The 142,364-nt window shown below is 50.5% G+C and overlaps 2 protein-coding genes across 2 annotated transcripts in view; both read left to right on the top strand.

Moving 5' to 3' along the window:
• Positions 1-32,058, top strand: part of Hkdc1 (hexokinase domain containing 1) — a 41,467-nt gene extending 9,409 nt beyond the window's left edge. The window contains exons 3-18 of the mRNA XM_032888879.1: positions 1,052-1,200; positions 1,282-1,401; positions 2,772-2,867; positions 3,724-3,823; positions 5,630-5,813; positions 8,044-8,199; positions 9,392-9,625; positions 10,895-11,199; positions 13,409-13,548; positions 13,686-13,805; positions 18,262-18,357; positions 18,496-18,595; positions 20,310-20,493; positions 23,474-23,629; positions 29,361-29,594; positions 31,269-32,058. Of these exons, the coding sequence (XP_032744770.1) occupies positions 1,052-1,200; positions 1,282-1,401; positions 2,772-2,867; positions 3,724-3,823; positions 5,630-5,813; positions 8,044-8,199; positions 9,392-9,625; positions 10,895-11,199; positions 13,409-13,548; positions 13,686-13,805; positions 18,262-18,357; positions 18,496-18,595; positions 20,310-20,493; positions 23,474-23,629; positions 29,361-29,594; positions 31,269-31,416 (2,522 nt within the window). The 3' untranslated portion in view covers positions 31,417-32,058. The remainder of the gene's footprint in view (positions 1-1,051; positions 1,201-1,281; positions 1,402-2,771; positions 2,868-3,723; positions 3,824-5,629; positions 5,814-8,043; positions 8,200-9,391; positions 9,626-10,894; positions 11,200-13,408; positions 13,549-13,685; positions 13,806-18,261; positions 18,358-18,495; positions 18,596-20,309; positions 20,494-23,473; positions 23,630-29,360; positions 29,595-31,268) is intronic.
• A 59,941-nt stretch (positions 32,059-91,999) lies between these two features.
• Positions 92,000-138,845, top strand: Hk1 (hexokinase 1). Its single transcript, XM_032888314.1, has 17 exons — positions 92,000-92,162; positions 102,644-102,792; positions 107,766-107,885; positions 110,776-110,871; positions 111,447-111,546; positions 111,654-111,837; positions 114,903-115,058; positions 118,708-118,941; positions 121,969-122,273; positions 123,713-123,861; positions 124,119-124,238; positions 126,416-126,511; positions 127,167-127,266; positions 132,304-132,487; positions 133,633-133,788; positions 136,168-136,401; positions 137,898-138,845. The coding sequence occupies exons 1-17, from the start codon at positions 92,021-92,023 to the stop codon at positions 138,043-138,045; spliced, it is 2,673 nt and encodes an 890-aa protein (XP_032744205.1). The 5' UTR covers positions 92,000-92,020; the 3' UTR covers positions 138,046-138,845.
• Positions 138,846-142,364: the final 3,519 nt, after the last annotated feature.

The following is a 142,364-nucleotide window of genomic DNA, read 5'->3' as shown; positions in this document are numbered from 1 at the left end:
AGGGAGATAATCTCTAACTTGCTTCCACTGAAACAGAATTCCAGCTGGCTGGGCTTATAAATGATTGACGTCTTAGCTGGCCGGGGGTGTGTTCAGAAATGCAGAGTCCCAGGCCCCTTCCGCATACTCAGTGGGCTAGGTTCCTGTGTGACAGTTTGGGTAGCACTGTTCTGGTCACCTAAGCATCAGCTTTTAACTCTCGGATTGCCAGTCCAGGGAAACCTCGGGAGCATTGTCCGGGCACGTTTGTTATGTAGGGAACCTCTTCCCCGGGTTTTCTGCTTTTGCTGTCTGCTAGAGATGTTTTTGGGCTTCACCTCTCACGGCTCACCAGCAGCAGTGGACTGTCCAGCTGACCCTCGGTGTTCAGGAGGCTGAGGTTGCCGCGCTGTGACATCAGACCCTCTATTTGTGTTTGCAGGCATGGGATTTCTTTACCGTGTGCACCCCAGGTCTATGGAGCCACAGGTCTAGCATTAGGAGGTGACCTTCCCATACGTGTGACTGACATCAAAGGCACTGGCGAGGGCCCTGCATAGGTGTTGGTGGTCTTCAGTGCCCGCCCCCATGCATGCATCGTTCTGTATCTCCTTCTGTAACATCCTTCTTGGGCCAGGCTGGGTGCAGGTGCAGGACCACCTGCTCCAATTGGAGAGACCGTGTGCCCCTGCTCCTAAATGAACTATTCTCAGCACCCCAAATCAACCACGTGGTCCCTGCTGCCCTCCCCTCTAAACTGTTTCCCTCTGAGCACTTGGGCTTGTGGGAGGCTGGCTTCTCTTAGCTGCACCTCTCTCTGGCTCACGTCTTTATCTGAGTTTTCCCCGTGATTGGTGTGACACCTTTCTTCCTAGACACAGCGTCTGGGTGCAGGCTTTGCTCTTGACGCTCAGTCTCAGACCCTGCCTCCCGATCACAAAGTGGGGTCACCCGAGTGGAGCAGAACCAGACAGACCTGTGCTCCTCAGACTAGTGGGATGATGACACGAGTGCTTGCTCTGTGTCTGGCTTTTTACCACCAGAGAACGGTGACTGTTTTCATTTCTCCTAGAAAACGGGGAATTCCTTTCCCTGGATCTCGGAGGGTCCAAGTTTCGGGTCCTGAAGGTGCAGGTCTCGGAAGAGGGCAAGCAAAATGTCCAGATGGAGAGCCAGTTCTACCCAATGCCCAATGAAATCACCCGTGGGAATGGCACGGAGGTACGGGCAGGAGGGATAGGCCTGGGTCCCAGCCACGAGAGAGAGGTGTGGCCTAAACCCTGTCCTGTGCTCTCCTGGCAGCTCTTTGACTATGTAGCTGACTGCCTGGCAGATTTCATGAAGACCAAAGATCTGACGCACAAGAAGCTGCCTCTGGGCTTCACCTTTTCTTTTCCCTGCAGACAGAATAAGTTGGAGGAGGTAAGTGGGAGGGTGAGAACGTGTGGATGCATGCAGGAAGCAGCATGGTCTGTTGGTCTTTCTGCTAATGTGAGACAGAACCGGGTAGACATGGGTCCTTGATGTCTGTGCTTAACGTACACAGCATGAAGGGACGGGATGCTTTCGGTGGTTCTCAGGAGGGCTTTCTGGGCCCTAAGTGCACATCTCAAGGCTGCCAGGAGATGCAGGGCTGGCCTCAGAGTCATAGCTATCTCCCTGCCTCTGCCTCCTGGCACCTCCTTTCCTCTGTCTGCTGAAGCCTGTGAAGGCAGAAGTGGCCTTCAGTGGCCTCAAGGTGGCAGTGTGGCCCAAAAAACCTCAACTGTGGGTCTGACCGTGGGTCTGAGTTCTGAGGTGGGTCTGATTGGAACTCCTGGAGTATTTTCCTGTCTATTTCTTCATTCATAACTTAGGGGACTAGAAGAGGGGTGATTGGGGAGTTTGTGGGCTTGGGCAAGTCCGTTAATCTCTAACTTCTCATGTGTAAAAAAAGAAGCCTGCAATTCCTCATGAATTCAGAGGAGAAAAGCCATTTGTAAGTAATGGTCGTTCATTCAACTTGAGAATCATTTTTCCGAGTTGAAATTAAGTTCTCCAGGAAGTCCCTACGAGGTAGCACCGTGCTAGTTCTGAGGACCTACAACTTGTGCATTCTGTACACACCGCAGTACCCTACCCCAGGGTGTGAGAGGAGGGGTCATTCTCTTATTAGTTCCGGGTGCAGCCGGAGGTGGGGGAGGGGAAATGTGCACGTGTGCTCGTGGATTCTGATATACAAATAAAAAACTCTTGACTCCCGCCTTGAAACTCACTCTGTAGACCAGGCTAGCTCAGAGACATCCACCTGCCTCTGCTTCCCCAGTCTTACTTGTTTTTGAAATCTAGATAAGTCTCATTACAAAAAATTCCATAGGTGTTGGTAGCGTTTGTGAAGGTTGCCCGAGTGGATCATGCACTGAATCCCCCTCCCATACCCCTTAAATCCGTACAATTATCATGCATCAATTAGAAACAAAATCAAGGGCTGGAGAGATGGCTCAGAGGTTAAGAGCACTGACTGCTCTTCCAGAGGTCATGAGTTCAATTCCCAGCAACCACATGGTGGCTCACAACCATCTGTAATGAGATCTGGTGCCCTCTTCTGGCCTGCACGTGTACATGCAGGTGGGACGCTGTATACATAATAAATAAATCTTAAAAAAAAAAAAAAAAAAGAAAAAAAATCAAACCCTGAAGAATCAGGGTGATTGATCAGAGAGAGGAGAGCCTGTGTGGCTCAGAGCCAGGGCTGTCTGCCTGCTGTGGCACAGCCTTAACACTTCGTACACTGACCAGAAGAATCCTCACAGGGCTTCCTGCTGTCATGGACCAAGAAGTTCAAGGCCCGGGGAGTTCAGGACACAGACGTGGTGAACCGTCTGGCCACCGCCATGAAAAAGCACAAGGTAAGGGGTTTACCTTGGTGTGAAGCCTCCTAATCCTCGACCCTTGGGCTTGGGGGCCCTTGTAGTGCACCCCCCTGGAAGGAGAACGCGGCGGGATCCCTTTTGTAGATGAGCACAGGCCTTCTGGAGAACCACAAGAGGCAGACAGACATCGCAACCTGCCTTGGTTGGAAGGCTGACTTGGCTGTGGCTGTGTTTAAGGCCCAGCCCAAAGCCCCTTCCCTCCTCCTTAGGCTGGGGCATGGTGGTGGAAATCACACGCTTTGGGGGCAATTCCTAGTTAACCAACGAAGCAACACACGGATAACAAAGAACCTAAAGAACACTGCTCTTAGCTCCCTACTGAGCTGTCGACACTTGCTTTTTGACAACATTTTACAGTCATTTATATAGCAACAAAAGCAAGAGAAAAAAGAATCCTAAACACTAAAGGCTAAACCGCTCGCTGACTGACGGGAAGAAGAGCTGTTCTTAGCGTTCTCGGCTGAGCTGGTGAATGAGCCTCTAGTATGGAGGCGGGCTTGCCACTGGGAAGTATGACCCCCTAGCCCCAAAGGAGACTTCGCTGTGCTGCCTCCCAATCCTTTCCTCTCACTTTAAAACAGTCCTCCAGGTCCGAGGGAACAGAATAGGAAACCCATGTAGAAGAGATGGGTTTTGGTTGATGCCCTGCTAGCTTCCCGGGCAGGGCCCTCCCTGTGGACCAGGACTGACATGTTTTCTCTTAGAAATAACCATTATTCCCAGGACAGATGTGTTTTCCATTATCTCCCCCAGGGATAGATGCCAGGGGGGTGGGGGTGGGGAAGAGTACGGCTTCCCCGCACTGACACCCACAAGGCCTTTTGTTCACCAGGACCTGGACGTGGACATCCTGGCCTTGGTTAACGACACTGTGGGGACCATGATGACTTGTGCTTACGATGATCCCAACTGTGAGGTCGGCGTTATCATTGGTAACTCAGTGGACTCGGAGGTGGGAGGGGGTGGGGCTGGGGCTGAGTGTGAGTAAAACCTAAATACATATGAAGAGTGCTGCCACTTTTCTGCGAGCAACACGGGGAGATGAGAAACCTGCATCTACATCCACCCTCCCTCCTTCCATCTATCCTCCATCTTCCCTCCCTCCATCCTTACTCCCTCTGTCCCTCCATCCTCCTTCCCTCTGTCCATCCACCCTCCCTCTCTTCTTCCCTCCCTCCATCCTGTTGTAAAAAATATTTAATAAATCCTGGCGTGAGGTTCCTTCCCGCCTTACTGGTTTATGTTCCTGAATGAAAGACACACGGCCTTTCTATGTTAATAAGCCTTAAGCAGCCCAGTAGCCGGGCAGCTGCCTACCCTCCGTGCGGTTAGACTTCGCTTTCCCATCGGTAACCCCCAGTTATCACTATTGACTAGGTTCCGTCTGGGCTGCTCGTAACTCCAATTGGGCAGCTCTCTGGGCCACGTTCTCTTAGCCCTTAGACCATGGTGGCTCTCCTTGCTTCTCCATCCCATGGCTGCCCTCTTCAGTCTCCCTTCCTCCTCTTCCTCTCAAGTCCTGGAACTCTAAACCCCGCCTATGTCTCTCCTCCCCAGCTATTGGCTGCTGGCATCTTTATTTACCAATCAGAATGAACTGGGGGCAGGGCCTCTCCGGCTACCGGCAGACTCCAAACCTTGGAGCCCAGCACTTAGCATTACAATAAACAGTGGGGGTTGGGGATTTAGCTCAGTGGTAGAGCACTTGCCTAGGAAGCTCAAGGCCCTGGGTTGGTCCCCAGCTCCGAAAAAAAAAAAAAAAAAAAAAAAAAAAAAGAACAATAAACAGTAAACGACAAAACCTCAACACCTTCCCTGCATCCATCTTTCCTCCCTCAGTGCCTCCATCTTCCCTCTCTCCCTCCATATATCCATGCCCCCTTTCTCCCTTCCTCCCTCTCTCCATCCTCGTTCATCTTCACACCTTACCTGCATCCACTCTCTCTCCCCGTCTCTATCCCCCGCCCCCTCCTTCTCTCCCTTGTCTTTTCACGCTATGATTGCTGGCTCTGTGCTCAGTGCTGGCTCACGGTGCCTCCCTGGATTCTCCTGTGTATGTTGAGAGGTGCAACGGAAGCTGGGCATAGTAGCTCCCATCTGTAGTCCTGGCCCTCATGCACTGGAGGCAGGAAGATTGCTCTAATGTTGATGCCAGCCTGGGCTACTTAGTGAGTTTCAGGCTAGCCTGGGCTTAAGCTCCTGTCTCAGTTGGGCTGCAACTGGGAGACTAATTTCCAAGACCAGGGTAGAAGTGGGCAACCTGTGCAGAGGTGCAAAGGGCCTGTGACAGAAAGTTAGATGCTGGGAGTGCCCAGCAGCTGGGGAAACCTGTGAGAAGGCAGTTGGGGCATAATACACTCAAGTAGTCCTTTGAGACAGGGTTTTATCTGTAGAATCCACCGTCCTCCTGTCTGGATTACAGGTGTGTGTGTGTGTGTGTGTGTGTGTGTGTGTGTGTGTGTGTGTGTGTGTGTTGGTTGGGGAGGTGTTTCATGCCAGTGTGTGTCACCATTCGCTCTCAAAGAGCCACGTCTCTGCCTCCCATTCCTCTGCCAGGGCTAGGGGGCAGTTTCTGATTTTTCTAAAAGGGGTTCCCTGGCCTGGTTTTCCTAAGGGGTCTGACCACAGACAGCTTGAAGCACCTAACATTTCCAGGACAACCCCCCCCCCACACTTCACACTGGGACAGACATGTGCCAATCATGCTGTTGTCCCTCTGTCTCTGGTCTGCTCTCCAGGAACAGGCACCAACGCGTGTTACATGGAGGACATGAGCAACATCGACCTTGTGGAAGGGGACGAGGGAAGGATGTGCATCAACACGGAGTGGGGGGCCTTCGGGGACGATGGCATTTTGGAGGACATCCGCACCGAGTTTGACAGAGAGTTGGACCTGGGCTCACTCAACCCCGGGAAGCAGCTGTGAGTGTTCCATCCGGGTATACAATGCCTGGCAGTCCCTCTCTCTCGGGCTCTCTCTGTACCCCAGAAGATCGGTCCCCGCAGGGAGCCTGTCCCCCTAGGTCCTAACCACAGTTCTCATGCAGTCCATAGTTCTGGGGTATGCGTGCGCATCCAAGGCTCTACCGATAATTCTGTGAGCCAAATGCCATGTTTCCGCTGTCTTGGAGCATATAGGTGAGTGGGCACAGAGGAAAGCTAGGCACAGAAAGCACAGGACTCTGCCCAGGCTTTTCCATGCGTGCTTCCTTGGGGCTCCCCAGCCACCAGACATCCTCAGGGGCCTCATCTCACAGCAGCCACTCTGTCTGCTGTTCGGCCGCACCCACTTTGAGCTTCAGCCGAGGCCTGCAGAGCGGCTGCTCAGGTGCTGCTGTAGCTTTTTGCCATGGCTGAGCTTCCCCAGCCGGCCTTGCTACCCTTCCCTGCGCATGCCTCCTTCCCTGCGCATGCCTCTTTCCCCCCGCGCATGCCTCCTTCCCTGCAACTAGGAGCTGTTACAAGCCAAAGTGATGCCCACTGGACTTTTATCTCTGCTTCACTTAAAACAATTCCCACTTCGATCGAACCTGAATTCCATTTGTTTGCCTCCTGTGTTTTCAAGGTTTAAGACGATTATTTTTTTTTAAATCAGTTTTTATTTGTGTGTGTGTGTGTGTGTGTGTGTGTGTGTGTGTGTGTGTGCGCGCGCGCGCACATGTGTACACATGCACACGTGCAGGTGTAAATGCAGGTACCCACAGAGGCCAGAAGATGGCATTGGATTCGCCCTCTTCCCAGAGCCGGAGCTATGGGTGGTTGTGAGCTATGTGATGTGGGTGCTGGGAACCGAGTTCAGGTCCTCTGGGAGAGCAGCAAATGCTCTTAACCGCTGAGCCATCTCTCCCGCCCCAATGGTCAAGAGTTTTTATATTGCACTGTATAAGTCTGGTTATAGCATGGTTCTGGAAATTGTGCCTTCCTATATTCGAAGACTAAAAATTATGTTATTGTTCAGCCTAGGAAACAATTAGTCTGGTGAAGAGACTCAGAGGCGAGGGCCACCTCTCGGTCTTCTATCCATGTCATGGTGGGCCTTCTGTGGTTCTCCAAGTTTCAAATCAGCCTTCCGCTACTGTAACAAGTGCCTAAGCTAGTCAGCTGGTGAAGGGTCACCTGGCTCGAAGTTTGTGAAGTTCCTCACCTTCATGCTCCAAGAGCAGAAGTGTGGCATTTGGTGCCCAGCCTTATGACTAGCTGCCTTTGTTGCTTTGGGGCTGTGGTCAGGCAAATATTATGGTGGGAGTGTGAATGGGAGAAAACCATTTACCTCATGACTGGGTGTGACGCAGAGAGAGGGCTGTGGTCCCACTTTTCTCTTCAAAAGTATGTCTCTAGTGGTGGGTGAACTTTTATGGAGCCCACCTCATAAAGGCGACACTTGGCCAGAATATAGGCCAAGGAGCAGGTCTTTGACAAATCAGCCTTCGGAGGACACTCCAGACTGAAATCTCAGCAGACTCTCTGAGACAGAAGCTCAATGAGGGGGTTAGAAGCACCTGGGTCTTTGCTCTGATGTCACGTGATGGTCAAGTGAGCTTAGGAAAACACTGTGGTTCCTCATGGCCTAAGTACAAATGGCTCCCCGATGGTCAGGTCTGAGGTGTGGCTGGCACTGGTCAGGTCTGAGGTGTGGCTCGCACTGGTCAGGTCTGAGGTGTGGCTCACACTGGCCAGGTCTGAGGTGTGGCCCACACTGGTCAGGTCTGAGGTATGGCTCACACTGGTCAGGTCTGAGGTGTGGCTTACACTGGCCAGGTCTGAGGTGTGGCTCGCACTGGTCAGGTCTGAGGTGTGGCTCCCCAATGGTCAGGTCTGAGGTGTGGCCCACACTGGCCAGGTCTGAGGTGTGGCCCACACTGGTCAGGTCTGAGGTGTGGCTCACACTGGTCAGGTCTGAGGTATGGCTCACACTGGTCAGGTCTGAGGTGTGGCTCACACTGGTCAGGTCTGAGGTGTGGCTCACACTGGTCAGGTCTGAGGTGTGGCTCACACTGGCCAGGTCTGAGGTGTGGCTCGCACTGGTCAGGTCTGAGGTGTGGCTTACACTGGCCAGGTCTGAGGTGTGGCTCGCACTGGTCAGGTCTGAGGTGTGGCCCACACTGGCCAGGTCTGAGGTGTGGCTCGCACTGACCCTCTCACCCCATCACAGGTTCGAGAAGATGATCAGTGGGCTGTACATGGGGGAGCTGGTCAGGCTCATCTTGCTGAAGATGGCCAAAGTTGGTCTCCTGTTTGGGGGTGCAAAGTCCTCCGCTCTCCACACAAAGGGCAAGATCGAAACACAGCACGTGGCTGCCATGGAGATGTAAGCTGCTGGGGTGTCCCTTCCTTCTTGCCTCTGTAGAGGGCTGGAGGTCCCTCCTTCTTGCCTCTGTGAAGGGCTGGGGTGTCCCTCCTTGCCTCTATGGAGAGCTGGGGTGTCCCCTGCTGCCCTGAGTCTGTGGAGGTCTGGGGCATCCCTCCTTGCCTCTGTGAAGGACTGAGATGTCTTGCCTTGCCTCTGTGGAGGGCTGGGGTGTCCCTTCTTTCTTGCCTCTGTGGAGGCCTGGGTTGGTGGCCACAGTGCCGTGCATTCAGATGATGGAGCAACCGTAGGGACCAGACCTTCTTCCCTCACAGGGACTTTCAGTCCCGGCCTTGGCTGTCACACCCTTTGGGTCACTAGCCAGGGACTGCACTGTCAGAAAGCCACCTACGTGCCATGATTTCCTGTCTTCTTCCTCCCTTGAAGGGTGACTAGTAATAATTTGGCAGTCACTGATCCCTTGGGATTGGAATCAAGTCCTGGATTCTTACCCTGAATCGCACTTTTGCATATAGTTTTGCTTATGATCTGATTGCAGCCTTGTACTCTGTACGGTGCAGAGTCCCTGAGCCAGGCTGTAGAACCTGAGTCTTTTCCCTGGGCTCCTGGCATGGCTGCCTTCTGATCTGCTGATCTGAGGCTTTATACGCAAAGCCCCGCAGCGGGGTGAAGAAAGATGCTCCCAAGGCGTGGACCCCCCAGCTCTCCCCTGAGCTTTGCAATCAGTCTAACGTGCAGAATCCATGTCTGCACAGAACTTGGCAGAGATGAACCCTGAGCGGCAGTAGAATGTGACGTGCTTAAAAGTGTGGACTCTGGGGTTGGGGATTTAGCTCAGTGGTAGAGCGCTTGCCTAGCAAGAGCAAGGCCCTGGGTTCGGTCCCCAGCTTCAAAAAAAAAAAAAAAAAAAAGTGTGGGCTCTGAAATTTAACTGCAGGAATCCAAGCCGCAGCTCCAGGACTTAGGAGCTTTGTGAGCAGAGACAAGCCCCTCACCCTCTGCCTCAGCCCTCTCCTAAGAGCTTGGGATTCTTGTGAAGATCAGAGTAGGTTGGCGAGCCAGAGCCTTAGCACGCGTGCGGTAGCTCTGTTCACTGCTGATGCTGTCTTTGGTTATATTGTATTCTTACGAGAGGGTGCGCACAACCCACAGCATGGGGAAGTGTGGCCTCTCACTCTTGTCCCCTGCCCAGGAGTAAAGAAGGCCTGGCCAATACGAGAGAGATCCTGGTGGATTTGGGCCTGGACCCCTCTGAGTCAGACTGCATCGCTGTCCAGCACGTGTGCACCATCGTCTCTTTCCGCTCGGCCAATCTCTGCGCGGCTGCGCTGGCAGCCATCTTGACTCGCCTCCGAGAGAACAAGAAGCTGGCCCGGCTCCGCACCACAGTGGGCATGGATGGAACCCTCTATAAAACACACCCTCAGTAAGTGCCGCCGACCTGTATCCCAAGCTGAGTTGCCCCTGGAGCTGAGCCCTTGGGTTTCTGTGATATATCCGTGCAGTTGGAATCAGCTTCCTCTTACTGGTTCTAAGATTTCAAGGGAAGATTGAGCAAAGGCTGCATTTACAGAGCTGGCCAGATGCTTTGGGGAGTCACTCAGGCCATTAACTGGATGTGGTGGTGCAGACCGGTAATGGCAGCACTCGGAGGGGCTGACCAGCAACAGGTTTCCTATTGTGTATGGAGGGCCGAGCAATGGAGATTTCCACCGGAAGGAGGCAGGGAGAAAGCAAGCTTGAGCTCAGTCTGGGCTGTACAGCAAGACCTATCTCAAAAAAAAAAAAAATGTTCTTGGGGCTGGAGAGATGGCTCAGCGGTTAAGAGCACTGGCTGCTCTTCCAGAGGTTCTGAGTTCAATTCCCAGCACCCACATGGTGGCTCCCAACCATCTGTAATGGGATCTGATGCCCTCTTCTGGTGTGTCTGAAGACAGAGACAGTGAACTCACATAAAATACATAAATCTTAAAAAAAAATGTCTGCTAAAGCTATTGCCTTCTTAGAAAGACCCTCTATCATCCACCCACCCATCCACCTGTCTATCTATCTATATCCACCCACTTATCTACCTACCTATCTATGTCCATCCACCTATCTATCTATCTACTCACCCATCTGTCTGTCTATCCATCCATCCATCCATCCATCCATGTATGCATTGGTATGTTCATTCATCTTTCATGTGTCCGCATGCCTGTCTGCCTGCCCATCTGTGTATCCGTTTCTTTGTCTCCCTACCTTTCCGTCTGTCATCTTCCTCGCCATCTTCCTCTCCGCTATTTAGGTAATACCCACGGCATAGTCATACTGAAAAGTCAGAGATACCCAGTCATTGATGGGGAAAATCAATGATGACGGGGGTAGCCAGATCCCGCCAGGAAGACATAGGGAAATGACAATTCCTCAGGGAATTTCAGAGTAAAAGACTCGTTAGCTAACAGAGGCGTCACAGAGGCCAGGAGTGTACATCCTAGAAAGGGCTGAGAGAGCAAATCCTTCCCCACAGACAGAGGTGACATCTACCGTCACATTGTTCATTCATACCCTCTGGGTTGAAACATCAGCACTTCCTGTCCTGGTCCATCCTCACACTGTCCACAAGCAGGGCCCCTCGGAACCCACAGCCCACTAGCTCTGTGTCCTTGCCCACTGGCCAGACTGCTTGGTATTTGACTGCCATCTCTACCTCCAGGTATCCAAAACGCCTACACAAAGTGGTGAGGAGGCTGGTCCCAAACTGTGATGTCCGCTTCCTCCTGTCAGAGAGCGGAAGCACCAAAGGGGCCGCCATGGTGACCGCAGTGGCCTCTCGGGTGCAGGCCCAGCGTAAGCAGATCGATAAGGTGCTGGCTTTGTTCCATTTGACCCGAGAGCAACTCCTGGGTGTGCGGGACAAGATGCGGGCTGAACTCGAGTATGGGCTGAAGAAAAAAACTCACGCTCTGGCTACGGTGAAGATGCTTCCCACCTACGTCTATGGGATGCCCGATGGCACAGGTTGGTTGGTGGGTGATACACGCACCTGCTCTCTAGGGGTGTGAGGGCTTCTGTCTTCACTCTGCAAATGCAGTGACTGTTAGAGCCTTGGTTGGAAGAGTCTGCATGACTTGGTTAAACCATACGCAGGTGTCTATCTGTGTGAGTGTGTGTGTGTCTCTATGTGCATATGATTGAATGTGTGTTTGTATGTGTATGAGTGTATGTATTAGAGTGTCAGTGTGTGTATATGTCTGTATGTGTGCATGAGTGTATGTGTCTGTGTGTCTCTTGTATATGTGTGTCTCTATGTGTATATATGTTTGTATGTATGTGTGTCTCTGTGATATATGTTTCTGTGTCTATATGCTTGTGTTGTGTATGTGTATCTGTATGTGTGTCTGTGTATGTGAGTGTATATGTCTATGTCTGTGTGTGTCTCTGTGTATATGTGTGTATGCATATATGTGTATTTATGTCTTTGTGTATGTGTATGTCTATGTGTGTGTATGTGTGCATATGTATGTCTATGTCTGTGTGTCTCTCTGTGTGTATGTGTGCGTCTATGTATGTCTGTGTGTGTCTCTGTGTCTGTTTGTGTGTGTCGTCTTGGTGTGGGTGATAACAGGAATAGACTTCTTGCTGTAAGTCTGCAGAGGTCCCTATGCTGCCCCAACCCTCCCTATGGACACTTGGGCTTCTGTGGGCCTTAGGGCTCCCTCTGGCTGGTTCTTCCGGGGTTTGGGTTACAGCCTTGCTCCTTACCGTTTCAGCCCCGACGTTTCCAACTCTCGACCCTGCTGCTCTCTCTGGGGACTCACTGAGCAGCAGAATCAGTTCTCTGCAGCCGCCCCACTCTGTTCACCCTCAGGAGCTTCTGCAAGCCACACCATACACGTGGGGGTGCGGGGACGGCTTGTGGGAGCTGGCTCTCTCCTTCCACTTTGTGAGACCTGAGGCTCAAAGTCGGGTTGTTAGGCTCGGAGGTGGCTGCCTTCACCCCCTGTGCCTTCTTGCTGGCCCATGCTCAGGTTTACAGCTTGCTTTGAGTAATTTCATCCCACAAACCACCGCTTATTACCTAACATGGGATATTCCCATTTCACAGATGGCACAGCTCATTAGAACAGTAAAATACACCAGCCGTTTCTTTCTCTTTTCATCTCCCACTTCTCCCCCCACCCCCGCCGTGTCCCTCAATTCTCCCTGAAACAGTGGCTGCATGATGGCTCTGCTCTAGGCCCAAACACAGCAGAGTCCCTGTGCTTATGAACGGAGCTTAGAGAGGCAGGCAAAAGGTAACGTAAAGGACACATGCTACCAGGAAAGGATGGGCGCTGGGAAGAAAAATAAAGATGGCTGGAACGATGTCTTTAGCAAGTGTGAGTGGTCGGAAGCGAGTGGGTGAATGGAGGGCAATGAGAGACGTTGTGTAGACTCTGATCCCCAGGGGCAGGGTGTGGGGGTGAGGCTGCAGGTGGGGACCTGCACGGTTCCATGATACAGGGCTGGGGATGCTTTCCCAGCCGGAGGACATGGAGCCCAGGGAAGAGGCGACAGGAACTGCGTATGCCTGGCCAATGAGATGGCTCACAGTGTAACTGTCACTGTCTCCTATGTAAACCTGGTAACCCGAGTTCCACCCCAGGAACCACCCACAGACGTGTCCCCGACCTCCAAATATGTCCCGTGGCACATGTGCCCTCCTCCCCAGATCACGCACATGTGTGCACACGTAGAGGAAGAGCAGGGTCATGCTCCTGGTGCAGGACTCCCCTGGACCATTTCATCCGGAAGGAGATGCTTTCCAGAGCCCCTCGTACTCAGGTTAGCTGGCCAGGATCCCCATGCATGGCCCCTGAGCGCCAGGTTCTACCCATTGTGTTTTATAGCAGAGGCTTAGGACCCATTGGTCAGGAAGGTTTAGAGCTGGAGGACCCTTGAAGACTCCACTTCCTCCCTCTGCAGACGTGGAAGGAGGCCCAGGATGAAAGCTGTTTCTCAGAAGCAATGGGCTGTGCTTGGGTCTTGGGATATGAGGGCTAAGAAAAATGTTCTGGCCTAAGACAGGTTCCAGGTACCTGCTGGGACCTGAAGCTTCTCCCGTCTAGGAGGCCAGGAGAGAGGCTCCCCTTCTGAGCTCGGCCCTCTGTTCTTCCTCCAAGTGCCCAACCGGGGTCCCTGCTCAGCATGTGTGGGTGGGATGCAGCTTCCACTCTCTCTCCCACAGAGAAAGGAAAGTTCCTTGCCCTGGACTTGGGGGGAACTAACTTCCGCGTCCTCCTGGTAAAGATCAGGAAGAGGTCGGTGCGAATGTACAACAAGATCTTCGCCATCCCTCTGGAGATCATGCAGGGCACTGGAGAGGAGGTGAGTATTAGGACTGGGGGGTTGGGGGGTGGGGGAGCAGGGGGCTGGGGGTGGGGGAGAGGGGATTAGGGGGTGGGGAGGCCAGCCTCGGCCCCCATCAGTGCACACCTTGCATGAGCACCTCTCTCTCCCTGCAGCTCTTTGACCACATCGTGCAGTGCATCGCTGACTTCCTGGACTATATGGGCCTCAAGGGCGCCCAGCTGCCTTTGGGCTTCACATTCTCCTTCCCCTGCAGACAAACATGCATCGACAAGGTAAGATGACCCTGCCAGGCACACAGCCAGCCCGGAGGCTGCCCTCCCCTGTGGCCATTTCAAGGTTCCTCTGTGTCTGTGCTCACATTGGGTTGGTTTTTGAGACAGGTTCTCCCGTATCCTAGGCAGGCCAAGGATCGACATGAATTTCTGATCTTCCTGCTTCCACCTTCTGTCCTGGGGTGGCAGGCGGGCACCACCATGCCCAGCCCATGTCGTGATGAGGATCAGACCCAGGGCAGAACGTACACTAGGCAAGCACTTTACTGACTGAACCACATCACCAAGCCACTGTTCGCACATCTGGGAACACATGGTGGAGAGGGACTGAACCACTTAAAGGGTTTTCTGTTTACTGAATTTCATTTCTCCTTATTTTGAAGTTCACTAAAAGGGTTAGTTAATTCCTGGGTATCTTCAGGGAATTGGGTGCAGGGCTGCCCGCAGGTACCACAGTCCACGTTGCTCAGTCCATTCTACAGATTGGCAGTGTCCACACTGACTCTGTGCGCATGCTCCTGGGTCCCGGAAGCCATCTGAGATCACTTCCTGTATGCAAATAGCAAGCTAGCTGTCGGGAAAGGGCCCGGGCACATCAGGACAGCTGCCGCTTCTTTTTCTGGATACTTTTTAATTATTTTGGTTTGTTTGTTTTTGAGTCTCTGCCACGCATGGGTGCAGTACCTGTGGTGGCCAGAGGAAGACATCAGATGCCCCCAGAACTGGAATTGCCAGGCAGTTGTGAGCCACCATGTTGGTGCTGAGAACCAAACCTGGCTCCTCTGTAAGAGAAGCCAGAGTCCAGCCACAATTGGCTGGATCTAGGGAGTAGCCCTCTCAGACGTGGCGCACACAAAGGGCCACACGTGACATTATAATTAGACCTGGATAATATTTTTTTTTATGTGCTCTGAACAGCACATGTGATCAGGGAGATGCCAAAGTTGTAGGGTTTTTTTTTTTTAAAGATTTATTCATTTATTATATATAAGTACACTGTAGCCATCTTCAGACACACCAGAAGAGGGCATCAGATCCCATTACAGATGGTTGTGAGTCACCATGTGGTTGCTGGGAATTGAACTCAGGACCTCTGGAAGAGCAGTCAGTGCTCTAACCGCTGAGCCATCTCTCCAGCCCTGTTGTAGGGTTTTTATTGACGAAAGAAAGCTCACCCATGTAACCTAAGAAATGTGTTTCTCAAGCTGTTCTGGGGGGGCATGCTTGTAGCACATCAGGATGTGAGAGGTGGAGGAGGAGGATCAAGAGGGAGTTCATCATCAGCCTGGGTTATATGATATCCTGCCCTTCACCAGTAATGGTGGTGATGAGGAGGGGAGGGGGGGGAGGGAGGAGAGGAGGAGGGAGGAGGAGAAAGAGGGGAGGGAAGGGGGAGAGAGGGAGGGGAGAGGGAAGGGGAGGAGGGAGGAGAAGGAGGGGGAGGAGAGGGAAGGGGAGGAGGGAGGAGAAGGGGAGGGAAGGAGGGAGGAGGAGAAGGAGGGGAGGAGGGGAGGAGAAGGGGATGGGGAGAGGAAGGAGGGAGGAGGAGAAGGGGGAGGGGAGGGGAAGGAGGGAGGAGGAGAAGGGGGAGGGAAGGAGGGGAGGGAGGAGGGGAGAAGGGGGGAGGGGGGGAGGAGAAGGGGGGGAGGGGAGGAGGGGAGGAGGGGGGGGGAGGGGAAGGGAAGGAGGGAGGAGGGAGAAGGGGGAGGGGAGAAGGGGAGGGGAGGAGGGGGGAGGAGGAGGGAAGGAGGGAGGAGGAGAAGGGGGGGGGAGGGGGGAGGGAAGGGGGGGAAGGAGGGAGGAGGAGAAGGGGGAGGGGGAGGAGGGGGGAGGGGGAGAAGGGGGAGGCTGGATACACCCACAGCATCCACGGTGCACCTCTATGCCAGACACTGCTTTGTGGTCTTCACGAGTCTTACCCAGCTCAGGGTAGGGGGAAGAACCGGACAACCACAGACCTTGAGGCAAATTGTCAGGTTTCTCGTTTATTGGTTGTGTGACCTTGGGTTCTTTACCCTCTCTGTGGTTGGATTTTCTCGTTTAATGAGACTGGCGAGATGAGTCCGAAGTTCTTGCAAAGGACTCAGGTTCTGCGTGGTGGCTCAGAATCATCTGAACACCAGTCCCTGGGCATGTGACACCCTCTTCTGAGATTGGCGCTTGCACATGTGTGGTGCACATAAACTCACACTGGTGCATGCAGGGGCGCCCATGCGTGAGTGTATGCATGTGTACACTCACACACATACAGACACACACGCAAGCTTAAAACATAAATAATTCTTTATGAGGGTGAAATTTCTGCTTACTTTGTAGGTGTTTCTGTGGGTTTCCAAATTCCCATGGAACTATCTGTGACTATTTTGCTCAGTAACAGGATATAGCAGATCCACTTTACCGATCTAGGAGGCTCTCCATAGCGTGTCGCTAAGCAAGGAAAACAAATGGTGGCGATTTACACAAAATATAAATGTGCTTATTTTCAAAGTACAAGCCAGCAGAGAACAAGGGCTTAGAGGAGTTTTATCAGTAACGTTTTAGTTTGTTTCTTTGGTTTTGTACTTTAAACGAATGCGCTCACACTATTGCTGCCATTAAGAACGAACAGACTAAGCCCGGCAGTGGTGGCACACGCCTTTAATCCTTCTGGGGGCGGAGGCAGGTAGGTCTTTCTCTGAGTTTGAGGCCAGCCTGGTCTACAGAGTGAATTTCAGGACAGCCAGGGCTACACAGAGAAACCCTGCATCAAAAGAAAAAAAAAAAAAAAAAAGATGGGGTTGGGGATTTAGCTCAGTGGTAGAGCGCTTGCCTAGGGAAGCGCAAGGCCCTGGGTTCGGTCCCCAGCTCCAAAAAAAAAAAAAAAAAAAAAAAAAAGAAAAGAAAAGACTGCAGGGCTGTTAGAGGTTCTGAATGAGGATTGTTCTGATCCAGGAGGAGGAGGAGGAGGGGAGGAGGGGGGGGAGGAGGAGGAGGAGTAGGAGGACGAAGAGGAGAAGAGGAGGAAGGGGAGGAGGAGGGAGAGGGGGAGGAAGAGGAAGAGGAGGAGGCGGAGGAGGAGGAAGAGGAGGAAGAGCTGGAGGCAGAGGAGGAAGAGGAGGAGGAGGAGGAGGACTGGCCAAGAGGGCATGCAACTGGGAGCAAAGCTGCTAGTGATCGGTCGCGGGGAGAAGAAAGGAAGGCATCGTGCACGCCTGCGTAACTGCATTATGTAAATGTCCCAGCACGGAGTGTGTGCTGAGGACCTTAGGCCTGGTGGCTGACAGCCTCAAGGCCATGCAGTGTCTAGCCAAAGGTTCTGTGGGCACCCCTTCCGGCCATCCTAGCTCTGCCAGTTGCCCCAACTCCCAGCTTTCTAGGCTGGAGCACTGGCTAGGATCGACCCATGACCAGGCTAATAGCTTCTAAACGTTAAAACACTGCCACGAACGTTAGTGCATTGATTTTAGAAAATGTAGGAAAAGAAAGGTGTGCTCACAGTCTTGGATCCAAAGCTCATCCCTTGGGCAGATGTTGTTCTAGGCCCTTTTCTATGTCATTTTTTAAAAATTCTTTTTATTAATTTTTATTTATATGAGTACACTATAGCTGTCTTCAGACACACCAGAAGAGGGCGTCAGATCCATTACAGATGGCTGTGAGCCACCATGTGGTTGCTGGGAATTGAACTCATGACCTCTGGAAGAGCAGTCAGTGCTCTTAACCACTGAGCCATCTCTCCAGCCCTGTATCTACGTAAAAGTGGACTTGCACTGGACTGGTAGTGTCACACACCTTTAATCCCAGTATTTGAGAGGCAGAGACAGGTGAATATTTCTGAGTTTGAGGCCAGATTGGTCTATAGAATGAGTTCCAGGACATCCAAGGCTATACAGAGAAACCCTGTCATGAAAAACAAACAATCAAACAAAGTGGGGTGGGGGGGAGCTTCTTCTTTACCTGTGTGTTAATGGCTTTCATTTAAAAATGTGTGACGAACACAGTTTTCCAATGCTCCATGTTTCTTGACAGTGTTGAGGTTCTGGTTTGCAGCATGATTGATAGTGACGGATAAGACAGTATGTCTTCTTAATACTGCTGGGGGGAGGGGCGGGGCAGCGCGGTTCACTGTGTGATGGTGCTGAGTCTGAGTCTGGTGCTTTCTAATTCAGCCTCTTTAGATCACCTCCGTCCGTCCGTCATGGGCTATTTTAATAGCTAAATGCAGTGGAATGGCTCTGACCCCAGACTTTGAGTCTGTGTAGCAGTGACAGGAACACACCTGAGTCTTGAAGACCACGCAGAGCTGTGAAGATCCTATTTGGCAGGAGCCATGTTGGGATAGCTGAAGTAGAAGTAGGCCAAGAACATACGTGTTCTACCAGTGACCAGGCTCCATGTCTCGTCCCTATTGGATCTGAGATGCTCTGTCATTCTGAGAGTGGCTGCCCAAGTAAAGTGTTCCCCTTGTTTGTTTCAGGGGACTCTAGTAGGATGGACCAAAGGCTTCAAGGCCACCGACTGTGAAGGGGAGGACGTGGTGGACATGCTCAGAGAAGCCATCAAGAGGAGAAACGTAGGCTGTGGTGGGGAGGCTCATGTTGGACCAGTCCTCTTCCCCTGCCCTGCCACGATTTACCAGACCTCGGTCTGCCTTGGGCCGAGGTGCCCCTGGCACATTCTGTTTCAGGACAACTGCTTGCTTGCTTTGCAGGAGTTTGACCTGGACATAGTTGCAATCGTGAATGACACGGTGGGGACCATGATGACCTGTGGCTATGAGGATCCCCGGTGTGAGATTGGCTTGATTGCAGGTACGTGGTAGGCCAGTGTCTAGGGACAGTGGCCCGGTCCCCTCGCACTCTCCTGGGCTCTTTGCTTTGTTTCCAGGATGCGATTCAGTCTGGGGACCCAGGTTGGCTCATTCCCAGGCTCTTTCTCACCAAGGCTGTGAGCCAAGGTCCTTCTTTTCATTGGGGGAAGGAGAAGATACATTAAGAAGGAGGTTTTTTGTTTGTTTGTTTTGTTTTTCATTTTCCCCCTTCACGTCTCGGGCATTCCCATGGATGTATATTGTGGTTCCGGTTTTCTGCCTCCTCCCTGTGGTGTCCAGGCACCAAACAGGGAAGGCTTGAGTGGAACCGAGTTCTGAGGTCCACATCTTCCCTTGGTGTGTCTGGGCTCCGGTACCCACCAGGCAGTAAAGGATGAAGCCAAGTCTGAAACACATGGGTCAGGAGGACCTGGGTCTGTCAGGGACTGCTGGGGAGGGAGGAAGTTTCCTCTGGAGATCTCAGTGTCACATATGCTCAACGGTCGATTTTCTCAGACGGTATTCAAAGAAACAGGGTATGTGTGCATACACTTTATCTGGGGTGAGCCAAGGGGTATATAGTTTTGGAAGGGGATGAGAATTTCCAGGGTGGGCAAAGGTCATTGGCTGAAGGCTTAGGTACTGAGATGCCTCATTGGCATCGGGAAGCCTTCCAGGAGTCTCGGGTGTAGGACTACACGACATTCCTCAGGTAGTCTGTGGTGGGCCTCGGGATCCCCCAGAGAAGAGGAAGCCCCAGTGATAAAAGGAGTCCGTCATTTTGCAACGAGCTCAGGGCTGTGCCACAATGCCAGCCTTCAACCTCAGTAGCAGGGTTTCCTGACAGTATATAGTGTTGTAATTACGGTCCCCTCCATTACTGTGTCTCCCCCTGCTCACTCTCCCTGCTTTCAACTTAGGGTTCAGGGGCCAGGTGTCGGGGGAGGAAGGAGGCCGCTGTTGGACATGGTGGCCTGGGGCTGTGGAGCTGGGTCTGACTCTGGCTCTGCTCCTGCTGCTGTTGGGATGATGGTAACGGGGTACTGATGATGCTAGGCACCATGGGCATGACAATGATGGTAATGAGGGTGCCGAGGTGGGGGGTGATGAGGATGGGAAGGATGGAGATGCTGCTGCTGATTACAGTGATGGCAATGGTGGGTATGATGGGATGATAGGGAAGATGATGGTGATGATGATGATGGTGGTGATGATGGTGATGATGGTGGTGGTGGTGGTGGTGATGGTGGTGGTGATGGTGATGATGGTGGTGGTGGTGATGATGATGGTGATGATGATGGTGATGGTGGTGGTGATGATGGTGGTGGTGGTGGAGATGCTGCTGCTGCTGCTAAGGATGGCAAGAACCATTCATTGGCTACTTAACAGGTAGAGGGAATACACAGATGCTGCCTTATTTTCTTCTTTTTAACAACTCCATAGGGCACTTGTTTAAGACTGTCTAGCTGAGGGGGTTGGGGATTTAGCTCAGTGGTAGAGCGCTTGCCTAGCAAGCGCAAGGCCCTGGGTTCGGTCCCCAGCTCCAAAAAATAGAAAAAATAGAAAAGAAAAAGACTGTCCAGCTGAATAGGAACCCGGAACCCTGTCCAGCTCTTTCTTGGACCCCTAGACACCAATCATTTATGGCATTCATCTGCCTCCCTTAGACCTAGTGTTATCTTTGAGGACTGAAGTCCCCTCATGAATCCTTCCAGGGACAGGAAGCAACGTGTGCTACATGGAAGAAATGAGGAACATTGAGCTGGTGGACGGGGACGAAGGCCGGATGTGCGTCAACACGGAGTGGGGCGGGTTTGGCGACAATGGCTGCATAGATGACATCCGCACCCAGTACGACAAGGAGGTGGATGAGGGCTCCCTGAATGCCGGCAAACAGAGGTGAGAAGGCCAGGCGGTGTGTGTGTGTGTGTGTGTGTGTGTGTGTGTGTGTGTGTGTGTGTGTGTGTGATGTGTGAAGGGATTACATGTAGGTGTGATCCCATGGGGTGTGTGTGTATCATGTGTGAAGGGGTTACATGTAGTTGTGATCCCCGTGGGCTTTTCTTCAACCCCCTTCCTTCTAAGTAACGACGGGGCGTTATTATGTCTGCTCTATCCCCCTTTTGCTCCCAAATAAATGACACAGAGGGAGACCTAATCAATTTACTAACAAGCTGCATGCTGGGCAGTGCTTATCTACTCTAACCTCATTGGCTGCTTACTTCCCAGCCTGTGGCCCTGCACTCTGAGTCTTCCCTGGCTGGCTCTGTTCCATGTGTGTCCTCATGATGACTCACTTGGTGATCTCAGGGTGATCCTTCTGCTCCATCACTTTCTCCTCTTCCTCCTCATGGTTACTCTCTCACTGGGACCTCGTGGCAAATCTTCCTGCTCTCTTTTCTCCTCTTCCTCCTTCTCTCTTCTCTTTTTGCTTGGAACCCCCTGACTGGGGTCAGAAGTCCCACCCTGTGCTCTCCCGCCCAGCTATAGGCTGAATAAGCTCTTTATTAACCAATCACTGAGGTAGGAGATGCTCCAAATGACAGGCCAATGCCAGTGTCAGGACTGTCATCAGATCTCTGGGCACAGCAATCAGCATTTGAATATACAGTGCACAACACCATGCCCCAGCAGAAGCCTTCTGCCAAACCCAGGGAGCAGGTCTGTTCGTGGCATCAACCTGACAGCTTTGTCTGTGCGTATTATACCTCTGTGCCAGATGCCAGAACAGGGGATAAAAGAAGGCCACCTTGGTGTTTCTGACAGGAGAGTGAGGGGTCCCTTCTCTAATTACCATAAGGTACTTTGAAGACTCCTGGGCCAGAAGCTGTCAGTGTCTCCTTGCAGAGTGCCTGGGTACCACAGAGCAGGGGTGTGGTAACCTTGACTTTTTAAGGTCATTGACTTCTAATGGGTGGGAAAGTGGTCCCCAGGAAAGATGGGAACACTGACCTCGACAAAGGATCACATCTTATCAAGGGCCACAAGCCTTTGTGAGGTGCGCTGCAATTTCTAACTACTGAAAAGACGGAAAATAATGAATGGCTTCTAGCCACCTTGCAGTAGATTTCCACCTGCGTTCTTATACCCAATGGAGTAGAGGGCCAGACTGATGGGAAGCTAGAGTGTGAGGCCGAAGTACTGAGTCTGGCCCCTCCCCTAGATCAAGGTTAGGAAAGTTTTCTACCAACGGCCAGAGAGTGTTTTAGATCTTGTGAGACGCGTCCTGGCTAAGCTTGGGTTTGTAATATGTAAACAGGGGAAGCAGAGATTTACCACAGAGGCATACAAGCAAGTGAAGGTTGGACATGTCAGAAATGTGCTAAGACCGGCTCAAGGATGTTGGGGACTGCGGAGCTGAGAACATTGTCTAGGCGGAGGCTCGAACAAGGACCGGATGGGCATTGGTCGCCCTCTTTGACGGCCTTCGCTCCTGGCTGGCAGTGGAGCTGCTGTAACCCAAGTGAGCTGGTTGTTCTAAAAGAAAGGGCCTTCAGGCTGAGACCCTGCCTCAGCCTAGAGTCCTGGGGCAGTGTGCACGAGGCCTGGGCCCAGTCCTCATTTCTGCATTAGAAAGGGCTTGACGACCTCATCCCTGAATGCCATTGAGTGTTTCTGGCCCTTCTCACCGGAAGTTTTGGGTCTCAGTTCTGTGTCTGCTCATCTTTCCAGACTGAGAGTTTAATGGAGCGGAACTGGTAAATACTGGATGAATTGAGAACACGACAGCTCCAAGGGGGAGCAGGGAGGTTTTTATTGTAGATATGAGGGGAGAACAACCAGAAACATCTGGAAGAGTCCGGAGCAGGGAGAGAAAGTGATAGAGAGTGAACTGGGCCGTGAGAGGAGAGGGAAGAGAGGAGAGCAAGAGGGGACGAGAAGAGAGAGCGAAGACAGGGCCAAGAGAGGGAACCCAGAGCCAGGAGTGGAGGATCAAGAGAGTTTGCGGCCAAAAGGGTCGGATTATATGGGGGTGAGAGGCTGGGAAAGGGAAGTTTATGGCTGGAGAGGTTTAGGGGAAGAGGGCTGGTCAGCAGAGCTGAGAGAGACCAGCAGGCCAGCATGTGCTTTGGTACACGAGTAGGCACCCTGGTTAGCCATTGGTGCCGAGTTTCCTTTGGACCTGACAAAGCTGCCTTCCTTAACGCTGGTTTGCAGCGTCTTCCTGCTTGTTTCCAGGACAGCGTGGGTGTGAGGCCAGCATTCAGATGACAGTGAACTCGCATTTCCATTCACCTCAGGCTGGTGAATGGCCAGCCTTCCCCCACCCCACCTCCCACCCAGCGCAGGGGGATTGCACTCCTGTGCACTGAGCCTCCCCAGCGCTGGCTGCTTCCTAAGTCCCTTCCTCTCTGGCTGCATTTCCTTATGGAGCACAGTGGAAAGGGGAAAATGGTAATTTTTTAGCACCTCTTGGGTGTTGGTAGCTTGTCGCGATCACTGGTGGACAGATGTCTTCAAAGGCAAAGTCGAAGTCCACCAGGCAAAACCAAAACCCAAATGGAGGAAATCCTTAACAGCTCAGACAGGTAGCACACGGCTGGGAAAGATGGCCGCACTGGGGCCAGGCAAGGGTTCACTCCTGCTTCCTGCCTCCTTAGAATCCTGCTTTGCTCTCAGTTTTCAGACTTACAGTAGGGCCCGTGCCCTGGGAAGGGATGTGGGAAGCTGGGCTTGTCTGCCAGGCGGCTCCGAGGCCTATCTCCCTCACTTGACCCCGTTCTCTGTGTTAGGTTTATTTGACAACTGCAGGGAGAGCCTAAGAGGCCACGGTGAACCATGAGCTTCAGGTGCCTGTGGCTTGCTTTCCACACCCAGACCAGCGTCCTCAGAGAGCACTTTCTGCCCTCACCAGTCTTATCCCCTCTTCCCCAAACAGATACGAGAAAATGACCAGTGGGATGTACCTGGGGGAGATTGTGAGGCGGATCCTGATCGACCTCACCCGGCAGGGGCTCCTCTTCCGAGGGCAGATTTCAGAGCGACTCCGGACCAGGGGTATCTTTGAAACCAAATTCCTGTCTCAAATTGAAAGGTGATGTATGATCAGACTTATTGCTTTGTGTGGGATGCTGAGGGAAGGGAGTGGCTGTCGCTCCTCACAAGGGGTGGGAAGATTTGAGATGGGAAAATGAAAGCAAGACTGGGGATGTGGCTCAGATGGCAGGGGGCTTGCCTAGCATATGTGAAGTCCTGGGTTCGATCCCTGCATCTTCAGAAAGCAGGTGTGTGGTTTGCACCTGTTATCTCAGTCCTCAGGAAGTGGAGGCAGGAGGGCCAGGATCAGTGTTGGCTACATGGCGAGTTCGAAGCCATCCTGGAGTATATGAAACCCTGGAGAAGGAAACAGAGAGAGTGGGCAGGAAGACTCCAGTAGCCATGGAGTTCGCTCACAGCCACTCCATTGTCCATCCCCCTGCATCCGATCCCAGCCCAGAGGATAGCATACTGCCTGGGGATAGATCAGCCCCAGGTCACTTAATTGAAAGGACTGGGTTCTCTACCAAGGTCTAGAAGGATACCACAGGAATTAATTTAGGCTACAAGTTATCCCCCTTCTATTTTGAAAAGATGGTGTACCTGTGAGAAAGAAATATCTGGAAAAGGAAAATCACTCATGCGCTTTGTTACCGAATGTGGCTACTTTGAGTTTTGTGTATTTCGTCCCCTCTTGGGTTCTTTAAGGTTTGCAAGCTTATCTGACACATGCCATCATTTTACATGTGATTTACATATCATTTATTCAGCGTTTAGTCGTAGGGAGTTTCACTTACAATGCTCGGTTGTCTGTCTGTCTGTTTGTAGACAGGGTCTGATATGGCCCAGGTGGCCTCCAAATTGCAACGTAGCTGAGTCCTGCCTCTACCTCCCAAGTGCTGGGGTTCCAGTGTTTGCACCGTGCCTGGCTTCTGCTTCTTGTCTTACTATTTATCATGGAGGATTGCAAACCTCTTCAAAAGCAGAACAACGGTGAAGCAGACCCAGTGTTCCCATCGCTGCCCCTCACAAAGGTGTGGTCAGCTCCGTACCAAACTGCGTCTGTCCCACACTCCCACTGACTCGGCCTCTGGCTAGGCTAAGTTGGAACGGAGCCCACAGCTCGTGTCAGCTCATTTGTAAATATTTCAAGACGCAGCTCTAAGAAGCTCTTTAAAAGGTCATAACCAACTACCATTATCATATCCCAAACAGCTCCTGTGAGCCCTAATGTCAGAAATACCTTCTCTGAGTTGTTCTTGAACCGTCGGACGAACACCGACACAGCAGTGCAGTCGTCTGGGATGCGTCAGTAGGCAAACAGGGCCCTTCTGTTTGACCTGCGTGCCTAAGATACGTTTTACTCCACAGGCGTTCTCTCTCTTCCTTCCTGCTTTCCCTAACTGCACAGTCGCTGAGGAAACCATATTTCATCCTCCGACCTTCCCGTATTCCAGACTTGGACAATTACAGCAGCATTCAGTTCTCTCCTTTGTCCCTCGGATCTCCTGGAAATCTTACATTCACCCAGGATCCCTGATCAGATTCAGTGTTGAATTTCCGTCTGTCTGTCCCTTTTCTACATTGTCACTGTTCGTCGATGTGTATGGCGACAGTCTTGTGTTGCTGGCATTAATTAGTCAGAACGTTTCTCGAAAGCAGGCTTTCCTTTATCGCTGGCTAGTGTGACGATCATTTTGAAATTCTGTATAAAACTTCCCTGTTGCTATACTGTAATTTAGTATGCGACGCCAAGGTTATAATTTATGAATTTCGGTTATTCTGAGAAACACCATAATAGTTACTCTTTTGCACATAGTCATTTGCGTCTTATGAATTATTTACTTAGGAGTAGAAGCAGCTGACAAGTGGAGTACTTCCCTGAGGGTGCTCTGCTTCTTTGGAAAGCGGCTTCTGAGGCTGGGGATGTGGCTCAGTTGGTAATGCTTCCCCGGCAAGCGCAAAGCCCATGGTTCAAGTCCTCAGCATAGCATAAGGTCTGGTGGGGCACGTGTGTAACCTTAGTACAAGGAGACAAAGAGACGCTGAAGGTCATCTTTGGTCCTATAATGAGTTCTACAATAGTCTGGGCTGTATGAGACCCTGTCCAAAAATAATGAATGAATGAATGAATGAATGAATAGTTTTCCATCTCCACTACCACCAGTTGTGTGTGTGTGTGTGTGTGTGTGTGTGTGTGTGTGTGTGTGTGTGTGTGTGTGTGCTGGTCCTGAGTGAAACAGCCCCCCTGGGATCTGTAACGGGTGTAAAGAGAGACCAAGCCAGGTATGGTGGTCATACCTCTTATCTATGCCCTTGGGAGGCAGAAACAGGGGAATTTCTTTGGGCTACACAGGGAGTGCCAGGCAAGCCAGGACTTCATAACAAGACTTTATTCCAAAAAGACAATTAAACAACAACAGCAAACAAATCCATCAGTGTCCTACAGTAACGTCAGAGCGCTCACAGAGGAGCTCCCGTAGGGTTCTTGCTGTCTGGAGAGCTGGCTGTAGAAGGTAGAGTACTGGAAAATCAGGGTCTAGAAAGACGGTTCAGGGGTTAAGAGCAGTGACTGCTCTTGGAAAGGACCTGGGCTCGGTTCCCAGTCCCTTTGTGGCTGCTCACCACTGCCTGTAACTCTAATTTCAGGGGATCTGGCGCCCTCTTCTGGCCTCTGCAGTGAAAGCCACTCACACAGTGCAAGCCGAACTCATAAAACAAAAATAATAAATCTTTTAGAAGAAGAGGGGGCGGGGAGGAGAAAGTGGAGGAGGGGAAAGGGGAAGAGGAGGAGGGGAAGAGGAGGAAGAGGAGGAGGGGAGGGGAGAGGGAGGGGGAGGAGGAGGGGGGAGAGGGAGGAGGAGGAAGCACCAGTGGTATGGCACGATAAGGAGCAGGTGTACCTGGCGAGATCCTCTGAGAACAGCTCAGTCAGCGTGACTTGCCTGTACCTGTGTTCTGTGTCCCCTCAGCTCAAACAAGTCATTTCTAGAAGCCAAGTATGGGGGTCACCTGTACCTCAGCACCTAGCTGAGGCAGGGGATTCAGAGTTTGAGGCCAGTCTGGGCTTCAAAGGAAGATCCCGGAGGGAGGGAGGGAGGGAGGGAGGGGAGAAGGGAGAGGAGGAAGAGTGTTTACTTTCTCTGTTGGTCTGTTGCCTAGAATGTAGGAAGCTCTGGGTTCAGTTCCTAGCATCATAGGATAAATAAAAATTAAAAAGGAAGTGAAAGGAACAACATAAAAACATCCTATAACCCGACCAGTGTCTCAGGAGCTGTCTGTCCTTCCTGTGACCCGACCAGTGTCTCAGGAGCTGTCTGTCCCTCCTATGACTAAACCAGGGTCTCAGGAGCTGCTGTCTTTATTTATCTGTAGTTATTCTGTAGCCTGACTGGCCCACTGTGTGACCCCTGCCTGGCCTCCAATCTGTTATTCTTTTGAGGGCTCATCAAACCTACAACCTCACAGACATTAGCTTAGCTCAGTGCAAATTGCCTTCACTTATCAATGGCTCACTGTGACCTTAATTGGGGTCTAGACTTGAAGCTTGTCCTTGTGGTGCCATTTCTCTGTATACGTTCATGGTCCTTTCGGGTTCTTTTTTTCTTTTTCTTTTTCTTTTTTTTTTGTTTTGTTTTGTTTTTTGTTTTTCTAGATCAGGTTTTTCTCTCTGTGTAGCCCTGGCTGCCCTGGAACCCACTGTGTAGACCAGGCTGGTATCGAACTCAGAGATCTGCCTGCCTCTGCCTCCAAAGTGCTGGGATCGAAGGTGTGCCCCATCACCACCTGGCTGGTTCCCATTCTTTTAAAAGACAAACTTTTTTTTTGAGAATTTCATATATACATGTAATTTATTTTGATTAAACCACCCCCATTTCCTCTCCAGCAGTTCCTCCCTCAGCCCCTCCCACGCTATTCCCTCTCCAGTTTCATGCGCTCTTTTTGAGAGAACCCACCGGGTCTATCCCATGCTGTCTGTATGCCCATGTGCAGGAGCATGGGCAGCCTTCCTGGGCCTCCGTCCCTGAAGAAAGCTCTCTCAAGCCAAGGGGGCTCTGTGACCTCCTCTGCCCTCTGTGCCGTGGCTAAGCTTTACTCAGGCCTCGTGCACGCAGTCACAGCTGTTCCAAGTGCTGTGTGCCACTCTCCCGTCCTGTCCGGTTTTGATGTAGTAGTCATCACTTCCTCTGGTTCATTCTGCCTCCTCCTCTGAGATGACACGCCCCTGGGAGGAAGGGATGTGATCCAGATGTCCCGTGAGGCCTCAGCCCTCAGCAATCTCTATTCTCCCCGTGTTGCGGATCCCTGGGTTAAGGGCTCTCATCCTTCAAGGTCTCATCGTGTGCCATCTATTCCTTTGTTGTTGTTGTTGTTGTTGTTGTTGTTGTTGTTGTTGTTGTTATTGTTGTTTAAAGACTGATTTATTTTATATATATGAGTACACTGCCAGTGAGGGCATCAGATCCCAGTACAAATGGCCATGAGCCACCATGTGGTTGCTGGAATTGAACCCAGGACCTCTGGAAGTGCAGTCAGTGCTCGTAACCACTGAGCCACCTCTCCAGCCCCACATGTATTACTTTAGTCTCTTGACCATTGAACATCCCAGCCGTATGCAGCTTATGCTGAGAACATGGCTCGGTTTTCTAAGAGAATATATTTCACTGGGTTGACAGCACACACCTCTAGTCCCAGCACTGGGGAGGCAGAGGCAGGAGGATTATCATGACTTGGAGACTGAGCCGCAGAGTGAAAACTGGGCCAGCCAAAGGTAGAAACATAGCCTATAGCAAGAAACAGACCCCAAAAGGACAGAAATAGAGACGGAAGGAAATTGGCTTCCAGAACGGGGAGAGAGCACCACAGGGGAGTCTCAAAGGATAGCCCTTGTACCTCGAGCCTTAGACTCCTGAGAAATGGGCATCTGGTATGTTGGCCGCTGACTCTGATATTAGCTCCTAGTAATGTGAGCGAGAGTGTGCCCTTACATCTCGCTGTTTAAGGGCAACAGGACTGACTTCCTAGGGTGGAGGACTTTTCCTGTGTCTCTGATGTTCTGCAGCCCCACTGTGGGCCTGTGTGCTGGAGGCTTTCCTCAGATATCTCTGGCCCGGCCAAGTGGGAGGGTTCAGGTGAAGGGGAGAGAGCTCGAGCAGGAAGGGGGATCCTTGGCAGCCTCCACTGCCTCCCCTGCTGGTGCCGCACCACCTCTTTCTCCACCACTGAGGCTGCAGTTGCTCCAAGATGTCAGGCCAGCCGGGCTGAGCCAGCAGGAGGAGAACTAGCCAGGGAGGGGTGTAGGGCGAGTTCAGGAGAACGGAGCTCTTCAGCCAGCAGCAGTGTTACAGCTCTTAATGATAGAAGCTCTCAGACGAAGGAGTGATTCTCACATACCTTTGTTCCTTCTCGATAGCATTCTTATATACAGTTTTTGGATGGGTCAGTGTCTGACAGCAGGTACTTCCTGTTGGCTCGGCCTGAGAGCTTGGAAATCTACATGTGGGAGGGCTTGGGGTGCTGCTCCCACGTGACTGAGGGTCACAAACCTCTCTACAGGGGCATGTGGGGGGGGGCTGTAGTTTTCTGGGAATTTAGGGAAAAGCTTACTGTTCCTTATGGTCACTGGGGTTTCAAACCTCAGCTCAACTGGGAACCAGACCGCCACCCCACACCCCAGCCATTGACAGGGCTCTTTAGGCTCAGGCACAGCCAGGCGACAAGACTGGATCAGGTGAAGCAGGTCCCGGTGAGGGAAGCGGCTGCTAATGGTCTGGCCTGCTTGTCCACAGTGACCGGCTGGCCCTCCTGCAGGTCAGGAGGATCCTGCAGCAGCTGGGCCTAGACAGCACCTGCGAAGACAGCATTGTGGTGAAGGAGGTGTGCGGGGCTGTGTCTCGGAGGGCTGCCCAGATGTGCGGCGCCGGCATGGCTGCCATCGTGGAGAAAAGGAGAGAAGACCAGGGCCTCCAGCACTTCAAGGTCACTGTGGGCGTGGATGGCACCCTGTACAAGCTGCACCCACAGTGAGTCCCCGAGACGGGGGTGGGAACCAGGACAAAGGGCAGGCAAGGGGGGGGCCCAGCTGGACCCACACAAACTTCATCTTCACAATGGGAAGGTGTGGCTCCATGGGGATGGTAACTGTGGGTAGTAGAGCCCACTGCTGCTGAGGCTGATGCAAGGGCTGGTGCTCCTGCTTCTTGGTTGGCCATGTGAGGCTAGGGGTCAGCCTTTAAACTCCAGCCAGGTCAACATCGATGACCTCTGCCCCTCAGGGAATGATGCATGGAGATTAAATGGACACCACCCAGCAGAAGCCAGGTGGCATAGGGCCAGTTTTTGCCTGCTTTGAGCTTCAACTCTTTTTCTATAGACAAAAAAAAAAAAAAAAAAAAAAAAAACAAAACAAACAAAAAACCCTCAAAAAACAAAAACAAAAACCAACCAAACAACAACAAAATCATAGTCCTCATAGAGTGTCATGAGGCTTAAATTAATATCTTCAGTAATGAGAGTTATTATTTGCTCTTTGTGGTGGGAGGGAGGGTTGAGACAGAGTTTCTTTGTGTAGCCCTGGCTGTCCTGGAGCTCACTTTGTAGACCAGGCTGGCCTTGAACTCACAGAGATCTGCCTGCCAATGCCTCCCAAGGGCTGGGATTAATACCATGCACCACCACACCCAGCAGAAGCTATCGTGTTGTTCAATGTTCCCATCTTCTTTTGGCGACAAAGGAGATGTGGAACACGATTTTAAAATCCCTGTGGTGCTGATCTCTGCCTTACAGCTGCTTTTCTTTGTCCCGGGGAGACACACATTTTGGAATCTGGTTTCTACACATATAGCCTTTTAAATGTCTTTACATTTATTTTGCATACACATACTTATGTATATATGTGTATCTATGGTTTTGTATACATGTACGTATATGTATATGTGTATCTATGGTTTTGCATACACATACATATGTGTATCTATAGTTTTGCATACATGTACATATGTGTATATGTGTATCTATAGTTTTGCATACATGTACATATGTGTATGTGTGTATCTATGGTTTTGTATGCATGTACATATGTGTATATGTGTCTCTATGGTTTTGTATACATATACATGTGTATATGTGTATACATGTGTATATGTGTATGTATGGACATATGTGGATGCATAGGCGTTAGCTCTCTTCTATCAGCACACGGAACCCACCCAGGAATCGAACTCAGGCCTGAAGGCAGGCAGGCTCCTCTGAGCCATCTCACCAGCTCCAGATCTCTTTCTTGAACTAAGAATTGAAAGAAAGAAACCACAGGTGCTGACACCTCAGGGCAGTGATGGTGCAGGCCCTTGCCCTGCACTTGAGAGGCAGAGGCAGGCTGATCTCTTAAGTTCAAGGCCAGCCTGGTCTACAGAGTGAGTTCCAGAACAGCCAGGGCTACACAGAGAAGCCCTGTCTAGTAAAATGAAGATAAAGCAAAAGGTGCTGACGACAGTTTGATGGAGTGCCCCCCCCCCCCCCTTAACAGAAGCCCTGAACTAGGAATGGAGACTCTTTGGATTGGTTCTGTGAGAATCCTGCAGCTAGCACCACACCTGACCCGAGGGCGTTTTCCCCTAAGGCCAGAGAGGAAAACGTGATCACCATGCTCCCACCAACCCCACTACAAGGGCTGATCTCCACTCTTCCTCTTGTCCCAGCTTCTCCCGGATACTGCAGGAGACAGTGAAGGACCTGGCTCCTCAGTGCGACGTGACTTTCATGTTGTCAGAAGACGGCAGCGGGAAGGGAGCAGCTCTGATCACAGCTGTAGCCAAGAGGTTACAGCAGCTGCCGAAGGACAACTAGGTGGCCCAGCCTGTGGTGACCAGGGGCCACCAGACGACCGCCGGGCTGACCTTCCTCTCTCAGTACTCAGCATCCCGGTGCTGGCCTGGCAGTGACGCTCGGCGACACCTCCATTTGGCATATTCTGGCCAAAGAGGGGCTGACTTTAAAAAGTCAAAGGATCTGGCCCCAGAGACGCCCATTTGGCAAGTCTTTCACTTGAGCTGTGAGCATTCAATAGTATCCGGTCTTGGGGTTGCTGGAGCCTCCCTTTCCAGGCATTAAGCTACCTCTGGTGGGAGACTGGGCCTGAACCCTTGAGAGGGAGAAGGGCATAGTGAACTCGGGGATCTAGGCTAATATGGCCGCACTTGTCAGGTTGGCTTTAGAGGCCCCGGGGGTGGGGTGGGTGGGGTGAGGTGGGACAAGGGCTTTGGCACCTGCATCTCCGAGTATGGAGGAGCCCACTGAAGCCAGGAGGAATGTCACCCTCTTAGGGCACTCTGTGAACACCTGGGGTGCCATTGCCCATGTGTATATTGTGGGGTGGGACACCATTCGAGGTACTGTTTCTCATTCCTGTGACGCTGCTGTCTGCCTTTGTTTTGGACTGTGAGGTGTATGAGTACGGGTCCATGAATAAAAGAAACGGGTTTCCAGGAACCTTGGCACTAGCCGTGGAGCTTTCCCCCGAGAGCCCTGGGCATCTCCAGGTCCCATCAAGGGACATATGGGATCTATAGAGTCCAGTCCAGACTTCCTGCCAACTGAGGATCTACTGAAGCCAGTATCCACATTTCACTTGATTGACATGACTGAGCAGTGACCATGTGACCTGCGCCTAAGCGCTTGCTCTTGGACTGGTGCCAGTTGGAAGTTGTATGTGTGCATTCACATGTGTCCATGTTCAGGTGTGTGTACATGTGTGCACACATGCAGATATGTGTTCATGTGTAGGGGTGTGTATGTATATGTACACATGTATATGTGGATATGTGTTCGTGTATATACGTGTATATTTGTGTGCATACACATGTGTGTGTTCGCGTGTGTGTGTGTGTGTGTGTGTGTGTATGTTTTACACATGTGCATGGAGGCCAGAGAACAACTTCTGTGTCCCCCACATAAATGCCATCCATCTCCTTTGGGACAGGGTCCCCACTGATTAGGCTAGGCTGGCTGTCCAGCAAGTCCCAGGCATCCTCCTGTCTCCACCTCCTACCATTAGAACCATTAGAACTGCAGGCACACCAGCCACACCAGAATGGGTCTTACCTGTGGCTGCGACTCAGCCCTGATGTTTGGAGACAAGCACTTTCCTATCTCCCCAGCCCCAGAGTCCTTTCTCCTCCTCTACCAGTCTCTTTCTCTCTGAAGTGGGGAACCCCTGTCCACCAGTATTCCCTAACCCTACCTACTGGAGCTATCTGGAGCCGATGCGTCCCTGACTCTTTCTCCAGGAGCCATTCCTTTCCCTCTGCTCCTAGCTCTCTCTTCCCTGAAATGCCCGTCCTTTCTGTCCTGTCCCCAGACTCTGTGGACTCCTCATCTGGGGAGATTGTAAGCTTGTTGCCAGATGTATCTTTTTTTAAATTAATTTTTGTTTTTGAAACAGGTTTTCTGTGTAGTCCTGGCTGTCTCGAAACTCATTCTGTTGACCTTGAACTCCTAGAGATCCACCTGCTTCTGCCTCCTTTGGAGCCCAAAGGTTAAAGGAGTGGGCTTACCACCACCAAGAGTCTGACAATTTTTTAGTTTCAGAAGGAACCCAGGATTGTAATACTTACTGAGGAGGAATATGGCTTTTCAGACACACCAGAAGAGGGCATCAGATCCCATTACAGATGGTTGAGGGCCACCATGTGCTTGCTGGGAATTGAACTCAGTACCTTTGGAAGAGCAGTCGGTGCTCTTAACCACTGAGCCATCTCTCTAGCCCTGGAGTATGTTTTTTAAAATAAAGTTTTCTAAGAAGCTTTCCTGTGGGGTGTGTGTGTGTGTGTGTGTGTGTGTGTGTGTGTGTGTGTGAGTGACAACTCCTTCTCATGGGAAACAAAGAAGAATATTGCACAGTCTAGGTTGAGTTGACGTGTTTGACACATTGTCTCAACCCCGCATTGTTGCTGGTTGCCCGAGAGGGGAGGAGAGGGGACGAGTGGCTCACATGCTGAGGCAGTCTGTCAGTAGCAGACAGAGAGGCGAGTCCCAGAGAGGGGGGGGAGGGAGGAGGGAGGGGAGGGAGGAGGAGGGGGGAGGAGAGGGAGAGGAGAGGAGGAGAGAGAGAGAGAGAGAGAGAGAGAGAGAGAGAGAACACGAGAACACACACGAGAACACACACGAGCAGCCTAGGGCCAGATGAGGGAGTTGAAGGACTCTCTCTTCAGTGCTTTCTGAAACAGCCAGAGGCCATGTAGTTCTGTGCACAGGTCCTAGATGGCACCGCCAAGCTTTTCTGTGTTTCAAAGCTATGCCTCTCTGGAGAAGCGTTAGAGGATTTCTTAAATTTATTTTGTTTCTTTGGAGAAACCTCTTCCTTTTCCCCCTATTTCCCCTCCTCCTTTATATATATATATATATATATATATATATATATATATATATATATATATATTTTTTTTTTTTTTTCCGGAGCTGGGGACCGAACCCAGGGCCTTGTGCTTGCTAGGCAAGCGCTCTACCACTGGGCTAAATCCCCGTCCCTATATTTTTATTCTATGCATATGAATGTTTTGTACGAGTGTGTGTCTGTGCACTGTGTGCATGACTGGCACTCACAAGGCCAGAAGAGAGCATGGACCCCCCTGAATCTGGACTTAAAATGATCATGAGCTGCCATGTGGGTCCTGGGAACGAAACTTGTGTTCTACACAGGAGCAGTCACTGCTCTTAGCCAGAGCTGTCTTTCCAGCCCTTTCCTGTGGTTTTTAAGTTTTCACGTGTGTGTGTGTGTGTGTGTGTGTGTGTGTGTGTGTGTTGGAGGGCATCTTTCTGGAATTAGTTCTCTCTACCATGCAGGTTCTGGGGTTGAACTCAGGTTCAGCTTAGTGGTGAGCGCTCCCAATGGCTGAGCTACCTCACGGGCACTTCCTCTCGTCTTTTTGAGACAGTCAAGGTTGCCGTGGAACTGTGTCAGTTCTCCTGTTTGCCTCCTGATGGTTTACCTCCCAATTTTGCTGGGCCCTGACGAAATCTCAGTAGGTTTTGTCTTATTTATTTAATGTACATCAGTGTTCTGCCTGCCCGTGTGACGGATAGGATCCCCTGGAACAGGATTACAGACCGCTGTGAGCCACCCTGTGGGTGCTGGGAATTACCCTTCATCCTCTGGAGGAGCAGCCAGTGCTCTAACTGCTGAGTCAGCTCCCTGGCCCATTAGGTTTTGTCCTAATTAGCTGGGAACCTGGCTGTCCTTGTAACCTCTCCCCAGTTCTCCTTCCTGGGTACCACGCCCTCAGCTCTCTATCCCACTTCCCTCTGGATCCGCAGCAACCTTTCTGGATAGATAATCTGGCCCGCTGGTTTAGCCTGCTGTGCCACCATGGTCTTTCAGCACATGTAAGCAGGTTTGACAAGGTTATCCAGCCTTCTGGCCTAGTGACGATCCCTTAGAAGGAAACGGAGTCCCAAGGTATCTAGGTACCTACCCTTAGCCACTGTAACCAGTTGATGACATCATAGAGTTTGAAGCAACACTGGAACTCCAGAGAGGGCAAGCACCCATTCCATGACTGCAGGAGTCCCCTGAACCACCTGGGACCATGGAGGGTCCCCCTCTTCTCAAGGCTCGCTAGGCTAGACCAGTAACTACATCAAGGTAAACTGTCTTTGGGAGAAGCTCATAGTCTCCGTTCTTTAGAAGATCAGCCAGGTGTGGAGCTCCATTGGTAGAGAACCTACCCAGCCTGTTCAAAGGCACGGGTTTGGTCCCCAGCACCGCAGAAACTCAGAATGGGGATACTTGTCCTCAAATTCCAGCTCTTAGGAGGAGAAACTCAAGGTCATCCTTGGCTATAAATGAATTAAAAGCCAGCCTGGATACATACAATCCCATTCCATATAAAATAAAGACAGTCTTGGCACTGTGGAGGCAGAAGTAGGTAGATCTCTGAATTTGAGGCTAGCCTGAGCTACATAATGAGGTTCAGTCTCAGCCATCAAAGAGAAGAGCATTGTTTCGTACGTTTTAGAGCCCTGAACTCACTCTCTTCTCGGTGCTCTTTGTAGAAGGAGCTGATAGGTAAAAATGTGAGTAGCTTTCTCTGTCACCTGCTTTCCCAGAACAAGTGGCCTGATTCATTGTCCCATTCAGAAACAGTTCACTTCTGTCCATGGGGAAGAAAGGGTCTCACTGGGAATGAGAACTGGGTTCCTCTTCTCCATGGTCCTCAGAGTTGGCTGCGGCAGTGAGCAGTGTGCAGCCCTCGTTCTGTGGAAAAAACTGAGGCGTGAAGGGAGACTAGCAAATGAATGGATTCACTGCTTCTGAATGACTCTTCATTCATTCAGTAGGACCCAAGTTTTGCATACACAGTAGGTCTTCTATAGGTAATGGCTCAATTGGTGCTGAGTCCCATTCTAGGCATTGAAGACCCAAGGAGGTATGACGCCATCTTGCAATGTTAGAGTTCACAAGAGAGAAAGGCGAGTTTGTATCCGTTTGAGAGAAAGGCGAGTTTGTATCCGTTTGTATCCATGAGTTTGTATCCAGAGACAGCATAGGAAATAAGGACCAGGTGGAGGCAGACTGTCGCCTCCATCCTCCAGATCTGCGGAGTGTGTGCTCCTATGCACAGGTGCACCATGGCCCACTGGGGTCAGGGCCTGAAACGTATCTTTTCTGAGGAAAATGTCAAGTGTATGAAATGCATAGAGTTACTGAGGGTATTATAAAATGGCTCCTTTTATTTTTTTAAAGACTTATTTATTTTATTTTATATGAGTACACTGTCGCTGTCCTCAGACACACCAGAAGTCGGAGTCGGATCCCATTCCAGATGGTTGTGAGCCACCATGTGGTTGCTGGGAATTGAACTCAGGCCCTCTGGAAGAGCAGTCAGTTCTAACCACTGAGCCATCTCTCCAGCCCATGAAATGGCTCTTAGGAAGTAACAAGAAGGCTGGGGAGGCATGCCTGTAATTTTCATGCTTGGGTGGCTGAGGCAAGGTCACAAGTTCATGATTAGTCTGGGCCACATAGAGCGTCTAGCCAAAGCTCCATAGTAAGGCTAGCCTAGACTACATAGGGAGTGTCTGTCTCAAACCCCTACTATACCTGCCCAAAAGGAGAAAGTGGTAACCGTCATACATATAGTTATTAATTCATTATATCACAAGCACCAACAGAACTGAATCGCAATCACCATTTTGAAGCTCTCAGGAGTGTAAACCTCATTTTGAGACATTCACAACAATCTCAATAAAAGATGCTGGTAGTGTCTGGGCCAGCCTGATGGCTCAGTGGGTTAAGGCCCTTCATCCCCAGGACCCGCATGGTGGAAGAAGAGAACTGACTCCCGAAAGCTGTCCTCTGACCTCCACATGCATGAGGGGACATGTGCTACCCGCCCCATAAACATACAAATACAATTTAAAAAGTCCGTGGTTTCTGTTGACGACGACGACGAAGGCACAGGTGCTACCCTGCTGTGGTTCTCACCTCTAGAACCATTTAGAAATTTCGTTTCGTCTCTGATAGTTCATAATGTAAGATATATTCTTGCTAGTGGCCAAGGCTCTTTGCTTTTGCAGGCTGTAAGGAATGTATGCCATTTTATTCCAACAGGGTCAACCTCCGTCTTCCTTACCGGTGCTCTTCTGCTTCTGGCTTCCCTGCTGTCTAACTTTAAATTCTTGTATTTATTTTGCCTTCTTGTCCACTTACTGGGGGGCCAGTGGAACCTTCCAGTTAAGCAGCTCTTTCCCTGGTCTTAACTCTAACCAGTGGTTCTCTATCTGTCACGTGCTTGACCTTCTATAGTCTAAACAATATGTTTTACAATGCTAGTAAGTCCTTAAAATTTTCATCCAGTTTATTTTGATCCTATTCACTCCAACTGGGAGTTCATGAGCACAGTGGTCCTGCAAACAGTATCTTTTAAAGAAAGAAAAAAAGTTTCTGAAGCCAAGTACAGTGGTCCACATCTGTGATCCCAGTACTTGGAAAACGAAGGCAGAGGGCTCAGGTGTTCAAAGCCAGACTCAGGTAAAGAGTGAGTTTGACACCAGCCTGGGCCACTTGAGACTGTCTCAAAAAAAAAAAAAAAAAAAAAAAAAAAAGAAAAGAAAAAGAAGAAAGAAGAAAGAAAAGAAGGATTTATTATTTTGTTTTCATATTCTATCAGAAAAAGAAAACACCAAAATCTGCTTCCGTGTTTTCTATTATTTTTCAACGAGTGACTTCTCATGTTCTTATTATTTCTCAGTGACCTATTTTATGTATTTCACACGCGATATTTCTAGTTCTTTCTCTGACTTCAGCTCTTTCTTTGCATCTGTACCTTCCTCCGCACTTTGTCAGGTGTCTCTGCCGTCCCTCTTTGGCACCCTTGGTCAGCCTGTGCTGGTTTCTGCTGGAGGTCATGTGTTTCCCAGTTTGTTGACATTCTTTTCGGGTAGCTTTCTTCCTCGGATGTCTGGTGACTTTTGTCCTGTAAGCTTTTCACCCACGGGTCACCCACTGCTCTATCCTGGAATGTACTGGGTCAGGGCCACTTTAGTCTGAGTCATTCTGAAGAAATGAGAAAGGAGAGGTGACCTTGAGAGCAGAGTCCTGGACACCCCAAGTCCTCAGGGAAGCCCTCCCTGACAACCCTGCTGCCTTGTCTTGTCCACTTGATGAGAGTTAGAGCCATGCAGGAGGAAGAGACTTCAACTGAGGAACTGCCTCTATGAGGCGGGTAGTAGGCGGGTCTGCACGGTGTTGTCTTGATTAATGATCGATGCGGGGACCCAGCCTATGGTGGGCAGTGCCACCCCTGGGCCGGTGGTCTTTGGTTGTATAATAATGTCGGCTGAGCAAGCCCTGAGGGGCAAGCCAGGATTCAGCATCCTTCCGAGGTCTCTTCAGTTCCTGCCTTGACTTCCTGTCGACTTCCCACGGTGGGCGGCGATGGACCGTGTCCTGAGTGTAAGCCAGATGAGCCCTAGTCTCCTCCTCCCAGGTCACTTTAGAGATGCAGAGCCAACTGGGACAAGCCTCAGGACCCCTCCTTATCCCAGGTCACTTTAGAGATGCAGAGCCAACTGGGACAAGCCTCAGGACCCCTCCTCATCCCAGGTCACTTTAGAGATGCAGAGCCAACTGGGACAAGCCTCAGGACCCCTCCTCATCCCAGGTCACTTTAGAGATGCAGAGCCAACTGGGACAAGCCTCAGGACCCCTCCTCATCCCAGGTCACTTTAGAGATGCAGAGCCAACTGGGACAAGCCTCAGGACCCCTCCTCATCCCAGGTCACTTTAGAGATGCAGAGCCAACTGGGACAAGCCTCAGGACCCCTGGGTAGACTTTTAGGAGTTGGCCTTCAGTATGTTTGGGATTAGTAGCCGTGGGAGGAGGGTCTATGATATCACCAAGGGGCTGGTGAGAGAGTGGGCTAGCCTGTGTGAGCCTACTACTACCTTTCCCTGCTCTTTGCTTACCAGAGCCTTGCTGTGCTCAGAACTCACCCACTGACACCTATGCTGGCCTTGAAGCCATTCTCTCGACAGGAGAGAGGCAGACAGTGATCGTCTTGGGTCCCTCACACAGAGATGCAGTTAATTCACTGTGGGGATGAAGGCGTACTAGGCCATCACTGTCCGCTGAACGTAGGATACCCCTGGCCCAGAAGCAAAATTTCAATCTACCTCCACGATTTTTTTTTACCTGCAGAAAAGACCATTTTGTGGGATGCAATTGGTATACAGAGAGGGGACTTTATTTTACACATTGTCCTTCTTGGCTTGATAATAAGCCTTATCACCCCCCCCACACACACACCCTCACATATGTAGCAGATGTGCACCTTGGTCTTCATGTGTGTCCCTCAATAACTGGAGAGGATCTCTTGCTTACCTATGGACCTTACCTGGGCAGCCTTGTCTGGCCCCAGTGGGAGAGGATGCCCCTAGTCCTGTAGTGACTTGATGTGCCAGGGTGGGGTGGTACCCAGGGGGGCTCCCCCTTCTCAAATGAGAAGGGGAGGAAGGATGAGGGGAGGATCTGTGTGAAAAAGAAGGGGAACTGATACTGGGATGTAAAGTGAATTTTTAAAAAGTTTTAAAGACCTCTATTTTTCTTAACAGAACAGGATGGCTGACCCTTAGGCTGTGTGCTAACTTTTTTTTTTTTTTTTTTTTAGATTTTATATAACCCCTTATATGTAGAGATCTAACCCTGTTTTCCAGGTACCTCATTACTGATGAAAATCATCTCCATTCTAGTTAACTGTAAGAGAAATAGGAACACACTGGGGCGAGCCTGATGTGGGCTTAAAGCAGAGGACAAACGGACAGTTCCCGGGGAAACCAACAGGTCATTCATTCACACCCCAGGTCAGATCCAGCATCTTCTTGGAGCCAAACCACCTCCCGTCTGACACCCAGAACACCTGTCACTCACATCAGGGCTGCCTTGAGTGTTTCGTCTTTAATCTGCTTTGTATGAACTTTTTGAGGGCCTCGTGGGTCTCTTCTGGCCGTCTTCTGACTCCTCACAGCCTTTTCCTCTGGTGGCTGGGACCCAGTGCTGAGAGACATCAGAACCTTTTCTGTCCCAGACAAATGAAGCGACATAGTTGGTCTCTGGCCTCGATTCTGGTCTGTCTTGGTCTCTGCGTGTGCTAATGAGCTCACGGAGTGCCTGAGGGTAAGGCACTGGACTGCCCTGGGATGAAAGCTTGGATCTGAGCTGTTAGACAGTGTCTGGGATTGTGCACAAAGGAGAATTGAATTGTAGATCAGCTGGGGAGCTAGTGAGACAGCCCCATGGCCCTCGGCCTCCAGGGCCGGACGCCTGTGGGAGCACATAGCTGGCATTTTTTTTAAGCATGAGATTAGGAAGCCTTTTGCTTCCTCTGCGAAGCACTTGAATTCAATGACTTGAGGTAGGATGGGAGGTTTTGGGTTTGCTTTGTTTTGGCGAAAGCCAAGCAGATTTGGCCCGAGTGGTCTGAGGGGAGGCAAGGGCTCGTCTGGTACGAGATGAAGCAGGTTTGAGAGAAGGTAGTTACTGTTTGGCAACTCAGGAGCGTGGAAGAAGCCGTGATTGCCGTTGTGGAAGAGGGGGTTCCTACTGGACTCCCCAGACACCGTCTTGATTTGAGAAGCCTCCAAGCACCATTTCATAGTAAGTTCTGAGGTTTGCCTCTGACTGGTGCTGTATCAGGAACACTTAAGGCAGTGTTCCTCAACCTGTGGGTCTCGAGGCCTTTTTAGGGGGGATGAAAGACCCTTTCACAACGGTCACATACCAGTTATCCTGCAGATATCTGCATGATGATTCTTAACAGTAGCAAAACTACAGTTACGAAGTAGCAACGAAAATGATTTCATGGCTGGGCGTGACCACAGCATGAGGAACCGTATAAAAGGGTCGCAGCACTAGGAAGGGTGAGAACCACTGCCTCAGGGGCTGGTTATCTCCTCCAGAGGGTGGCACCAAGAGTCCCCACAGGGGCAACTGGCTGCTGCTGAGACGGTGAAGCTGAGAGGGAGGCCTGCCCTGGGAATCTTATAGAGCTGCAGGCAGGCTCTCTCTGATAATGAGATACGCTCCCCCTCTAACTCACGTCTCAGACGGCATCCAGGCTGGTCCAGTGAGATGGCCATGTTGGGAAGCATCCTAGCAGCCAAGCCTGAGCACCTGAGCTTGGTCCCCGGAGCCCACAAGGTAGAAGGAAGGAGCCCACTCCCAAAGTTGTCTTTTGACATTCACGTGTATACTATGTGCTGTACATACGTGTGTGGGGGTGTGGTGTGCGCACACACACACACACACACACACACACACACACACACACACACACACACAAATGCCGAAGAAAGTTGAATTTAAAAACTCTCTTCGAGGCCAGGTCCTGGTGCACTCCTTTGATCCCAGCGCTTGGGAGTCAGGGGCAAACTCTGTGAGTTCAAGACCAGCCTGGTCTTCACAGCGAGTCCCAGGACAGTCAGAGCTAAACAGAGAAACCCTGTCTTTTTTTTAAAATATTTATTTATTATATTTATATGAGTACACTGTCGCTATCTTCAGATAGCACCAGAAGAGGGCATCAGACCTCATTACAGATGGTTGTGAACCACCATGTGGTTGCTGGGAATTGAACTCAGGACCTCTGGAAGAGCAGCCAGTGCTCTTAACCACTGAGCCATCTCTCCAGCCCTTTTTTTTTTTTTTAAATATTATGTTTTTTTAAAAGGGTTTTTTTTGTTTTGTGTATGTGAGTACTCTGTCACTCTCTCCAGACACACCAGAAGAGGGCTTCAGACCTCATTACAGATGGTTGTGAGCCCCCATGTGGTTGCTGGGAGTTGAACTCAGGAACTCTGGAAGAGCAGTCAGTGCTCTTAACCGCTGAGCCACCTCTTCAGCCCGAGAAACCCTGTCTTTGTCTTGAAAAAAAGTATCTCCTTGACTTACACTAACTTGCATGCTGTCCCGACATCTTTTTTTATAGTCTATTGTCTATATATTGTGTGTACGTTGCAGATGTAGGGCTCAGAAGAGAATTTGAATATATTCTCTCCTTCCACTGTGTGAGTTCTGGGGCTGGAACTTAAACTGCCAGCTCCTCATCTGCTGAGTCATCTTGCCAGCCCTAAAGAAAATGTTTATTTTTAAGATTTCTTTTTTAAATTTTATGTGTTTGGGTGTTTTGCCTTCATATATGTCTATGTACCATACGTGTGCAGTCTCTGTGCAGGTCAGAAGAGGGTGTATTTTGTTGTTGTTTTATTATTTTTTTTAATCAAGGTTCACCTGGCCCCTGCCTCAGAGGCTTCAAAGGAAAGCTCTGGCCCAGTTCCAGTTGCCTCCTCCAGGAAGCCTTGCAGGATTAACCCGGGGCTCCCTTGTAGTTGGTCCCTGTGGCTCATGGGATTTCTTAGCGTCTCTCCTGCAGGCTGTAAGCTCTATAAACACATGACTTTAGAAAAGCAGAGGAGTGGGGTAGCTGGGGGAAAAGCAGGGTCACCCCCCAGACCAGTGTAGAACAGAATGAGATAACAATAACTCTTGTCCCCGCTGAACAGGGGGAGAGCAAGGCAGAAGCAGGGAGGAGGTGACCAAGACACTCACTAGGGCATCTAGTTCACCTGACTCCCTGAGCACTTGCTCTCTCCCTTTCCCTCTCCCCCCCTCTCTCAGGCTTCATTGTGTTCATTAACCTGGGCACTTAAACAAACATCTTTGTGTGAGCGGTGGGAGTGGGGACCACACATTTCTGGGCTGTGGGCGGAGGTCAGAGGACAGTCTCAGACCTTCATCTTCCATCTCATTGTCACTGTGTACTGCACGCCAGGTGACCCAGGGACTTCTAGGTCTTCGTGTATCTTGGTTTCCCTCCCACTGTGGGAACACTGTGATTAGAGACAGTCACTACTGCGTGGGGTTTTTACACAGGCTCTGCGGGTGCCAACCTGCTCCTAATGCTTTATATGAGAACTGCTGTACCCACTTAGGCACCTCCCCAGCTCAGACCTGAGCATTCCTTTACCCGCTTTGGGGGCTGGGGATGTAGCTCGGTTGGTATACCATTTGCCTCCATGCATAAAGCACTTGTTGTCCAGCACATAGGAGGTAGAGGTGGGAGGAACCTAAGTTCAAGGCCATCCTTGATGGCATAGTGAGTTCAAGGCCACACCTTGACTAAGGAAATACTTATAAAAACCATTTAATTGGGGTTAGTGTACAGTTTCAGGGGTAAGTCCATTTTTATGCTGGAGAAGGAACTAAGAGCATTACATCCTGAAATGGAAGGAGGGAGGGAGGGAGGGGGAGAGACAGAGAGAGTGTGTGTGCTTGGGCCTGACATGGCCCAAACCCCAAAGGTACCCCCAGCGACATCTTTCCTCCAATAAATCTACACCTCCTAATCCTTCTAATCCTTTCAAATAGTATTACTCCCTCGTGACCAAGCATTCAACTATATGAGCCTCTGGGGTCTGCTCTTATCCAAACCACTGCATTCTGCTCCCTGGTCCCCCTAGGCTTGTAGCCATAACATAATGAAAAATGCATTTGGTCCAACTTCAAAAGTCCCCATAGTCTATCACAGTCTCAGCTATGTTTAAAAGCTCGAAGTTCAAAGTCTTTCGTGAGACTCGTGACAAACTGTAACGCCTGTAAAATCAAAATCAAAAAGCAGGTCACATATTTCCAACACACAGTGGCACAGAATACACACTACCCCTCTGAAAGGGGGGAAAGAGAGCGTGGTGAGGAAATACTGGACCAAAGCAAGACCAAACACACCAGCTGGCAAACCTCAAATTCTGCATCTCCATGTCTTGTGTGTTTCAGCTTCGTTGACTATACTACTTCTCTGTCTTGGGCTATTTTCACTCTATCAGCAGCTTTTGTTGACTCATATCTCCTGACTGTGGCGTCTCCAACATCTTGGAGTCTCCAAGGCAATCCAGGCTTCACCTTCACACTTTCCCACTATGGCCTCTCTGGGCTTCCAATGTAGGGACACCTTTTTTTTTTTTTTTTTTTTTTTACACTTATAATAGATTTTATTGAAGAAATAAAAATATCAACAACAGCGAACAGATCCTATCATTTTTTTTTCTTTTTTCTTTTTTTCGGAGCTGGGGACCGAACCCAGGGCCTTGCGCTTGCTAGGCAAGCACTCTACCACTGAGCTAAATCCCCAACCCCTCCTATCATTTTTTTAAAATATTTTTATTTATTCACTTTTTATTTGAGTACAACACTGTAGCTGTCTTCAGACACACCAGAAGAGGGCATCGGATCCCATTACAGATGGTTGTGAGCCACCATGCGGTTGCTGGGAATTGAACTCAGGACCTCTGGAAGAGCAATCAGTGCTCTTAACCGCTGAGCCATCCCTCCAGCCCCAGATCCTATCATTTTTATGAGTAAGGAGACCAAGACAGCCCACATATAAACTTGCAGGTAAAGTTATGCTTACAGCTGACTTCATATCTTGAATTGTAGAATACATAATATTCTCAGGGTAAGGCCTGAGGAATTTAACTGACGATAAAACATTAACAAAAACCTTATGCAAATTACTCAATTCTGGGGAGTTACATTTCTCAGAAAAATACCCAAACTTTTCTTCCAAAACAAGTAAGTCAAAATACTTCATGTAGATTATTGACAAGTCATATGACTCAAACCTTTTTGGACCTCCTCAAGTTTCCTATACAAAGACACTTCGAGAATGCCTTTATAAGTAACAGAGTTTCTATACAAAGTTTCCTATACAAAGACACTTTGAGAATGCCTTTATAAGTAACAGAGCAGTCCCTTATAATTTGCAGTTGCTTTTTGTTCTTTTTGTTCCCCATCATACACAGCTGTCTAAGTGATGAGAAACTCCAGAAGAAGGAATTTGTAACATTTAAAACATCTTTCTGAGGAGCATGACAAAAAATCCAGTGTTCTGGATCAATTATCCTCTTCATTCAGGATATCTATACTGTATATAACTTGCCTGCTGTTTATCTAAGTAGACATTTAGTTGTTAACAAACGTCATGACTTTACTGTGGTTTTATATAAGATTTGGTATCATCTTCAGTTTCAGGCATCCACTGGGGATACCTGACAGGTAGGAGGGAACTACTGTAGTAATAGAAGTCTTTAACCCGCAGACATTTTATTGGTTTTAGTGCATCTTCTCATGCAATTCTTCAACAGCTGCCTCTTTTTCTCTTAGAATTTGCTTAAGTCTTCTTATTTTTTTCATCTCTGATGGTTTCTTCTAGTTCTGGTGGTGTCACTGGAAAAATAGCTTCCGTATAGTTTTTATTAAAATAATTACTTTGTTCAAAAGATGTGCTTGAACTTAATGTGTTTCCCCTGCTTCTCATGACAGCAGTGTTCTGCCGCAGTTCTCTCGTCTTCCCTGGTTGTACTATGGCTTGTGATAATGTTCTGTTGTGATACGTCTGATGTTGGTAAAATACCACGAAGGAGCTGGGAATGAGCAACATCAATGGGACACCTCTTATACATGCCTGGCCTCAGGGATTTTCCTTGATCTTGGAGGGAGATTCCACAACTCTTTCTTCTCTCTCTGACTCTAAAGCCAGAACCACATGGCCAAAGCTGCCAAGTTCTGCTGCTCGATGGGCCTGACCCTGGACCCCTCATTCAATTACATCTTCACCAACATTCTGCTACTGATGGTTTCCTTCAATGCCTAGTTGTTTTCAAATTCCTTTTCACAGGTTGGGTGGGGTCTTGCCTGAGGTCACCATGCCCTTTATTCTATTTTCATCCTTTGGGCTTTTATTAAACCTCATTTCCTTGCACACTGAACTTAGCTTCGTTGTGTTTCCTGGTGGTCCTCTTCTCCTCAGACTGTACATTTCTCCTCAGACTGTACATTTCTCCTCAGACTGTACATTTTGTATTCTCTTTTGTCCATCTTTTGTCCAGCTTGCTCCTCTTCATGATAGATCTGCATAGTGACCACTAATAACCGCACAACCGAGTCAACACTAGGCTGTATTGAAATCTCCTCTGCCAATACCATTCATTCCCCTCCCCATTTCAATTTTTTCTATTCTTTTTTTTTTTTTTGGAGCTGGGAACCGAATCCCCATTTCAATTTAGCTGCAGGCAGATTGTTAGGACAAGGACAAAAAGCATCTTCATTCTTGACCAAAATAGCACAAGGCCACTAATATTCTTCCCCTCTGAAGCCTCTTGAGCTGGGCCAACAATGCTCTACTGTCTTTGTTCCTATTAGGATGGCCCATCAAGCACCCCCCCACCCCCACCCCCCAAGTGTTCAGCTACTTTTCTAGTTCAAAGTCTCAACAACTTCCGTATTCCTCCAACAAATGGCGGCTTGGTAAGGCCTGTCGCAGCAATGCCCCACACCTTGGTACCAACTCTGTCTTGGTCACCATTCTATTGCTGTGAAGAGATGACAAGACCAGGACAACCTTTATAAAATAAAGCATTTAATTGGGGGCTTGTTTACAGTTTGAGGCTTAGTCCATTATCATTGAAAGAAAAAAAAAGAAATAAAAACAGAAAGGACCTGATTGCTCCTAGATATGGTGGAGGAGAAAGTTTACTGTAGATCACAGGGAGAGTGTGGACAGAGGCAGGGACATCTGGGAGGGTCCAGAGTGGACATGACCAGACTGAGCTGGACCATGTGGGGGATGGGGGAGGAAAAGGGAGAGGGGGAGAGGGGAACCAGGTGCAGCAGCCGGAAGAGCAAAAGTACCAAAGGAGCTGGTAACCAAAATGGCTGGATTATATAGAGAAGAGCCTCTGGGGGCAAGGGCAGCCCAGCCCCTGGGCTGGAGAGTTTGGGGGTGGGCAAGGAATAAGATATGCCAGCCACAACCTATAACAGGTCGGGGCTGCAGGCTGTGGGATGCTGGGAGAACATGGAAGCTCAGCCATTTCTCCCAGGGTTTGAGACTGATAAGTAGGGAGCATGGCAGCACCAGGCAGGGATGGTGCTGGAGACATAGCCTAGAGCAGCAACCTGATCTATAAGCACAGAGAGAGGTGAGGAGGGGGAGAGCGCCTGGGCCTGTCCTGGGCTTTTGAAACCTCAAAGCCCACCCCCACACCCTTCCTCCACCAAGGCCACGCCTCCTAATCCTTCTAACCCTCCCAAACAGTGCCACTAAGCATTCAAATACATGAGCCCATCAGGGACATTCTTATTCACAGCACCACACTGGGCTCCGTCTCAAAATAGACAAATACAACTAGCACCTCAGTTAGTCTTTATTTGTTCTGAGCTTCTCACCAGCTCTGAGTGAGCCTTAGTCTGCACCTCTAGAAGGAAGGATTAGGGTAGAAGGGACTAAGTTCTTCCGTGAAAAGGTGAATTGATTTCTCTGAGCTCCAGCTTACCCACGGTAGAATGATCCTCAGGTCCCCACGGTATTGGGAAGCTTTCAGGCAGCCACGCATGGAGATCCTTAGTGCAGTCCTTGGCATCCGTTATTGTCACCATCGTTCCTACTCTCTTGCCCAAGATTTCTGTGAGGCTACCTGGTGACCATCGGGTATGGTGGATACGCTCTACGGTCTTCTCTCTGAATGTAAGGACATCAAGGTCTAGAGGGGACATAGGGCAAGGCCCACATGATATCCAGGACCAATGCTCTCCTTTTCAGAGTATGCTGAGCACCTCAACCTGACTCCTTTGTCTCTTTCTGTTCTTAGGACTCCAACCCACCAGCTCAAGACTGTTCCTCAGACACCTGGGAAGGTAGAACTCACCCCAGTCCCACAGACTTTTCCATCAAGAACCCAGTCACCTCTAAAAGATGGCAAATGATGTTCTTTGGGGAAAATGAGAGTGAACTCAAGTAAGGATTGTCAGAGGTGACTCAGGCTCTCCCAAGGCAAGTGCACGGGGACCCGGGCTCGGGCCATACACCTCGGTGGGCTTTCCCTGGGACCTTCTGCCTCGGGCAGCTTCTTGGGTTCGATGAATCGAGAGAGACCCAAACCTCGGTAATTTAACCCATACATTTCACGGAGACTGCCTGGAGAGGGACACTTTCCCAGGGCGACAGAGTAATTCGAAAGGGACTTATCCTCATTATGGTTAAGCATGATGGCTAATGCCATTTTTTTCTTTTTTTTTTTTTTTCGTAGCTGGGGACCTGAACCCAGGGCCTTGCATTTTAGGCAAGGGTGGACCACTGGAGCTAAATGACAACCCCTAATGCCATTTTTTATATGAACTTCGAAGGGTGGATACTGGACTGACACTGATCACCAGTGGACACCCTGGGAAAATCCCCCATATCTTAGGGTTTTCATAGCTGTGAAGACACACCATGACCAAGGTAACTCTTATAAAAGACAACATTTAATTGGGGCCGGCTTACAGTTTCAGACATTGAGTCCATTATCATCATGGCGGGAAGCACGGCCATGTCCAGGCAGACATGGTGCTAGAGAAGGAGCTGAGAGCTCTACATCTTGATCTGAGGGCAGCCGGAAGGAGACCATGAGCCACACTGGGCTGAGCTTGAGCATAGGAGACCTCAAGGCCCACCCCCACAGTGACGCACTTCCTCCAACAAGGCCACACCTACTCCAACAAAGCCACACCTCCTAATAGTGCCACTCTCTGTGGGCCAGGCATTCGAACACAAGTCTATGAAGTCTATGTGCTATGTCTACCCCAACCACATACACTGGTACCCATTTGTTGTATGTGTTGTATGTGTATGCTTCTGTGTGTACAGGTGCACATGTGTGCCTGCGTGTATGCATGTGCATGTGTGTATAGGCCCAAAGACAACCTCACGTATTATTCCTGCGGAGCCATCTACCTTATATTTTAAGAGTTTCTCCCTGGGATCTGAGCTCATCAATCAAGCAAGGCTGGCTGGTCGGCAAGCCCCGGGATCTACCTGTTCTGCCTGCCCAGCTCTGACATTGCAAGTGTGTGCTATCATGCCTGGCTAGTTTTCCTCGAGTCCTGGAGCTCAAACTGATGTCAACTGTTTGCAAGACAAGCGTTGTACCTACTGTCTCCTTAGCTGCCCTCCTAGCTGTCATCAGAGAGAGAGAGAGAGAGTCTCACTATGTAGTCTGGACTGTTCTCACATCCACCATCCTCCTGCCTCTGCCTCCTTGCTGGTCTGCACGACCACCACCCCTGATTTGTCTTCCCCTGTCAGGCCAAGGTCTTATTTCCCCCCTGTTACTGTGATAGACCACACACACGAAAGCAACTCGAAGGGAAAGTGGCTCAGTCCGGCTCACAATTCAGGCAAGGGCATCGCGTTGCAGCAGCAGGAGCCTGGAGCAGCTGGTCGCATCCTGTCTACAACGAGGAAGCAGAAGGCAATGGATGCATTGCTGCATTTAGCTTGATCTCTCCGTTTCATTCAGTCCGGGATCCACACCAGGTCCTGCCCACAGTTCAGAGGACTCTTCCCATATCAATCAATTTATGTGGTCCTCCTCGGGCATGCCCAGAGCCTATCTCTCAGGTGCTTCTGGATCCTTCCAACTTGACAATGAACATTCAGTGTCTGCATTGACACAGTGCTGCTGAGGGACAAAATGACAAAGACTGTGACAGTGAGGGGCAAGTTGGGGTGGCACAGACCTATAACCCCAGACACTCGCAAAGCTGAGGTAGGAGGACTGAGAAGACTCAAGGGCTGTGCTGGGATACAGAACAAGTCCAAGGCCAATTTAGGGAGACCTTGTCTTAAACATTTAAGTGAACAAACAAACGAATAAACAAAAGTGAAATTAGGCTTGGGGATATAGCTCAGTTGTGAATAACTCTTCTAGCTGGCTGAGGTCCTGGGTTCAATCCTTGGTATCCGATAGGGTTGGAGAGTTGAAGTGAACAGAAGATCAGCAGGGCATGGTGGGGTGTGGCAAGCCACAGACAGGCCTCCAGCCCCCTTTCAAATCTCAGTCTTGCCATGTAACATCTGTCTGAGCTTGGGAAGCTGTCTGACCTCCGGGGAAGACCGCACAAGGTCTGCTGTGAAGGAATGCTTCAGCTCTCTACGTTAATTGGAGAGCATGTGTCCAGCACAAGGGAAGCCAGAGCTGGGAAAGGAATGAGGAGCTTGGTCACCAGCAAACTGGACTGTGGGCTTTGGTGTGACTGGCATGGAGAGAAATCAGAAACCTCAGATTCAGATCCTGATCCAAGAAATGAAACTTCTCATCTGAAACTCATAATGGTACCTGGGCCAGATTTTTTTGGGAAGACGCGCACTTAGACGGTTGTTTTTGATCCTGTTGGAAGGAAGGAAGGTAGTCCTAGACACCCTCGTTGTCCCAGAGAGGCCCCTGGCCTTGCAGGGCACTTGAAGTGATGGGGAATGTCCACACCCAGCAAGAACGGCCCACACAGATGGGACCACACAGCCCAGCTCAGCCCAAGCTGCCAGAACAGTGGGCCACAGACACACTCCTCATTTCTGCCTAACCTCCAGTCTGAGCAATCTCCTATGGGAAACTTACCGTCAAGAGCCTCCAACAGATGCCCAGAGCTCCTTCCCCTCCCCCGCTCATCTCCCTGGTAACAGTTGGTGGTTAGCAGAGGATGAAAGAGGACCAGGCTTCATCATCTAGCGTCTCCATCAGCTGCACCAATGGGATGGGGAACACAACTTCTCTCTAGGATGCTGCACGGTCCAGGACAGGTCGGGGAAGCTGCCTCTGTGCTGGAAAGGCAGTCAGGTGTGTGTGTGTGTGTGTGTTGTGTGTGTGCGTGCACGCGTGTGCGTGTCTGTTTAAAAGCCTGTCGAGTTGAGAGAGGAAGGCATTTTCTCATAATGACAAAGCTAAACCGGACACGATGCTGGATGTGGTGTCTCATGCCTGTAATTCCAGCACTTTGGAGGCTGAGGCAGGAGAACTGTCTTGAGTTTGACACTATTTTGGTTTACATAGTAAGTCCCAGGCCAGGCTGGACTACAGAGTAAAATACTCAAAAACAAAAACAAAACAATAAATTACAAAAACTCATCAAGTATGCCCAGTGTGGTAGTACCATAGTCTTGGTGCTGGGAGGTTAAGGCACAAGAATGGCCATGAGATCTGGGCCAGCACATGCTCGTGGGTTTGGCTCAGTCTCTGCTCTGGGCCAGGTCGGCTACCGGGTCTCATCAGCACAGGCTGCCGGAGCCTTTGAGTCACAGCATTACCTCTGTGCAGAAAGCTGAAGTAAGGACCAGACAAAGCCTTCCATGAGAGCCTGTCTATAAAATACTCTTCGCTCTCAGCCCCTGCTCATGCACTTTTAATCGTTTTGACGTTATATGCATTAAAGTCCAGAAGAGGCCAGGTAAGTGTTTTTGGGTTGGGGAACGTACTGCTGATGGCTAGGTTTCTCCAGGGGAGATGGGCATCTCCTTTTATGTGCATGCTGTGTGTGTGTGTGTGTGTGTACAGTCTGATAATGTATACATCTGACTATATTCATCCAGTTTTATAAAAATACAAAATCTGATTTAAAATGGTAAATAAAAGGTCATATATAAAAGTTCCTGCCAGGTCGTGGCGGCACACACCTTTAATCCCAGCACTCGGAAGGTAGAGGCAGTCAGATCTTTGTGAGTTCAAGGCCAGCTACATGGACAAACCATGTCTCCAAAAACAGACAAAACACTCAAAGTCCCTTCACTGCCTTGGAGCTTACCTGAGTAGGCTGTGCCTTCGCTTAAGCTTTTCATGGTCCTTCCAGTCCGTCCACAAATAATAGGGAGCACTCACTCGGTGTGAACAGGGAGCACTCACTCAGTATGAAGCGACACCAGGGCTGTTTGTAAACAAGCCTTTGACCATGCCCATTCCATAGCTGAGGGAACTGCAGCTCCATTGAGAAGCCTTCCCAGGCAGTACGCAATGGCGTGCACCTTTAATCCTAACACTCAGGAGGCAGAGGCAGGTGGGTCTCTGAGTTTTAGGACAGCCTGGTCTACCTAGATCCAGGATAGCTAGGGCTGCATAATGAGACGTCTTCCCAGGTCAAAGCCAGTGAGAGGCCAAGTAGGGTTTCAAGCGATGTATCCCTGCTTTGCATCTGAGCCTCATCTTGAAGCTACAGGCAACACGTTACTACGTGGAGTGGTACATTAAACGGGGGTGTCGGTACACAAGCAATCCAGTTACTCCTCAGCACCCTAAAGAACATAAATACCGATTCCATTTCTTTTCATACAGAAACCTCCGGGGCGGGGATTAAGTACAGTACCTAATCCAAGTCTGATGCTCTGGACAAACAGCAAGACTGAAGATCCAGTTTTGTCTGTGCCTGTGTAGCATACTCTTGCAGATCTCTCTGCTGCCAACCTTTGGGACTCAGGGCAGCTGTCTGGCATGGTATCCATGCTTGAAAGCCTGGGTTCTTGGCTTGCCCGTTGGAGTGGGAAAGGCCTCCAGCAGAGGGGACTCTTTTGAGGTAGTTTCAGCATTCCAATTGTTAGCCAAAGCACAGAACAGTCAGGAGCTGTTTTGTCTCTTAGAGATTGGACAAAGGGGCCATCGATCTTGACTAATTGGATAGCATTCACCACTCAGCTTTACTGGCGTCAAACTGACAAACCGTGTACGTTTAAGGCATTACAGGTACACACAGACACACACACACCACACACGACACACACATATATACACAAGTACACAGACACGTAGAGACACACACAGGCACACACATACACATATACTACACACACAAACACAAATCACACCACACACACACACACACACACACTGAAATTATTACCCACTTAGCTAAGTAATACAGGCATTGTCTTGGCCATTCCTTTTTCCCCAGTAAGTACCGTCTTAGCGAATTTTAATTACTCAGTATATTTAACTCTTACTATGCTCTGCATCAGGCCCTCAAAAAAAAAAAAAAAAAAAGACTTTCAGTATTCCATGGAAAAGGGATAGATTTAAAAATACTTAAATACTTTAGGGTCAGTGAAATGACTTAGTAAGCGATGGCACTTGCTGCCAAGCCTGAATCCCTGAGTTCAATCCCCAGAACCCACTGGCAGGTTGCTCAACCACTGCGTGGACCTCCCATGCTCCAGGTGGCGCACATGCGCACGTGCGCACAGATAGAACCAATGGAAAAGAAAGAACGTGGTAGCCCGTCTCTCTCTCCGTGTTGCTGATATGCAGGTATCTGGTGAGAAACACAAAGAAGGATACGCACCTAGAGTAATGGGTGCTATTTCTGCAGGAGTGCAATTTCAATCTTTAAAAAACCACTTACTTTTGTATCCTTGGACTTTAAAATGAGCACCTTGTATTGTTTTTAGCACTGAGCGTCTCCCTACCATATTTTAAGCTAGACAGGCCAGGGCAAGCAGAGTCAAGGATGAAAACCATGCTTCTGAAAAGATGGCCTTTGGAAGATGCCTTGGTACCTCCCCAGGTCTGCCGATCACTTCCTGGAAGAACATGGCTTCTACCTCCAGGCGAGAGTCCAGGAAGTGCTTCCAGAATAATCAATACTCTGCTAGAAACTTTATATCTGTGCTTATGGCTTTATCTGGGCTCGTGGAGCCTTCTAGAAACAAGGGCCTATCCTCTATCTAGTGTAGTTCTCAGGATCAGAGTATGGAGTTCCAGCTGGGGAGGAGAGAGTGGTACTGCAGAGATGCTCACGGGCCTCTTCTGAACTCTAAACCTTCCTCTAGGATCAGGAGACCCAGCTTCGGAGGACAGAAGACCCCTGGGAAAACAGCATAGCCAGAGCCTCTACATTATGGGACAGAACTGCCAGCGAGGACAGGTAACCACCTCTCCAACCCCCGTCCCCGTCTCTCAGGACCTCACACATACCAGGCTGACCTCAACTTCCATGTAGCCAGGGAGGACCTGCTACTGCTCTGTCCACCTCGGGAGTGTTGGGCTGCCAGGCACGCACGACATGGTGCTGGGGACTGAGCCCAAGGCCTCTTGCGTGCTAGGCAAGCACTCTGTCAACTGAGCCATAGGCCCAGCTTCTCCCAGCCTCCGAGAGGGTCCTATAGACCACGACTTGCTCCCTCAGGCTGTTGCCTTAGGCCCAGCTCAGACCTAAGACATAGCAAGAACATCCCTGGGTAGGCAGGAGCCTTCCATTTGGTCTCTCAGTACACGTTCATTTCTCAACCAGACCTATGGTTTGTACCCAAGGGGAGCCTTGCAAACTCTTGGCTAGTCACTTCTTGTAAAGTTACAGTACGGAGTCCTACACTTGGGCTATAAGCAAGAATCTTGACTCTCTAAGGGAAGCCCCTTGGGCTGAGTTCCCCCAAATGCTTTGCCCATTCTGACATGGTAGAATGTCTTCCTGAACACGGACGCATACCTCAGAAAAGGAGGCTGGCAGGGATTATACTCCTGTGAGGAGCTGGCTCCTTTGAAACCCATTTTGCTGCACATGGGCCCCAGGAGGGAGAGCCATAGTTGTTTCTTTTAAGGGGTGGGGGAACTCGTGAGCCTTGTGGGTGTAAACCAAGGACAGATGCAAGAATGGAGGAGAGTGGGATTGGGGATTTAGCTCAGTGGTAGAGCGCTTGCCTAGCAAACCCAAAGCCCTGGGTTCTGTCCTCAGCTCCGGAAAAGAAAAAAAAAAAGAAAAAGAAGAATGGAGGAGAGGAAGTTTAGGGTGCTGATCTGGACCAGAGATGAGGGATTTAGGCATGGAGGGGCCCAAAAAGTACCTTCACCCTGAGAGGTGTAGTGTAAATGCCACCTTTTGTTCATTCTGAGAGAGCATTTGAAAAGTCTGGCCCAAATTTGTTTTCCTTCCCTCGGGAGCTTCCAGAACAATGAATTTGTGCCTTCTTCCCTTCCTGAATTTATTCCCTCTTTGAGACAAGTTCTCACATAATAGTTTAGACTGGCCTTGAACCCTCAGTCTCCCGTCTCCAGGAATAGTAGAATTACCTGAGCAGTAGAATTACCACGTTTAGGGGATGCTGGGGATCGAACCCAGAGCTTCATGAATGCCGATCAATCACCCTATCAACTGAGCCACACCGCAGCTCCTCCTTCCTCTTCCTAACTCCTGAGTAGAAGCTCTCCACCCTGTTTTCCATCGTCAAGCCTAAAGCTCCTGTGTAGGTTACAGTGGAACACGATAGTCACAAAAGACATCAACATGAGGCGTCCCTGTGGCCTCCAGACCTCTGTAGCCACCCCACCCCCACCCTGCCTTCTCCTCTATTCCTCGGCCAATGTGGAAAACAGCGTCTCCTGCTCTGGGAAAGGAAGAGGGTTTCCAAACCACGAGGTTTATTTGGGATGTCACTGCTCCCTCCCCTTGTCCCTCCCCCCCCTTCCTGTGCCCTGTCTGGCTTTGCCAGCCCCAGGCAGAATGCCACCAAGAGTTTATAAAGCAGTCCAGGCCTGCCCCGGCGAGGTGGCACAAAGCAGCCAGTGTCACAAGCACCGTGTGGTAGTCAGGAGGCTTGGATACTTGTCTGGAATGCAGGGTCTAGCCTTGATCTCTGTGGTATTTGGGAGTCCAGAGAGACACGTGGGCTCCAGAGGCCTCAGACTGAAGATTGAGGACCAGGCACTGGAAGTGGGTACATCCCTCAGGCAGCTCGAGGGACGCTTCGGTCTTCGTGAGCCATTCCGAGGCTCTTCTCATTGTACACGCAATTCCAACCGCTCTCGGCATTCGTGGTTCCTGTATCCGTGGATTCATCCAGTAGTGGGTTGAATCTGTCTTGGATGGTACAGACTTCTCGTCTTGCCATGCCTTAAAATGAGGCATTAAACAGCTTCTAGCCCTCTGATTACATCCTAAGCACCCCTAGGTCAGTTGCAGATCCCAGATGGACCACTGGGGTCTCTGTCACTGCAGTCACTCTGTCAGTCACCCTATCCATCCTTCATCCCTATCAAACTCCATGGTTTCTTATTCCATTGCTGTCTCCCCGATGCCATACACACTGCAGGCTGTCCTGGCTGAGACAGACACACTGTGAGTTTCCACTGGTGGCCTCAGGAAGGACCAAACCGTGGGGCCCCATCAGTGGCTTTCCCCAGGACTGCTGCCCAGACATCGTTAGCTTAGTCTTAGTTCTCACGCAGCCTCTTAAGGATCTGTGAGGCTTCCTTGGAGCCCCTTCGATATGAAGTTTGCTCTGATGGGGTCTCAGCGTAAGACCAGCTTAGACGGCCTGGGCCTCCGGTATGTGCAGAGCTTGCGTGGATGGTTCTGATGGTTTGTACTGTGGCTTCCCTGACCCTTAGTTAAAACCACGTATGTCTGTGGGGTTTCTTTAATCCGGAACCCTCTTGGGAGAGGGCCCAGTGTGACCCTTATAAAGAGCACACATTTACTTATTGAACACTTAGTGTGTGATGACTCACCCCGAGAAGTGCTGAAGAGACTGCCCCTGCCCTCCAGGGGCAACAGATACAACAGATCCGAGTTTTACAGAGCTGGCTGTGTGGCTTTGCAATGCTACACAGCCTTCCAGGAGCCTTGGTGTCCTTCCTTATAAAGGGAGGCCATCCCTTCGCAACTTTAGTGAACGAGGAGGGAGCCGCCAGGATGGCTCCGTGGGTAAAGGCTCTGTGGCCAAGCCTAGGGATCTGAGTTTGACTCCTGGCATCACACGGTAGAAGGGGGCAACTGACTGTGCGTGCTGTGGCCCACGTGCTCCCCTCCCCCTGCGATAGTAGCACTATAAATAAATGTAATTATTTTTAGAGGGTTGGGGGAAGAATAGACACCGTGCTAATGATCTTCCTGACAGGCAGCAACTGGAGGGAAGACAGGTTACTCTGCCTCGCAGTTGAGGGGAGCCAGCTAATCCATGGTTCAGGAGTGTGCAGGCAGCCAAGACTCCTTGCTTCCTCAGGAAGCAGAGACTGGACAGGAAGTGGGGTCAGGCTAGAACTCCTCAAGTTCTGGCCCCAGTGACCATTTCCTCCAGTGAGGCTCACTTCCTAAAGGTTCCACAAATTTCCAAAATAAAGCCGTAGTGTGTGGGAGGGAGAGGGGGGAGGGGGAGGCGTGGATCAGACCAGCCTCTGGTGACAGCTCACATTCAAGACTCATCAGGATCTAATAATGGAGCCAGGTCCCGAGCCAGGCTCTAGGTCAGGAGGCCCTTTCGTGGGCTGCTCTGATTGGCCAGTGGCTACATCTCCAGTCTCTTAGAGCTATACTTTCTATACCAGTCAGCACCCCCGTCTCAGTGGCCAGTTCCTAGTGGACTCCTAGCTTCCCTAATGACAGGGACTGAACCTCTGTTATTCTCCATTTGTCGTCTAAAAAAAAAAAAGACTTACTTTGTGTACACATGTTTTGCCTGCACGTATGTTTGAGCACCATGATCCTGCCCAGGGCTCTCAGAGTTTAGGAGAGGGTGCTCTAAACCACAGAGCCATCTTGCCAGCCCCTGTCCTCCATCTTTGAACTCCCGGTGCCTTTGTGAAGATCTGATGAGTCTTCACTGGAATAGATTCACGAGTGGGAAATGTCTCGTCATTGCCTCTCTCCCGAAGAGTCCGCTTGGCACTGGCCCTTGCATTGCCTCCGTTCTCTCACGTTGATCAGCTACCCTCATCGATATGCGTGGATGCAGGTTGCCAAGCCGCCTTTGTAACTCCGTCTTGTTTTGTCTTTCAGGCTGTAGACATTGAACCACAAATACGACCCCCTCTCACAGAGGAGAAGGTAGGAAGTCTAGATGTGGGTTCGTTCGTTTGTTTACTTGTTTCCTTCAGGAGCATTTTCGTGTGTACGAAAGATATCGGGTGGCTATTGCGTTCCCTCTGGGAGTTCTGATGATGCTTTTAAACCACTGGGCAGCCGCACGGTGGATCCCCCTGGGTGGGAGCTGTGTTTACTTTCAAGGTGTTCCTCTCTGGGCCCAGATTTCTACACAGCAGGGTGCAGTGAGAGAACCTTTTCAAGGAGGCCCCTTCCAGGCCCTTTCTTGGCAGCAAAAAGCATCTGACCTGGACACAGCGTCCTACCTTGGTGTGGCACAGTGACAGGGGAGCCCAAGATGACACGGGGTCTCTCTCTCCTCCACGTTTCCAAAGTACAGACTGCAGAGCCCATCCCCTCTGTACTTCAAGCCTCTTTTACCCACAGAGGCAGACAATCGGAGTTTTCTGTGCCTCCCTCCCATTCCCCAAGCAGGACCTTAAAGTGTTTTAAGGTGGAATTCGGGGAAGCGGGTCTACAGTCTTAGAACTTAAGAAGCAGAAGCGAGGGCTGGAGTGGAGTGGGGGTGTGGGTGAGGGGTGGGGTGGTGGTGGCCGCAAATGTGAGGCCAGCCAGGCTCCAAAATAAGACTTTGTTCCTGCAGAGAAAAAAAGAAGTAAATGTAATAGGTGAACTCCAACATGGTTTGCTCCAAGTTTTATGGTAAGGTAAAGGCTTTGGTAACCAACCTGCTGTAAGGGGATGGTGGTGTGAGCCTTGGCACAGTCCTCGGCTAAGGCAGGAGAAGTAGTACAAGTTTGGGGCTCTAGTGAGAGCCAGGCATAGTAAGGCCTTGTCTCCCCACAAAAAACAAAACAACAACAACACACACACACGCGAACAAAACAAAGCAAAAAGGCATAAGCTTACTAAATCTGTTTTTGTTTGGTTTTGTTTTTTTGTTTTAATTAATTAATTAATTTGGGGCGGGGGAGACAGGGTTTCTCTGTGTAGCTCTGGCTGTCCTAGAGCTCTCTCTGTAGATCAGGCTGGCCTTGAAACTTAGAGGTCTGCCTGCCTCTGCAGATTTTTGTTTTGTTTTGTTGTTTTTGACTGTGTAGCCATGGCTGACTAGACTGTGTAGGCCAGGTTGGTTTTAAACTCACAAAGTTCTTTCTGCCTCTACCTTTCAAGTGCTGGAAGAGGGAGTTCTGGGGGGAGTGGCCACACCTCCTAATCCTTCCCAAACAGTTCCACCAACTGGGGAACAAACATTCAAACATATGAGAGTATGGGGGCTACTCTCATCCAAATCACCAAACCCATCTGCCTTTGATCTTGAATTTTCCATCTCTCAAACCAGAAGACAATACATTTATGTTGTTAAACCACCCAGTCTATAGCATTTTATTATGGCAGGTATATAAAAAATTAATTTAACTCTCCAAAGCCGAAAAAAGCCAAATATTCATCTGTTCTCGAAAGGACAAATAAGTTGTGGTATGTCCACACAGTGGAATATTATTTGGCAATAAAACAACAAAGTTGAGATACATGTGACAGAGATAACCCTTAAAATTATGCCCAGTGAGAGAAGGCAATCATGAAAGACCATATATTGTATTGTTCCATCTATATAAATATAAGTAGGCAAAGATATGGACCTAACGCATGTCTGTCGACAACCCATACATATAGAAATTTGCAAGCTGATAGCTACCAGAAAGAGAGGGAGAGGAAATATTCTAAGGTCGACCATGGTGAGGAGCTTCTCACTCAGAGATTGTATGGCAAATCATTGATGAATTAGCCGTGCTATGCTGCCTGCCTCTAATCCCAGCTATTTGGAGGCTAAAGTAGGGAGATACCTTGAGTCCAAGGGTTTGAAGCTAGCCTGGGCAACCTTCAAGTCCCTACACACACACACACACACACACACACACACACACACACACACACACACACACACACACGCACGCACAAATAAATCTTAAAATAACTAAACAAGGGGCTGGGGAGAGACTCATCATGAGGTACAAACACTTGTTGCTCTTGCAAAGTACCACATGGTGACTCAGAAACTCTCTGTAACTCCAGGTCTAGGAGACCCAAAGCCTTTGTCTGGCCTCTCCAAGCTCTGTATACACGCTGTGCACATGCAGGCAAAACAGTCATACATGTGAATCACAGTGACAAAATCGGCTGGCTGAATCATGGAGTATGCGAGTTTACATCTCAGTAAAACATACCTTCACAGAGCCCCCAGTCCTCAGGCAGGAAGGAGGCCCAGGCAGGAAGGTCATGAGTTCAAGCCCAATCTGGGCTACAGAGTCAGACCATCTCCTCAAGAGGAAACCTCTCCTTTAAGGATTGTCTAACAAAGTACCACACACTTCTAGAACTAAAAGAATTCACAAGATCAGTTTTCCAAACAAGGCCTCTGGTTCCTTCACGAAGCTCTTCTGAGGGGGCAGTTCAACCCTTCGTGGGCCAGACTGCAGAAGGCATCCAGAGAGGTGAGACTGGGAAGGTGTGTGGTCCAGTTGACTTCTTTTGTTCTGAATGGATCTGGTGGCAGGTGAGACACGGCCCATAGAACAGAAGGTGCCTGGGGACAAGGCTTGGGTTTCCAGCTTGGGTGACAGGGAGTGAGTTCCGCCTGGGGTACCCTTCCTTGCCCACACTTGAGCATGGCTTCTCCCTCCTTTTGTTCTGTCCAAATGTCCACCCTCTGGGAGGCCTTCCTGTTCATCCTCCTGGAGACGATTCCCACCCCTGACCCCTTGGCTCTTTAGCCTCTATATTGGCTAGGAATGAGTTTGGCTTAGTCGTAACAGAAAACCCTCAAGTAGCCACAATTTTGGCCGCAAGGCAATTTCATTTTCCTCTTTATTTTGGAAATGTGGAAATAGGAAGCATGGGGCTGATTCTGCATGGCACAGTGTTTTACTCTGTTTTACTTTGGTGCCTTATCTTGTGTGGTTCCATGCCCAGGGCTATGTTACAATCGATGGATCCAGGAAGGAGGCAGGGAGGACGTTCTAGGGAAAAAGGCACAAAAGCTGTTACCGGAAGTCACCAGGAGAGACTCCAACTTCCATCCTTATATCTGCCTCGTTGGAAGTTGGTGTCATGGCCAGGTAGCTGCAGAGGCCGGAAATATGATCTTTATCCTGGGCTGCTGCCGGTGGTGATGGTGCTAAATTCAGCTAAAAACAGAAACATTGATTAGCCAGACCAAAGGAGAAATGATTATCATGGGACGGGCCAGGCTAGCGACACCATGCTGGAACCTGTGTAGGAATAGGAGTTGTTCGCCGTCTGTCTCCCTAAATGTGGTCAGACACAGTGTCTAGTCCATTGCCACATTTGGGGTGACTGGGGAAATACAGAATAGAGAATGTCTCCGATATTTATTGAGGTGAGAAAATGATGCCATGGGGACTTGAGAAATAGCGGGGTTCTTTTTCTGTTCTACATTTGGTTTCCTGAGACGGAGTCTAGATAGGTAGCCCAGGCCGGCCTTGATACACCTGATTCTGGCACCCGGGTGCTGGAATTACAGGAGTGAGCCACCTGACCTGATAACCACCACCGTGGGAGGCACCGTGTTCAGTGTCTGTAGGGGGAGAGGGTCTGATGCTCGGAGGAGCTGGAAATGTGTGTCCAGATCTTTTGAGTCATGCGGAGACTGAAAGGCTGGAGAAGAGTGACTCTTCAAGATGTCTGCTTTGAGATGTGCCTACAGAGGGTCTGAGAGGACGGCTCAGTATGTAGAAGTGGCTTCCAGGACCCCCGCATTGGAAGGAGAGAACTGACTCCTTGAACCCCACCTGTGTACCACAGCGCCCACGATATCACACACACACACACACACACACACACACACACACACACACACACACACACACACACACGTAAATGAATGCTACTATAGTCAGCTATAACTTTTAAATTACCGATTATCGTGTGGAGAGGGGACTGTTTGGTGTGCATGCGTGCTTGTCCGGGGGTCAGAATACAGCTTTGACAGTTTGTTCTCCACGATGGGTTCCAGGGGTGGGACTTGGGTCGTCAGGGTTACACGGCAACAGAGCCACCGTGCCAGCTGTAACACGCATACGCTCTTACTATCCGTTAAAGACGAAAGCAGTCAGACTGCTAAGGAGATGGTGTATTTATCTTTCCATAAAGAACTAAGCCTGATCTGAATATTTCATCCTGAAGGACATACCGAATCTTCATGGTCTTTTTAGAGTCAATGGCTGTTCAGTTGTACAAACAATGCTGAGAAAACCACTTCCCATAAAACACAGGACAGGACGGCAGAAGCACACCCAGGGCCATTCCAGACATCCTTAGAAATTCTGTCCTAATCCTGAGCTAAAATCCACTGGGCGATTTTTAAATTGCTCACCAGCAACTCGTTTATTTATTTATTTACCTATTTTTTTTTTGACAGGGCTTTTTGAAGGGATGTTTTATTTTGTTTTGAGACAGGGTCTCACCTTATAGCCTTGGCTGGCTTGGAACTCACTCTGTAGACCAAGTTGGCCTCCAAACACAGGGGTCCATCTGCCTCTGCTTCTCAAATGCTGGGGTTAGAGGTATACGCCATCCTGTGCAATTCTAAGTTACTTTTAAACTAAGCACAATTGACTTCATGGTAAGAACGGGTTAAGACCTAGGTAGGACTTGCCACCTGTCAGGTATTGGGGCGCAATGACAGGGCATGTGCATCCTGTCATCCTGTGTGTTTAGCTTCGAGACTAACGATGGTGTAATTATACAAAGACTTTAACGTTTTCTGGGCATTTATCAAATTAGCAATCTCTGAAGACTGCGTGAGTTTGAAAGCTTGATTTTAAAAACTGTCACTTGATAGCAGGGCATGGTAGCACACACCTTTAATTCCAGCCCTTGGGAGGCAGAAGCAGGCAGATTTCAGTAATAACACAGACAGCCTGGTCTACATAGCGAGTTCCAGGACAGTCAGGGCTACGTGGAGAAACTGGCTCAAAAAACAAAACGGAAAAAAAAATTTTGCTACTTGCTAACAACAACAAAATGACTAATTTTTTACTTTTCTGAATTCAAATCTTTTCCTTTAGGAAATTAGGTGATAAAGAATAAACTTTAAAAAGATATTTTCTTAGCAAAATACCAAGTCAGTACTTAATTTGTGGTGGCTTGCATATTAGGTTCACTCTGAACTCTCCTCCCCAGGAACCCTGGCCGGGCGTGGATTTGGACCGTGCCTGTAAGCACTTCCAATTATATCTTGGCACTAAATCAAAGCCAGTGGGTGGGGGCAGACCCTTGCTGGCTCTGGGAAGGTAGCGAGTGTGGGGACTAGGCTACATTGTCCTGGGAAGCCATGGTGGTCAGCACGGGCAGCTGTAATTGCTCTGGGCCAACAACATAAGGGCCTTCGAGTTCGGGAAGAGGCCTGGCTGGGATAAAGGACAGGTGTTTAAACGAGGAGGTGCCGCAGGCCTTCGGTTTAACCCTCCCTCTCACAGGCCTTCCTCAGCCCCTTGGGGCAGAACTGAGAATGTGGGAGTCTAGATCTCTCTGCGTAGTGGTAAACCAAGTCAGGGGACAGCCATGCAGGCAGGCAGAAGCCATTGTGAAACCCGAGGCAGGTGTTTGGGGAACAGTAGGGGTATTACCAGGGTAATCAGGGTACAAAATTCTCACGCAAGACTTAAATGTTGGCACCCCCATGTCCTTCTTGTTTGATCTTAACCAACCCTGGCTCTAATGCCTGAAGTCCGTTGCTTCTTGTACCCACCCATTAAGATGGAGCCAATGCTTTTACAGGGGTTGTTGGTGTGTGCTCGTGTGTGTGTGTGTGTGTGTGTGTGTGTGTGTGTGTGTGTGTGTGTGTGTGGTGGGTTAGAGCTGGCTGCACATGCCTGCCTTGGGCTGAGGAGGTAGCGGCCGCTCTCATGTCGAGCCCAACCGCCGCTACATAATTATCAACATGGGTGGCTGGATCCAGGCTGTCAGAAATGGTGGGTTTCACAGTGAAGTCTAACCACGGTTAAGTGTTGGCCGGTATGTATAAAACACCAGCTGAGCTCAACAAGACATAATAGGGTCCAGTCTCAGTGGTTGTCAGCGTACTGATCCTGCTGGCATGTTGGAGGCTGGAACTTTGGGCCAGTCACGGGAAAGCAGCTAAGAATGCATTTAAAGTCAGTCACTGTGGGCGGTGCCTGGAAGTGCTTTCGGGGCAAAGCTGCTTAGAGGCTGCCAAGAGCACTGCTTGGGGCTTCATTATGGAGACATCGTGTCTCTTCACACAGGGAAATCCAGGGTCTGAATCAGCAGGTCTCACTGGGCAAGTTGCAAACCAGGTCACAAATCACTGCTGTATATCGCTCAGGAACCCTCCCGGGGCCGGGCCGTGTCTTCTCTTCACTGCAAGACCTTCAGTTCTACAGTTCTCTCTCTCTCTCTCTCTCTCTCTCTCTCTCTCTCTCTCTCTCTCTCTCACACACACACACACACACACACACACACACACACACACACACCACATTGACTGATTGAGTGGGGGTAATGATATTTGTCCTTGTCACCTCTCCAGGCTGTTATCAGGAGAAATGAGGCAATAAGCGAAAAACTGCTCTGTAAACCGGTGACATTGTGTAAACATGGTCACTGGGAGGAGTGCACTACCTGGTGCCCGTCTGTCGGAGGTCACTGTGGAGGAATTCCCAGTCCTGGGGGGCAGATGGGAATGAATTAGATGTCCTAAGCGTCCAGTCTGGATTGTCTTCAGGGCAGGTGTGCTTGGTGCTGCGGCAGCCTGACAACATTGGTCCTTCCTGCGACCCGTACCAGGAGAGACACAGTAAATGAACTGAGAGTTCAGGGGACCTCTGGGAAAACTGAAGCTTGCCCAGAAGGAGAAGCAGCTTGAGACTCTCTCCGTTGAGGTCTTCCTGTGGGTCTGGGAGTAATCAAGGCAGCTAAAGTGGGGTTTAAGACCTGTGTGGCATGGGCTGAGGCGAGACTCACCTACAGTGTTGCTATAGTATTCGCTGATGCCAAGAATGCATAAAGCGTGGTTGGGGGATTTAGCTCAGTGGTAGAGCACTTGCCTAGGAAGCACAAGGCCCTGGGTTCGGTCCCCAGCTCCGAAAAAAAGAACCAAAAAAAAAAAAGAAAAGAAAAAGAAAGCATAAAGCTCTCAGTTTAACGCCAAGTATATGTTCCGTGTGGCACTGTGTACCTGTGACCCAAGCACACAACAGGCAGAGACCAGAGATCAAATTTGAGGAACATCGGGCCAGTTTGGGCTACATAGGACATTATCAAAAAGAACAGGAACAGGGGGTAGGGTAGTAAAAGGAGACACTCACACACTAATGTGAAGAGAGTAATCAAGAACCATGCAGAGTGGTAGACACACAGGAGGCAGAGGCCAGTGGAACTCTGAGTTCAAGGCCAGCCTGGTCTACAGAGTGAATTCCAAGACAGCCAGGAGTACACAGAGGGACTGTGTCTTGAAAAACCAACCAACCAACCAACATAACTCATGCATGAAGCCTGAAGAGATGACTCAGTGGTAAAGAGTTTTGCCTGCTCTAGCAGAGGACCTAAGTTCAATTCCCAGCACCTACTGGTGGCTCACAAACATCTTTAACTCCAGTTCCAGGGGATCTGATGTTCTCTTCTGACCTCCTCAAGCATCAGGAACATGTATGGTACACACACACACACACACACACACACACACTATACATACATATATACATGTAAGCAAAATCTTCATATAAAAAAAAAACCTAAAAAAATTAAAAATAAATCCAGGCATAGTAGCGATCACCTTTAAGCCCAGCACTTGGGAGGCAGAGGTAGGCAGATCTCTGTGAGTTCAAGGCCAGCCTGGTCTATATAGAGAGTTCCAGGACTGCCAAAGCTATACAGTAAGACCCTGTTTCAAAAACTAACAAAAAACCAACAAGAAACATTCATGAGGTAGCCTAGGGCTCAACCAAGAGAAGATACAGCACGGCCATAGTGCTGCCTCCAGGGAACAGCCTGATGGAAGTGATAAGGCCAGGCCTCCAGCAGACCGTCTCCCCTATCAGGGAGGCAGTCTTGACTCAGTTGCTTATCTGGCCCAGTCCGCCTGAGGTGGTGGGGTGGGATGGAAAGAGTGCTGGCTAAGCCTCAGAGCTGGGGTTGAGTCCCGGCTCGAAATTCTACGGCAACCTGCCGCTGGGCAAGATGGCCCACCAGCTGCGCACCCTACACCTTGTCTGTAGAGAAGAGCCCTGGTCTCCATTCGCATGGACTCTGAGCACTGTCCGAGTGTGCCCTGTGGAGGCGCCGGGGCCTGGGAGGCCAGGGTGAGTGGCTGAGGTCAGGGGAGGCCATCTTGGGAAGGAGGTCAGATGTGCCTTCCTGTGGTGAGGTCGGAACCTGGACAGGTGTAGGTGAATGGGGAAGGAAGGGTGGCATGAGCAGAGCCACAACAGAATGTGTGGGGTTAAGGACAGTGGGACATACTAGTGCTGTGGTCAGGGGCCGGGTAAGAGATGCGCTCAGAGTAGGTAACAGGGCCAGTGTGCTTAAATTGGTTCCACCAGGATGCAGGGCCCAGAAGGGACTTTGAGCAGGGGCGTAACGTAATTAAGGTTGCTTTTCAGTGAGACTGTCGAAGGCCTGCACAGAATGGCTTGGATGGCGGGTAGCCAACAACCAGAAAGCCAGCTCAAATGTTCTTGTCATATTTCTAGCTAGACAAGAGAAAAACTGGGGTGGGGGTGGTGTTGGGAGTGGCAGTGAGTCTGACTTAGAGAGATACGCATTAGGAAACAACGCTAAGCCTCGGTGCCTGGGTGTATGTGTGTGTGTCTGTGTCCTGAGTCACCTTGGTACAGGGGTTGAGGGAAGGGACAGCAGAGGTACCTACCTGCCTACAAGCTGGTCCAGCTTTCCCCCAGCTCTGGTTTGTTGGCTAAAGGTTGTATCCCCATATAATCCCACAGATTATAGCGATGGCTGAAGGTTGGGGGAGGGGGCCATGAGCTCGACACTGGGGTTGGAGAATGGGGTGGCCCATTCAACCTACAGACCTCTGAGAAAACGAAACAACCCTCCATCCCCAAAGACTTGCCAGCCTTGAGAGCTGGCTGAAGTACATTTGCAGATTCAAATGCAGCTCAGAAGAAACATTTTGTGTGTGTGTGTGTGTGTGTGTGTGTGTGTGTGTGTGTGTGTGCGCGCGCGCGCGTTTGAGATTTACGTGGGACTCAATGCTAATCTTTTTGAGGGAAGGCCAACTATAACAGACCCTCCCTGGGCCTGGAAATGGTAACATTCAGGTGACAGGTCCCCAAACTTTAACCTGTAGGTTCCCAAGTCCGTTCTATGAGAGTACCTCCCATCTAATCTATTAGATACCAGTGTTTATGCTCTTTCAGAAAAATTACAGGGTGTAGGCATCAGCTCCATCTTATGGGTAAAGAAAGAAAGCCTGAGAGGTGACTCAGGACACATCTGCACCAGCCATTAGGCAGGGTAGTGGTTGGAAGGGCCCTGGGGTACTTGAAGGGCATCCTGGGGTATGGGTATCTTTGCCCCGATGGATGCTGGGCCTAGCCAGGGGCTCCCAGTCCCCAGGTGTGGGGTAGAAGTTGGACTCTATAGTCACCTCAGGGCCTATGTTGCAGCCCTGGTCTCAGGCACACGGCCTGCAGGGGAGGCTTAAAGAAGAGAAACTGCACACAATGGCTAGGTCACCGGCGTTAAAGCTAAGCAAACCCAGCGCTACTCCTGGGCAGCAACTGCAAAGCGTTGCTTCAGGTTCCTCACCTGTAGAATCAGAGCGGTAGTCGCCTCTGCATGTCTGAGTTCTTACATGTCGTAATGTACAAACACGATTTCCCCTCAATCACGGCCCGGAACAGTACCTTCAACCTCCCAGGACCCGGATGCCCCAAGAGCCAGAGAAGGGTGGGAAAATCGGGACAGGCCCCCAAATTCCACTCGGGGGCCTTGAGCTCTTACATGGTGTCACGGGGGCAGGTAGTTTGGGTTTGGCAATGGTGAACTCTGACAATTTGGGATGTAGAGCTGGTGGACCATCGTGGGACGCCAAGCATCATCCTTAGAGTCTGGATCCTTTAGGGCAGGCAGGCACAGGGACCCAGTGCGAGATCAGTGAAGCCGCCCAGTTTCGGCTTCCGCTCTTTTTCCACGCCCACTTGCGTGCTTCTCCAACAGTGTGGATGGGAGGGGTGGGGGACGAGCTCTAATCTCCGAGGAAGGGGTGTGGCCCCGTTCGTGTTCTCCAGTTTGTGGTGTCCTGGATCTGTCCTCTGGTCCCCTCCAGATCGTGTCCCACACCCACCCGTTCAGGCATGGCACTGTGCCGCCACGCGTGACCGTGCGCTCCTTACGTGGGGGACGTGCAGGGTGCTGCTTCCTTTCCGGTGCGGGAGGGAGCGGCCGTCATTCTCCTGCTCTGGCTGGGAAGCCCCAGCCATTGCGCTGCAGAGGAGACTTGCAGCCAATGGGGACTGAGGAAGTGGGCCGACTGGCGGTTGTCACCCTCCCGGGGACCGGAGCTCCGAGGTCTGGAGAGCGCAGGCAGACGCCCGCCCCGCCCGGGGACTGAGGGGGAGGAGCGAAGGGAGGAGGAGGTGGAGTCTCCGATCTGCCGCTGGAGGACCACTGCTCACCAGGGCTACTGAGGAGCCACTGGCCCCACACCTGCTTTTCCGCATCCCCCACCGTCAGCATGATCGCCGCGCAACTACTGGCCTATTACTTCACGGAACTGAAGGATGACCAGGTCAAAAAGGTGAGCCCCGCCGGCGCCGCCCTGGCCACAGCCTTGCATTCCCGCATCCGCTCGCCACCGCCTGCATCCTCCCCCGGCCTCTCCCAGACAGCATCTGGTTGGACTACAGGGTGCAGGCGACAGGCCTCGTGCTGGGATTCACCCCGGCATTGTCGGCAGGCGGGCGTGCTTGTGCTTTGAGGAGCTGGGCTGCGGTCTGAAGACCCCCCTTTCTCTCCCCCCACGGCTGGATTGCATACTGCAGTGTCCTTGAAAAGGACCATGGATGTCAGATGGGTACCCGCACGCTGTGCCTGGCTGAGACCTGGCTGGGTGGGGATAAGCGGGCCTGTCTATAAGGCCTGTTTGGAAAGGTCCACGCGCCGTGGGCGGGGAAGGTGTGATCACCGAGATATGCTGGGGAGGTGAGTGAGCAGCTGGTGGGGGTGCTGGCTGAAAGCCAGGCATCCTATATTTGGGGTTCCCATTTGGAGAATGCGATGCCCTCCTGAAACTGTCACTGAGCTCCCCCAGCTGTTGCAACTGCTCCTTACTCTGAGGACGGGGTGACCCGCCTGGCTTTCCGGTGCGGGGAGGAGAACAGAGGCCACCGGAAACTTTGCTCATAGGCCTCAGGTCTGGAACCGCATGTCTGAATGGAATTTTTTATTCCTCTAAAGCTGTAATTTCCAGGCAGTCCCAGCCCGGGGGCTCAAAAAAGACACTTTAGTCACTTGAACAGCTCAGAGGGGTTGATATGCGTTCCTTGTGACTTGTGTGTTCTTACACATGGAGGCTGGGTCCTAGGGGTGATGTTTATCTAGTGTAAAGTGCCGTCTGCTGGTGGGTCTTAAAGATGTACCTCACTTTTCTGACGCTGTTAGACAGGATGTTTTTCCTGAAATAGCCTAAGATGGTAGGGGACACATCCAGGACATTTTTATTAGTGCAACAGGTATGCCTTGCCTACTCTAGGGTAGGTAGTAGTATCATCAACCTGACTGACACTGGGACAAGGAGTACTATCTACAGGTGAGAGAGAGGCAGAGGTGACTAGGGTCTGTCCTTTCCCGCCTGAGACCTCATCCTGGTAGGAAGCAGTCTTACTGGGGACCGTGACCTCCTGAAGGTCACACAGCTGGTTAGAGGTGGAGCCAAGGCGGGGCTATGACCTCCTCCCACTCAAGAGCTTGACCAGGACTCCCCCCTTCTCCCCCCCTGGGTATCAGCTGAAGGGGAGGTGCTGAGAGACAAGCTTGTGGAGATGCTGTGCCCATCCTGGATCTCAGCCTGGATGGGGGACCAGGAGTAGGGTGCTGAGGGGATGGGATTTGACCTCAGGGAGCTATGCATCAGCCTGTGTTATTGCCAAGTTTCTTCCGTGGTGGTGGACATTGCTGATGCTTAGCCCACGGAAGGGGGAGACAGAAGTCCCAGCAGGGCGGAGGGCACTTAGAATACGCCTCCTGAATCAAGAGTTTACAGCTCTCCCACTCTAGATACCCTCTGTGGCTCAGGCATGCAATCCCGGGCGGAGGCCCAGTGACTGACCTTGTAAACTAAGCCTCCGGCCTCACCCACAACCACCTGTGTGGCCGCCAGCTGCCCGGCTGCTCCATTACATGGTGCTGGGTGGCCTCCGTCCTTGACTGAGCTAGACTAAGGTTTGGCAGACTACAGTGCTCCACTACAAGTAGCCTGATCCATCTCCATCCCATTCGGTCTCCCAGACCCGGTGAGTGCTTGAGCTCTGATTCAAACGGTGCCTAACTGAAGCCCTCACCCTGAGATCGTGATGTCCCCTCCCCCACTTCTATCCCAGAGCCTTGCTGGAGGAAGGTCTTGAGGTTGAAACTTTCACCTTGTTTGTGTAGGAGATCCTTAGAAACAAGAGCTCCCAGCAAGCGGGTGGTGGCTCAAGCCTTTAATCCCAGCTTTTGGGAGGCAGAGGGGAGGCAGGTGGATCTCTGTGAATTCAAGGCCAGCTTGGTCCACAGAGCAAGGGTAGCCAGGACTACGCAGAGAAACTCTGTCTCGAACCACCGCCCTCCCAAATCCCCTCAAAACACAAACAAACAAACCAACCAAAAAAAAAAAAAAAAAAAAACCTCAAAAATGAAAACCAAGTAACAACAAAAACAACTAACCAAAAATCACCAAACCAACCAACTAAACAACAAACAAACAAACAAACAAAAAAACAAAACAAGAGTTCCCTCTTGCACCTCACCTAGAACTTAGAAACTAGGCTTCTAGGAGACCTACCTGTCTGTTGGTCTGCCAAATGTGGGTGTGGTGTGTGGGTGTGGCCCATGGGAGGATCCCTGGGCACCCAGTGGTCACTTGCACCATGAGTCAGTTTATTAGCTTCCTGTCCTTCCCACCCCACTTCTGTTATGAGAAAGGCTGCCTGGGAGAGCTAGTCTCCAAATCTTGCTTCTTTTTCTCCCCCTGGGGCTGGGCCCCGTGTGCTACCCTAAAGAGAGATTCTCCTGTGTGGGGGCAGCCATGATGATTCAGTCCTCCAGTCTTTTTTTTTTTTTTTTTATTATTATTATTATTATTAACTTGAATATTTCTTATATACATTTCGAGTGTTATTCCCTTTCCCGGTTTCCGGGCAAACATCCCCCTCCCCCCTCCCCTTCCTTATGGGTGTTCCCCTCCCAACCCTCCCCCCTTGCTTCCCTCTCCCCAACAGTCTAGTTCACTGGGGGTTCAGTCTTAGCAGGACTCAGGGCTTCCCCTTCCACTGGTGCTCTTACTAGGATATTCATTGCTACCTATGAGGTCAGAGTCCAGGGTCAGTCCATGTATAGTCTTTGGGTAGTGGCTTAGTCCCTGGAAGCTCTGTTTGGTTGGCATTGCTGTACATCAGTCCTCCAGTCTTAGGCAGCCCGTGGGGGCTCTGGAGACAGGCCTCTGGTAATATACAGGACCTTGCTCTCTGCTAGGAGGAAGGAAATTGGATCTCGTTGGGGGAAGGTTTTCTGGGCTGTCCAGAATACAAAGGCACCCACGAGACGGTTTTATTTCCCTCCATTGCCTGGGAGCCTGCAGTAATCCGGCCTTGAGAACACATCCTGGGCAGAAACAAACGGATGAAGAGTCTGACTTCTCAGCTCCCAGCCCTGTGCTTTTGCACAGTGCTATGAAAAAGGGGACCCGGTGGACAGAAGCATAAAGCACACATTTTCCTTCACTCGGGTTTTTAAGAGGATGAACATAGCATGCATCTTTGTGACTACTTCCATTCACCAGATGCCAGACACCCTGTAGTCCTGCATGGGGAGGTCGGAGCCCTTTAACCCCCAAGTGGCTTTCAGCATGCCTCGCATAGCCCGGCCCTCTCCATTGTGTGTCACCGAGAGGGACCTGGAGGGTGGAGTAGTGCATTGCACACTGCCTGTTTGTTCAGGAAAATGAAAGGCCGGGGAGATGCCTCAGTGGTTACGACTGCCTACTGTTCTTGTTGAGGTCCCTGAGTTCAGTTCCCACACCTTCCTCAGGTGGCTTACAATCTCCTGTCACTTCAGCTCCCAGAAGAAGTGTCCTTCTGGGTCCTTATTGGGCACATGCAGACATAATTTAGAAAAGAGCAGATGTGGTATGTTTTTAATCTCAGCACTTGGAAAGCAGTAGTAGGTAGGAAAAATAATGAAAAGAAAAATGTAGCCAGGAGTATCAGAAATAAGAGGGACCAGATGTCTTTCTCCCTAGGCTTGCCAGAGCAGCAAACAGCAGACACCCAGTGGACTTTCTCTGGCGGGATCCCCATATCCCTACACAATTGGCATTGACAGGGAACAAACGGTGTGATTTGCCCAGTGGCCTGGCCCAGAAAGACCAGGGAAAGCAATGGAAAGGCCTTGGGTGGCTTTTAATTGATAAGCAAATGTCCTTCATTTCCTAGGAGGCTGCCCGGTAGACCTCTAAAGGAAGGGGAGGAGGAGGGAGGAAATATGGAGCCAACGGTTGTAACCACACGATGTGGCCGGCTGAGTCTGGAAGACTCAGAGTTCAGTGCTAGCTCAGGGCCCTGTCTCAGAGCCATTCTTCACCTTATTTCTTAGGGAGGTGAGTTAAGAAATCATGAAAACCGGGCAGGTGAGCTGACTCAGTTGGCTGAAGGGCTCACTTCACAAGCCCCGGGGGACCTGAGTTCGATCCCTGCACTCCACAGTTGGAGAGAACCGACTCTCACAAGTTGTCCTGTGACATCAACAAAAGCACGCCTGCACTCACATCAGTAATAATAGTATTAATAAATTGAATTTTAAAAAGAATTTTATGGCGGGGCAGTGGTGGCACACGCCTTTAATCCCAGCACCCAGGAGGCAGAGGCAGGCAGATCTCGGAGTTTGAGGCCAGCCTGGTCTACAGAGGGAGTTAGTTCCAAGGCAGCCAGGGCTACATCGAGAAATCCTGTCTCAAAAAACCAACTAAGCAAACAATAGCAACAACTTAAAAAAAAAAAAAAAAGAAAAAAGAAAAGAAGGTCGCAGGGGGGATGGGATGGGGGTTTATGGATGGGAAACTGGGAAAGGTTTATTTACATTTGAAACGTAAATTTAAAAAATCCAATTAAAAAAAGAAAGAAAATTATGTTGCATGCAAAGCTAGCACTTCTGTCATTTTTTGTCTCTCTACCCTAGGCGTCGGGTTTCTCCCCTAGAGCAGAGGCCCATCATTCATGGGAAGGGTCAGGAGAGAACACGGTGAGGAATAGATCAGGCGAGTGGAGTGGCTGGCTGTGAGGGGCCTCCTCATCTGACCATGCCTTGTGGTTGCCGCCTCCCACACTCCTGCTGCTGTCCCAGGTCAGCCTTCTCCTTGAAAGACTGGGCCTACATGTGTGTCTGTCTGTACCCAGGGTTTCCTGGCTGGCAGAGTTAGTCTCTGGAGCCAGCTCTGCATCCCCCTGAGGAGGAACTGAGAGATCTTCCAACTGAACGGCAGCCATCCCCAAACCACCACCATTTGCTCCTTGACTCCAGGTCCAGGGCTGTGTAAACCAAGATGTGAACCTGAGAAAGGGTGGACATTGGTCTGGTTGGGGAAGGGAGGACAGATGCCCACCATCTTCCACATCAGTGGGACCTGAGGAAGCTTCGTACTGTGGGGCCTGAGGAAATTACCTACTCTGTTATATTCATCATATGTGACTATTTCATATCATGTATATATAAATGTGTGAAAATATATACATAATAAATGTAGTTTTTACCAACAGGTAGATTTTTATTTCTGGAAAAGAATATTGGCTTCTGATGAACTGAACCTTTAAGAAACTTAACAGCAGATTTGAAAGGTAGAGCCCAATGGACAGCAGCCATTCTGTAGCTTGGGTTCCTTGTTTTAATAGTTTCTTATCTCTGAGCATCCTGAAATACCTTGTGTCGTTCGAGATGACACTTAAATACAACTGAGAGGTCACGTCATGAATATTTCAAATGTATGTATGTCGTGTGTATATATGCATTCAAATGTTAGGTCTTTTGGAAACCTCAAGGGAGGCCCGTGGCTTTGACTCTGAGGTGGTAGAGCGTTTTCCTGGTCTGCACTAGATTCTTGGTTCAATTCCCCATCTCTGCCAAGATGCAGACAAATCGACTGTGGGGCAGGAGTTGTCCCTGTGCTTTTAGGCCACTCCCTTCTCTGGGCAGTCCTGTGCTGCAAGAGGAAGGGCTTTTAATCCCTATTCAGAGACCAGGGCTGTTCTCCACCCACCGGGTTGCTGTAAGTTTATGAATGGAACCCAGAAAGCTTTCTCTTCTTTTAGGAGAAAAACTCAATGTTGTCAATTTTAATGGCTTATCTCGGAACCTGTATCTCAACTTCCTGCCCACTCATAGACAAAATGTAGATCGTTTTTATTAGGAAGTATTTGAGGCACACCTGACTATCGAAGGTCATGTGACTAATCTATGTGTACTTCACCTCACCCTGATAGGTCTGACACAGTTGACTCATAGCCACCCTGGGTCCCACTCTTTCCTGTTCTTGAGATGCTATCTGCCATCTGAGTGTTCTACTCATTTGTTTTCTTTTAAACAATTGTTTTTATTTTATGCATATGAGTGTTCCTGCCTACATACATGTATGCTCGGTGCTCGAGGAGGGCTGGAGGAGGGCGTCAGCTCCCCTGGCATTGGAGTTACAGATGGCTATGAGCCACCATGAGCATGCTGGGAGCTCAACTTGATCAGCCAGTGCTCTTAACCGTGTATCTGTCTCTTCAGACCTCCCGATTTTTCGTTTTACTTTACCCGGGATGAATGTCTTGTCTGCGCATGCGCATGCGCGTTCGCTTTCCGCTCTCGTGCTGGAGTTATAGAGGTGGTTGTGAGGTCCAGTTACAGGTCCCACATGGAGGCTGGGAACCAAGCCGGTGTTTTCTGGAAGAGCAGCAAGCCCTCTCAGTGGCTGAGCCATCTCTCCAGCCTCCCCGTCCAGCATCCATAGCTGCTTCTACCATACGCACCTACAAACCTTGTCTAGTACCATAAATGCAGATACGGCTCCTGAATTCAAGCAGGACTTGAGCCGATGATTCGTGTGGGTTTAAGTGTTCGTAAGTGGTGTTCTGCTGTGTGTACCCCGCCAAATTCTTCTCTGCAGCTCCACAGTCTGTCTGGGGTGACTTTTTTCATGTTGCTGTGTGGACTTTGTTTACGTAGCTCCGTGCCCTGACAGTGTGCACTTCTCTAGAGCTAACCCAGCCATTCTTTTGACAGCCACTTGAGCGTCTCTCACTCTCTTTCCCTCTCCCCGCCCCCCCTTTAGATAACTGTGTCTACACGAGCGAGCTTTTTTCACCCCTTTAAGCTCCAGAGGGGGCTTCTGTAGACTCTGAGGTGCCTTGCCACCTCCATGTTGCCAAATTGTTGGCCCTGATGGTCCTGTGCCCTATCACACTCCCATAAGAATATGGGCATTCACTGGTCGTGCCAACTTTTGGCATAGTCAAACCTTTACAGATAGGTTAGTTCTAGTTTTGTTTTGATGTGACATTTGATTGACTTATTTGCTTGTGCTTCCGTGCCACAACTTTGTGGGGGTCAGGTTGCTTCTCTCCTCCTACCACGAGCATTTGGGAATTGAACTTAGGCTGGCAGGTTTGCGTGGCAAGCGCTTTTAGCCACGGAGCCACCTTGAGGTCCTTAGTCCTTTACGTGTTTGTGATAGTGCACGTCAGGTGGCTTCCATTCACGTCTTAGTACTGGAGCATCTAGCAGAAATTAGCCTGTTTCCTAATTTGCCTTATCAAGTGGCTTTGTTTGGTCACAGTCTCAGTAAGTGAACTTGACAGCTCTAGGTGTGATTTATGTGCAGCTCCCCCCACCCCCATCTGCTGAAGCCGAGCCTTTTGTATGGGTCTGGGTGGCTGCAGAGCTCCACCGTCCTCCGTGGATCAGCCCATGGCAGAGCAGGCTTATCTGTCCCTGAAACGTGCCCAGCCCTATTCAGACAGAACTCAAGCCAACAGCCTCCCTCTGGCTATCTTCCGTAAAAGGAGAGGGTGGATGTGCCCCGTGCTTCAGGGAAAACTGAACAGTGAATCTTGAAGCCCAGCCCTTTGCAAACAGTAACTGAGCATGCCCAGTGTGGGCAGAAAAATGTCAGCGCAGGCTCAGTTCAGTCCATGCCAACTCTTGGCTCCAGAATCTAAAACCTGCAAGGGAAACTCCTTCTGAGATGGAGGCAGCGGTGGGGTAGGGTGTGCCAGTCACACTGTGCCTGCTACACGCTGTCTTTTTTTTTCTTTTTTCTTTTTTTCTTTTTTTTTTTGGTATGCATGTGTGCACATCTGTATGCACATGGGGGGCATGTGTGTACCTGTGTGCATGCGTGGAGGCCAGAAGCTGTGTAAGCCACAGCTGCTCTCTTTATTTTTTGAGACAGGGTCTCTCACTGAACATGGAGCTCACCCATATGGCTGGACTGGCTGGCTCCGCCCGTCACTGACCATCCCATGCTCCCCCAGTGTTGTGAGAGTTGGGGATCCAGCTCAGGCCCCCCTGCGTGTTCACTATGGGAGTCATTTCCCAGCCTCGATTCTTCTGTGCAATTCCAGCTAGCCTGGAACTCATTATGTAGCTCAGGCTGGCCTTGAACTCATAATCCTCCTGACTTAACCTCCCAAGTGCTGGGATTATAGGTTTGCACCACCTCTGCCTTCTTAGCCTCAGAGAAGGCACCGGGTAGCATTTCCTGGGATTTTGATAACCCATTGCCCCTGCCGTGTTTTTCTGTCCTTTTGCCAGTTGATGGGCATCTAAGATAGACTCCTTTTGACTATCATCTGAACGCCGTGGTGAACATTCGTGCACACATGTTCTCATGGACGTTTGCCCCTGGGTGTCTCTTGTCTGTATGCGAGGGAATATTTTTTGTAAGACCCTGGGAGGAGGAAACCAAGGACCCCTTCCCCGCCCCAAAGTGGCGAAGCTCCTTGTTAAGGGCAGGCGTGGCACAGGCAAAAGATTCCCTGACTCAGATCTCTCTCCTGTGGCTGTTTGGGATCCAAAGGAAGAAATGATGGTGGGAGAGGCAGGGCTGTTGGTCTTTGCCTGACCTAACCCACCATTGCCTCCAGCAGTCGGTTGACACATGGGATTGTCCTTAGCAGCAAGCCTGTCTCAGACCTCATTTCTCTCATGGTCCCTGGCACCTGCCAGGACCCCTTCCTGGCTGGGGCGAGTGGAATTGGAAGACCCAGGCCACCATAAGAAAGAGACACCTCCCCCTTTGGCAAGCCATTTTGTTTCGTTTTCGAAATGTCTTATTAAATACAATGCTTGGTTTTGTTGAGCCCTTCCAGTGAGCTTTAAAAGTTTTTTTTTTTCCTGCATTTACATCTGGTGCAGAGGAGGTCCTAGAAGTAGAGTCAATGTGACCTTGGTGGGCAGAAGGCAGAGTCAGGCTGGTGTTGGGACCCAGGCATCTCTGATACCTTGGGAGGTTTCTCTGTGTACAGAACTAGAACTGTGTCTGGGACTTCGGGTTCCCAGAGCCTCTGATAGGGCTCGAGGCAAGCTGTCCCAAAATATGGGCTGAAAACAGGAAGGATTTTTTTCTGACCTTCCACCAAAGTGAGAGACCCCCACCCCCTCACCACACCCAGTTCAGTAGAAGAGTCTGAGCCAACAGACCTGTAGTTGTTCCCTGGTTTATTGAGTGTTGCCCTGTAGCCTGGGTTGCAGGCCGGGATTGCAGGCCTGAGCCATAGCACCCAGCTCAAAAGTTCCCACGATGAGGAAGCTGAGTCTTTAGAAACAGGGACATGGATATATCAACTCCCCCTGACCGTCACAGCTTGCACCGTGCCACTTAATGACCCCACCGTGCATGGGAAAACTGCAGCCTCACACACGGGGAAATTGTCTCAGCTCCCAGGGCAACACTGGCAAAGGGCAATAAACTCAGTCACCTTCCCGAGTTCCTCACGCCCCTTGCCAGGGCAACCAGGATAACACCCCGAGGTCAGGCTCAAGGTCCCCCGCTGCCGAAGGTGACCTTGGCACCTATTAACAAGTCTTGTTCAGGAAGAGGACAAAACTGTCACATTGAGCCAACTGAAAATACAGGAGGCTGTGTGCCCTCTGGGAAAGACAGTGGCCCTGGAATGTGGCAGGGCAGGAACGGCAGACTCACTCCTTTCTTCCTGGGGAGGGAAGCAGCCTCCAGCCACCCAGTCCCCAGTGTCCTAGGCCCCCAAGACAAAGGTGACAGCTGAAGTGTTTTCTCTCAGTGTACTGCAGCTCAGGGAGGTGGCTAGACCAGACACTGAAAAGCCCCCAAGTCAGCCCTTGGGGGACCAAGTCACTCCCTGTCTCCGTCTGTAACAACACATAGCAGACACAGGGACGCCTCAGAGTGTAGGCATTTAAGATACATATCTTCGTAGCTTTTATCTGAACATTTGTCTAGGGAACATGGACACTCACTAGGGTCAAGAGCTCTCTCTCTGGATTAGAAACCAAGGCAGATGTCATCCAGGATCTTGGCCTGGGGCCCAGAGCTCTGATCACCTAGGAAGTCATGGCCTGGTTGCTTAAAGTACCTGAGGTGGGACTGGGGGTGTGCGTTCTGGGTGAGCCACCATAACCTCGCCTGATATTTGTGGCATCTCTAAGCGTTCCAAGCCAGCCCATGGTTATTCCCAAATGCGGTCAGTGGATAGGTAGCAAGGCAGGAATCATTGACCTTGTGTGACAGAGAAGGAAACTGAGGCTCAGAGCTTTGTGGCCATCTAACAGCGCTGTCAGCCCGGGCTTGCATACCCAGTTCCAGGCTGTCCTGAGCAGCCACTTGGCAATGCCCCCAAACAAGCAATGATGGGGCTGGAGAGATGGCTCGGTGCTTAGAGAGCTGGTGTTGCTCTTCCAGAGGACCCCAGTTTAGTTCCCAGCCCCGTGTCACGGTGCTCAGAAACACCTGTAACTCCAGCTCCAGGGCGTCTGGCGCCCTCTTCTGGACTCATCCGCACTAACACAGATCTAAAAGCAAGTAAAAATCAGTGGCCTGGGCGATATATGCCAGAAGGGGGACCTGAGTTTTTTGTGGGTTTTAGGGACTAGAAGAGACAGCTGGGTGGATTAACGGGCAAGAACACTTGTTGCTCTTGCAGAGGACACGAGTTTGTTTCCCACAACCCACCATGGTGGTTCAGAAACATCTGTTAGAGCAGTGGCTCTCAACCTGTGGGTTGCGACCCCTCCGGGGTCATCTCTCACAACCCTTTCACAGGGGATGCATAGCCGATATCCTGCACATCGGATGCTTACGTTAAGATTCATAATAGCAGCAAAATTGTACTTAATGAAGTAGCAACAAAAATAATTTTATCCTTGGGGGTCATCACAGCAGGAGGAACTGTATTAAAGGGTCGCAGCATACAGAAGGCTGAGAACCGCTGCTGTCCAGCATCTGACACCTTCTACCTTCTGCGAGCATGAGGCAGGTCCATGGTCCACATAACAACCAGCCCAGCTGAACTAGTGAGCTCCGGGTTCAGTGTGAGACTTTGTCTAAAAACAAAAAAGCCAGATGTGGTGGCCTGTGTCTTTAATCCCCAGCAGGCAGAAGCAAGGGGATCTCTGAGTCTGGTCTATAGAATGAGTTCCAGTACAGCCAGAGCCACTCGGAGAAACCCTGTCCCCCAAAAACAAACACTACCACCAAAAATAAAAAAATGAAAGGTAGAAAGATGGAGACCTGACATCGGCTTCTGGCTTCCACATGTATACACATGTATGTGAACATGAACAGGTACATAACACACGCACGCACACACACACACACACACACACAAAACCACACCCAAAAAAATGGGGGAACTTTTCCTCCTGTTGTGGATAGAGTTGTATGAAGGATCCTTGGGCTTAGTCTGTGTTCACTCAGGCAGAAGGAATAGTCTGGATGCTTAAGTCTTGCGCTGGAGGGCCGTGTGGGCCTGGGAGAAGATCTTTGTTTTGTAGTTTTGTTTTAGAGATAGTTGAGGTCTTTGAGGAACCTCTGCAAGGAATTGAATTTCTGGACTCCTGTTCCTCCGTGACTAGCTCAGTACCCTCTTACAGGAGCATGGAAATCTGATTAGCTTTAGGGCCCCAGTGTTCTGCTGGGCCTCAGCCAATCATGGGAGATATATGAAGGGACGGAGCGGGTTAGAAGTCAGAGAGGGTTAGGGGATGTGACAGAGGTGCTGAACGGTTTGGGAACTAGGAGACAGTAGGCCTTATCTTAGCCAGCGCACCCTCAGAGACTTCCCTGAACTAGGCGTCACCAGAGGCCACCCCGCCCAGCTGAGGAGCCACATTGTGGCTCCAGCCTGAGGACTTGGGGGACACACAGAGGGCAGGAGACAAGGCGCTGGGCCTCAGCCCTTAGCAGTGCAGCAGCGGTGTGGACCATGCACGTGTTCCTGTGGCATCGGGAAAGACACACACCATGACGTGTGTCCTGGGGCCATCCGACTTCTATGCAGAGGACACCTAAGGCTAGGGGGATGCTGAAGAGAGGGACAGACAGCGGCGTGAGGCCGGCAGATCATGGCATGTCCTGTGCAGAAGGTGAGTTTGCAGATGGCTTGAAGGAACAAGAAGCGCAGGGGTCTCTTTGGCATGGTGTGGCATACCTGAGTCACAGCACTCAGAGGCAAGCAGTTCTCTGTGAGTTCAAAGCCAGCCTGATCTGCTTAGCGAGTTCCAGACCAGCTAGGGCTCTCCACAGTGAGACCCCGTCTCAAAAGGACAAAAGCAGGACTCAGAGGCCACTGGGTGGTGACTCCAAGGAAGAAATCGAATGGGTGAAATTTGATGCTGTCAAAGGATGAGAGTATTGGGAGTTATGGCTACTCTAGGAACTTCCAAAGGATTGTAGGTGCTCCCCCACTCCCTGAAGCTAACTCCGTCCCTACTCAGAAACTGGCTACCAATGCTGGGGAAAGACGGGTTTCTCCTAGACAGCCCCCATTGGCAGCCGTGAGGTGGGGCTGGCAGCTGGAGCAGCCACGTGCACTGGGAGGTAGACTGAGATGTCACCAACCACAGTGGAGGATCTGGGAGGCCCGGGCCTTCCGGCTTTGCTACAGCTTCTCAACCTTGTCCCCATGATGACTGGGGAAGGAGTGGGCTCACAGGCAGCCAGCTCCTGCTGGGAAGTGAGCCACCCCTCCTGGGCTATTTCATGTGTGGGGTGCTTTCTGCAAGGCTCAGCAGGCACACTGCTTGTGGACTGGCTGGAGTTGTGACAGCAGTGCCTGCCACCTGCATTATCACATCATGGTCCCCCTGGAAGTGCTGTCTGTGCCTCCCCATTCCTGTGTGTGTGTGTGTGTGTGTGTGTGTGTGTGTGTGTGTGGTGTATGTATGTCTGTGTTTGTGTGTCTGTGTAATCTGTGTGTGTGTGTGTGTGGTGTTTGTGTGTCTGTGTTTGTGTGTCTGTGTTTGTGTGTCTGTGTAATCTCTGTGTGTGTGTGTGTATGTCTGTGTGTGTGTGTGTGTGTGTGTGCGTGTGTGTGTGGTGTATGTATGTCTGTGTTTGTGTTTGTGTGTCTGTGTGTGTGTGTGTGTGTGTGTGTCTGTGTGTGTGTGTGTGTGTGTGTGTGTGTGTGTGTGGTGTATGTATGTCTGTGTTTGTGTGTCTGTGTAATCTGTGTATGTGTGTGTGTGTGTGTGGTGTATGTATGTCTGTTTGTGTGTCTGTCTCGGTGTGACTTTGTGCCTGTGTCTGTCTGTCTCTCTGTGTGGGTATGTATGTGTGTTTGTGTGTTTGTATATGTGTGTGTGTGTCTGTCTCTATGTATGTGTTTGTGTGTGTATGTGTGCGTGTGTCTGTGTGTGTGTATTTGACTGTGTGTCTGTCTCTGTGTGTCTGTGTGTGTATTTGACTGTGTGTCTGTCTGTCTCTGTGTGTCTGTGTGTGTGTGTGTGTCTGTATATATGTATTTGTCTGTCTGTGTGTGTGTGTGTGTGTGTGTGTGTGTGTTCCGCTCTTGAGGATAGCTGTGAATGTACTCTAACATAAAATAGTTATTTAGGACATTTGTATTATTATTATTGTTGTTATTGTTATTTTGAGACAGGGTTTCTCTGTGTAGCCCTGGCCGTCCTGGAACCTGCTCTGTAGACCAGGCTGGCCTGGGACTCACAGACATCGGCCTGCCTCTGCCTTCCTTTTGCTTTTTTAAAGGAAAACTTGATTTGGGTTTTGAGACAGAATCTCAGCGTCTCTGGCTGTCGTGGAACCCACTGTGTGGACCAGGCTGAAACCAGAGATCCTCTTGCCTTCTGAGTGAGTGCCAGGGCGAAGGCACCCCCGCCCCCACTCCCCCCCCCCCACCCCCCACCCCACCCCCGCCAGCTCTTGGGCATGAATTTTGTAGATGGCCCTGTGCTGTAATGTCAGAAGTTGGACGCATCTGGTCTAGAGGGAGTTGCATAAGACTGGGGATTAGGAAGCGCTCTATCCGAGTTTCTCACAGCCCAGTTGAGGACCCTCTCTGACCTATACTTTCCCTTGGGGCATCGGAATTACCATGTTCTGTGTGTGTTCTTCAGAGAGTACGGGGTGGAGCAGCTTGTGGAAGGCCTTGCCTAGGGGAGGCCTTGGTCGGTCAGGGTCACTGAATAGACCCATAGGATAGATGGGGGGAGGGGTAGGAAGGCTGAGGGGCTGCCAGGAACAGGAAGCCAAGATTAACACATGAGCCGACATCATCGTACCCCTATCCTGTGTTCATGGTTCAGTCTCACCATAAGACCCAAGTAGTTGATTCTGTAGGCTTTCTCGTGATGTCCTTCATCCTTCTGGCTCCTACGATCCTTCCTCCCCTTCTTCCATGCCATCCCCTGAGCTCTGCCCAGTGTTTGGCTGTGGGTCCCTGCCTCTGCTCCCATCAGTTGCTGGGTGAAGCCTCTCTGGTGACATTTGGTCTAGGCACTGATCTATGAATATAGCAGAATGTCACCAGGAATCACTTCATTGATTTTTTTTTTTTTCTTTCTTTCTTTTTTCGGAGCTGGGGACCCAACCCAGGGCCTTGCGCTTGCTAGGCAAGCGCTCTACCACTGAGCTAAATCCCCAAACCCCTTCACTGACTTTTTGAAAAAAATTTGCCAGTCCTGTTTGGTTCTATTCTAGGTCACTGGACTCTCCAGCCTCCGGGTCCTGGCCCTCCAGGCAGTGGGCTCCCTCTCACGGCATGGGTCTCAAGCTGGACCAGTCATTGGTTGGCCATTCCGCCCGTGATGTCTGATCTGCTTCCCTTTCCCTGTGAGATTCCTGCGTCTCTCCGTGGGCCCTCCTTGTCACTTAGCTTCTTTGGGTCTGTGGCTTGTAGCCTGTAATGTATGACTAATATCCACGTATCAGTGAGCGCATACCATGTTTGTCTTTCGGGGCCTGGTTACATCCTCACTCAGAATGATATTTTCTAGTTCCGTCCATTTGCCTGCAAAATTCGTGATGTCATTGTTTTTAACAGCTGCATAGTACTCCACTATGTAAGTGAACCACTCTTTCCTTATCCATCTCCAGTTGAGGGACATCTAGGTTGTTTCCAGTCTCTGGCTCTTACGAATAAAGCAGCTATGAACATAGCTGATGAAGTGTCCTTGTGGTATGGTGGCGCATCCTTCCGGTATATGCCTAGGAGTAGGATAACTTGAGTGTCGAGGTAGGTCGATTCCCAGTGTTCTGGGAAGCCGCCATATTGATTTCCAAAGTGGCTGTTTGCACTCAAGCAACACAACTGCAGACGTTCCAGGGCTTTGGGCAAGGCCCGTCGTTCGTACATTGCCACCTCGTAGTTTTCTATTAAGTGGGTTAATATTGGAACTGGAAAGTTAACTCTGAGTGTTAGAGCACTTACTGCTTTTGCAGAGACCCAGGTTCGGTTCCCAGCGCCTACACAGTGGCTCCATGGTACCCAGTGCTACCTTCTGGCCTTAATGAGCATGAGTCAGGCACGCAGTGCACAAAAATGCACGTGAGCCCTCAGTCTTGTAAAATGAAAGTAATTTATTTTTTAATAAAACAGGCTAATACAAATTGCAATAAAGTCATTCTTAAGGTATTTCTCTTTTTAAAGAGTACTTATTTTTATTTATTTACACTTCAAATGTTATCCCCCTGTCCGCTCCCCCATCGAGAGAGCACGTGATTATGTCATTCGGGGATGGGGAAAGAAATGCTTTTCGTTCATCCTTTGCCCATGACTAAAATCTTGATCTTGCATCTGTTAGATGAAAGGAAGTATTGTCCCCATCTCAGAAGGGAGAAGAGCGGGAGGGAGGGAGGTTATGGCGGGTCCTTAATCCAAACCCAGCTGTTCTTCCTAACACATGAGAAAAGAAGCGCGGAGCCCGTAGGAGGGGTTACCTTACTGTGATGGTTTCGTGGCCCAGGAAGGCCCATGTGGCCCTGTTGGAGTAGGTGTGTCACTGTGGGCGTGGGCTTAAGACCCTCACCCTAGCTGCTTGGAAGCCAGTCTTCCCTAGCAGCCTTCAGATGAAGATGTAGAACTCTCAGCCCCTCCTGCGCCATGCCTGCCTGGATGCTGCCCTGCTCCTGCCTTGATGATGATGGACTGAACCTCTGAACCTGTAAGCCAGCCCCCATTGAATGTCCATTAGAAGAGTTGCCTTGGTCATGGTGTCTGTTCCCAGCAGTGAAACCCTGACTGAGACACATGTCTAGAGTCCAGGCACTGCTTCTGCTCAGAAGCCCTGTGACTTTGTGGAGCTTCTTCGGCTCTCAGTTTCCTGTCCTCTAACATGGAGACAATGGCCTCCCCTGATGGCTTTCCTTATTGAAGTGGCAGGGAGAAAAACAACCAGTAGCTGCAAGTCCCAGCTTCATGTCTGGCACTTGAATGCTGGCCTTGTGTCCGCTCTGGCTCAGGTGAAAGTCCTGTATGCAAATCACAGAGTTCCTCTGCAAGGGTCAGTGGCCTTAGTCAGCACCCCCCTCAGGTCCCCATGTCAGTCGCTTGGAAAAGGGAAGTGAGCCCATGTTGACATCCCTGCCACACGCGTGCCCACTTCTTAACCCTTTGCTCCCAGCTGCCCAGGTTTTCTCTCTGAGGTGCTGTGCTTGGAAATCTTGGTTTAGAAGCTGTCCAGAGCAGTTTCAGGCATCTGTAGCTTTGCCTAATTCTTTATTGTTTTTTATCTCTGAGCCGGAGTCTCCTATCGCTCCCTTTGCAGAGGAGAATGACCCTGGGCTTCTGTAGTATGTGCTTGTGAATGGTGTTTGCTGTATGCGTACATTTGTGTGTGGGTGTGTATACACATGTGGAGGCCCGAGGACACTCTCTGCTGTATATGTATGTGTATGTGTATGTATATGTATTTGTACATGCATATGTATATATACACACACGTATGTATATATGTGTATATATGTATGCATGTATGTGTGTTTATGTGTATGTATGTGTGTATGTATGTTATGTGTGTGTTTATGTATGCGTATGTATGTATGTGTATGTATGTAGTATGTATGTATGTATGTGTTATGTGTGTGTTTATGTATGTGTATGTATGTATGTGTGTGTATGTAGTATGTATGTATGTGTGTGCATGTAGTATGTATGTATGTATGTATGTATGTCATCTCTCACTGAATTCAAGCTCCCTGTTTGACTGTTTAGTCAGTGACTTTATCGGAGCCACAGCTCCCAACCACCACCTCCCAACACTGGGATTAGAAGGATGTATAGAACATGTACAAGTCTTACATGGCTGCTGGGGATTTGAAGTCAGGTCTTTCTGCTTTTTCAGCAAATGTTCTTACCCGGTGCACCATTTTCCCCAGGCCTGACCTTGAACCTCTGTACCTTCCATCTCTAGTTCCTCGTGCTAAAATCATACCCACCACACTTGGTTTATGGGGTGCTATGGGTGGAAGCCAGGACTTCCTGCATGCTGGGACAACCACTCTAGCAACTGAGTTAGAGACTCAGCCCAGATTTACTTACTTTTTTTTTTTTTTTTATTTTTTTTTTTCGGAGCTGGGGATCGAACCCAGGGCCTTGCACTTGCTAGGCAAGTGCTCTACCACTGAGCTAAATCCCCAACCCCCGATTTACTTACTTTTTAAACAGTGTCTTTCTGTGTACACAGGGCTGGCCTCACACATGCGGTCCTCCTGCCTCAGCCTCCTAAGTGCCAGCATGGTGGGCGTGTGTCACCACTCCTAGCTCTCTCATTCGCAATTCCCATGGAGAATGTACGGGAGAGGGCTGAAATTTTCCACAACCACACCCTTTCCACAGAAAGTGGAAGTGCCCATGTTGCCAATGGTTACTGGCAATCCTGTCCCAACTGGCCTGCTCACTTGGGCATGTCTAGTCTTGAATTGTTTTTTGTGCTTGTCCTTTTGGGATCAGGAGGGTGGGACTGCAGTCAGGCACAGCCATGTGGGTAAAGAGGGCCCAGTGCCAGGCTACCAGTTCTTTCACTGGACAGAGGGCTTGTGGCCAGGGGACTTGGCAAGGTGACATTCCCTCTGCCGATGGCATCTGCCGCCTCAGCTTTAGTCCATCTGTGTGAGGTGCTGAGCTTCAAGGCCCTCTCGGTCCACACTGAGGCACAGTGAGGGCCTCCTCATGGAGAGGGCTAGTCCCGCATGGGGTGGTGGCATGGGCCCTGGAGTCTGATCTGGCTCAGGCAAGAGCTACAGGCCTGGCTTGGCACGGGATACCCATGTCCCTGTCCACTCGAGTAGAACCCTGTAGAGTCACGTGATGCACCATGTACCAGAGGGAGCATGTGACAGCCTAGAGCTTCTCTCATAGCTCTTGGGAGTCCCTGTCCTAAGCTAAGGTGTGAAAGAAACCACCTGAAGATGGGCTGTGCTGAGTCTTCCCCATGATCAGTTATAAGACAGAGTGGGAGGGATACGGTTGGTCACCAGTGCCTAGCCAGAGCACCAAAGCAGCAGTGGACGAGAGCAGAATCCCAATAGAAGGGGTGTGTGTGTGTGAGTGTGTGTGTGTGTGTGTGTGTGTGTGTGTGTGTGTGTGTGTGTGTGTGTGTGTGAGTGTGTGTGTGTGTGTGTGTGTGTGCGTGTGTGTGTGTGTGTGTGTGAGTGTGTGTGTATGTGTATGTGTGTATGTGTGTGTGTGTGTGTGAGTGTGAATGTGTGAGTGTGTGTGAGTGTGTGTGTGTCAGTGATTGAGTATATGAGTGTGTGTGTGAGTGTGTGTGTGTGTGTGTGTGTCAGTGATTGAGTATGTGACTGTGTGTGTGTGTTAGTGATTGAGTATATGACTGTGAGTGTGTGTGTGAGTGTGTGTGAATGTGTGTGTATGTGTGTGTATGTGTGTTTATGTGTATGTGTGTGTGTGTGTGTGTGTGAGTGTGTGAGTGTGTGTGTGTGTGTGTGAGTGTGTGTGTGAGTGTGTGTGTGTGTGTGTGTGTCAGTGATTGAGTATATGAGTGTGTGTGTGTGTCAGTGATTGAGTATATGACTGTGAGTATGTGAGTGTGTATGTGAGAGTGTATGAGCCTGTGTGTGTACATGTGTGTGTATGTATTTGTGTGTGTGTTTGATTGTCAGTGATTGAGTATATGACTGTGAGTGTATGAGTGTGTATGTGAGAGTGTATGAGTCTGTGTGTGTGTGAGTGTGTGAGTGTGTATGAGTCTGTGTGGATGTGTATGTGAGAGTGTATGAGTCTGTGTGTGTGTGTGAGAGAGTGTATGAGTCTGTGTGTGTGAGTGTGTGAGTGTGTGAGAGTGTATAAGTCTGTGTGTGTGTATGTGTGAGTCTGTGTGTGTGTGTGAGTCTGTGTGTGTGTGTGTGTGTAGCTGGGGGAGAAGGGGCTATCTAGAGTTCTCTGCTGACTCATGTAACCCACTGCCGCAAGCACCCGCTGCCGTGCCCTCCTGAGCCTCCTGAGTGTCTCCGTTGTGTGAGTCAGGATGAACCTCTCTTTCCATTAAAGCGAGCGAGCGTGGCATCTGGAGAAGGGAAGGACAGAAGACAAGCTTGGGGACTGTAACTGTCTGGGCGGGGATAAAGATGTGGTAAAGGGGGGCGTTGCCCTCCCATGGCCTATTAGACCTCAGAGATGGTGGACCTGTGGAATTGAAATTCCCTCGAGTCTCACCCTGGTACCAGCCAGAGGAGGGAGGAGCTTGTCCCCTGGGAAGAGATTTTTATCTCCTGCTGACAACCTGCAGGACCCACAGGGTCCAGACACTGAACCAACGATGGGCCGGCCCATGGTGTGAAAGACCACGCTTGTCAGGGGCTGCTTGGTTCTGCATAGTTTTTACCTCTATCTCAAGCCGAACCTCATGTCAGGACCCCAAAGACAGACTTAGGTTTGTCTGTAAGCCTCTGCTTGTTCCCTTAAAGGTGGACATACTAATTCTGCATTCCTTTTCATTGGTTCTTGTCTGTTTGATTGGCCCACTGGGGACAGGTGGCCAAGCCTAGTTTGTTAAGGCTGCTAGAACTCCAGTAACATCAGTTTCTAGTTTCCATGTCCCTTCTGAGAGGGGTTCTGTCCCATGGGGACTCTTATACCTGAGCAGGAGGGAAGGGTCCCCAACCTGCTCTTACATTTGCATTTTTTCCTTCTCTCTCACTCTATGGGCCAGGTCAACTTAAAATGCTGGGGTTTGTGATTAAGAGTACGGAGAAAATCTTATCTTCCAGTTAGGAGCCAGGATACCTGGGGAGCTTCAGAGAGTCCCGCCTTTTCTAGAACCTTCTCCCTACCCAGCTGAAAGACCTCCACAGCTCTCCTTGGGCAGGCCCTCGAGGGTCATGGATGGTTGCAGGGTGAGCTAAGCTTTGATGTGCCCGTGAGGGACTGTGCTCCCTGGTTGTGTTCTTTGACTTGATCACTTAGCCGTGGCCCCTCTCCTGCAGCTGTAAAACAGGGATTAAGAGCATGTCCCCAACAAGGTCTATGGGAGGGTAAGTGACACACTGGACGTGAAACCCACACTGTGATTACAGGAGGGCTCCAGCAGCCAGCAACATCTGAGCTGCTCCTCTGTGCCAGGCGACTCGCAAAGTTCTTTCAACACACTTCCTTTCCCCCGGGGGCACCCACACCGTGTCAGAAGGGATGGGCATCACCAGACAGTCAGGACGTTGTGTGAGAAGGGTGGCCGATGAAACGTGTCCAGAAGGCTGGGATGGCCCTGTGACTTATCCCAGAGGCCAGGTCCCTACTGCCTGCAGATGCCTTCTTGCTCCTCCTGAGGCTCCGCCGTCTCTCTGGGTCCTCTTTGACGCTCTCTGGTTCACCATGCGTTGGGATCAGGTCTGTATATATGGGCCTGACTCTCTCGGGACCCCGTGTGATCCAGCCACTGGATAGCTCTCATGGCTTCTCCATTTCTTGAACTGTCTGCTCCATCCGCACTGAACTGATTTCCACCCACTTTTGGCCACACATGCACCTGCTTGTGCCTGGATGCACTTTCTGATGTCACCCTCCCCTCCACAGGACTTCTCTAGCATGCTTATATTGTTGACGCCCCCAGACTAAAGCTCCCTATACCTGTGCTGGTGCTGCCAGCCTTGGGGTAGAACACCGTGTGTCTCCTCACAGGGCTATGCTTCTGGCAATTTCTATCCTGCTCTGGGTGGTGTCTGATAGTCCTTCATGTGACTTGTCATGAAGGAGAAAGAAAAGACTGACTGGATGATGATTGAGACTAGGGACAGTGATCCCCTTTGGCCACAGAGGACTAGTAGACTCCTAGGACCATGGTTATCTATGCAACAGGAGACAGCAGGCCTGGAGACCAGCGCAAATATGCAGAAGTGACCTAGCCTGGGGACGGTCCTCAAGGCAGGACATTTCCAACAATTCTGAACAGTGAGTATAGGATACCATTCTCTGCAGTCAATCAGCCTCAAGGTCTTGTCAGTGTTACTGGGTCATAAATCTGGCTGCAAGCACTGGGAGCCTTCTGTGTGCAAAGGGGCCACTGGGGGTGACCGAAGCAAGCAGAACACAGATACTGCAGAAGGAACGTACTCAGGAAGTTGTGATGGGTGTGTTGGGGGCTCGGCACCATGGGAAGGGTTATCTCCAGCCTTGGAGGACTTGGGTGACTTCAGGAGAAAGACTTCACGTGACCCAGAACCTGAGGGGCTGAGATGGGTTGGAGAGCAGGGAAGAGAGAGAAGGCATTTCGGGTGGAAGAGGGAAGACATTTTCAGGACCAGAGAGACCTGAGGCAGCAGCAGCAGGAGCTGTAGGGTGTGTGCTTGGGTGAGCGCAGAGAGTGAGGAGTCTTGATATCGAGTGTGGGTGCCTCTGGGGTGGGGAGGCAGCCCAGGGGAAGAATGGGAGGGTATCGGACAGCCCTGTCCTGTGAGAGACTCCCACGGCAGTGGGCAGAGTGGAAGGACAGATGGAAGATGGTACCGGAAACATCTTCAGTATTACCAGCTCATGGTTAGCAGCTGGGTTTCCCAAGTAGTGGAGAAACCAAGAGAGCAATGGTGAACAAAAAAATGGTGGACACCACAAGACAGAGCCACAAGGACAGGTGTCTTTGATGTTGAACAGAGAAGGGACTGTGCCACTGGGCTATGCCACCAGCTCCCTAGTAAATACTTTATTTTCTTTGAAATAGGGTGTCTCTCATAGAGCCTATGTAGCCATAGATGACCTGAGCTCCTCCTCCTCCTGCCTCCAGCTTCCTAATGCTGGGATTGCAGGCATGTACTACCAGACCCTGGTCTGACCCAGGGCCTCACGCATGCTGGACAAGAATTCCACCAACTGAGTGGTACCCCCGCCCCTTCTCCAGTGAAACACTTTTTCAGAGAGTAATCAGAAAAAAACAAAACAAAACAACAACAACAACAACAACAACAACCCCCAATCATCGACGACCCAGGGGGTTGAGATTAGGATCTTGTGTTTGGAGCCTTGAGTTTGTCAGGTAGGCACAGAGTCCCCCATGTGTGGGCGTGGGGCCCCAGGGCTGATGCCACACATTCTGAAGCTGGGGTCAGCGCCTCCCCCTGGGGCCAGCTGCCTGTGCTCTCTGACCGGTCCTAGCGCTTTGACTATCACTCTTCCTTCTTGGGAGTTATGTTTGGGACTGGAGAGCCGACTCAGCACCGAGGAGCACTCGTTACTCTTGCAGAGGACCTGGGTTCGATTCCCAGTACCCACGTGGTGGCTCACAACCATCTACGATGCCAGTTCCAGGAGATGCGGCACCTTCTTCTGGCCTCTGCGGGTGCCAGGCACATCATACACAGCGCACTTATCATACACATAGGCGAAACACTTACACACATAAAATAAAAACAAAGGAAACTTTTAAGAAAACTGTGTGCCAAAAGAAAGCCACTGGCATTTCTGCCTCATCCATTCATTCATTTATTGATCTGTTTTTTGAGAGTTTTGTTATATACTCCAGGCTGGCCTTGAACTTGCGATCTTCCTGCCCCAGTGTCATGAGTGCTGGCATTATAGGCGTACACCACCATGCCTGGTTAAATCCTATTTATTTCAACCGAAATCCACACACACCTCTTAGATAACAGGGCTCGGACTTGAAGCTAGGAGGCTGGCTCTAGAGCCCATGTTCTTAACTTGAATGTCCTTGCCAACCAACCTTGATGAACTAGCCAGCTCTCACAGAGGGAGGGACGCTGACGGCGCTGGGAGGAAAGCTGCCTGTATCATGCATCTCCTTGGGGGCCCAACAACACTTAGCATGTGGTATCCAGGATTGGAACTGGCCTTGGGGTTGTCTTGTTTGTATTCTAGGTGGGGAGGGGGGACGGCAGCATTTGTGGGCCGACTTTGGGTGGCACAGTTGAGGGAATCAGCAGTCTCCTCTGGTGCCGTGTTCCCTCCGGGCTGCTCCAGTGTGTCGATCGCCCAGGCCATCAGTTTCTTGCCCTGTCCTGCCCACCTAGGCTGGCGCTGAACTGAACTTCCTTTGAACTCGCCTGATCCTTCCCCCTCCTCTCCTTCCCCCAGATTGACAAGTATCTGTACGCCATGCGGCTCTCTGATGAGATTCTGATAGATATCCTGACACGATTCAAGAAAGAGATGAAGAATGGCCTCTCCCGGGATTATAATCCAACAGCCTCCGTCAAGATGCTGCCCACCTTCGTCCGGTCCATTCCGGACGGCTCAGGTGAGTCTCTGGCAGTTGAGCGCTCTGTGAAACCTGTGTGAAACCTGTTCTTCCAACAGATATTCTCTCATTTGCTCATGTCACCTGTTCATGATTCTATCCATTAAATACAACTTTACCCATCCATCCACTCACCCACCCACCTACCCCCACCTACCTACTCACCCCTCACCCATTCATTTTACCCACTCACTCACCCCTCACCCCACCCACCTACCTACCCACCCACCCACTCACCCATTCATTTTACCCACCCCCCCACCCACCCCTCACCCACCCACCTACCTACCCACCCACCCCTCACTCACCCACTCCTCACCCACCTACCCACCCACCCACCCATTCTCTTAGTCCCCCCTCGATCCAGTTATCCCTCCATCCATACATCAGCCCACGTGTTGTATAACTGCCGGCATTTACCATGCACGGCACCGATGACACCACCCTGGACAGTGACCTACCTAACCCTCAGCACTGTGTGACACTTGGAAAGTTCAGCATTTAGGGGTTTACAGGTGCCGTGTGTTTTGACTTCATCTCTACAGTAAACAAGGGTTTGTTCGGGGAGAATCCCAAGCACCAGGCCGTCTTCCCTTAGGTGCTTCCGATAAGTAGCCTTCCTATGGCCAGGCGGGTCTTGGGCTCAGAGGTGGGGCATTCAAGTCCTCATTTGGACAAATTCCCTACACCGTGAGGTAAGGTAGCCCCACAAATTCTCCTCTTGATCTGCATTCTTGTGGCCCCTGCAGTTGAAGGACTCCCCCAGGACTGACATTATTGCTGTCGTGGTACTGAAGTCTGCTCTTCACTGCCCAGTGGGAGCTGAGAGATCCTGGCTTCATTTGCTCACTGGCAGCCATTTTGCCTGGCCAATTCATAGTTAACTACTAGTTCTCAAAGGTGGCGCTGAAGCCACACCAGCACTAGAATGGGGGTTCACCCATCGTATGCCACGAGAGGAGCCGTGTGCCAGGAAGTCAAGTTTCCTTTTTAGTTTACTCCTGAGTGTGGCCTACACACTTCCGAGATTTCTTTCATCCTCTGGAGACCTGGATTTTCAGTCTGGTCCAGCGATTTTAAGAAGCAGCCTTTTATAGTGGTTTTCCCAGCAAAGGGCAAGTGCCGGGCTTACTGTACGTGCAATCTGGCTGGAGCCAGAATAGTCCTGGCTGTACCTGGCCTTGGGAATGTCCTCAGTGAGTCTTGGGCCCAGTTACCACTTGGTGGCGTTTGGCCTGTTCTATAGCTGGGATCCACCTTACGCACACTGGCGCCTCTGTCTCTGAAGTCTCTTTGTTCAAGAATTGAACTGGCTCCTCTCAGGACCTTTTCGTATGTTCGGGGGTTGGTTACTAGTTCAGCTTTTGAAGCAGTTCTGGCCAGCCAAATGACCCTGGCTGCTGTGCCCTGAGTGTGTTCCGGTGCCTGTGTCTGGGCATGGGAGGCCCTTGTACAGTCTCAGGTTTTCTCAGCCTTGGACTGTCCACAGCGGGCAAAGACTCTGTCCGTGTCTGAGCTGAGGTCAGTTGTGCCTTTGGCCGCTGAGTCGAAAGGGAGTGGCGAGAAAGCCAGGCTTAGGAACTGGGAAGGTGAACTTGAGTCTACAAGACCGTGACCAGGAAGGAGGAGTTGGGAGTGAGGAGGAGGAAGGAGATGTCTCTCCTTTCTGAACTTGCACCTCCCCGTGGCTCCCTCCCTCCCAGTACCCTTAGATCAAATGGTGGCCCTTCTCCCACCTTTGCCACCAGCCCGTTCCAGGGTTGAGGGTCTCAAAGTGGGACAGTAGTAACCTGGACACTTTTCCCCTCAGATATGCTTCCAGACCCAGCCAGGTAGATACTAAAGCCCACGGGCGGTCTGGCCTGAGGGGATCTGTTTTGCTTTAACACAGCCGCCTTCCCTGGAATCAGCTTCCGCATCTCATTTATCTGGAATCTCTTATCCTTAAGAAGCCTCTGAAACCTGCATTATTTTTTGTATAGCGTCCCGTTGGTCTCCCCCAACCGCCTTCAGTTATTCGAACCTTGTAATCAGCCCAGCAGCATTTTTTTTCTTAGTTAATGTTTCATCACATAATAGTGTGCCTCGCAATCAACGGCATCTTAACGTGATGACTCACCAATGTCACCCATGTCGGGACACAGTGGCAGGGTCCCCCGCCTGCTTCCTCTGGTGCTGAGAGGATCAATACTGATCTGGGGAGCACAGATCAGTATTAATAAGAAAAAGAGAGAGGAAAGGAGAAGACCTGAGCGACAGGGACCATTGGATCCTCTGGGTCCTTGTCACTTGTCCTAGGGGATGCCAGTCGTCTTGGGTTAGGGCCCACACTGGTGATCTTCTCTTCACCAGATCACAAAGATCCCATTCCCAGATAAGGTTCCACTCACAGATTGGTGGCACTAACCCCTGGATACAAATATTCAGAAAGTCATGTACCTGTGGGGTTTTTTCAAAGATAGGTAGGTCTGTCTATCCATCCGTCCGTCCATCCATCCATCCAATCTATTGAGACAGGTTCTCACTCATGAAGCCGTAGCTGACCTTGAACTCACAGGGATCTACCTGTTTCTGCATCCCAAGTGCTGGGATTAGGGGTGTGAAGGGTGTTTTTGTGTTTTGTCTTTCGGTACATGTGTTTTGCCTGCATGTATGTACTCCATGTGCTTGGCCCCTCCGAGGTCAGAAGAGGGCATCTGATGCCCCTCAATTGGAGTTACAGATGGTTATGAGTCATCAGGTGGGTGCTGGGGATAGACCCTGGGTCCTCTACAAGAGTAGCCCCTGCTCTTGACCACAGAGCTAAATCCCCAACCTCCCTCAGATGTTTTTAATGGACAGAGTTCCTCATGAAGTTTCTTCCAGTTGACTCTCATTCCTGAGGTTTTTCTCTGCCCTATTTAGTGCTAAAGGTATTGTGGGTCTTGGTTAGCCCGGGAGCTATGGGACGCTATACATTCCTGGATGTTTGTTTCCCTGTCATGGATCACAGCAAGTTCTTTACAAAGGAGAAGCCACAAGACGGTTTTCTGAAAGCATACAGGCTTATCTTTTTCCATTCATAGCAGAATGACTTATATTTGAGCATATTCTTTTTTTCTTTCTTTTCTTTATCTATCCATCCATCTATCCATCCATCTATCCATCCATCTATCCATCCATCTATCCATCCATCCATCCATCCATCCATCCATCCATCCATCCATCCATCCATCCATCCATCCATCCAAGTCCTATAGTCCTGGCTGGCCTTGAACTTACAGAGATCTGCCTGCCTCCGCCTCGAGTGCTGGAATTGAAGGTGAGGGCCACCACATGCTATTTCCCTTCGTTTTCGAGGCAGGGTCTGATGTAGCACTGGCAGCCTTGGAAGCTGGTATGCATCTGAGGGCGACTTGAAGTTCTGGTGGCTTGTGGGTTCCCCCTTTCACAGCTGGTTCTGCTGGAGTTTAGGATAGAGATGGTGGTTGGAGCTGGCTTGCCTGTCTGCTCACTCCCAGAGCACTTCGTGAAGGCGGTTTCTGTTTGTCTTGTGTTCCAGCACAGGCTGGGGCTCGGCACCTGCCTCTGTGTTTGCTTTTCATTCATTTCTGGTAGTAATGACCATCATTAGAAGTGCAGAGAGGGGCCAGGCCCTTCAGAGCTCTGCTTAATGAGTCTCCTCTTGAAGAGCGGCTCCCTCCCCGAGTACCTTGGGATGCGCTGGGAGGAGTTAGGGTAGGAGGCCCTGTGGGGCGTGGGGGAGGCAGATTTGAAACTGAAGACACAAAGAGGAAGTTGTACAGAAGCCTGAAGAAGCTGAAGTAAGAGGAGGTACAAAGAAATAAAATCCAAACTAATGGAGAAGTCCCCAGCCCCCTAACCTTAGTTCCGTATGACCTTAGAGAACATACTTCAGCCTCAGCCTCAGTCTCCCTTTGCCTCTTCTGTTAAATGGGTGTGAAGGAGTTTGGTGACACATATTTAAAATTCCAGCCTTTGGGAAGACTGAGGCAGGAGAGATGCCATGAGTTCCTCTGTTTAAAAACAACAACAACAAAATTAATGGAGGGGCTGGAGAGATGGCTCAGTGGTTAAGGGCACTGACTGCTCTTCCAGAGGTCCTGAGTTCAAATCCCAGCAACCACATGGTGGCTCACAACCATCTGTAATGAGATCTGATGCCCTCTTCTGGTGTGTCTGAAGATAGTGACGGCATACTCATAAAATAAATAAATTTTAAAATTTTTTTGAATGAACTGGATAACATAATGAACAGAACACGGAGGGCATGCTTTTCCCTGCTCTGATGCTATAAAGGAGGGATCAAGTGGAAGGACCTGTAGGGTACTGTGAGAAGCATAGTGAGTCCCGTCAGCACCTCCGAACACTGTAGTTCCTTGGGAGGGCCTTTCTATAGGCCCTCAGCTGTAGGACCCTGTCCTGGGGCTGTGTAAGCCCAGCGGAAGAATGAAGAGGGTTGTAGAGCTCTCTGGTATTGCCGCGGTGGAAAGAGACAAAAGGGGAAACACAGCCAATGCTCTCTCACCTCCAGCCTCTCCCAACCGGCCGCATAAGAAGGGGTGAGCCTGAAATAGGCCTGTTGGCGCTCTGTCATCTGAGCACTCAGGAAGTGCAGGCAGGAAGATCAGAAATTCAAGGTCACCTTCAGCTCCTTAGCAATGTCAGGAGGAGGCAGTGCTATGTGTGAGCTTGTGGGAGAGGACTGGATGGGTGGATGAGTGGGTGAGTGGCTGGGTGGGTGGGTGGGTAGGCAGGCTGGTGTTTGCCTATAATCCAGCTACTTAAGAGGTTTAGGCAAGAGAGGAGGATACCGAGTTTGACCTAAGTAAATGCCAGGCACCCAGCAGATCTTACCGAATGCCCTGTGGCACTTACCTGAAGTCATTTCTCTTTGTCCCTGGCCTGGCTGACTGTGAGAGCAAGCAGACCTTGTGACTGACCTAGGCAGTTCTGCTGAGCCAGCTCAGACGTCTGCTGTCTGCAGACTCCCACTGCACGGGGAGCGGGTGAAATCACCCTGTCTCAAACCTGCTTACCACTTATGAAGTTGAAGACGACTTGTAGAGGTTAAAAAAAAAACAAAAACAAAAAACCAAAAAAATCAATAAATAAAAACAAACAAACAAAACCCAGCCAAACAAACAAACCAGCCCAATGAGCATGGAGTGTTTTTGAGTCTGTGAGAAGGGAGTGTCCCCTGGCCACTGGTGGGCCCGGTTGGCTTGGAACCACCTCCTCCTCCTCTTCCTCCTCCTCCTCCTCCCCCTCCTCCTCCTCCCCCCCCCCCCCTCCCCCCCCCCCCTCCCCCCCCCCCCCCCCCCCTCCCCCCTCCCCCTCCCTCCTCCTCCCTCCTCCTCCATCACGCTTTGTGGCACTGGACTTAATATTTTTCTAGCATTTGTGGGCTGTAAAGGTGATTTTCAAATAGGGGTGGCAACCGTTTCTTCTCAGCCACCACACAGCACACTGAAGATGGAGGTGGAGACACCACAGGTAGAGAGGCCCCTGCTTCAAGAGAGACCCCCCTTGGCTCTCAACAACCACTGGTCAGGTTCCCAGGTGCCTCTCTAATCCACCGTCTCCTTTACCGTCACCCAGACGTTTCTTTTTAAACTCTGTCCTGGCCATGATCAGCCTTCTGATCCCGCCTGAACTCCCTGGAACCCTGCTGGCCTGATCCTGTTTCAAAGGCTGAGTGGACATGGCGGGTGAGCAGGACAGAGCGGGATGGGCCAGCCCAGGGAGCCTGGAGTCTTCTCAGCCACCGTTGGAGTTTCGATGACAGGAAACCTATTTTCTTGTATTCACCTGACCACGAGACCCAGTTGACAACTCAAAATTTTCCTAGGTACAAAAGTTTATAAGGAATCAAATATAAGTATATATCCACTATATAAAAGAAAATACTGGGAAAGAAAAATCACTTCAAAAAAATAAAAATAAAGCCGGTGGTGCATGAATTTAATCATAGCACAGAAGCAGGCGGATCTCTGAGTTTGAGGCCAGCCTGGTCTACATAGAGAGTTCCTGGCCAGGCAGGGTTATGCGGTAAGAGCCTATTTCAAAACAAAACAGTAAAACCCAAAACAAATAAAATATACAGGCAGACGGAGACACAGTTTCATGGCCGGGTGCCTTGGCAGGAGTTCCAAGCTATTCAGCAAGGGACAAGAGTCCCTTCAGCTAGCCGTAGCAGGAAGCTCAGTGTCCACAAAGAACCGCGTTGTATCCTTACCTCATACCCTGCACAAAACATTAACTCCAAGTAGATCAAAGACCTAAGTGCTTCCACTGGTGCCATCAAACTCCCAAAGGAAAACCAGATGTGACTGTTTCGACCTTGTATTTGGTGGTCGGATTCTCACACAGCAAAGCACTGAACAGCAAAACCAGAAACAGATGGCCCTTGGTAAGACCGTGAAGCCCAATGGCCAGCACCACAAGCGTCACCAGAAAAATTAAAGATGCTAGTGCTTCTTTACTTGTTACTAAATCTATAACTTAAATTTATTTTAATTGTTATTACTGTGGAAGTGTGGCACGTGTGTGGAGGTGGGCACGCACTGTGGTGAGTGCGTAGAGCTCAGTACCACTGTGTGGAGTTGGCGCTCTCCTCCCACCTTTAAAGGGGCGTCCAGGCGTTGAACTCAGGTCTTCAGGCCGGCACTGAAAGGGCTTTACCCATCTCGCCAGCCCTGTTAGTTTGCATCTGAGCATACGTGTGGGTGCCTGTGGAAGCATGTCCATGCATGTGTGAGAGCCAGAGGTTAGCCTCAGGTGTCATCCTTCAGGTACGGCAATCTTACTTTCTGACATAGAGTCTTTCACTGGTCTGCGGCCTAACCAGTAGGCTGGGCTGACTGGCCAGGGAGCACCCGGGATCCCCAGTGCTGGATTACTGGTGTGTGATAAGTGCGCTACTGCCCCTGGCTTCGTTCACATGGGTTCTGGGGATTGAACTTGTGTCCTCATGCTTGCCTAGCAACCAGTTTTCTATCTAGCCATTCCTCTTACCTATCCACCTACCTACCTACCTTCCTTCCTTCCTTCCTTCCTTCCTCCCTCCCTCCCTCCCTCCCTCCCTCTATCTTTCTAGAGACTGAATTTAGATGTGGTTTGTCCCCATAGGATCATATGTTTAAACATTTGGTCCCCTCCTGGTGAAACTTAGGTGTGTCACCAGGGATAAGTTTTGAGGTTTCAAAAGCACATAGCAAGCCCTATTTCTGCCACTGTCCTCTCTGTCTGTCTGTCTACCTGCCTGCCTGTTTGTCTCTGTCTCTGTCTCTCTCTGTCTCTGTCTCTGTCTCTCTCTGCCTCTCTCTGCCTCTCTCTCTCTGCCTCTCTCTCTCTGCCTCTGTTTCTCTCTCTCTGTCTCTCTCTCTCTGTGTCTCTCTCTCTCTGTCTCTGTGTCTGTCTCTATCTCTCTCTCTGTCTCTCTGTCTCTCTGCCTGCTGCTTATAGATCAGATATAAAATTCAGCTATTGCTCCACCGTCTGTCTGTTGGCTTCCCGCCATGATGATTAGCCCTCTATAGACTGTAAGCCACCCCCAATTAAATGCTTTCTTGTATAAGAGCTGCCGTGGTCATGGTCTTTTCACAGCAATAGGACAGTTGACTAGACAACTGAGGGAAGCTAAGCAAATGCTCCACTATCAAGTCACGTTCCTGGCCTTACATCAATTAATTAATTAATGCGTATCGTGATTGGGAAGGTCAGAGGACAACTTCCGTGAGTCTTTTCTCTCCCACCTTGTTGAGACAGGCTTTCTTGTTTCCTTTCCTGCTTTGTACGCTCCAGGCTGGCTGGCCCACAGGCTTCCAGCTTACTCCCCGGTCTCTGCCTCCCAAGTGGCCAGAGCAGTGGGATTATAGCTGTGTCTGTCATCGTACCTCAGTTTGGGGGATCAAACTTGGATTTTCAGGCTTGGGTGACTAGTGTTTTACTCACTGAACTGTCTGCCTGGCCCCAACATATCTAACGTTTAACACCCCCTCCCCTTTTTGACACCATTGAAGGGTGTGGATAGGCAGTAAGTAGATGGACGGCATTCTAACACCAGCCTTCATCAGAGAGATGCAAAAGGCGGTGAAAAATGACTTCACACAAGCGTTACTGAAGATATGGACAAACTAGAGGCCTCTTCCCTCATGACTAACGACAGAAAGTGGTACAGCCACTTTGTCAGGCTACGTTTCTACAAGCTAACCTCGCTTTATCAGACAGCGTTACTCATGAATAAACTTGAGAGAAAGGAAGGCACTTGTCCACACACAAACGTGTGCCAGTGTGCCTAGCAGTGTTCTTAATTCATTCACTTTAAATCCTGATTGTGGTTTCCCCCTCCCCAATCCCCCCTTTCCCTCCACCTCTGAGAAGAGAGCGGTTCCTCCTGGGGAACCAGCCCACCCTGGCATCTCAAGTCACTGCAGGACTGGGTCCATCCTCCCCTACCGAGGCCAGACAAGGCAGCCCAGTTAGGGACCAAGCAAGATCCACAGGCAGGCCAGAGTCAGGGTAAGCCACTGCTCCAGTTGTCAGGGAATCTGCAAGAAGACCAGGCTGCAGATCTGCTACGTGTGTGCGGAGGCCTGGGTCCAGCCCTGGTATGCTCTGTGGTTGGTGGTTCAGTCTCTGGGAGCCCCCAAAGGTCCAGATTATTGACTTTCTTGGTCTTCTTATGGAGTCCCCATCTCCTCCCCCAATCTTGGGGTCCCGAAATCCTTCCCCCAACTCTCCCCAAGACTTCCTGAGCTCCGTCTAATGTTGGGCTGTGGGTCTCTGCGTCTGTTTCCGGTCATCTGCTGGGTGGAGCCTCTCAGAGGACAGTCGTGCCAGGCTCCTGTCTGAATCCAGGCTGACAGACATGGACGTAGCCTGAGGCTCCAAGGAAGTTGGAGAGGAAGGCGGGCCTGCAGTGTGTCCCTGTGCATCCTCTGAGGACGGCTCATTCCTAGCAGTGTTAACCGTAGTAGCCCGAAGTGCAACCAGCCCGTGTCCATTGGTTAAGGAAGTGATGTGTGAAGCGTGGTTCGTGCAAACAATGGGGCACCAAAATGATTGAAACTCGCGTGAAACTCGCACAAACAGTGTAATGTAGAAACAGGTTAGATAAGTGAAAAGAGCCAATCCCAAGGGACCATTTGTCTTTTAATACCCAGAAAAGAGTTGAAAATCTATTTACGTCTGTGTCTGTCTGTCTGTCTATATCTGTCTATGTGTTGTTTATATGGGCCTCATACATCCTGAGTAAACACTACCACCGAGCTACATCCCCAACATTTGGATTTTTAAAATATAATTTAAAAAGACAACCCCCTTTTTAAAAAATATAGTACTGTTTGCACCATCCCCTTTTGAGACAAGTTTTGACTGTGTAGCCCAGGTTAGCCTCGAACTCTCAATCTTTACGTCTTAGCTTAAGCACTGGGATCACAGGCATGTGCCTCCGTACTTGGCTTGGACCGTACATCCACCGTGAATGAATGGTTGGTGCGTTACGTGACTCAGATTGTAGGTTGTGAGTGTGTAATCTTTTTCATGGTGATATTGATAGTCATAGGGATGGGGGCTACTGGGACTTAGGGAGGCAAGGGTGGCCGTCACCTGGCGCCACTGGCTGCAATGTGGATGAACCCTGGAGACTACACTCAGTAAAGGCCGCCAGCTGCAAAGAGACAATTTATGCCCGATTCCACCTCCGTGAAATGCCCAGGTCTCTTAGAGAAGAAAGTGGAGGTTGCTAGGGATGGAGGGGATGAGGAATTACCGCTCAGTGGTTACCGAGTCATGTTGGGGTGATATCCAAGTTTCCCAGAAGCAGTTACGGGAGCTGCTTAACACTGCAAATGTCCTCAGTGTTGCCGAGCTCTGTGCTCGGCAAATGGTCCCAGTTTCTCATTTTGCTTGTCTTACAACAACAAGGAGTGACTGGAGCTTTGGGCAAGCAGTGGTTGGCGTCTGAGCCAACGTGGAGAGAACCCGGGGCATAGGATAGATCTCAGCACAGGCTTCTCCCGTCATCTTCTAACTGAGGTCATCTTCTGCTACATAGTGATGTCAAGGCTAGCCTGGGCTACATGAGACCCGAGTCTCAACAAAATAAAAAGCTAGTGCTGAAATTCTGTTCAACCTGGCTGTGGCGGCACATACCTTTAATCCCTGTAATTAGGAAGCTCAGGCAGGAGGGTACGGAGACTGAGGTCATCTTCTGCTACTTAGTGATGTCAAGGCTAGCCTGGGCTACATGAGACCCCAGTCTCAACAAAATAAAAAACTAGTGTTGTGTGGTCCTTATTTATGGATGGCAAGGCAGAAGGTGGGATAGAACTTTGCGCCTTATTTGCTGCCTCTTCCTCCTCAGAGCTGGGACTAGAGCTGTTCCAGCAGGTGCTGTATGGTGGGGTGGGGGTGGGGGGCAGACGGGGCCAGATTCAGACCTTCTCACACTTGAATCTGGTTTTCTCCCTTGTCAGAAAAGGGGGATTTCATTGCCCTGGATCTCGGCGGGTCTTCCTTTCGAATCCTGCGGGTGCAGGTGAACCACGAGAAGAGCCAGAACGTCAGCATGGAGTCTGAGAGCTACGACACCCCAGAGAACATCGTGCACGGCAGTGGAACCCAGGTGGGCCCCTGTTCTCCTCATCCTGTTCCAGCCAGCCAGATCCCTTGGAGTACCTTCGAGGGCCGGACTTCCGGAAACTGCCATCCCGGGGCCCCGGCAGGACTCACTGGAGGTCTCACTGAGTATCAATTGTACAGAACTCCTGGTAGAGGGATGAGGCCGCCGTACGGGGCTGAGCTGGGCCTGAAGGGGCATATACCGTCTGGTGAAAGTAGGAGCTGTGGGGAGGGACGGCCTGTGGCATTGTCGCAAGCGCTTTTGATCCCAAAGGATCCTGGGCTGCATCCCTCGCACAGGTTCGGCCCACCCTTTGGGTAGAAATGCCCTGCTCTCAGGCCTCCGGCTTCTGTACCCAATCACTGGAGAGGGGCCAGGTCTTGTGGAGTGGCTCTCAGCTTGGGAGAGCAGGAGCTCTGCCCTCTGATAGAACAGCGTGCACACGCCCTTGGGATGGCAACCAGAGGCTGCAAACTTGCTCCCCCCCCGCGCCCCCCCCCCCGAGCCGAGGACCGAACCCAGGGCCTTGCCCTTGCTAGGCAAGCGCTCTACCACTGAGCTAAATCCCCAGCCCCCCAGACTTTGCTTTTGAAATGACTCCTCCTCCTTGTGTTCATGCCCAAAGCTTCACCTCCTGCCCCCAGACCTAGAGTAGGGCCATCCTTCCTGACCAAAGGACATGCGCTTACCTGCAGAGGGCCTGTTCTATGATGTGCGGTGGGTCGCTATCTCCCTGGGACCCTGGGACTAAGGCTCAGGCAATACCCTCGGGTTTTTATTTTATATGTGGGTGCCCTGAGACTATATCATGGGGGCGTTCCATTACTCTTAAGGATGGACATATGAGCTTATGCCCCACCCACACTTCATGCTAGGGCTGTAGTCTTCATACAGTTGAGAGCTTGCCAGATTTTTGCTGGGGAAGGTGTGCGTTCACGGCGAGGTTCCTCAAGTTCTCCAGGGAAAGCAATGGTTTCGGGGTGGACCGAGGTGGGGCCCAGGGGCCTTCTCTATAGGAGTCTACTTGGGGCCTAAGTCACTGTGGGTGAGGGTTGGGGCCACCTACCTAGATAAGAGCTACTCCTGGCCTTGAACTCTGCTCCTTGGATTCAGAGTTTTCTGGAGCACATCACTGTAAGCATAGAAAGAAGCCCTATGTCTAAGGTGGACAAGCCACCTTACAGCTAGCCACGGAGGCAGGCGAGCCGATGATTAGGTGGTCCTGTTTCCATCACAGGCATCAGAGACTGGTCCCTTCCTCCCAAAGCTGTTCAAAGGGGACAAGGAGGTCTCCTACCTGTGCCCCCATTGCCCACTGCGTGGCTTCTTTCTGCCAGTGGCCATCAGCCAGCTTAGCAGACCCTGTTCCTTGTAACAAGTACTGGCTTATCACTGTTCCTCGTGGTTTGTCTTTTGAGTGGAGCCACCGCTGAGATGGCCAGTGTGCAAACATTCCTTATGCACCTTGGCTTGGCCTGTCAGGTGCAGGACTTGTTTAGGGGGTGCCTCCATCCCAGGGTACCCTTCTCATTCCCAGGGTCATTTCCCCCCCCCATTTGTTCTTCTGCCCCTTCTAAGTCATCCAAGAAGACAATGATAGTGCTGATATAATGATATAATGATAGTGCTGATATAATGTCCTGTGTAATAGCTGATGTCTATGCGCTTTATATTTAGTGACCCAGTGACCCATTTAATCATCATTGCGACCCTATGGAGTTTTACCGTGTTCATCTTAACACGTGGGAAAGCTGCTTAGTAGCTGCCAAATTCTGAGATTTCTGAGGTGGTCTAATACTAGAAGTTACAGTTTCAGTTTTAGGACCTTTTCTTTTCCATTTACTTATTTTTTTTGAAACAAGGTTTCACCGTGTAGCTCTGGCTGTCCTGGAACTGGCCTTGTAGATCAGGCTGACCTCACACTTGTAGACATCCCCCCCTGCCTCTGCTTCTCACTGCTGAGGTTAAAGGCGTGACTTATTACATCCAACAAAAAATTTTTTAAATGTATATGCGTGGCTCGTGTGAGTGTATACCATGTGTGTGTGGTGCCCTAAGAGGTTGGAAGAAGGCAATGGGTCCCTTGGGATTGGGGTTGTGAGGCTCCCAACCTCCGAGCCTCTCCCCACTCCCCTTTCTTACATTTCTGATGATGAGAAAATGTGGTGGCTGCTGACAGAAGCTTAGATCAGGGTGTGATGGTAGCAAGGTAGGAACCAGAACATCTCCCATAGTGTTCTGGAATCAGCAGTGAGCTGGCATCAAGTGGCCCCTCTCCTGAGATCTCTGACTGACCTCTCCCCTGGTGACCCAGGTCCTCATGTTACCCCCGGAGCTGCTCAGACTTCATAGCCCAGGAACAACAAAGTTTGAGGATTTTATGGGATCCTCACCCTCCGTGATGTGTAGATATTTAAAAGTTGACCCTAATCCTATCTCCTGAAATAGTGTCAAACATAAAGATGAACTGGTGCTACCCACGTTCACCCTGCAGTGCCCCCCACCTCTCCCCTCTCTCTTTCTCCCCTCTCCACCATACAGTATCTCAAACACCTTCTACAATGTTAAGCTTTATGGTTTCAGGAGCTGCATGCAACACTGTGAAAACAGGACTTGAGTGACCAGGGAGACAGCTCAGCAGGAATTGTCCTTGCCGCACAAATGAGAGGTCCTTTTGGTCATTATTTGCCTTGCTCGTCAGAGGGATTGAGTCTGTGTGCATGTGTGTAGCATGTGTATTGTGCCAGTTGTGTCGGTGTTCATACGCATGCATGCACAAGAACACAGTGTAGGAGTCAGAGGTTGATGCTAGGTAATCTTTCTCCAACACTCTCTACATTATTTGAGACAGATCTATCATTGAACCCAAAGTTCACAGACTGGCAGGCCACACTGGCCAATGAGCTGTCCCTGTCTCTTCCCTCCCTCCCCAGCACCAGGGCTGCAGTATGTTACCTCGACTGGCAGTGCATACGTATTCTCGGGATCCGAACTCAGGTCCTCCCACTTGCATGGAGAACCTCTTGTGATAGTTGGGTTTTCCATCTTGTGGGTCCAAGTGTTGAACTCAAGGCTGTCAGGCTCGATGGGAAGCACTTAGCTGCTCAGCCGTCTACTTGAGGCCTAAAATGTTTCCTTTGTTATTTATTTATTTTAGCTCAGGCTAGCCTGAAGCTTGCTATGTAGTCCAAACTGGCCTCAACCGCATCATCCTGCTCTTGCCTCCTGAAAGTGAGTTTATACGATTGAGTCGTTATCTAGCTTCTGTATCTATGTGAAAATAATGAGAATGTTGTCCGGAAGGTGATGTGGATTCGTTCATTCATTCATTCATTCATTCATTCATTCATTCATTCATTTATCATTCATTCATTCATTTTGTGGTACTAGGTACTGAATCCCAGGCACTGTGAATGTTAGGCAAGCACCCCACCACTGAGCTACATCCCAAGCTCCTTTCTTACGTTTTATTTTAGAAGACAGGGCCTCTCTAAGATGCCCAGGCTGTCCTGGACCTCTGGAGCCTCCTCCCGTCTCCTCTCGAGCACTGAGACTGTGGGGGTGTCTACCTAAGTACAACCAAGTCAGCTTGGCCTGCTCAGCCACCATGGGGCGATGCCTTTGGCTTGGGTTCAGGTGCTGGCTCCGAGTTCCTGGCGTGGCCCTCTTGCTGCAGCCGGCCCTCTCAGGCCCCTCACCCTGCCCTTCCCGTGTGGCCGTTCTTCCTTCCCTCTGCTCACTTACAGCAGGAGTCCCTGAGCCTGAGGTGCAGATGGCTCGCAGGGCTCAGGGACTGACTTAGTAATGGGTTTGTGTGGGTCTGAAGTAGGTCACAGGAAGCTTAGCCTGGTTTCTCCAGGGAGGGTGGTCACGTGTCCCTTCAGCCAGAGATGCTGGTGCAGCGTAGCCTGAGTAAGAGTGACTCAGGACCGAGGCATCCACGTTGGAATAGACTGGGTATCCCCCCCCCCCAACCTCGGCAGTGAGTCAGGTCCCCTCCAAAGCTGGCTCAAGGTGACTATGGCTTGGCACTCTGGCGCCGTCCTCCTCTGTCTGGGTTTTAGAAGGCACGAGACTGTCCTCAGCGTCACACAGAATCCAGGGAGCCGTGCTTCCGTGTTCTTTCCAGCGAGCTTGCGCACGGCAGTGTCAGAAGTGCACTCTGGGATATTGATAGCATGGCATATTCATATGGTAACACAGTATTGAACGCAGACTGTCCAGGGATGATGACTCAGACAGCAGAGAGCACAGCCAGCTCCACTTCCACCTATACTCATGAGTGTTCGAAATCAGGGTGCCAGGAGTAACCCCAGATCCACGAAGGTAGCATCTGGGCTTTTGTTGTTTATTAGGACAGGGTTTCACTCTGTAGCCCGGCTTGGCCTTGAACTCAGGGCAATCCCCCTGCCTCAGACTCCCAAGAGCTGGACTTCTAGACATGAGCCGCTGTGTCTAACCTCGGCTCATGTCTAGACTGTCATGTGGGTTTTTGATAGTGTTATACTTCTTTTGGGGTTTGATCCTGGAGGATCAGACAGGGGTGTTGTAGTTAGACAGATGCTGTATCATGAGCCGTGCTTGGTACCCCACTTGTACTTCTTGATGTGGGTATTGGCAGGTGCAGAACCATGTGACCTCCATACCTAGGATGCGTGCATCTTTAGGGGGTGTTCATCTTTCCGTCAGTAGGTTCAGCCATGGAGCTGCCAAGGATTTCCTGGGCCATCGTTGGGGGTGGCCAGGTCATTCCTCCTGGATAGCTGAGAGACGGCCAATGTGTCAGGGAAGACACTCTGCTGCCTCTCTGTGTCTCTGAATTTCCCTCCATGCCTGGATGACCAGCGTTGTGACCTCTGAGGGCTCAGTTCCTTTGGAGGGCTACAGTGTCCTGTGAGAGCTCGTGCTAGCTGCCACACTCGCACAGCGTGCCCTCCCCTGCCCCCAACCTGATGTCCCTCCTCTGTGCCTTCTAGCTTTTCGATCATGTCGCTGACTGCCTGGGAGACTTCATGGAGAAAAAGAAGATCAAGGACAAGAAGTTACCCGTGGGATTCACATTTTCCTTCCCCTGCCGACAATCCAAAATAGACGAGGTAAGGATGCCTTGGTAATGACTGGATTCAGAAGATAGTGGCGGACTCTCTCTTACGTCCCCTCGCTTATGGGTAGCCCCATGCCTCTTGGTTTTGGAGTCGTTTGTCAAAATTAGCCTGAGGTTGTGGTGCCACGTTTCTTCTTCCCCTTCCTTTCGTGTACCACCCCCAACCCCTGACCTCTTCTGAGGCAGGGTCTTAATGTAGCCCAGGCTACCCTCTGGGTGGTAGCATAGGATGACTTTGAACTCACGCTACCTCCTACCTTTACCGTCACAGCGCCGGGATTACAGATGTGCATCACCGTGCCTGGTTTCTGGGGTGCTGGGGATTGAACCCAGAATGTAGTGCATGCTCCTCAGGTACAAGGAGCCATTGATGAAGCTTTCATAAATGAGCAAGGAAAAGAAGGCAGACAAGGCCTAATGGCTATGGAGAGAAGTGAGGTCATTCTTCACTGGGGTATCAGGCTGTCTTCTGCCTCAAGAGAAGCCTTGGGTTCCCTTGCTGACACCCTCTCCCCGCACCCCTGTGACTGACATGTCACATCTGATCTTTCTCATTTGCTATTTGCTGTCAGCTCCGCCCTGTGGTACACCTGTGCTTTGGAGAATTGCGAATCTGCGGAGTAAACAGATAACAGGCTGTTCCTTCTCTGTATGGAGGGACACAACATCCCCTGCCCCACATACCCCTATAGATAAACAAACCCAAGAATACTAATAGTAAACACTGAAGGCGCGGCCAGCCTCTGTGAGCTAAGTGCTCCTGAGTCCCACTTCCGGATGGAGAGTCAGGCTGTCCTGCTGCCCAGGGGACAGCAGAGCATGTGTTGGCACACTGGTTTACCTTACTGCAGGACCTTTGTTGATAGGGTCCACACCGCTGCTGGTGCTGCTTCCCCTGATGCTGGCGATGCTGGCGGCTGTACATTTGCTCGACTTGTGGAATCAGCAGGAAGGGTTTGGAGGGCACAGCAGACCAAGCCTCTCATTTTAGGATGGAGAGCAGGGGCCTCCCATGGGGTGACAGGTTATTCACGATAGAACCCGGAGCACTGATCCAGGTCTCACCTCGCATGGTGTGCCCTCTCCTTCGAGTATCTCTAAGATGTTTCTGTCCCAGACTCTTTCCCTCTGGGTAGCCCCAGCTAGACTCTCAAGATCTCCAGCAGCTCAATACCTTCAAGGTATGCAGGTCAGTTGGTTCTCTAAGAGGAGCTCTTCCAGCCCTTCCTCGAATGCCTGCTGTTGTTATGGTGGTGTGGGAGAAAGGTCCCAAGTCCCCGGAAGACACCCAAAACTGTAGATCACGTTGAACTATGCGTTATGTATCTTTTTCCTATACATCCATACCTCCGATAAAGTTGTTTGCATATCAAGAGATCAATAACCATAACTAATGGAACAATTCTGTTTACTAAGAGTTTCATGAAGATACGTTTTGAAAATATCAAATTGCTGGGCTGGGATATGACTTCGCCCAGTGCTTGTCTAGCCCCAGGCCTGATCCCCAGTGTAAACCGTGTATAACGGTATATGCTTGTAAGCCCGACATAGCCATAACCCAGAACTCGGGAGGCGGGGACAGAAGAATCAAACTCAAAGTCATCCTCAGCTACACAACAAGTTGAAAGCCCAAGTTAGACATGTGGGACCCTGTCTCAAAGACACATAACTCTTTGCAAAGTGGCAGTCGATCTAGCAGCCAAGATGGCCACTAAGTAAGCAACAGGATGGCTAAGTGTTTAATTGGCCAGGCCCCGAGAGAAAATGGCTAGGGATATGTATGGCCTGGCCTCCAGGAAGCAGTCTTTGAGGGGAGGGAGTTGTGTGGCAGAAGGCACATCATCCTGCAGACGGGAGCTACGGGGTAGAATGATTTGGGGTAGGGCATCGTGGGCCGAGGAGGAGCCAAAAGTGTGACTCTTACCTGCCAACCGGGAACCCCTTCAGGGAACGGCTTAAGGCTGGGACCTCCATCGTCCAAATCTAGACCAATTCCATTATTCTCCCTGTACAAAATGCCCCTCAGTGGAATGGGATACCACCCCACCAGGAAGTGGGTGGCAGGAACTTGGAGAAAGGACCATGCTTCTGGCCACCTAATCCTTGTTCTTCCCACAATACCACGTTTGGTTGTTTCACTGAGAGCCTGGGGGTGGGGGTGGGGGTGGGGGGACGAAAACAGTGTCCAGGGTCATTTCCAATACTGGCCTTAGTTATAGTTGATCCAGAGTGAAGAAGATCACAGGCTCAACAGGGTTCACCCCTCCTCAGCAGCATGCGCACCTCTCAGAGGGAAGCCAGGCCCCCCTTCTTTGTATTAACCCTCTGGAGACTGCCACGGCCTGACAGTCATCATCCCCAACCTGCCGTGTCTATGGCAACCCTCCTGACTGAGAAAGAGCAATCCAATTAGAACTGTTCCGTTATCTTTTTTTTTTTTAAGGCCGTGTGTAAAACCACAAAAGTAATACAAAATGTAATGTAAAATCTATGCACACCCCCCATCCCCCCAGGAATTTAGACTTGTCAGCGTCTCTCCTTGGCTGCTCTCCTAGAAGACCTGGGTTCAATTCCCAGCACCCACATGATGACGCATAACTGACTGTAACTCCAGTTCCAGGGGATTGATCCTACACTCTCTCACAGACATACGTGCATGCAAAACCATCAATGCACATAAAAATAATAAACAAATCATTAAAAGAAGAAGTTTTCTCAGGGAAACCCATTAAGTGGATAGACAGATCTATCTCCATCGTGACCTGGTAGAGGCCGTTTGTCACTGAGGGTGTCTGCTTTGTCCCTGTGCTAGTGTAGCCTTGGAAGCCTTGATTCGCCAAGGCTCTCTGCCTTCAGTCCACTTTTCCACTCCTTTTCCGCAGGCTGTACTGATCACGTGGACAAAGCGGTTCAAAGCCAGTGGTGTGGAAGGAGCGGATGTGGTCAAGTTGCTGAATAAAGCCATTAAGAAGCGAGGGGTAATTTCTCTCTTGGGTTGTGCATAAGTCCGGTATTGGGGGGAAATCTCCATCTTAAAATGGTTTAAGGTTCACGTTGTCAGGCATAGAGGGGCACTGAGGGTGGTGGCCTTAATACCCTAGCAGGGGACAAGAATCCCAGGCCAGGGAGTAGGTCAGATGTGAGCTCTCAGAAGTGCCACCAAAAGGTATCTAGTCTGCAGCTGAGACCATCCATGTGTATTCCGCAGGGATTCCGTGTTGTTCCGCAAACACGCAGGGATTAGCGGGAGGAGCTGCCTTGCGCATGCGCATGCGCATGTGATTCTTATGCTCTCTTTTGGAGGCTTGCCCAGGAATGTAGCTTCATGAATAAAATTCAGTCCCCGAAGAATCCTAAGCCAGATAATTAAGGGGACCTTGCAGTTTCCATAATGTAATCACTGCTGTCTAATCCAATTAATTGAGTCCTGGCCGCAGTGAAGTCGCCGCCACCCATCAGCATGGTGGCATGTGAGAATTGGAGCATGCCTGGTTGGGATTTCTGCGCCCATGTGGGAGCTGATGGTGACATTCTCTTCCTTATCGGTCCCCAGGACTATGATGCTAACATTGTCGCCGTGGTGAATGACACAGTAGGGACCATGATGACCTGCGGTTACGATGACCAACAGTGTGAAGTCGGCCTGATCATTGGTAGGGTGTCCCGCCCCCGCTTGCTCCCCAGCTCCTTGCTTTGCTCAGCCCATATGATGCCCTTCCTGGCCTTGTGTGGTCACAGCTTCCCACGTTGTGTCTCCCAGGCACAGGCACCAATGCTTGCTACATGGAGGAACTGCGACACATCGACCTGGTGGAAGGCGACGAGGGGAGGATGTGTATTAACACGGAATGGGGAGCCTTTGGGGATGATGGGTCCCTGGAAGACATCCGAACCGAGTTTGACAGAGAGTTAGACCGAGGATCTCTCAACCCTGGGAAGCAGCTGTGAGTTAACTTCCTCTTCTGGCTACCTCTCTGACTCGGGGGACATTTAGCAAAAGACTGGGCCATAAAGCCAGGTAGCCACAAGCGCTGTCACCCATTGGGGTTTTTTCCCCACACTGGGTGGAACTCAGGACCTCAGCCATGCTAGGCAAATACTCTACCACTGAGCCCCATCTCCACCCTGTAAAATGCATTTATTTTGAAGCAAGAGTCTTACTGAGTTGCCTAGGTTGGTCTTGAACTTACAATCCTCCAGTGTCTACCTCCTGGGCAGCTGAGATAACAGCCCTGCACTACCAGCCTGCTTCAGATGTGCATGATTGGACTATGCTCCTCGCTCCGTCAGATGCACGGTGGCTATGGAGTTCATGCTGTTAAAGGCAAGGTGCCTTAGCCGGTAAAGGAACCTAGTGTGTAAACCTGGCAACTTGTGGTCAAGCTACCATTATTAGTAGTAGCATAATTATAATATGTTTAAAGATCTAGGGATGGGCTATATGGCCAAGTGCACTGACTGCTTTCCAGAGGACCTGGTATAGCAGCCCACAATCATCCATAGCTCCAGTTCCAGGGGATCTGACTCCATTTTTTGACCTCCACAGACACTAAACTCAGCACAGGGTTTCAGGCGAAACCCCCAGAAGTGTAAATTAAATGGCATTCATTTAAGCGATTAAATGGCATTCTTTCTGGGTAATCACCTTACCACTGGGGCTAGGGATGTAACTAAGTCGATAGAGTTTCCTGCCAGGCATGTCCGAGGCTCCATCCCTCGCATGGGTGCAGTGACACATGATACTGTATTCCCATCACCAGGCGATAGGAGAGGGTCAGAAGTTCAAGGCCACCCTGTGCTCTGTAACATGTTCAAGGACAGCCTAGGCTATGTGAGACATACATAAATAGCTTAGGAAGCACCAGACACAGACAAACGTCCTAATCACGCAGTAGCCAGACTCCATGGCCACGTATGAGCAGGTGCCCTCTGTAGATCCTTGAAGGAAGGTCTTGTCTTACTGTCACACAGACTCGGGTGCAGAGGTAACAGAAGCAACATCAGGCAGGCCGTTAGACCCAGCTTGCTTTCTGTCAGCTCGGGGATTCTAGCCTAGACTCCACAGGGCGCTTACCACAGGAGCTGGAGTAGCACCTGAACAGCCAGGCCACAGAGGCTTTCCTGCCAGGGAGCATCCCGCCTGGGCCAGTCAGGAACAGGAACAATAAAGGCTGTGTTTGAAAGCAGCTTGTGCTGTGCTGACAGGCCAGGGCTGGATGCTCTGGGGCCCGGCAGCATCTTTGGCTGCTGGATGACTCTGCCCGGAACACATTGTTTTGCTGTGTCACTGCCAGCTCTGGGAGTGCCAGCTAACCAGCCACTCTCAAGAGGAGGCCTCTGATCTGCCTTGCTTAGGGTTTCCTGCCTGTCCCTGATCAGTCATACTTGGGTCTGAATCTGACTCAACTGTGGTATTAGGCCCTGGGAGCCCTTGGACCAGGTCTTCTGCATGGCCTGGGTTAATTTGTATCCACAAACTCCCCTACAGTGTTTGGTCCCAGAGAGGTGGCTTCAGATATGGAGTCAAACCTCACACCACAGTCACTGTGGGATTGGCCCATCCCTGAATTTGCCCCAAGCACCGGGGCAGGCTGATTGGCCTTCATCTACTCAAAGCCCACCCCTAGGCATTAGGGTGAGGCCAGTGGCAAAAGATAAATTGAGGGGCTGGAGTTGCCCCAGAGTTGGCACAGGGTTTGCCTAGCACACACAGCTCTGAGCTGGAGCCCCAGTGCTGTGTAAGCCAGACCTCACAGCACACACCCATAATCCCGGCCCTCAGGAGGTAGAGACAGGAGAGCCAGAAAATCCCAGTCGTTCATCCTCTGCTCCGTATCAAATTTAAGAGCAGCCTGACTTTGTGGGAATTAGTCTCAAGGAAGGAAGGAAGAAAGGAAGAGAGGGAGGAGGAGGGAGGAGGGAGAGAGAGAGAGAGAGAGAGAGAGAGAGAGAGAGAGAGAAAGGAAAAAAAGAGAAAGAGAGAGAAAGGAAAAAATCCACAAAACCGAAACCCATCCGGCGTAGAGACAAGTCGATCGTATTAGCTCTGAGCCACTTACCAGCTCCAGTTCTCCTGCACCCCCACAGTGAAGATTTAGGGCTCCAGAGCCTAAGGAACTGAGTGCAAACCCAGATCTGCTGCCGATGTTCTTCCCTGAATAAATGAATTGACCTCTGTGAGCCCCAGCTTCCTCAGGGTAGAATGATCTCTAGGTCCCCTGCTCGTGCGAGCCTCTAGGTGGCCATGCACTGAGGTCCTTACCTCCTGACACCTCTCATCTCTGTCTTCTTCACCATCGTCATCTACCCAAGGCTGTGACCCACACTTGTACAGGGGCTGGAGAGACGGCTTAGCAGCTAAGAGTGTACACTGCTTTTGCAGAGGTCCTGAGTTCAGGTCTCAGGACCCACGTCAGGTGGCTTGCAACCAACCGTCCCTCATGGTCACATAGGCTCCAGCACCCAGATACCGCACAAAACATAATTGATAATTTTTAAATATCTGTCTTAGTCAAAAACCAAATGTACAAATATAGTGCCCTTCCCCCCAGGGAATACAGCTTTCCCCATCTTCCAAAAGAGGACATTTTCCCTCTGGTGAGCTAGGAACTTCCTGGCTACCTCTATCCGTTCCCCCTGATGGGGCTATGCTGGATGGATAGGAATGACAGCCCTGTGAAAAGTACACCATGGAGTCATGGAGTCGTGTAGGAGATGATCCTTTGCACTGTCACCCCCATTTAAATCCTAACATCCCCCTACCTCCAGGCACAGCCTTCCCTGCCTGTCTCTGCCCTGCAGTGTCCTCCTGGGTGGCCGCCCTGTCCAGAATCGGCATCCTTGCCCCCCTCCTTGTTGAATCCCAGGAGGGATCTTGCTGACCCGGAGACTGGGAGCTTGAGAGACAGACACAGCGGGGTCCCCTCTGCTCTTCTGCTGTTCCCTCGAATGCTGACGCACCACTGGAGCAGAGAGGGAACACTGACACCCGTGAAATTCGCTCCTGCAGGTTCGAGAAGATGGTGAGCGGCATGTACCTGGGGGAGCTGGTCCGGCTAATCCTGGTGAAGATGGCCAAGGAAGGCCTCTTATTCGAAGGGCGCATTACTCCAGAGCTGCTCACGAGGGGAAAGTTCAACACTAGTGACATGTCCGCCATTGAAAAGTAGGTACCTTCGGGGGCATGGAAGGGAAGGCAGGGGCCTGTTACCTCTTGAGACTAAACAAGGGGAGGGGGTTTCTTATCTCCATGCACCAGGCCTCCTGGGCCCATCTCCCCTGCCCCTCAGATGAACACTCCAGCTGGTCTCCCTGGCCGTACCTTCTGGTCATTAAGAACAACCCAGGGGACTGGAGAGTTGGCCTAGCATGTTCAGTGCCCAGCACACACATGGCAGCTCACAATAATCTGTGTCTATTTCCCGGGAACCAATACTCTCTCCCGGCCGCTGCAGGCACAGGCGTTCATGTGGTGAACAAAACACTCATAGGCATAAAAATAAATAAATGTAAGAAGGAAAGGATTTAGCACAAGGGCTTTATGGATGATTTTCTTGTGCAGTTTCAAAACCAGTCCCCTCTGTCACCCTCACACACCATACACAAATACACACACACACACCATGATACACAGACATCACATGTAAGCACACACACACCACACACACACCATGCTACACAGACATCACATACACAAACACACACACACACACACACCATATACACACACACCATACACACACACATACACACACACACCATACACACACACTATACACACATACACCATACACACACACACACACACACACACACACACACACACCACACACACACACACATACACACACACATACACACACACATACACACACACACCCACACATACACACACTATACACACACACACACAACACAGATATACACACAGACACATACACAGATACACACACACCATACACACACACACACACACACACCATCACACACACACACACACCATACACACATACACACACACACACACATACACACACACACACACACACACACACACACACATACACACACCACACACACACACACACACACACATACACACCACACACACACACCATACACACACACACACCATACACACACATACACCACACACATACACACACAACCATACACACACACACGCACACACACACACACACACTATACACACACACCATACACACACACTATACACACACTATACACACACTATACACACACACTATACACACACCCACACTATACACACACCCACACACCATACACATACACTATACACACACACCATATACACACACATACACACACTATACACACACACACACTATACACACACACACACACACTATACACACACACACACACACACACACACACACACACACACACACACACACACACTTCTGGGTAAGATCTGGGTCCAGGAAGCAGATGACTCCAGTGTTGAGCAAGGGGCTGACCAAACCTGGGCCTGGGTTCTTGGAATTCTCTCTTAGTATCATGGCCGCTCCCAAACCATGTTCTAGGAAGCCTAGAGGTGTCCACTCAATGACTGGAGGGTTTTATGGGAAATAATAATTTATAGTATTCATTATTTAGAACACTAAAGAAGCCTGACCACTGTGATTAACCCATCATTCCCCAAAACTTCTTTTGAACCCAAAACCTCTCCCGGCTTCCACATGTTCTCTGGAAGTGTTTGAGGAACACTTGTTAATAGATACAAAGTCCAGGCAGCATCCTGCCCTCTGCCCTCTGCCCTCTACTGTCCCATAGGATTCTCAGAAGCAACCATCTTGACTCTGAGGGGGGCACAGTGTGGTGCAGTCCAAATGAGCCCGATGCTGTGCATAGCTTCCATTCCACCATGTTCGAGTCCTACTTCAGGAGGAATCACATAGCCACGGAAGGCCATCAAGGACACAAAGACATGAGGCATCTCACTGCTCTGGGCCACTGGTCCCCATATGAGTCACCCCCACAGTGTGTCCTCACTGGTCCTGAGGATTTACATCAGGGCCAGTGGAGCTTCACTAGCTCTGACAGCTCGATGCGCGGCCATCTCTGTGGCTGAAGAGGCTGCTGGGAGAGTGTCTTAGTCAGGGCCTCTACTCCTGCACAAACGTCAGGACCAAGAAGCAAGTTGGGGAGGAGAGGGTTTATTCAGCTTACACTTCCACACTGCTGTTCATCACCAAAGGAAGTCAGGACTGGAATTCAGGCAGGTCAGGAAGCAGGAGCTGATGCAGAGGCCATGGAGGGATGTTACTTACTGGCTTGTTCCCCTGGCTTGCTCAGCTTGCCCTCTTATAGAACCCAGGACCACCAGCCCAGGGACGGCACCACCCACAATGGGCTGGGCCCTCCCCCCTTGATCACTAACTGAGAAAATGCCTTACAGCTGGGTCTCATGGAGGCATTTCCTCAAGGGAGGCTCCTTTCTCTGTGATAACGCCAGCTTGTGTCAAGTTGACACAGAACCAGCCAGTACAGAGGGTAAGAGCTTATTCTCTGCCCAAGCTGTGCGTTGGAGTTTGATATACGGTCATTCTCCTTTAGCCCCAGCCCCGAGATTCCGTGTGTGTGTGTGTGTGTGTGTGTGTGTGTGTGTGTGTGTGTGTGTGTGTGTGTGTGTGTGTGTATGAGAGTGTGTGTGTGTGTGAGTGTAAGAGTGTGTATGTGTGTGAGAATGTGTGTATGTAGGAGTGTCTGTGTGAGAGTTTGTGTGTGTGTGTGTATGAGTGTGTGTGAGAGTGTGTATGTGTGTGAGAATGTGTGTGTGCGTGTGTGCACATGCATGCGCATGCTGTAATTTAACTTTAGAGTCATTGGCAAAGTCAAGAGAGCGCCTGCCTTCTTCATTTTGGCCTGGTTCTACCACTGGGTCTTTGGTTACTGAGAACCATAACTATAATGCAAGGGGGAAAGGACAGAGACAGACAGGCAGACAGGAGAAAGATTGTTTTAAAACCCTGTATAACAGGGTTGGGGATTTAGCTCAGTGGTAGAGCGCTTGCCTAGAAAGCGCAAGGCCCTGGGTTCGGTCCCCAGCTCTGAAAAAAAGAAAACAAACAAACAAACAAACAAAAAAACCCCTGTATAACAACAACAGAACAATGCAGTACCTCTGAATGAAACCAACAGAAGATACACAAGACACATGCAGAAAATTAGAATTTTACAGACGACGTTGGTATATATGTGTAAGCAAGTCGGATGCTCCATGAGGGGAGGGTCCCCTCAGCTATGTTAATTAACCCCCAGGTAAAACAGCTCTTTCTTCAGCTCTCACCACAGGCCACATGCACAGTCTCCCCTTTCGATGGCCTGGGATGACATACCCGGCCTGGTAGCGTTTTCCCACCAGCTAGATATTTCTCATGCAAGAGCACCCACCCCAGGCGTTCCACAGAGCTGCTCCCATGCCAGGCTGGGCAATGGGTTCTGTCTTCCCCACCATTGCCTCCCAGCTCTGATAACCTCTCCACAGCCTGGCGTGAGCCTGAACTCTCTCTCTCTCTCTCTCTCTCTCTCTCTCTCTCTCTCTCTCTCTCTCTCTCTCTCTGTGTCTGTGTTTTTTTGTGTGTTTTTTTTTCCCCCCCCTTCTCTCTCCCTCCCTTTCTCCCCCCCCCCCTCCCTCCCCCTCCCTCTCTGTCCCTCTCCTCTCTCTCCCCTCCTCTCTCCTCTCTCTCTCTTTCTCCCTCTCATTTCTCTCTCTCCCTTCCCCTCCCCCTCTCTTCCTCTCCCCTCCCTCCCCACCTCACTCCTCCCAGGGATAAGGAAGGCATTCAAAATGCCAAGGAAATCTTAACCCGCTTGGGAGTGGAGCCGTCCGATGCTGACTGTGTGTCGGTCCAGCACATCTGCACGATCGTCTCCTTCCGGTCAGCCAACCTGGTGGCCGCCACGCTCGGTGCCATCTTGAACCGCCTGCGGGACAACAAGGGCACACCCAGGCTGCGGACCACGGTTGGCGTGGACGGTTCTCTCTACAAGATGCACCCACAGTGAGTCCACCCCATCTGAGGCCAAAGCCCTTCTCCACAAGGCAGACTGCACGCCCAGGGTATGGTTTGGGAAAATAAGACACGGCCTGGTTCTGGGAAGCAAGGCTAGGAGTTGCTCGTCTGGGACGCCTCGCCCCCAGGTGCCTTCTCACATGTTCACAAAGCTTCTGCAGTCCACTTTGGTCTCTTATCTCCCAAGGTGAGATAGAAGTTTCTCCAGACAGGAACGTGAGGTGTAGTGTGTCTACAAACAGGCTGCGTTATATCCCTTTACTCCACTAGAGCTGGAACTTGGTCATAGGTATTCTGCATTTTTTGTTTTGGTAGTTGTTACTGTTACTGTTATTGTTGTTGTTGTTGTTATTGAGACAGTGATGTAGCCCAGGCTGGCCCAAAATTTGCTGTGTAGCAGAGACTGGCCTTGAACTCCTGACCTTCTGGCCTCTGCCTCCAGGATGCTAGGATTGTAAGCGTGTGCTGTCATGACTGGTGGCATCCGGGTCCTTGTCTCAGAAGCTTCCGATATGAGCCTCAGACACTGCTGTTTCAAATAGGCACGTGTCAGCTCCTGCCATCCGAGAGCCAGAGATCATAAGTGATCTCTACAGACCGGGAGAGGCTTTTCTGCTGAGCTGCCTTCTTGCTTGCTGATGGTGCTGGCCCACCCTGAGCTTGGAAAGTCTCCTGGGCCCTAGAAAATGTGGCTGAAACTTTTGAAATGGCGGAATCTCTGCCCACGGCATTGGTTTGCAAGACCAAGGCTCGTATTTGCAGATTCATAGCCTACCCACTGGGGACGCTTGCACAAATGCAAGGACGTATTTCCCGGAGGCCAATGGGGCTAGCCTTACGCTAGCTGGGAGATGCCAGCCTCCAGGTTTACAATTTTGCTAATTATTTTTTTTGTATTTTAAAGATATTTGAAAGAGAAAATCAATCATTCCTTTCTTTATCCTTTCCTTTTCTTTTTGGTTCCCTTAATAAGCAGAATCTCAGGTCAAGCTGTCCCTGAACCTGTAGGTTTCAAGTAATCCTTCTGTCTCAGCTCTTGAGTAGCTGGGGCCACCGGTCTATGCGACTGCATGCAGCTTTTCCTTTGGAATTCTTGGCTAATTTTTTTTTTTTTTTTTTTTTTTTTTGGACAAGAAAGCCTAAAGGTTTATAGCGTGACATTAAAACTTGTTAGGGCTGAGCATGGAGGTCCATTCCTTTAACCCTGACACTGGGAAGGCAAAGGCAAACTCCTTGTGAGTTTGAGGCCAGCCTGGTATAACTAGTGAGTCCCTTATCTAAAAATAGGCCAGGTCTGTCACCGTAGCTAGTCGTCACTACAGTGGCATATCCATGGTGTGGAGTATCCATGCTGTACAGCATGCTGGGGCGGTGTGGTGGGTTTCCCTGCTCCAAAACTACTTCCGTTTGAACCTTTACCTGCTTTTAATAACTTAGTTCTATTTGACGTGCATTAGTGTTTTGCCTACACAATTGTCTGTTGAATCTCCTGGAAGTGTAGTTACAAGCAATTGCTGGGAATTGAACTCAGGACCTCTGGAAGAGCAGCGAGTGCTCTTAACCACTGAGCCATCTCTCTTGAACCCACACCTTCACATTTTAAAGAGTAACCTTGACCTGGCGTGATGGCTCAGTCGGGAAAGTGAGTGTTACACAAGTTGGAACACGTGATGCGCCTCCCTAAGGACCCAAGACAAGTACAACTGCATGTACCTGTAGTAGCAGGGGGAGGGTAGGGACAGAATTTCCCCGGGGCCCGCTGGCTAGCATGTCTAGCCTGTCAGTGAGCCCTAGATTCAGGAGAGACCCTATCTTTGAAAATAAGGTGGAAGGCAGTTAAGGAAGTTGCCTGAGGTTAACCCCTGACCTCCAGGCCTGTGCTCAGACGTGGGTTCATGTCTGTAGACCTGCTTGTGAGTCCTCGTCCGGGAGCCTGTGCTCGAACACAAAGACTAACTCAGAACAGGTGTTTCCTCATTTCAGCATTACTAGCAACTTGCAGCCATTTACAAGAGTTTCAAAAAGAATAGAAGTCGTTCTTAAGCCATGCCTTGGAGGCAGTGACTGTTGGTATTTTGGGGAAATGGCTTTTCCTGTTTCCTTTGGCCTGCCGCCATCCAGACCGGAGACCACAACCTCTGTCTCAGGCTGGCCTAAGCTTTTCTTCTAGAGAAGGGGGAGAGCCAAGTGAAATAAAAATCAAGAACCAAGAGGGATTCTTGAGCTCTGCCTCTGAGTCAGTGCCTGTGTGGGCTCCTTACTAAACCTGTTCGTTTCCCATCACTCAGCGTGAAGTCCAAGGTCAGTACCGGCTCAAGGTCGCTTGCCACGGAAGCAAGAGCTGGCATTCACCCTTGTTTTTGGATCTGACTCTGAAGTGCTTGCCTTTGGCCCCTGTGGTGCTATAATACAGCCGAGAACAGAAACACCTCCGACCCCCTCTTTGGTCATTTGAAGCAGAGTTTTTTTTTTTAATCGGTTATTTTATTAATTCATATTTCAAATGTTGTCCCCATTCCTGGTCTCCCCTCCCAACCTCCTTCCTGTCCCATCTCCCCTCTGCCCTGAAGCGAAGTCTTGCTATGTAGCTCCAGCCTGCTTAGAACTGACTCTGTAGCCCAGGTTGGTCTGGAGTTAGCAGTCATCCTGTTTCACACAAAGATGGTCTGTGGACCTCAAATTTTTTTGTAGGTAATAAGCATAAAATAACAAGCCCCTCCCTTTTTTGTTGTTATTGTCTTAAGCGGTTTTGGAAATGTTTTTAAGTGTCACGCATTGTTTGTACAGCAGGTACCTAGAGGCTGCATTAGGAAAAATAACAGAGTGGAATTAAAGCGTTCTGACCAGAGGGAGAGTCCCCAGCCGTCCCCAGCCGTCCCCAGCCGTCCCCAGCCGTCCCCAGCCGTCCCCAGCCGTCCCCAGCCGTCCCCAGCCATCCCCAGCCGTCCCCAGCCATCCCCAGCAGGTAGCCTGATCCAGCCGGCCATGCTCACCCACTTCCACTTCCTCCTGCAGGTACTCCCGGCGGTTCCACAAGACCCTGAGGCGCTTGGTGCCTGATTCCGACGTCCGTTTCCTCCTCTCAGAGAGTGGCAGCGGCAAGGGGGCCGCCATGGTGACGGCAGTAGCCTACCGCCTGGCTGAGCAGCACCGGCAGATTGAGGAAACCCTGGCCCACTTCCGCCTCAGCAAGCAGACGCTGATGGAGGTGAAGAAGAGGCTACGGTCAGAGATGGAATTGGGGCTGAGGAAGGAGACCAACAGCAAAGCTACCGTCAAAATGCTGCCTTCTTTTGTCCGGAGCATCCCGGATGGGACTGGTGAGGGCCTGATGGGGCTGCCACACTTCTGTCCCAGGAAGCGGGTCGGGTAGGGATGAGTAGGGGACATATTGGACTCTCCTGAGGATGCTGTTGGATTGGCCATGTCTAATGTTACAAGAGCTGGCATCTCACACAATCCAGTGTGTGTGTGTGTGTGTGTGTGTGTGTGTGTGTGTGTGTATGTGTCTTCCGGGACTTAGAGCACTTCAGTTTTCCTCCCAGGCTAGTGCTCTTTGTAAAACATTGTTGGAACTGCACAATGGGAAGCTGGCATGGCAGTCCATACCTGTGCTCTGAGCGCTCAGGAGGCTCCGGAGTTCAAGGCCACACTCAGCCACATTGTGAGTTCGAGGCCAGCCCAGGCCACATGAGTCCAGCCAACAGAAGAATTCACATGGTCCTCATCTTTTAAGTAGTGTCAGGGTATGCATGAGGGAGATAGACCTGGGGCTTCGCATCCCTGAGCGTTCTACCCCTCACGGAGGCTAGTTCCGTGGCCACACTGGAGAGATTCTTGGGGGCACCCTCAGAAGAATGATTGTGTGGTATAGAAAAATACATCCTCACCTCCATCAGCATCTGCTTGGTGAGGCAGAAGTGGGCCAGGGTGTCCTCAAATTCAGTCGTGTAACTCAACCACGGTCAGCGGGTCAGTGGGTCAGCTGTGTGATTGCTAATCCAGGCCAGGGTCTGCTGATCTCTGTTGGAGGTCAGCTGAGAAGCCAACCTCAGTCTTTATACCCAGCACAGGGTGGCTGGCCATGGGTTTCCCATCCTTGGGTCACTGTGGCTCTACTACTGGATAGAAGCAGAATCTGGAGGCCAAGGCCAGGACTGGCCCAGCTTTGCCTACGCCTCTCCCTCTGGGTCCCAGAATCCAAAAAGAAGAGAAACAGGTTCTTCCATTTTTTCAGTAGCAAGAACCATACACCCAGGTTGAATGGTGGTGGCACACACCTTTAATCCCAGCACTTGAGAGGCAGAGGCAGGCAGATCTCTGAGTTCGAGGTCAGCCTGGTCTACTGTGAGTTCCAGGACATCATGGCTACACAGAGAAAACCCCGTCTTGAAACAAAACAAAACAAAACAAATAACAAAGAACCATACATCCACATTGCAAAGAGGGAAGCCGGGCTGTGGTCATTTTTAGATTTATACGTTGATACAAATTATGCAGTTTTATATGAGAGTCACTAAAATGAAGATATTATCAGGATTTTAAGTAACGGTGAAGTTAACTGTGACAAGTAGAACCCTCCTGGGGCCACCGTTCTGATGCCAGACCAGCTTGTGACTGAGAGTCTAGACCATGCTCTATACCCCAGGGACCATTCACAGCAGTCCCCGTAATGCTGGATGGGGGACTTCTGGGGGTTACTGGCCACCAAGATGCACTCAGCCACCTGAGGCTTTCTCTGTGCCCTTCCTTGTGACAGAACACGGTGACTTCCTGGCCTTGGATCTTGGAGGAACGAATTTCCGGGTTCTGCTGGTAAAGATCCGCAGTGGGAAAAAGAGAACAGTGGAAATGCACAACAAGATCTACTCCATTCCCCTGGAAATCATGCAGGGCACCGGGGATGAGGTGAGGCGGGCACAGCTGGCCAGTGGCACTGGTGGTCATGAGATAACCCATGTCTGCTATGTCATGCTGTAACTTTGGCCCCGTGGCCCTAAAGCATCAGGGCCTTTGAGCCCGTGATACTCCAGTGACTGAGAAGTTCCTGGAGAAAGTGTGCGTGCGTGCGTGTGCGTGCGTGCGTGTGTGTGTGTGTGTGTGTGTGCATGCTGAAAGTGTGAAACCGAAGAGAGCCTGGGTAATCTGTTCCCTTTCTCTTAAAGCTGTTTGACCACATCGTCTCCTGCATCTCCGACTTCCTGGACTACATGGGGATCAAAGGCCCCCGGATGCCTCTGGGCTTCACCTTCTCATTTCCCTGCCATCAGGCGAGCCTGGACTGTGTGAGTCTCTCTTTCCTGTGGACCCGACAGTGTTGGGTTCGGGTGGCTAGGGTTTTTGCCCATCTCAGTGACATCCCAAGATGTCTAGGACAGCCTTACATGCCTCATGGGTCACCCTCTCCAGAGCGTCCTAAGACTCTACTCTTCGGCCATTGCTGAAAGGAGCCGTCTTCATAGATGGTGGTGGCAGCACTCAGGAGTCGGAGGCAGGCTGATCTCAAGTTCCAAGCCAGTCTGGTCTAGGCTGTCTAGGACAGCGAGGGTTACACAGAGAAACCCTGTCTCACAGAAGCCAAAAAAATACAAACAAAAACCGGAGCCATGGCTTTTGAGAACCTTTGGGGCCTCTGGGCACAAAGAATGACCTTCATTATAGGACTTGACACACTTCTTAGTGGCTCACCAGCTCCTCTTTCCTTCCTCCTCAACCCCATCTTCCCCCTACTCCTTTAAGCCCAGGCTGGCTTCCCACTTGCTCTGTGGCCATGGCCTTCTCTTCTGATGCCACTGCATCCACCTCCGAGATGTTGGCATTGCGGGCATGCGAGACCTCACTGGGCTTTTGCCCACACCAGGCGAGCACTCTGCTGACTAGCTACACCCTCAGCCCCTGGCGGCTTTCCTTTTGGCTGCTCGTATGGCAAGATGCTGGATGCCCCTAGGCCCTGCCACAGTGCCCTGTTAGAACAAACCTTTCGTAAATACTTAATCTATGGGACGAAAAGGGTCCCAGATGGGGGCGTGGGTCTCCCCCACCCCCGTAACAAACTAAGGTGTGGGTACAGGGTGGAGGGTTCCTGTTAGATCTCAACCCAGGACAAATCTCGCTCTCTACCTGTGGCTTCTCCCACACTTTTCTCCCTACCCTCTCTACCCTAAATCTCCTGGGGGCTGGACTTCCGTTCTCCCTCCCCCAGCCTGATCCCTATATATCTTGGTTCTTTAGGCTATGCCGGGCTCCTTGTTTTGGCTGGTGACTCCTCTCTTGCTCTCCTCCCTTTCTCCTCTATTGGTCTTGTCTAAGTCGGCCTGCCTGCCGTGTTCAGCCTGGGCTCTTCCCTCTGCTTTCTCCCTTAAGTCTACAATAAAAACCATCTCCACACTTTAGGAGTAGGCATGCCCTCTTCTTTCTTTCTTATTTTCCATCCAGTCACAGTTTCTGTCCTTAGTGGGGCTCCTATGTCCGTGCCGGCGTCAGAGGCACGAACCAGGCACTCTGCCACTGTGTGGGAAGGGCCAGGCGTGGGTGGATATATTGTGTGCAAAGAGGGAGAAGGTGGCACAGAATCCCTGAGGGAGGAGCCAGCCTATCTGAAAATATACAGTTGGCCATGCATGGTACAAGTGGAGACACGGCCAGGGCAGGGCCTGAGGGACGGCTTAAGGCCTGATTGGCAGCACCAGGAGAGCTAAGTAAGGTAATATCAGAAAAATTCCAACCCAAGGAGGTTTACTACAGCCATGAAAACACAGGAATTAAATAATTTCAGACAAGCAACATCAAAAGGAGGGAAGCACACACAGAGAGAGAGAGAGAGAGAGAGAGAGAGAGAGAGAGAGAGAGGAGAGAGAGATGCTCACACATATAGACATGCACAACTCTAAACATTTTTTAAAGGTTGGGACTTATGTTGCCCAGGCTAGGAATCTGTTACACACATTCCTTGTGTAGCCAAGGATAGCCCATAATTTCTAATCTCCTGCCTCTATCTCCCATGGGTTGGAATTATGAATGCCTACTATCATTCCTGATTTGTGCGGTACTGGGGATCAAACACACACACACACACACACACACACACACACACACACACACACACACACACACACACACACACAGAGCACTTTTCCCCAAGAGCGTATAAAGTCTATAAAGTAACAACAGGCTTACTACAATTTTGCATTCCTTTAAACAAGTCCACAACCAACCTTATGTGCCTCCGTTTCTCCATCTGTGAAGTGGGTTTGGAAAGCAGATGTCTGTGGGGATGGTGGGAGAGGACCAGCCACAGGATTCCACTCATGCTTACTTGTACTGAGTGTGATGCTGGCACAGCAGCATCTGGACACACAGCCTCTGTGGTTACTGCCTGGGAGGTGGGGTATCACAGTCTCCTGACCGCAGAGTGGCCTGAAGGTTCCTCACCTAAACTCTCTGGGTGCCTTTCCTCTTTCAGGGAATCTTGATCTCATGGACAAAGGGTTTCAAAGCCACTGACTGTGAGGGCCATGATGTAGCAACCTTACTGAGGGATGCGGTGAAGAGGAGAGAGGTAACTTGATGTTCCTAAGATAATGTCTGCCTTTGGGGAGGGGTGTTACAAAACTGAAACTTGCTTTTTCTGTGAAGAATTGGAATGCCGCAGAAGCATGTGATTTGGAGGTCGTATGCCCGCCCACCACCCACTCCAGTCACTGCCAGCGTTCTAGTGACACTGACACTTGTCCCTTTTGTATCGTTAAGGGATGACATGGGGCTGGTGAGATGGCTCAGCAGCTGCCACCAAGCCTGAGGGCCTGAGTCTGGTTCCTAGGACCCACATGGTGGAGGGAGAGAGTCCTCTCCTGTGGTTTATCCTTTGGCCTGCACACACGTGCTGTGGCATGTGTATGCACACATACTAAACAATGGTGAAGAATGGTCCACTCAGGGAGAGAGAAAATCATGACTCACAGGGACAGAAAGATGGAAAGTTTCTGACAGCGCACACACCCGGGACCCGCCCGCCAGGCTTTTCAGAGTGCAGGCCTCCGACATGGATGGCCCCGTTGGTGGGAATAAGCTTATAGGCAGTGTTGCCACTTAGTGAACACAGTCAGGAGCTCAACCCTGCTTCCCAGAAGCGTGCAGTCCAGAGCCTGGACTAGCAGGGCGTAAGCCAGGGCTAGCTGTCCCTTCCCTACATACGTGTCCCTTTCTTTTCATAGGAATTTGACTTGGATGTGGTGGCTGTGGTCAACGACACCGTGGGCACCATGATGACCTGTGCGTATGAAGAACCCACTTGCGAAATTGGACTCATCGTGGGTAAGTGCCGTCAAAGGGTCTCTTCTCTAGGAAGGGGACACTGGCGTTTACTCTTTTTTAGAAACCCAGCAGCTCAGTCCTTAGTGGGGAAATGGTTGATCCGTGGGTACCACTTTTACCCCCTCTAGCACTCTGTATGGAGGCAAGCTGCACCCCATGATGGCTGCACATCCATTAGGATTGGACCGTCCGTCAGTGAGCTCTCCAGGAACGAGGCACAAAAAAGCTCATGTGTTCTGGGTAGATGGAGTGGGGTGGCTGAAACCAGACCATGTGCAGACTCAAGGGCTAAAAAGGAAGTAGAGACCATCTCCACTCCTGACCATGTTGTAGCTGGGAAGGGCCAGTCTGCTCTGGGGCACCATTCATGGTCTGTGGCCACCGTCTAAGTGACCCCAGCCCTGTAGGTTGTTTTCTTGTGTTCCAAACATATTAGAGGTCTAGACCTCAAGAGGATTAAACCCTGTGTATGTGTGTGTGTGTGTGTGTGTGTGTGTGTGTGTGTGTGTGTGTGTGTGTGTGTGTGCGCGCACGCGCACGCGGGCACACATGCGCTCATGTGATGTATGTACAGTGTGCGTGCAGGAGTGCATGTGCCACACAGTGCCTCTGGAGGTCCAAGAACCACCTTGGATATTGGTCCTCACTGCCACCTGCTGATATAATAAAATAACCTAACAGAAAAAACCTAGGGGAAAAAGGATTTATTTTAGCCCTCAACTCCAGGTTACAAATAGGCAAGAACCTGAAACAACTAGTCATATTGTAGCCATAGTCAAGAGTAGAAAGAAATGAATGTACAGACTCACTTGTTTGTGCTCAGCTTGATTTTCCCCCTTATCCCGGTCAGGACCATCTCCTAGGGGATGGTGCTGCCCACAGTGGGCTAGGATTTCAACTAACATAAGATTCTCCTTCTACCCAATGCAGACAGCCCCTCCTCTTCCCAGGTGATTCTAGGCAGTGTCAAGTTGACAGTTAAAGTTAACCATTGCACTCCCTAAACACTTTCTCAGTCACTTCTTGGACACCTTGAGATCATTTTTTAGCGTCTGAAGGTTGGGATGGGCCTCACGCAGGCTGCATGGGGGAAGCTTTTCTATGTGTTCTGAAGCCACTTGTAACCACCGCTGAAACAGAAAATCAGGAAGCACAGCCCGATTAAAGGAATTCAGCTCCTGCCCCTGAGATTTCATTCCTTTCTTCCTTTTGGCAAAGCGGGCTCCACCCTGCCCCGCCCCGCCCTGCCTTTTGCCCATGAAAAGCTTAGGCGGGGTTTAGGTGAGACCTGCAGACCCAGCATGACTGGGCATATTCCCATTGAGGCCGGCCTCACCTTCCTTGCTCCAGAGAGGAGCTGCTGCCAGGATTCAGCCAGCTTTCCCTTGCCTCTGTCAACCGACCTCTTGGTTCAGAATTCTCATGGCCAGGGAATACAGTTTGCGTATTTCGGCTTTCTTTGCATCTCTGTTTCCCCTGGCTCCTTTTTTTTTCCCCCTCCTCTTTTGTACTTTGGGTAGAAGGGAACCGAACAACCAGAAAGAATCCAGCAGTGGTAAGGGTAGGATGGGGAGCCTTACCCTTGAATTGAGGGAAAGCTTGCTCAGCTCACGCCTGCAAGCTTTATGGCGAGTGCAGTTGATAGGAAGCAACATTTCTCTACAGACCCCCTTGAGTCATGGAGTGCTAATGGGAACGTGGCCGCTCCGGGGTATGGCTGCAGAGAAGGCCTTTATTGTAGGGATGAGGGAGAGTTCAGCCAGAGGCATCTGGAAGAGGCCAGACTGAACAGGGCTAGCAGAATAGAGACTGGGCCAGGAGAGGTGGAGGGGGGTCAGGGGAGAGCAGGAGAGGGAGAGAGGCCGAGGGAGGGAGGGAGGGAGGGATGGAGTAGTGGTGGGGAGAAGAACACTCAATGGACGAGATGGCTGAGTTATATAAGAGAAAAGCTGGGGGAGTTATGGTTAGGGGGCGGGGAGAGAAGTGTGGGAGGAGCCACAGGTACTGGGTGAGACTTGTCCTGGGTTCTTTGAGACTTAGCAAAGATCTTCATAAATACAGGCTTCAGGGCAAGAGTTTTCAGTCTCCGAAGTAAGAGAAGTCCAGGGACCACAAGCCAGAGGTCATGGTATTAAAACTACTGTACAGCAGGCTAGCATCGGGGGTCTCAGTGGACTGAGGGCAGGCTAGCAGCGGGGGTCTCAGTGGACTGAGGGCAGGCTAGCAGCGGGGGTCTCAGTGGCTAAAGGCGCCTGTTGCCAAGCCTCATAGCCTGAGCCCAATCCCCAGGTTCACGCCGCAGTAGAGCGAAAGAACTGAACTCTCCTGCAAGGTGAATTCTGATTCCATATCCGCGCAGGCTTATACATGTGTGTACACTCACAGTTTCAAAATAAGTAACTAAAAAATAGTGAAAATAATGTGCCTCCCATTTCGGGTCCATAGCCCCTTGTAGGCTAAAACTGCACCAACTTGTGCTCCTTCCCAGTCTTGGGGGATACTGAGTAAGATACACTGTAGGGAGGTCAAACGCGGACACCAGAGGCTTCCCGGAAACCACACACCCACCCAGAGGAACTCTTCTTGTCTTAGGAGCAGCAGATACTCTATGGTGTCTGTGCGCTGTTTGGTTTTATGTTTTGTGTCAATTTGACCCAAGCCAGAGGCATCAGAGGACTGAACCTCAACTGAGGAGATGCCTCTGTAAGATGAGGCTGTAGGCAAGCCTGTGAGGTATTCTCCTAAGTAGTGATTGATGGGGGAGCGTCCAGCCTGTGGTAGGTGAGGCCGTCCCTGGGCTGGTGGTCCTGGGTTCTATAAGAAAGCAGGCTGAGCAAGCCATGGGGAGCAAGCCAGTAAGCAGCACCCACTCCTCCATGGCCTCTGCGTCAGATCCTGCCTCCAGGTTCCTGTCCCGCTTTGAGTTCCTGTCCTGACTTCCTTTGGTGATGAGCAGTGATATTTAAGCGTAAGCCAAGTAAACCCTTTCCTCCCCACGTTGTTTTGGCGGTGGTGTTTCAGCACAGCAATGGTAACCGTAACTAGATAGTCTGTGGTACCAGCAAGGCAAGGAGCTGTTGCTTAGAAAGGTGGGATGTGGCCCCGCACTCAGATGCTCGCTGACTAGATGTAGTCACCACGAGTGTACAGGCAAGGTACGAAAGTAGACCGTCCTCTGGTTACTGTGTGTCCCTATCTGTGTGTGTGTGTGTGTGTGTGTGTGTGTAAGCACGCACAATACCTCCTGTGTTGTAAGAGCATATACCAACATAAATGCAGCACTGTCTGAACCGGCTGACAGGTTAGACTTTAGGCAAAATGTAAATTAATCAAAGTTGGGCCTAATGGGACGGCCCCACCCACCACAGGCTGGACCCTCCCCCATCAATCATTACTTGAGGATTGCCATAAGTTCAAGGCCAGCCTAGTCAACATAGTAAGTGCCTGGCCAGCTAGGGTTACATAGAAAGACCATGGGTTTTGTTTGTTCCTTTGTTTGTTTCAAAGATGATCACTCCATCCCTCTTTATAGTTTACCTCAGACTTGCCATTTAAGTTTCCCTAGAAGCAATGAGAAGACAAAATGTTTTGTTGATTTTCAAGAAATATACCCAGCTGGATCGTAGTAGCCCATGCCTTAATCCCAGCACCTGGGAGGCAGAGGCGGGTGGATCTCTATGAGTTCCAGTCCAGCCTGGTCTACAGATCACGTTCCAGGACAGCCAAGGCTAAACAAACAAAAATAAACAACAACAACAAAAACCATCCAAAACTATAGGGCTGGAGAGATGGCTTAGTGGTTGTGAGCATTGGCTGCTCTTCCAGAGGTCCTGAGTTCAATTCCCAGCAACCACATGGCAGCTCACAACTGTAACTAAAATTCCAGGGAATTTGAAACCGCTTACCCAGACGTAGTGCAATCACCAAATGTACATTTGAGAGAGAGAGGGGAGAGGAGAGAGAGAGAGAGAGAGAGAGAGAGAGAGAGAGAGAGAGAAAGAAATATATGTTGAGTAATGGTGGTGCACACCTTTAATCCCGGCGCTCCAGAGGCAGCGGGCAGCGGCAGCAGATCTCTGAGTTTGAGGCCAGCCTGGTCTACAGAAGGAGTTCCAGTACAGCTAAAACTACATAGAGAAACCCTGTCTCAAAAACCAAGCATATATACATATACACACACATATATGTATGTATGTATGTATATACCTCACACATATACACACTGGGGCTGGGGATGTAGTTCAGTTGATAGAATGCAGTCCCTTCCTGCCAGGGGTCAAGGCCTGCCAAGGGTCAAGGATCATTGTGTAAGGGGTGGGGGGAGGCGGGGCGGGAGATTATAAGAGCCAGGGGTGGTCTAGAAAAAGCCTTTTGCACATATGACAGGGCAGTTGCACACATGAAATCGGAGGCTCCGACTGCAGGCAGATCCTGTGCAAGATCAAGGAGGACAAATCCCAGAATAGATCAGGGGAGGGTCACGATCCCAGCATAGATCAGGAGAGGGTTACGATCCCAGCATAGATCAAGGAGGACAAATCCCACCATAGATCAGAGAGGGTCACGATCCCAGCATAGATCAGGGAGGGTCATGATCCCAGCCCTAGCTGAGGAGTTAGAAGCCCCTGACAGCTGCTGGGGGAAAGAGAGTCAGTTTTTCTGTTCTCTTTGGAGATGGGGACCCCGAGAACCTCCCTGTGCCCCAGACCAGGCCCTAACCCACACGCAGGCAGCATTAGTTGTGCTCAGTGGGTATTTTTAGAGGGAGTCACATAGACTTGAGTGGGGAAAAATGGTAGAGGATAGGGGAAGGGCTGGAGGGGAGGGGGTATATTTAATCCAAATCTGTGTGCCTATGACAATTTAAAAATCGTAATCAACCCTTGCCCTGCATCAGAGCTCTGGGTGTGAAGTGTCTGGTGTGAAGTCCCCTCTCCTGTCATGTGAAGGCCCGGTGTGAAACACCCCCCACCCCACCCCCACGCCAGCCCCACCCCCACGCCAGCCCCATCACTGTCCTCTTCCCTGGTGTTTTAGGGACGGGCACCAATGCCTGCTACATGGAGGAGATGAAGAATGTGGAGATGGTGGAGGGGAACCAGGGCCAGATGTGCATCAACATGGAGTGGGGCGCCTTTGGTGACAATGGGTGTCTGGATGACATCAGAACAGACTTTGACAAAGTGGTGGACCAATATTCTCTAAACTCTGGGAAACAAAGGTAATCAGCCCGCTGGGCGCCCCTGTGGAGGTTGACTGCATCCTAAGCGGCAGGAAGGAGGGACTCTGCACAGGGGCTTGGAAGTCCACCCCTCTGGTGTAATCGGGTTTTCCATTTCTGGAAGTGACTGACACAGTGGACACGCAGCCTCGTTTGCCCTTCAGGGTCTGAAAGAGTTTAGCCAAGCCTTCCTTCCATCCATGGGTGAGGTAGACTCCCTTCTCACGTCAAGATCCTGCGCCCCCTTGTGGCTCCTCAAAGTTTTGCAACTCAGGTCACAGATTGGTTCTGAAATGGCAGTGTCCACTTACAAATGAGGTGCCTGCCCCGGTCTCCCAAGAACGAGGTTCTTGTTCACTGATGTAGCCAGGATGAGATGGTCCAGGTTATGTCCTTTGGAAAATAAATCGGCTTCAGTTTAATCCTGAATGTGTTGCGGCTCTCCCGGCTTGCCCCACGCTGTGCTCAACCAGAATTCTGTTAATGACAAAACCATCAAAAACCAACCAACCAACCAAAACCATCAAAAAATGAATATAAAAACCAAAGAGCCTTCTCTCTCTATCCATGTAAGACTCCGCTGAGACTGTTACTTAGTCTGGAACTGCTGAGGGCCTACTGTGCTGGGCTGTGACGTCTCAGCGAGACACCCACTCCCTGTCTTCTCAGGACCGGGAGTCACTGTGGTGGTGGTGGTGGTGGTGGTGGTGGTGGTGGTGGTGGTGGTGGTGGTGGTGGTGGTGGTGGTGGTGGTGGTGGTGGTGGTGGTGGTGGTGGTGGTGGTGGTGAGAGGGAGGGAGCCTGTGTGCGCTCTGTAAAAGGGTGAGGTGTGAGAGGCTGGAACAGGAAGAGTACCAGGCTGCAGTGGCCCTCTCTTGGGTGTGGCCTGTGGCTAAGAGCAGAGTAGAAAGGGCCAGACAAAGACAAGGAAGGAGGCCACCTAACACAGCTCTGTGGCTGCTGGAGGCATCAGTGTGGGGAGGGAGAAGGGCTTCTTAGGTCCCCGTCAGCCCTGTCATCGAGGCACAGGACAGGCATGTGACTGAGATCACACCCTCAATGGGGCTGTCATGGGCCCGGGAGTGACTGTGGGCCCGAAGGCGAGTGGTCCTCCTGCTTATCACCCTCCCTTCCTCTCGACTCAGGTTTGAGAAAATGATCAGTGGGATGTACCTGGGTGAGATCGTCCGTAACATCCTGATCGACTTCACCAAGAAAGGCTTCCTCTTCCGGGGACAGATCTCTGAGCCACTCAAGACCCGAGGCATCTTTGAGACCAAGTTTCTCTCTCAGATTGAGAGGTGAGTAGGGAGCGGTTTTGAGCGTCATTTTGCTTTCGGCGAACTCTAAACGTGAGTTTACAGGACTTCCCTTAGCATAGCAATCTTGAGGTTCATCCACATTGGTCCCTCCCTTTTAGGGCATCCATTGGGTGCCCCTATCGAATTTCGTTTTCCTGCTTCTGCTAGCGTCTGGCAGCTTGAGTGGTTTCCACTGTTTGGTCCCTGCTATGTCTTGTCTCATGCATATATTCACAAGTGGACTGGCTGGTCCCTATGGAAATTCCCTTTTCAATTTCCTGAGGAACCACCATATTGATTTCCAAAACGGGCCCCTCTATTTGTCATCATTCCCAGCATCCTCACATACGCTGCCACTTTCTGACAGCCTAATAGACAGACAGACAGAAAGACAGAACAAACTAGAGCTCCTTAGGTTCTGTAAAGTTTTAAAGATTGGCATTTGGGGGAGGGAGGCAAATAGTACAATGAGGAAAACATTTACTTCATGCCAATGGCAGAAGCATGGTGGGGGGTGGGGAGCAGATCCCAACAGTTCTGACCCCATGGACCTCCCTGCCTGACTGTGCTTCCAGGAGTGCCTCAGTTCCCCAGGTCCTCATTTCCTCCTCTTTAAGACGGGGATGATGAAAGCTTAGTGTAGGAGTTCTGGCCAGAGGGTCAGGAGTTGTAGGCCCAACTCTTCTACCTAGTGAATTTGGGGCTAGCCTCAGCTATTTGAGGCCTTGTCTCAAATGCAGACCAAGGTAGTGATTGCATACATGCAGTGCATATACAATGCATAGCCTTGAGAAAGGCTAGCCAGTCTCATCTCAGCTCTTTCAGTTTACTGGGAGAAGGGAAACCCCTGGGGTACACTAGGTTGTTCACATGACCCTTTAGCAAGGGAACAAAGGTCATCGTGGCTGACACAGAATGCAAGGTAAGCCGAGGTGTGAAAACGAATGGCATTAAAGATTACTCTGTGTGAGAGTGCGTGTGTGTGTGTGTGTGTGTGTGTGTCTGTGTGTGTGTGTGTGTGTGTCTCTACGCATGTGCTGTGCCACAGTGCATACTTGTCAGAGGACTCCTCTCACCTGGCAGAGAGGGGGCCGCTCCATGGTTTCAGGCTAGCCTCTGCTCTTGTGTGGGGATGCTTTGGGCATCAGATTTAGTTCATTGGGCTTTCATAACCAATGCTGTCCCCACTGAGCCACTTCCCAGCCCTGCTGTCATCCTTAGGAATATTACAGTTTCAAAGTGATCCTTTCTACATGGGCAGTGTGGGAAGGTGGGAACTGGTTGAGTCTCTAGGTCACCTTGGGCAACCCTCTCTCTCAAACAGAAGAGGAGGAGGGAGAGAAAAAGAATGTAATATTGTTTCCTGGGGTCACTAGGATTAGAGAGAGTTTTAATTTATTCAACTTTAATTTCTGTAGTCAAGCATGTGGTACTTCTGGACTCATTAAAAAGTTTAAAGCAAGCTGGGTAGGTAGCACTGGCACAGGCCTTTAATCTCAGCACCCTGGAGGCAGAAGCAGGCAGATCACTGAGACCTGAGGCCAGCCTGGTCTATGGAGTAAGTTCCAGGACAGCCAGGGCTACACAGAGGAACCCTGTCAACAACAACAAAACCCAGAACAGCAGCCCTCAATCTTCCTAACACTGCGACCCTTTAATACAGTTCCTCATGCTGTAGTGACCCCAACCATAAACTTATTTCCGTTGCTCCTTCGTAACTGTAATTTTGCTCCTGCTATGAATCATAATATAAACCTGTGTTTTCTGATGGTCTTAAGTGACTCCCGTGGAAGGGTCATTAGACCTCCAAGGAGTCACGACCCACGGGTTTAAGAATCACTGGTTTAAAGTGATGTGCCGAAGAGATTAGTGCTCATTGGCTGAGAGCAGGTCCAGCTCTTGCAGAGAACCTGAGTTTGGTTCCCAGCCCTCAATTCAGGCTGCTTAGAGCTACCTGTGACTCCAGCTCCAGGGGCTCGGACGCCTCTGGCTGTCGCAGGAACGTGTAACTCCAGCACAGACACACACAGTTATCAGCCAAAGGTGGGAGAGATGGCTCTCACCTCTTCTGATGGTCCACAGTGTGATTTTCAGCACGCACAATCAAGCACGTCATAGCTTCCTGTAGCTCCAGATCCAGGGGATCTGACGCCCTCTTCTGGCCTGTTTGGGCACCCATGGCATATACATAGACACACTACAAGTGTGTGTGTGTGTGTGTGTGTGTGTGTGTGTTCTTTTAATTTAAAAATCTATTCAGAAGGGGAATAACCCCCTAAGACACCATTCACAGACAAGGAGAATGCTTCGGGCCCGTCCTTTGCTCCAAAGCTTCCGTGGGCCAGCTCCATCCAGCTCACTGGCTTTTGTCCTCCGCAGTGACCGGTTAGCGCTGCTCCAGGTGCGGGCCATCCTTCAGCAGCTGGGTCTGAACAGCACGTGTGATGACAGTATCCTGGTCAAGACCGTGTGTGGGGTGGTGTCCAAGCGGGCAGCTCAGCTGTGTGGTGCCGGCATGGCCGCCGTGGTGGAAAAGATCAGAGAGAACAGAGGCCTAGACCATCTGAATGTAACTGTGGGAGTGGATGGGACGCTCTACAAACTTCATCCACAGTGAGTATGGCTTCCTCCTGGCTGGGGAGTCTGATGGTTACAGGGTGTCGACATGATTCCTCACGGAGGGAGGGACAGGAGCCTGAGGCCCTGAGTAGCCGTAGTATTTGAAGGGACTTTGGGGAGACAGAGAAGGGCTTCAACTGAGCCAGCTCACACAGGCAGAGGGTAGGACTCCCCCTGCTTCCTTTTGGCCCTCTGAGGTGTATATGCAGTTGTGTAACATGTGTGCACATTGGCCAGCTGTGCTTGGTAAAAGGAAATTCAGAACCAGGGAAGTGAGCTGTTGTCCTGTAGAATGGGAGCAGTGTAGGCCCGGGCTGTGGTGAGGAGGAACCTTATCAGAGTTGTAAACCCTGTACTTGAACCCATCATATGTTCCAAAGCTGGGGCCATAGGGACAGTGACCATGCCTGAACAGAAGCCCCGTGTATTAGCATTCTACAGAGGAAGGGAACCAACAGAATGAATCTATATTAAAAGTACATCCGTCTGTCCAGCTAATCCCACAATGGCTGCCTCTCAACATAAAGTATCTGAAAGTTGTTCAGTCCAGGGGGCTGGACATCTCAGCTGGTCTTCAGTCTGCATTGGAATCCCGAAGTCGTCAAACCGGATACCAGTGAAGGGATGCCTCAGCAACAGGGTGGATGAGGGGTAGGGGACAGGCAAAAAGCAAAAGCTTCCTTCCACGTCTTTCTCTGTGTGCTGTCACCAGAAGACGTGGCTCAGATTTAGGGGGAATCTTCCCCACCCTCTCAAATCATCCGGGCAAGAAAAAATCCTGCATAGGTGTGCCCGATGCTTGGGATTGAGTTCATCGCAGATGTAGTCAAGTTGGCAACCAAAATTAGCAATCACGCCCCCTTAGCAATAAAAAGAACACAGTTAGTTACCGGAGACCATCTCAGCCAAACCGGGCCACAGGCTGACCCCGTGCCCTGGAGCCATCACTCAGAAACTGTGCCCATTAGGGTGGCTCAGTGGAGAGAGTGCTTGCCTCTCCTTATGAAGCTCTGGATTCTCCCCACAGCACAACATAAGCCAGGCATCTGAGGGAGTTTGAAGCTGCTCTGGACTGCCATTCTTCATAGATTCCAGCTCCTGACTGGACCAGAATTTACGTGTATCGAGTGTCATCTATCAGTCCTAGCCACGTTATGATAGAATTTTTATACAACTTTTTGTTGTGTCTTTTTTGAGGCAGGGCCCTGTAGCTCAGGCTAGCCTCCAACTTAATATGTAGCTGAGGGGGTCACCCTTGAATTTATAGATCTTCCTTACCTCCACCTCCTCCGTGATGAGACTCAGATTCAAGGGCTTGGGCCTCCTGAGAGCTTAGGCAGGCACTCTGCCGTCTGAGGTGTCACTGAGCCAGCTGGGTTTACAGCCCCTTCTCACCCCTTTCTCTAGCACATCTTTCTAATTTCAGTCAACCCCAGTTCTCGAGCCTCATCGTCTACTGACCTCCCCTCCCCCATCGTTCGCCTTTTCAGCTTCTCCAGAATCATGCACCAAACTGTGAAGGAACTGTCACCAAAGTGTACCGTGTCCTTCCTCCTGTCTGAAGACGGCAGCGGCAAGGGGGCCGCCCTTATCACAGCTGTGGGCGTGCGGCTCAGAGGAGACCTTTCGGTCGCCTAAGAGCCAGGATCCTCCCAGCCCCCAGCCCGCCACCCTTCCAGCACTCCTCTCTAGAACCGACGACCACACCCCCGTGTTCCACCCAGCAAGCCCCGCTGGGAGACCCAGCGCCAGCGCCCACTCCGCCGCAGAGGGAGGAAGGGGACCGCAGTAACGGAGCACCACGTAGAATACCACCCAGAGCGCGTGTGCTGTTGATCTGATCTCTCGCCTGGACCCCTAATCCCCGCCCTGCCACTCTGCATGATTCAAGTTCGACCTGGCCATGCATTGCCCATGCGTGAACGTAGCGGCACCCGCGTGCGTCTACTGCAGATGTCCAGCTAGGAAAGAGTCCCCTCTCTTGGACAGTCTTCTGGGCCCTTCCAAGCCCATCCGTGGAGTCGCCTCTCCTCCCCCCTCCCCCGTGTGAAGTGTGTTATCACCAGCAGACACTGCCGGACTCCTGCCCACAGGGGCGTGGCCTGAAGGGCGAGTGTGGACATGGCACTGCTGTTCGTTCCCTTCCCCTCCCAGCACCCGCCGCAGCCTGCCATCCCGTCTGGATGTATCGATGCCACTGAATTGTGAATTGTGTGTCCGTCCGTGGAGCCAGTCCTAGCCACATTATTGACAGTCTTGCATTTTGTTTTGTCTCGTGGTGGTGGGGGTGGAGGTGGTAGGGGTGCGCTAAGGTGGGCAGTCCTGTGGGAGAACATCTTGCTAGAAGGAACCAACCCACAAAACAACACCATCACTGGAATTTCCCATCGCTTTAGTGAGCCATTGTTGTACGTCTAGTAAACTTTGTACTGATTCAAGAGTCTGAGTGGTGTTTGCTTGGGGTGGGGGTGGGGGGGCTTAGCATATGGTGACAGCCAGACTAGAGGCTTTATGGACTCATGGGTTAGGGAGAAAGCTTAAAAGCGTCCCAGGTGTGTCTGTAATCCCAACACTTGGGAAACAGAGGAATGAGTTCAAGACCCTCCTTGGCTAAATAGTTTCAGGCAGGCCTATCCCAAATGAAATGAAGCAATAAAAATAAGTCTCCAGCCCCCAGAGTTGGTTCAGACAAGGGCTTCTCTACTTCAAAATGTCACACAAGTAGCCTTTGGCCTGATATCCCAGCACCTGCCTTGTGCTTGCATCCTAAGCCCCAACCTCAAGGCTGGAAATGATCATTCTCTTTACTTGTTGGTGAGCAGTGAACTTGACGACCTGGGGCTGGCTGGCTTAGTGAGAAAGCAATACAGGCTTTCGTAACCAGGGTGTTGGGTGTCCAGGGGTTTTCAAGGTCTGCCTTGGGTATTCTGTAGAGCTTCTGGGGCCTCTCCCTTCTCCCTATTGGTCCTTTTTAGATAGCCACCCTCATGCCTTCCCCTGGCAATGTTTTCTGGAACTAGAAGCTGCCATTTCAGGGAACCTGCCTTCCCTTTCCTGCCTACCTATGTTCCTCTAAGGCCCTTCATGGCCCTCCTGCTCAGAGATTGACAGATGCTGCGAGGGGGCAGCTTAGGGGGAAATGGACTCTGTGTGTGGGTGTGTGACAGACAGACAGGAAGGCAGGCAGACAGACAGACAGAATACTCCCAGGAGGCAGGCGCCAGTACAGGGGGTGCTGCAGTAAAATTACAAGAGATGTGGCCATCTGCAGGACCGAAGAAGTAAAGAGAATCAGAGGCCATTACAGTAAGGTGAGTGTAGGCCAGCCTGGAGTGACCATTCCACTTGGTGGCAATCAGCTGATCAAAAGCTCTAGTTGCCAATAGGAAAACAGAACTAGTCAGTTGTGCAAAGCCGGGAATCTATATTCTTTGGAAGCCCACAACCCTGAGGAAGACCCTCAGTTACCTTTTGGGATGGTTTGAATATGCTTGGCCCAGGGAGTGGCACTATTATGAGGTGTGACTTTGTTGGAGTAGGTGTGTCACTGTGGGTGTGCGCTTTAAGACCCTCCTCCTTGCTGCCTGGAAGCCAGCATTCTGCTAGCAGCCTTCAGATGATGATGTAGAACTCAGTTCCTCCTGCACCAGGCCTGCCTGGATGCTGCCCTGCTCCCACCTTGATAATAATGGACTGAACCTCCGAACCTGTAAGCCAGCCCCAATTAAATGTTGCCCTTATAAGAGTGGCCTTGGTCATGGTGTCTGCTCACAGTAGTAAGACCCTAGCTAAGATGCCTTTTTTTTTTTTAAGATTTATTCATTTATTATATATAAGTATACTGTAGCTGTCTTCAGATACACCAGAAGAGGGCATCGGATCTCTTTACAGATGGTTGTGAGCCACCATGTGGTTGCTGGGGATTGAACTCAGTACCTCTGGAAGAGCAGTCGGGTGCTCTTAACCACTGAGCCATCTCTCCAGCCCCTTAGACGCCTTTCTAGCTCTGCCCTTCTTAGGGCATTCAAGAAGTTCTCTGCCTTTCCACAGAGATAGCATGCCCTCAAGGTACCCTTCAGGATGCCCCATCCTTGGGGAACGCTCATTACCAGGTAGGCATGTTGTGTTCTCTTTCCTTTCCTGTCCTGGTCAAGTTTGCAACACATGAGGCATCAGTCTAGAACAACTGGTCTAGGATCTCGCTTGGCCCAGCCAACAAATTCTGTAAAAGTACTTCTGTTTCTTTTAAACACAGAATCTCATTATGTAGCTCTGGCTGTCCTAGAATCCATGATGTAGACCAGGCTGGCCTCGAACTCACAGACCTGCCTCTGCCTTCCAAGTGCTGGGATTAAAGGAATAACTCTACCATGACCGGCTTCTGCAATTCTCTGAATGTTTGGGACTGTGTCGGAACATCAAGGGCTCTGGTATTGCATCAACATATGTTCTGACAGCCTTCTCTAGTCTCTGGAGAAAGGCAATAGATTCATTTTCTCCCTGGTAAATGGCCATAAGATTTGGTCTTGGCTTTCCCAAAATCCCCACAAGTACAGTAAAGTGTTTTTTCTCTCAGTTACCTATGGTGTCCGTGACATCCCTAATGGACCAACCTGGGCTCCTGAGCCTGTGAGTCTTGGCCTGGGCCATGTGGGAGTCAGGACCAATGGCTACTGCCTTTTCCACTGCCCTCTTTTTCCACTGAGATCAAGGTCTGATCTAAGACAAGTATACCATCCTTCTGGGCCATGTAGTAAAGACTGTTTAAAAATGGTCTACATCATTTCTAAACCTGTGGGTAAAGACTCCTTTGGCAAATCTCTATCCCCCAAAATATTTGCATTGCAATTCACATAACAGTAGCAAAATTACAGTTACGAAGTAGCAATGAAGAGTTTATAGTTGGGAATCAGCACATGAGGAACTGTTGCATTAGGAAGGTTGAGATCCACTGGTTTAGACATGCCTTTGGGCCTGTTCATTTTGGTCAGGATTTGTAGCAAAACCACCTTAATTCTGGCTCCATTTTTTTTCTTTTGTTTCAGACAGGATCTCACTGTGTCGATCTGTCTGGCTTGAAACCCACTCTATAGAACAGGCTGACCTTGAACTCACAGAGATCCACCTGACTCTGCCTCCCAAGTGCTGGAACTAAAAGTATTGCCTCACCTGGCTCTCCCTAATTTCTTTTTAATTATCTTTAAGATCTGCTAATGAACAAGCTCTGTGAACCTATATGGGTCCTAAATCTCCCACCATCTGCAAGGGAAATATCTGTAGGGCCCCTGGGTCTCCAGGATATGTTGACCAGGTTTCTCGGGGGATGGGGGGAGGTCAAAGCGGAATCCCAGACAGTCAAAGAAACAGGATCTAGCTGACAATTGTGGATCAACTCTGAGTGGTCTCAAAGCTATAAGAAGAGTTGAACATAAGAAACTTAGATCATTCTCTTCTGCAGAGCTGAAAACAGTATTATGAACTGCCTTTAATCCCAGGGCAGCTGGATCTCTTTGAGTTCGAGGCCAGCCTGGTCTACATAGAGAGTTCTGGAACAGCCAGAGCTATTTAATTATCTGTCTCACTGCATAGACAAACAAACAACGCCCCCCCCCAATAAAACAGTATTATAATTAAAGTCGTCTGAGGTGGCCATCTTTTAATCACCCAAGGAATAGTAGGCCATCACCCAAGGGACATTACTTCCTGATGAAATCAGGGTTTTTGAGAGTCTGAGGGTCTAAGTCTGCCCTGTGTTTGGGAAGGCAGCCCAGGAGCAATTTTGGAGGAATCATGGAGTCAGTTAGTCTCGTCTGCAATGAGATCGAGTCAGAGCGAAGTCTTGGGTCATTAGATTTGCCCTTCCCCCACCTTCATCCCTTTGTCCACCATGAGTAAGCGTGGGCTGTTGGCAGACAGCAGCTAACGCTGTCGAGTCCAGCCAGGGGAGCAGCCAGGCT

This window comes from Rattus rattus, chromosome 18 (assembly GCF_011064425.1).
Source record: "Rattus rattus isolate New Zealand chromosome 18, Rrattus_CSIRO_v1, whole genome shotgun sequence".
Classification (NCBI taxonomy): Eukaryota; Metazoa; Chordata; class Mammalia; order Rodentia; family Muridae; genus Rattus; species Rattus rattus.
The sequence above is the reverse complement of the archived record's forward strand: the minus strand, read 5'-3'. Positions and strand labels throughout refer to the sequence as shown.

Excerpts from the sequence above, each read along its gene's own strand:
- Hk1 (XM_032888314.1), top strand. The coding sequence starts at position 92,021 with ATGCGGCTCTCTGATGAGATTCTGATAGATATCCTGACACGATTCAAG. Across the intron at positions 111,547-111,653 it reads TGAAGTCGGCCTGATCATTG|GCACAGGCACCAATGCTTGC; the intron begins GTAGGGTGTCCC and ends TGTGTCTCCCAG. Across the intron at positions 115,059-118,707 it reads GACATGTCCGCCATTGAAAA|GGATAAGGAAGGCATTCAAA; the intron begins GTAGGTACCTTC and ends CACTCCTCCCAG.